The 144,179-nt window shown below is 42.0% G+C and overlaps 1 long non-coding RNA gene across 1 annotated transcript; it reads right to left on the reverse strand.

The window, feature by feature from the left end:
- Positions 1-48,164: 48,164 nt before the first annotated feature.
- LOC140134058 (uncharacterized) lies at positions 48,165-116,738 on the reverse strand. Its single transcript, XR_011856054.1, has 3 exons — positions 116,631-116,738; positions 72,737-72,829; positions 48,165-48,278 (listed from the first exon to the last, which is right to left on the reverse strand). It is a non-coding gene; the product is annotated as an uncharacterized lncRNA (long non-coding RNA).
- Positions 116,739-144,179: the final 27,441 nt, after the last annotated feature.

Below are 144,179 nucleotides of genomic sequence, written 5' to 3' on the forward strand. Positions count from 1 at the left end.
GTTACGCCCACAAAAACCTTTTCTGATTCCGCAAACACACAATCACATGATATACAAGAATTTTTAAACTGCAACTCTGATCATGTGGTATATGTAATTAAATGTACCCTCTGCACCCAGCTCTATGTAGGATGTACCACCAGAAAATTTAAACAAAGGTTCCTGGAACATCTCAGATATATACGCAACTGGAACAAACTTAATGCATTCCAACAAATAGACAGGAAGAGATCCCTCTCTGGAGCGGCACAACATTTCATTGAGTGTCACCAGGGAGGAGTCGCTTCTTTGGAAACATTTGCCATTGAACAAGTGTCTCTCGCAACGAGGTGGGGACAGACACAAAATGCTATTAGATCGAGAAGCATATTGGATTTTTGTCCTCAACACTAGATTCCCGGCGGGCATGAATTTCAGAAGGGAACTTATGTTTCATTATTGATTTTCCCCCTTTACACATAAAGGCATAAAATCATTACCAGATTGCACTCCTAGTCTGTGTAGCTACAACACTTAGAATATTATATTTAAGGTGTTACATAATCTTCCTTTTTTGCGACCGCTCTATATTATTGATCCCCACTCCCGGTTAAGATATTCAGTATCAACTCCGTTAGCATTTTGCTCGCCTTCCATCCTTTCATTCCGGAATAAATTAGGGTCACTAGAAGGTTTTCATTATCATACATTCTCTACCAATAGGGCCTGGTTTTCTTGTTGCTTTTCTCTTCTCTCCTTGATTCCTCTATGGACCTTGCAGCATGAAGCCAGATCTCTGTTGATCTTGGCTTCACGTTGTCATGGGAACGCTGGAGCTATACTTCCTGCTTGTGCCCTGGTGACACACTTCTGGAAGAGTCTCCGCGAATTGTTCCACCCGTGTGAGTGATTATTCCTCTAATAATGAAAATGTATATGTATGTACCATGCGTATGACTAATATATTTGTCAGTATTTCTGTTTCACTTTCTGTGTAAAGGTTTTATTATTTGTTTTTAGGGTCGGAATTTCGCCTTCTCCACCATCATTAGCACACCGGTGTGGCAGGTAAATGAGACTATATATTCACACTTCATTTGTCTAGAAACCAGCCATGAGTAAGGGCGGCTTTTACGCCCGAAACGCGTAAGCCATTTGTCAGCATTTTTCACTCTGCGCCAATCAGGATGTCTCGCTATGTTTCATCTATACTCTTTATGTGATTTTAAAAAGTTTTTGGAATAAAAGTTACATGGTTTTATCCACACTTGGTGCGGCATGCGATCTTTCTCTGCCAGACTAGAACATAAAGCCACATCCATGTTTCACAGTAAGGACAGTGTTTTATTCAAGATATGCTTCATTTTTCATTTGGGAACATAGAGATCATGTGCCTTGCCAAAAAGTTCCATTTTAGTTTCATCGGTCCATAGGACATTCTTCCAGAAGCTTTGTGGCTTGTAAACATGTATTTTTGCAAATTCCAGTCTTGCTTTTTATGATTTGTTTTCAGCAATAGTGTCCTCCTTGGTTGCCTCCCATTAAGTCCAATTTGGCTCAGCGATCTGACACTGATGTTCTTTGAGCTTGAAGTTCACCTTTGATCTCATTAGAACCTTTTATGAATTCTTTTGTTATCATTCGTATTATTTGTCTCTCTTTGTAATCAATTTTCCTCCAGTGGCCACGTCCAGGGAGGTTGGCTACAGTCCCATAGATCTTAAACAAGAAAGTCAAGCTGCTTGGAGGTGGTCTTAACATCCTTGTTTATCATTTTATTTCTAAGATCCTGAGACAGCTGTTTCCTTTGCTTCCTCTTGTCCATGTTGACTGTGGTACGCACCATGTCACCGAACAGCACAGCGAGTAGCTGTAGCCCTTTATACAGGCCACTGACTGAGTACTAGATTGTAGACAACTGTGATGTTAAATAGTGGACACACCTTGACTGAACATGTCGCTTTGCTTACATCTTTTTCATGGGTACCGTTATTTCTGTCCAGGCCTGTTTCATTTTTATTTTTTCAGTTTTTTCAGTTTTATTTTTAAAAAGCATGGATGAAAAGCAATGTACTTTCGTCAGATTCAAGTTATTTCTGTGACCATTGTTGGTTTTTCTTTCATTAAACGAGGGATACAAATTTTGTCTGTGTGTTTATATATATACGCACACAGTACAAGAAACAGGTTTTATACCAGTGCTAGTTATAGTTTTCATACTTTCACATTTGCTCATTTCATATTTCCCCTTGACTTGCTCCAGTCTTGTTCTTCTGTCTCATTCTTTTCCACTTACCTCCTGACATGCAGCCCCCCAGGGTTGCTTAGAACTGAGTCACTGGCAATGGTAAATGTGGTGATCTGCCCTTCAGTTGGCATCTTGTTAGAGAAGATGAAAATCTATGATTCTCAGAATGGTTTCTTGCTTAGAGGGTGATCCTAATTAAATAGTAAAATGTCAAACATTAGTTAGAAGGAGGGTATCCCTGTGGGGTGCAATGCTGATTTGAGTTTATTAATCATTGAGCAGCAGCCCTTTTCTAACTTTTCAGTAAATACAAAGCTGTCAGTGTCTTGCTCTTAATGTAATGCTGAAGCACAGTAAACAATTTTGGAATAAATGTTTTCTAAAATCCTACCAGAGATTACACAGATGCACATTAGAGACACCATAAATGTTTAATACTGAATGCCAAAAAACTCACAATAGTTTTGTTATAATAAACCTCTGAAAAGTAGAATTCTGTGTGTTATTTAACAAGAATGTTTGTGGTGTTTATTTTAATTCTTATTTGTATTGTTGATTACTTTGTAAATTAATGAATTATGGAATTTGCATTGTAAATTTCATAATTGTTATTATGCGGGGTAGGGACAACCCAGACAGACAAGAAGGACAGACAAGGAGAGTGAACCCCAAGTCTAAAACCCCTTTGTGATTGTCCCTGCCTAAATGCCCAGCCTACCCTAAGTTTCAGGTGACACCGGTCAACATTCCCTTCTTGCACTAAAGTGCACTGAGACAAAGACAACATAAACAGCCAAAAGAAGTCAACAAGATATGAGTCACAACTAGAGATGAGCGAACATACTCGTCCGAGCTTGATGCTCGTTCGAGCATTAGCGTACTCGAAACTGCTCGTTGCTCGGACGAATACTTCGCCCGCTCGAGAAAATGGCATCTCCCGCTGTTTTGCTTTTTGGCGGCCAGAAACAGAGCCAATCACAAGCCAGGAGACTCTGCACTCCACCCAGCATGACGTGGTACCCTTACACGTCGATAGCAGTGGTTGGCTGGCCAGATCAGGTGACCCTGGAATAGACTAGCCCCTGCCTGCGCTGCTCGGATCATTCTGTGTCTGGATGCCGCTAGGGAGAGAGCTGCTGTTGGTCAGGGAAAGCGTTAGGCTGTTCTATTAGAATAGTGTTAGGCAGGAGTGATTCTACAAGAACCCAACAGCCCTTCTTAGGGCTACAATAACGTTATACATTTTTTTTTTTATTTGCAGCTAGTACCATATTGTGAGGAATTTGCAGGGGGACTTGCTACCGTTGTGTTTAGCTCTTAGTGACACACATATCCACCTCAAACACCAAAGTGGGACAATTTATTAGGGGTTTGATTTCAATTAGGCACAGTCTGCCAGTTTCTTTTTATTTTACGTTTATTTTTTCATAACTCAGCGTCATCTCATCTGGCATAGCAGTGTGCTTTCATACTTGGCTAGAAAATAGCCATAGGAGAATCCAAACGGCTTACTTAGGCCTACAATAGCGTTATATATTTTATTCCTGGTTGAGCTGCTGGTAGCTGGCCTTGCTGTAGTGCATCTACTACCATATTGTGAGGAATTTGCAGTAAGACTTGCGACCGTTGTGTTTAGCGCTTAGTGACGCACATATCCATCGCAAAGACCAAAGTGGGAAAATTTATTAGGGGTTTGATTTCAATTAGGCACAGTCTGCCAGTTTCTTTTTATTTTACGTTTATTTTTTCATAACTCAGCGTCATCTCATCTGGCATAGCAGTGTGCTTTCATACTTGGCTAGAAAATAGCCATAGGAGAATCCAAACGGCTTACTTAGGCCTACAATAGCGTTATATATTTTATTTCTGGTTGATCTTCTGGTGGCTGGCCTTTCTGTAGTGCATCTACTACCATATTGTGAGGAATTTGCAGTGAGACTTGCGACCGTTGTGTTTAGCGCTTAGTGACGCACATATCCATCGCAAAGACCGAAGTGGGACAATTTATTAGGGGTTGGATTTCAATTAGGCACAGTCTGCCATTTACTTTTTATTTTACGTTTATTTTTTCATAACTCAGCGTCATCTCATCTGGCATAGCAGTGTGCTTTCATACTTGGCTAGAAAATAGCCATAGGAGAATCCAAACGGCTTACTTAGGCCTACAATAGCGTTATATATTTTATTCCTGGTTGAGCTGCTGGTAGCTGGCCTTGCTGTAGTGCATCTACTACCATATTGTGAGGAATTTGCAGTAAGACTTGCGACCGTTGTGTTTAGCGCTTAGTGACGCACATATCCATCGCAAAGACCAAAGTGGGAAAATTTATTTGGGGTTTGATTTCAATTAGGCACAGTCTGCCAGTTTCTTTTTATTTTACGTTTATTTTTTCATAACTCAGCGTCATCTCATCTGGCATAGCAGTGTGCTTTCATACTTGGCTAGAAAATAGCCATAGGAGAATCCAAACGGCTTACTTAGGCCTACAATAGCGTTATATATTTTATTTCTGGTTGATCTGCTGGTGGCAGGCCTTTCTGTAGTGCATCTACTACCATATTGTGAGGAATTTGCAGTGAGACTTGCGACCGTTGTGTTTAGCGCTTAGTGACGCACATATCCATCGCAAAGACCGAAGTGGGACAATTTATTAGGGGTTGGATTTCAATTAGGCACAGTATGCCATTTACTTTTTATTTTACGTTTATTTTTTCATAACTCAGCGTCATCTCATCTGGCATAGCAGTGTGCTTTCATACTTGGCTAGAAAATAGCCATAGGAGAATCCAAACGGCTTACTTAGGCCTACAATAGCGTTATATATTTTATTTCTGGTTGATCTTCTGGTGGCTGGCCTTTCTGTAGTGCATCTACTACCATATTGTGAGGAATTTGCAGTGAGACTTGCGACCGTTGTGTTTAGCGCTTAGTGACGCACATATCCATCGCAAAGACCGAAGTGGGACAATTTCTTAGGGGTTGGATTTCAATTAGGCACAGTCTGCCATTTACTTTTTATTTTACGTTTATTTTTTCATAACTCAGCGTCATCTCATCTGGCATAGCAGTGTGCTTTCATACTTGGCTAGAAAATAGCCATAGGAGAATCCAAACGGCTTACTTAGGCCTACAATAGCGTTATATATTTTATTCCTGGTTGAGCTGCTGGTAGCTGGCCTTGCTGTAGTGCATCTACTACCATATTGTGAGGAATTTGCAGTAAGACTTGCGACCGTTGTGTTTAGCGCTTAGTGACGCACATATCCATCGCAAAGACCAAAGTGGGAAAATTTATTTGGGGTTTGATTTCAATTAGGCACAGTCTGCCAGTTTCTTTTTATTTTACGTTTATTTTTTCATAACTCAGCGTCATCTCATCTGGCATAGCAGTGTGCTTTCATACTTGGCTAGAAAATAGCCATAGGAGAATCCAAACGGCTTACTTAGGCCTACAATAGCGTTATATATTTTATTTCTGGTTGATCTGCTGGTGGCAGGCCTTTCTGTAGTGCATCTACTACCATATTGTGAGGAATTTGCAGTGAGACTTGCGACCGTTGTGTTTAGCGCTTAGTGACGCACATATCCATCGCAAAGACCGAAGTGGGACAATTTATTAGGGGTTGGATTTCAATTAGGCACAGTATGCCATTTACTTTTTATTTTACGTTTATTTTTTCATAACTCAGCGTCATCTCATCTGGCATAGCAGTGTGCTTTCATACTTGGCTAGAAAATAGCCATAGCAATAGGATAGCATCGTTTGGTTTTAAAAACTAAAAAACACACACAAAAAAAAAAAACACAAAAAAAAAGTAAAAAAAAATTAAAGTTATAACTTTCATTTTCAAAATGTTTAACCCGAGGGCTAGGGGTAGAGGACGAGGGCGGGGACGTGGGCGTCCAACTACTGCAGGGGTCAGAGGCCGTGGTCCTGGGCGGGGTGAGACACCACCTGCTGATGAGGGAGCAGGGGAACGCCGCAGAGCTACACTCCCTAGGTTCATGTCTGAAGTTACTGGGACTCGTGGTAGAGCACTGTTGAGGCCAGAACAGTGCGAACAGGTGATGTCGTGGATTGCCGACAATGCTTCGAGCAATTTGTCCACCAGTCAGTCTTCCACGCAGTCCACCCATGTCACCGAAATCGGCACTCCTCCAGCTCCTGCACCTCAGCCTCCTCCCCCCCAGTCTGCCCCCTCCCAGGAAAATTTGGAATTTGAACCGGCATACTCTGAGGAACTGTTTTCTGGACCCTTCCCACAGTCACAAACCACTTGTCTGGTTGCTGCTGAGCAATTCTCCGATGCCCAGGTTTTCCACCAGTCGCAGTCTGTGGGTGATGATGACCTTCTTGACGTAGTGGAAGAAGTGTGTAAAGAGGTGTCGGACGATGAGGAGACACGGTTGTCAGACAGTGGTGAAGTTGTTGTCAGGGCAGGAAGTCCGAGGGGGGAGCAGACTGAGGGATCGGAGGATGATGAGGTGACAGACCCAAGCTGGGTTGAGAGGCCGGGTGAACACAGTGCTTCTGAGACGGAGGAGAGTCCTCGACCAGAACAGGTTGGAAGAGGCAGTGGTGGGGCCAGACAGAGAGGCAGGGCCAGAGCTGGTGCATCAGCGCCAAATGTGTCACGTAGTGAAGCTCCCGTGGCGAGGGCTCCCGCGGCGAGGGCTAGATTTTCAGAAGTCTGGAGGTTCTTTAAGGAAACACCGGATGACCGACGGATTGTGGTGTGCAACCTTTGCCAAACCAGGATCAGCAGGGGTTCCACCACTACTAGCTTAACTACCACCAGTATGCGCAGGCATATGAATGCTAAACACCCCACTCAGTGGCACCAAGCCCGTTCACCTCCGGCCGTGCACACCACTGCCCAGGACCCTGGCACAAAAACCCCATCGTCGCCTCCACGATCCTCCACAGCATCCACCAGCGTTCAGCTCTCCATACCCCAGACGCTGGAGCGGAAAAGGAAATATAGTGCAACCCACCCGCACGCCCAAGCCCTTAATGTCCACATCTCCAGATTGCTTAGCCTGGAGATGCTGCCCTATAAGCTAGTAGAGACCGAGGCCTTTCGCAACCTCATGGCGGCGGCCGCCCCTCGGTATTCGGTCCCCAGCCGCCACTATTTTTCCCGATGTGCCGTCCCAGCCCTGCACCAGCACGTGTCAGACAACATCATCCGTGCCCTGACCAACGCCGTTTCTGACAAGGTCCACCTGACCACGGACACGTGCTGCCGGGCAGGGCCACTATATATCGCTGACGGCACATTGGGTTAACTTGGTGGAGGCTGGGACCGAGTCTGACCCTGCGGCTGGTCATATACTGCCGACGCCGAGGATTGCGGGGCCTACCTCGGTCCAGGTCTTTCAGGCCTACTATGCCTCCTCCTCCTCCCACCCCTCCTCCACCTCCTCCTCCGAACTACCATCCGTGGGCATGGCGCCATCAGTCACTAGCTCTAGGCACAGCAGCAGTGCCGTCGCTAAGCGACAGCAGGCGGTGCTCAAACTGCTGAGCCTAGGCGATAAAAGGCACACCGCCCAAGAACTATTACAGGGCATCACGGCGCAGACTGATCTGTGGCTGGCACCGCTGAACCTGAAGCCAGGCATGGTTGTGTGTGACAACGGCCGTAACCTGGTGGCGGCTCTGCAACTCGGCAGACTGACACATGTGCCATGCCTGGCCCATGTGTTAAATCTGATAGTTCAGCGTTTCCTCAAGACATACCCCAATCTGTCTGATTTGCTCACGAAGGTGCGCCGCATCTGTGCGCATTTCAGGAAGTCCAGCACAGATGCTGCCACTCTCAGGGCAGCGCAGCGCCGCCTCCAACTGCCCGCTCACCGACTGTTGTGCGACGTGCCCACGAGGTGGAATTCAACATTAACCATGTTATCCAGAGTTTACCAGCAGCGCAGAGCGATTGAAGACTGCCAGATGTCAACTTCCACCAGAACTGGTTGTCAGGTCAGTCAGCTTCCTCAAGTCTACAATGAGGAGTGGACGTGGATGTCTGATATCTGTCAGGTTCTGAGTAACTTCGAGGAGTCAACACAGATGGTCAGTGGCGATGCCGCCATCATCAGCCTCACCATCCCGCTGCTTGGCCTGTTGAAAAACTCTCTGATCAGCATGAAGTCGGAAGCTTTGCGCTCGTCACAAGAGACGGGGGAAGAAGATTCCCTTGTTGATAGCCAAAGCACCCTCAGGTCTGTTTCTCAGCGCATATCGGAGGAGGTGGAGGAGGATGAGGAGGAAGAGGAGGAGAATGTTGGCGAGACACAAGAGGGGACCATTGTTCAGTCCTTCACTGTTCAGCATGTATGGGCAGAAGAAGAGGAGTTGGAGGAGGAGGAAATGGACAGTCAGGCCAGTGAGGGGAGTGAATTCTTGCGCGTTGGTACTCTGGCGCATATGGCAGATTTCATGCTAGGCTGCCTATCCCGTGACCCTCGCGTTCAAAGAATTTATTCCAGCACCGATTACTGGGTGTTCACTCTCCTGGACCCACGGTACAAGCAAAATCTTTCCACTCTCATCCCTGGAGAGGAAAGGAGTGTGAGAATGCATGAATACCAGCAGGCCCTGGTGCACAAACTGAAACACTATTTCCCTTCTGACAGCGCTAGCGGCAGAGTGCGTAGTTCTGCGGGACAAGTAGCGAGGGAGAGTAGGCGAGCAGGCAGCTTGTCCAGCACTGGCAAGGGTACGCTTTACAAGGCTTTTGCCAGCTTTATGTCACCCCAGCAAGACACTGTCACCTGTCCCCAGTCTCGGCAGAGTAGGGCTGATCTTTACAGAAAGATGGTGAGGGAGTACGTAGCTGACCATACCATCGTCCTAAATGATCACACAGCTCCCTACAACTACTGGGTTTCAAAGCTGGACATGTGGCACAAACTGGCGCTGTACGCCTTGGAGGTTCTTGCCTGCCCTGCCGCTAGCGTGTTGTCCGAGCGGGTTTTCAGTGCAGCTGGTGGCATCATCACCGATAAGCGTACACGCCTGTCGACCGACAGCGCAGACAGGCTGACGCTTATTAAGATGAATAAAGCCTGGATTTCTCATAATTTCCAATCTCCACCAGGTGAAGGAAGCTCAACCTGAATAATTTATGCACTCCTCCTCCTCATTTTCCTCCTTCTCCCCCTCTTTGTACACTAAAGCAGAGGAAACTGGCTATTTTTTGACAGGGCCCACTGGCTCTAGCTATAGTACGTTATGCATTTAATTTTTCTGGAGGGCCACCTACCCGGTCCTCTGTTTTAAACAATTTTTGGGAGTGCCACATACAGGCACTCAATCTATTCAATTTTTCTGGAGGGCCACCTACCTGCTCCTCTGGTTTGAAAACGTTTTTGGACTGCCACATACAGGCACTCAATCTATTTCATTTTTCTGGAGGGCCACCTACCTGCTCCTCTGGTTTGAAAACTTTTTTGGACTGCCACATACAGGCACTCAATCTATTCAATTTTTCTGGAGGGCCACCTACCTGCTCCTCTGGTTTGAAAACTTTTTTGGACTGCCACATACAGGCACTCAATCTATTTCATTTTTCTGGAGGGCCACCTACCTGCTCCTCTGGTTTGAAAACTTTTTTGGACTGCCACATACAGGCACTCAATCTATTTCATTTTTCTGGAGGGCCACCTACCTGCTCCTCTGGTTTGAAAACTTTTTTGGACTGCCACATACAGGCACTATCCAAATTAAATTGTCTCCATAGCAGCCTCCACACGTTGTCTCTATTGCTACCTCCAAAAGTCGTCCATATAGCTGCCTCCATACATCGTCCCCTTATCAAACGAGGTGTGTCAGGCAGAAATTTGGGTTGTTTTCATGGATTCCACATCAAAGTTGTTTACTTTGTCGCCACCCTGCTGTGTTATCCACAAAATATACTGGCAAACTTTAATGATTAACCGATATTATTTCAGCGCTTCTTGCGCATCTGTTGATTACACTGCTGTGTAATCCACAAAATATACTGCCAAACTTTTACCATTTACGGATATTATTTCAGCGCTTCTTGCGCATCTGTTTACATTCCCCTCACCCGCCATATCCCAAACTTATAAGAACGCTACTACACTTAACTTGGTGGAGGCTGGGACCGAGTCTGACCCTGGGGCTGGTCATATACTGCCGACGCAGAGGATTGCGGGGCCTACCTCGGTCCAGGTCTCAAAGGCCTACTATACCTCCTCCTCCTCCCACCCCTCCTCCACCTCCTCCGAATTACCATCCGTGGGCATGGCGCCATCAGTCGGTAGCTCTAGGCACAGCAGCAGTGCCGTCGCTAAGCGACAGCAGGCGGTGCTCAAACTGCTGAGCCTAGGCGATAAAAGGCACACCGCCCAAGAGCTATTACAGGGCATTCCACATCAAACTTGTTAACTTTGTCGCCACCCTGCTGTGTAATCCACAAAATATACTGGCAAACTTTTATCATTTACCGATATTATTTCAGCGCTTCTTGCGCATCTGTTTACATTCCCCTCACCCGCCATATCCCAAACTTATAAGAACGCTACTACACTTGATCTTATACAAAAGGTTCTTAGAAGTGCTGTTTGGGGAGTAGCCTAAAGACAGGGGCTTGGATTGGCGAAAGCTCGCCTGGAAGCGGAGCGCCAGCTCCATCCCAAGATCCAACTAACATAGTTTTAACTGCAGCACCTTTAATCTACTACTAGTTCACTGCCTCCATACATGGTCCCCTTATCAAACGAGCTGTGTCAGGCAGAATTTTGGGTTGTTTTCATGGCTTCCACATCAAACTCGTTAACTTTGTCGCCACCCTGCTGTGTAATCCACAAAATATACTGGCAAACTTTTATCATTTACCGATATTATTTGAGCGCTTCTTGCTCACCTCCTTTGGTTCCTCTCTGCCACCCATTGGTTTTAAGCCTGAGTCCATTTGGGGTATGTTGCCAAGACACTCTCTAGCCTGCCGCTGCTGCCGCTGCCTCTGCATGCCGTCCCCTATAGTGTCAGGGTCAATTATTGGATGTTTTAGATGCTATCTAGCTTCATTCTGTCACTCTGTCATGGCCATGTTGTTGCCCATAATTTTGGCATAATGGTGCGTTTAAGCAGCCTCAGAGGCATCCATGCATGCTGCCCCTGCTGTTTCCTGTCCATTTCCGTGGTGTTTCCATCCTTTTCTGAGGTTTCCAGGTGTTTGGCCAAGCTTCCCTGTGCAGAGCCTTGGTCCCCTTGAAAAATGCTCGAGTCTCCCATTGACTTCAATGGGGCTCGTTATTCGAGACGAGCACTCGAGCATCGGGAAAAGTTCGTCTCGAATAACGAGTACCCGAGCATTTTAGTGCTCGCTCATCTCTATTCATGACCACTGGTAAAATGAAAGCAGAGCTGTAATCGGTTGCCATGGGCAACTAAGAATATTCTGATTTTTAGACAGCTTGATAAATCCGCCCCAATGGGTTTTGAACCATTTTAAAAATCATACAAGAAAATTTGTGTTCCAAAAATTTTCGGAGAGACAATGTTGATCATTGATCAATGTTCTGATCAATGACAGAAAAAATAATGGTAATATACAAAAAGTTAATTATCTCCTTACCGGATTGTCTATGTTTGTACTATTCAATCAAAATACTTGGGAGGGAACTATAACAGATAAGAATGAGTTTCTTTTCGAGGGTTACAGGTATAGAAAAGCCAAATTCCCTTCATCACCTATAACATATCCGCAAGCCCTAACAAGGTTCCCCGTTTTACCATGGCCTGACACCGGAATATGTTCAACAAGACAATACACATGTACATAGACTGTAAAAGTAAATAGCACCATGTCCATCTACTTAGGGATGTAGTAGTAAGGCAAGTCTGTGGCTATTGTCCTTGGAAGGACACGAACTATGACTATAAGTAGTAAGGGAATTTAGCATTTCTGCGCTGGTAAAATAAACAGTCACTTACTATCTTTACACTGTTATGATACCATAATTTTGTCTTGAGGTTATGGGTTGGAGTTTAGATAAGTGTATGATGTCTTTTCTAAGTAACATTTTGGTACACAAAATTTTTTGGTGCTGTTGAATTAGATTTGTTGTTGACTTCTGGATTTAAATTGAATTATAAATTATTTTGGTCTCTTGAAATTGAGGGTGTAGGGGCATAGACTATGTAGTGCTTTTGGTAGGTATTTTTGTAAACCCCTTTAACATCTTCCTATCTATCATTCCATTTTATATATAACATATGTAACAAATATTCAAAAGGGAGACACTTCAAATCAGCAAAGCATAGTCCAAAATTTTGTCTATGCTAAAAGTCTAGGCAGTTGCTGTGATAACAAATATCAGAATCTAGAAGGATAAAGTCCTATACAGAATTTACAACTTTAAAAAAAAAATCTAGACTTGTCAGACCTTATCAGTTGTCTTATCCGGGTATATTTCTTGTGCCTTGCTGGTAATGGCTGCTGTTTAATACAGAACACCAGTGATTCTCGTATTTTCTGTGCCGAAATTAAAATGTCTGATCTATTTTTGTCTTTTTCATTTGATTCACGAACAGTGTGTTGGGGCTGACCTTGAGCACACATTGCAATTCATCACTGTCATTTATCCTGGGTTTAGAATTTGGGTGGATACGTGTAGTAATCTGCAGAACTGCAGGACAAAACTATTCAGAATTATGGCACAAAACACAGTTTACTGCAGCAAATGATATCCAGTTTGTTGGGAAATTATACAGCACTGAAATTGGTTTTGTTCCCTTTTTGTTTCACACAAATCACTTTTGTAAGTATAGATTAGGAAGTATAAAGTTCAGACACCAGTAGAGACTTACCACTGTGGTTTCTGGGAATTCAGTTTAGTTTTTTTCCAGAATGTAATGTCATGGTAACATTATCAACAAATTGTTAATTTCAGCCAAGCAGACATTTATCAGTCTAGATACCAGTCTTTGAAGTATATCCACAAGGTCTGCAGTGCTACCATTCAATTCATATTTACTGCATGTAATGGCACCTAATTATAATAGTAGCCACAATAGCAGGGACATAACTAGGAGAAGCAGAGCTCCATAGCAGTCTTCTAAATGGGACCCTCTTCCCACTTAAAAATATATATATTACACTCATATATATGCACACATTTATTTATATCTATATACATAAACATAGAGTTCTTCACTTATACACACACATTTATACACATTTACACGGACGGACACAGAGCATGCACACATCACATAAACACACACATACATTGCCATATACAGATGTACAGCATATAAACAGAAATACAGTATATACACACACCAAATACAAATACAGCATCAAAACATCACGGGTACATACACATATACAACATATATCACATATATGTTATATACATTTTATGCCATACAATGTGCAGCATAATATGTCTATAATGGAGCACATCCTCCATTCTTTAGCATCAGATCAAATGATGGGCCCCCTGACACTGTTGGCCCAATAGCGCCTGTTTGGGCTGCTACTCCTGTAGTAACGCCCCTGCACAATGCAGTGCTAGTTTTTTTTAATTATTACTCTGTGAAGCTTAAATAACTGGTGTTTGGCTTACACCTGTATGGCATTTTGGTGTAGATATGTCTTGCTAAGCATGTTGGCTTTCAGTATTGATGGAACATTAGCTTTGCCATTATAGACATTTATTCTCTATATTAAATAGGAATAGGATTGATGCCTTATTTGTCTTATTTGATGCCCTCATCTCTACTATTGAACTTGCTGGAATAATAAGGTATAAATGGGTGATCACTACTGGGATCCTCAGCATTCACAATAAAGGGGCCAAAGTCCCCGAAAGTGTTTTGTTTGAAAGGAGTGCGGGTATACATGCTTAACCTATACTCCATTCACTTTTATGGGACTTCCAGTATGCTTATATTCTGCAACCTTTTTGTATCTAAAATTATTTAATTAACATATTATTCCATATACAGACCTATACAGCCCCATTACCAAATCATAAATAAAAAAAATGTAAAAAAAAACTGCATAGTAGCTAGAACACATACAACACCAGAATCAAGTTAAAACAAACCTGTCACTAAGAATGTAAGTTTTAGCTGGTGACAGGTTCTAATAGCATATGCTATGAGGATTTTAAAGATGCCTTTGTCGGCATGCTAAATCATTTCAGAACTTTATATAAATTTGATTCACACTACCAGTAGTGTGTGGTAAGTCCTCTGTGGGAGGGGGGGCAGCTCTAGTCTATGTGTGCCTATGTCACCTCTACTCTACTAATTGAAATACTATTATAAACTACTGAACTTATTCAGAGCATTCCCCCAGTAACCAATAGCCACAGAGATGCCCAAGTAGCCAGTAGTTACAGCACCTGCCCCTTGTAGTCACATTGATCTGATCCGTAGCCCTGAATAACCAGTAGTTTCTTGCGCTTTGTTGGAATGAGATGACAAAACGATAATTGACAAAGGACAATGTATTAATTTAAAGGGTAGGATTATAAAACAGACGCCACAGACTCACGACAGACAGATGGCCACATCTTTACATAACTGGGCCTTATGTCCTCGTAGCCACAGCAGGCCCTGCCTCCTGGGTTCTTGTCCTCTCCTTGGCCTTCCGCGGTCTTGTCTCAATTCTGGCGCATGTGCAGTGTACCTTTATCCCTACACGCAGGATCGGAGGGGAGATGACTAGTGCATGCACGAGAACTGAGACGAGACGGTGATTACAGGGAGATAGGGAGGTGTGGTTATGTAAAGATGCGTCCATGAGGGCCTGGCCTACTTGACTGCTGTACCCGGAACCCCAAACCCCTGACTGGAAGCTGACCATGAATAATAAGTACATTTTTCTGGCTGCAGGCAGCAGTTGAAATTTATGAAGACATGTCCGGCACACAGGAAACCAGACCTACAAGGTACATATTGTGGTTTCATTGTGATTCACCTAGTGACAGGTTCTCTTTCAACTGATATTGGTACCATAAACAGCTAAACACACATCTTTTTACAGCAATCTCATTATTTTTATTATTATTATTACTACAAGACATTCCAGGTTTACTATTAAAGTTCTAAACATCTCATGCAATTTGATGCATTTGTCCAGAACTAGCTGTAAGTAATATAGAACATCTCAGTAAATTTATAATTCATTGTAATCATTCAGGTTTTTTTTTTTTATGAAGCTGCAATGTTGCTGCAAAGAGCTTGAGACAGGTGGTGTTTGCTGATGGAAAACATATTTCTAGCACGTTTGGCTCTGTACCACTCAGACGCACACCTTCTCCATGTGTTTGGGGTTCTTCATATAAGAGCTCTGGGTGCCTGATTAAATTAGCAATCAGAGATGCAGTCATACTTACTTAGAGGATCTTGATTGTGAATTACATGTGCAGATTGCAATTTCTCTTTGAATTAAGCCCTTTGTATCTAAGATTTTTAAATTATGAGCAACTTCACTGGCAAATTGAAGAGAACAAGCAACTTTGCATTTAAAACATTTGGCATGTAAGGTTAATATATTACAGCTTAAATGGAAAAGAAAGTATTTGTTGTCAGTACCTGGCTAATTCTAGAAATAAGATATACTTAGTAAAGTTTTATAAGGAATAATTACTATACCATGTAATGAAATATTCCAAATTTGTTATTTACACTGCCCTTCATGAATATGTAATTGGGGAAGTGACAGTGCCAATTTTTGAGGTTGCTAGACAAAGAATTTAGATACATGAAGCGGACTTATGGCACAATGATGCTTGTGAGCTTAATGTTAACCCCACCCCTCCTGACACTCGGATGTACCAAGAGTCTCCAGCCTCTCAGTTTATCCAGAATTTTTAAAACTGTCCTAAGACAGTTAGGTTGGTTTTTGGCTTTTACAGAATCATAGTTGTGGCTGTTAATGAGTAGGGTCGCTGCAGAGATCCACTATTCCAGACAATACGATTGAGTAGATACTCATCCTGTGATATTTAGATACGAAAAATAGAAGCCCAACATGTGAAATTTTAAAACAGTTGAGTGTGATTATTTAATAATTTAATAAAAGTTAAGTTTTAGGCCTAACCAATAAGCCGCTCCGCAGCTGGCACAGTCCCCCACACCCTCACTTGGCGCGCAGGTGGCGTCACTGGGAAAATAGTTGCAACACCCCAATACAAGCTTTGAAAAATCACCCCATTTAGTATTATGTCTGCATCACATGCTCACTTAGCTACATCTTTTTTGAGTGCTTACAAACAGGTGGATTGTGTTTGTTGGAATTTTAGACATACTGGGCCACATTTACGCAAAACAGTGCAAACTGCAGACAGTTGCAGAGGATAAAGGATTTATAGAGAAAAAAATAATGGTATGCGGCACTCCAGAAAACCACAACGTACTTGTGCAAATTCAGTTGTCCTTTATTTCAAAGCTGCAGGTGCATATTTACATGGAATGATTAAAACGTCTGAGATCGACGCGTTTCGACGCTATCGCGTCTTAATCAAGGTCTCCACAACTTGTATATAAAAATAAACACTTTAAATAGAAACACTCACCCAATGCCTGGTCAGAGGGGTGGAGAATGAACCGGAACACACGGCATCCCGAACACCAGCGTGGCAGCAATCCTGTTTGTGTTGTATATATGTCTGGAGTACACAACAATTTTTTGTATACATTTTTTGATATATGTATATTCTTTACTGTTTTATCATGATTACCCTCGTGCATCTTGTTCTCCATAATCTATTCCGATTAATTTCAGAGGTTCATAAATGTATAAATGAAAAATATGGTTCCATAGCACAAGTTGAGCTTACCGTAACAACTTTATTTGTAAATTTATATGATGTTTTTAAATCTTTACTATGCACATACTTCTCTGTTTCCACTAGCCCGGTTCGGTCTTCACAGATTATTTCGTATACTCTAAGTCACATGACTTTTTCACGTGACGTTCTTGTTACCATGTCATTCTTGGGCGACAGGATTCGGTAGTGTGCACGACCACATGGACTGTCCGTAGGAAGTCATTTGGTGATTGGGTGAGGGATTCTACGAATATTTTTATTATTAAGGATTTATGGCGCACGTTCTTCATGAATCTTGCGCACACTGCACTGCCCCGACAGAGTGCACAACTTTTTTTGGAACTCCTTTAACATAGGGCATGCAGCACAATTCTGTTGGACTTTTCATGATAAATGTGGCACATGGTCCAAATGAGCACAGGAACGCCGATTTCAGTGCATTATAGTGTGGCTGCGACACAAATGTGTCTTGGGCACTACTTAAATACATGTGCAAGCAGTTTGCACTAAAAGAATGTGCAAAGTCCAACGGAAAACTGGTGCAGGGGGGTTTAATATATCTGGGCGACAATCTGCTACCTTGTCCACTCCCTTGTCCAAGTTATCTGATTAAATACAGATTTCAGGTGCAATCACTGCCAGATATTGTATATATTCCTTTCAAACTGACAAAAGATAAACATAAGCTTTCTACTATTCTGCACATTACCATATTATTAAACTATGATTTTTATAGTTCCTTATAGTTCCTTTCCTCTTACCAGTTGCATTTTATTTGCATAATTTAATATGAATAGAAACAGAAAAACAGAAAAAGACACTTTTGTTTCCAGTGTTAATATGTGTTTCATCATTTATGTGTACACATAAGAATAATAATCTAAAATAAAAAGTAAAAGGTTTTTCCCAAGAGTTCATTGCTTTCAGTTTCTTTTGTTTTAACCTACTATTATTTATCATTTTATATATGTATATTGGCGTCTGTTAATATCCAGGGTGATAATAATACATAATTGTTATGGTTCTATTTCCAATGGTATTGTTGCTTTATGGAGTACGTATATTCCCAACCTGCATTTGAATAAAATATATACAAAGAGCAGGTATTGATTTTATCTCGCTTATAAGAGAATGTGAATGCAGAGCACGAAGATATACAGTTGGTTGAAGATTGTTGTGTTAACAAGAGCTCTTACCTCCATCCATTCACAATGGCACATGTACCAGATGGCTCCATGAGAGTCAGGAGGCTTGGAATGGGGCAATCATTCAGGCTACAGATGGAAGATACAGCACGCTCCCACTTTAAATAAAGTACTCATTTATTCAGATGTATTTTGCATATATGGAACAGGTCTCAGAGGACAATTTTCTATTTTGAAATTGCAAGAAATTCTTAAGGCTGATGTGCACCCAAAGACACATTTCGGTAGCCATTAGTGTAAACATCTCTCAGTGAGGAAGGTGAAGATTTTAATGATGTAGTAAGTAATTTACAAGTATATCACAACACTTATATTCCAAGGAAAACAACATAATGAATTTCAGCAGTCCTTGTATCTTTGTAATTCATTGTGAGCTATGCAAGGCCAATTGAATTACACAAATCATCTGTTATTTTCTTAAAGACAAAGGCTTTTATAGCACAAAAATAACAGGCTGGGAACTTATCCTGTCTCCCTTGTACAATGACTGTATATATGTTGTAGGAATCTAAAGTAGAAGAAATGGTCATAGCTATGATGCTGTAGAAGTAAATATTGATGATGGAATATTCACTTTGTAGGTGACAGGAGTTTATTGTAAAAATTTAGTTAATGGACCTAAGGACCTGGCGCTAGTTTTTTGTCTGACTTTGCATAAGAAAAATCGTGCAGACTGCTTGCACCTGACTGCACCACATATGTGTCGTGGCTGCACTATACCCAAGGCAACACCAATTTCTGCACATAAAGGGGCGTTCTGGTGTACAGTCGACTGTTTGACACATTTATCATGCAGGGTCTGACAGAAGTGTGCCACACTCCCCATGTTAAAAGTGCACCAAAATAGTTGCACTCTGTCGGACCAGTGAGGGAAGCGCCAGATTCTTCATGAACAGGCGCCAGAAATCCTGAATCCGGTGCACCCTGCATTTTGCACTGTTTTTTTTTAATGTGGGCCAAAAAATACCCTGTTTCCCCGAAAATAAGACAGTGACTTTTCGTTCTTAAAGAGGCACTAGGTCTTATTTTCAGGGGATGTCTTATTCTTCCATGAACAAGAATTTACATTTATCATTGATCAAAAAAATCAACTTCTCTAAGATCCTTATAACTCTCCAAACTCTGAATTTCATGCTGTATTTCTTTCTTGTGACTCCATTTCTATTAGAATCATTGGCCCCAGTCTCTCATGTTTAGTAAAAGCACTTTCCATAAATGGCCCTTCTTATCCTGGCAGCTGCTGGTATCACATTTGCAGCACAACAGCTGGTGATTTTATTCCATGAATTTCTCCCCATGTCACAACCTTCTGCAGCATCTAAAAGATTTACTAATACTAATATATGGCATCGGTGGAGATGTTGCAATGACTGCCGCTAGGTCTTATTTTCAGGGGAGGCCTTATATTTCTAAGCCTGATCAAAATTATACTAGGTCTTATTTTCAGGGGATGTTTAATTTTAGGGGAAACAGGGGTATATATTAAAATAGGAATTTTATGTAATAGATGTTGTCACTGCTTGATTATATGGTCTTTTAACCTAACAACCTCAGTCAGTGAAATCTGCATATATTTAATCATGAAGAGCCCATTAATTGCAATTTCCAATATAATCATACAAATCTATTTAAGTCAAACTGCTATTTGTTTATTACAGTGGTGGCGAACCTATGGCACGAGGTGGCACTCAGAGCCCTGTCTGTGGGCACGCGGGCTGTCACCACAGCACAGGACTCAAGGCATAAACATGCAGTCCCTAGCAGCCCAGGATCTGCAAAGCTCAGAGTTATATTAAGGAAACACATCCTATGCAATCTGGTGCTCATGGAGAGTGAGAAGGTGCGGACAGGGTGGGATTATCACTGGAACTATTGGAGCTCCTGCTCTCTGCCCTTCCTGTTTAGTGTGTGTGTTGGTGGGAACAGTGGGTTGTAGTTTGGACACTCAGTTCTCCATCACTGTTTTATTATTTTGCCGTCACAGATTTTGATGTATTCTTTTTCTTATGCAACTATTCTCACTATTTTCCAATGGCCACCAACAGGCAGAAAAGTTTGAAGTCAAAAATCCCAGTCTACGAATAAAACTTCATTATTATCTCATCAAAGCCTAAACACTTTTTAATCTGAGGTAACCATGAAAGTAATGTTTTGCTACATTGGTGCCGTGGACCTAAACTTTTATTTTGCTGTCATACAATTTAGAATGCAAGTGATGAAAGTCATATAAAAATCTGGTATGTAAACAGAACAAATAAAATAGAAAGGGGGAGATTTATCAAGCTGCCCAAGAGTAAGAATGTGCTTAGTTGCTTAACAGCTTTCATTTTACCAGTGCTCATTAATATTTTAAAGGGGAGCTGTGATTGGTTGCCACGGGTAACTAAGCACATTCTTGCTCTAAGGCAGCTTGATAAATCTCCCCCATAATGCGCCATAGAATCTATGTAATCAGCGCTCAATGTTATGTGCAAGTAATTTATTACACATCATATTTCTAAGATATGAGAAAGAATAAGAAAGAACACCCTATTCCTTTTTATTACCTATAATTTAAAAAATCTGGTTCTTAGAAGAATTAAAATTCTTTAAATAGGATCTAAAATGAACAACAAACACACAACAGATTCCATAATGTAATTAATTTAAATGAAAATCTACCATCAAAATCAAATATAACAAATATAACATTACCACAGTCACAGCACATGGATGCATGAGTAAGTTTCTCTAGTTTAACATGCTTGATTTTGATGGCAAATTTTCTTTAACAACACTGAAATGCCTTTAGTGAAAACAAAATATCTGCCATGAATGACTTGCTTGTAGAACCACCTCTATCAGTATATAAATTACATTATATTGACATTAACAACTGCACTGCCCTGGACCAGTTTATTTAATGAGATTCTGTAATTTTGGATTTGGAGTATCTCTTGACATACTCTTGAACAAAATTTTCCAACAAATAGTACAATAAAAAAAACATTGTATTTAACAATAATATAAACACAACCTTAGGGGCAAAAGTTTTCTAGTGACCTAACTTCCCCACCCATTAGCAAAGACTCAGCGGGAACACTGGCTATTTAGATGCTATGTAACAACATACAGGGTTGTGCGTTCAGTTTACCTTAGCACATACACCCAAGTGACGCTTCAATATAAACAAAAAACAGAAAAAAAAATGTGCTAAGATGGCAATTAAAAGAGACTACAACAAGGTCAAAATGAGTGAATACAACAAAAACGAAATTAAAAATCAAGAGTAAAAATGAATGAAATAAGTAAATATGAACTTGGTGTGGCCATATCCACATTCACCATGCTTCGTTGTGTTTTTACTAGACTTAGATTTTTCCATTGTCACCTCTCTTGAGTCCAAACCCACATATTTTATTTGACTAATTGAATGATCTTCTACAACAAAATGAAAAGTGTCTGCTGAGTCAACAGTTTTCTTCGCACACATATATGATTAATGTTATCTTATTCAGTCTGTAATCCTTTGAGTAGATTCACCTACATAAAATTTGCCACAAGGGCTTTTGACACAATAGCTCACAAATTGGGAGTCACAATCAGGTAACTTGCATTCTATATTAAAATAAATCCGTGAATATCTTATCTCATCCAAAGCACCTGGGTCACACAGCAATTTTTAATTCCTTATTTTTTTAATTTAAAATATACTTTGGTTCCCTTACAGGGCAAGAGGATTCTTCATCTACAACATTTCCATGACCCATTTGTTAATTCACGGGCTGGACCTCTGCAGAACGCTTGCTTTATAAAATGTAATAGCAGGTATATGGCTGACGGTCTGTGCAAATGAAATTAGGCTCCATTCCAACCAGCAATATCAGATATTTGTGCCAATACTTTGGAGCTGTAGGCTGTACCATGTTATGAAGCTATTATCCTCTGGAAATATATACCTGTAATACCAGATGGGGAATTTAACCATTTAAAAATTAAAGTGTATTCAAATTAACAAAACTATATAAATTTGGTATCTCTGATCATACTAACCAAAAAAAAATAATAGACCTGTATCATCTGGGCCGCACAGGGAAACCTGTAATAAAAAGCTTGCTAAAGAATGATGCAACAATTTGTCAATTGCACCACATTTGGAATTTTCCCAGTACACTGCACATAATATTAATTGGTGCTACTAGGAAGTACAGGTATAAACAACAATCAGTGGTTCTAAAAATGGCTGCTGGAAGTGAAAAATTGAAATGCATAAATTAAAAAGGTAACTCATTTTCTCTTGGTAAGTAATATACAGATTCGGAAAAATCTAACTCCTCTTGCTATGGCTCACAGTGAAAACTGGAAAGTTAGACTACCAGTCAGGTGACCAGTTAAATAAGGTTTGTCGGTTAATTAATGAAAATAGCACCATGTGCCAGGTTAACACCAATAACTTGTAGGTACCTCAAAGTGTTCCATAATTGTCAGTGATATTTTAAATTGATCTCATGTAAATTTTTATTCTGTGCTTTAGAATATACACAATTTATGTAAAGACTGCTACTCAATAAAATGTGCTGAAAACCCAAACTCGGCTTATACTTGAGTAAAAAAAAATATCAAAACTCACCTTTCTGGCTTCCCCCGCTGCTGGCTATATACTGGGGCAGGGGACTGGCTATATAGTGGGGGATATGGGCTGGCAGACTATATACTGGGGGGCAGGTGCTGGCTATATACTATGGGGCAGGGTCCGGCAGGCTATATACTGGGGAGGCTGTGACCGATGCATTTCCTACCCTTGGCTTATACTCGAGTCAATATGTTTTCCCAGATTTTTGTAGTAAAATTAGTGGCCTCGGCTTATACTTGGGTCAGCTTATACTCGAGTATATACGGTATATATATTTATATATACGCATATACATAAAGTGGGTACGGAAAGAATTCAGATCCCTTGAGATTTTTCGGTATTTGTTGCTTTGGTGGCAGCATCATGCTATAGGGGTGTTTTTCAGCTGCAAGGACTGGTTGCAATTCAAGACCATAGGAATGCAGGCAAGAACAAAAAATATAGTAGATAAAATGCTCTTGCAGAGTGCTCTGGACCTCAGACACAGATTCGCCGAAAGTTCACCTTCCAACAAGACAATGACCCTAAACTCACAGCTAAAATAATAAAGCAGTGGCTTCAGAACAACTCTGTGAACATTTTTGACTGGTCCAGCCAGACCCCTAACTTAAACCCAATTGAGCATCTCTGGAGAGTCTTAAAAATGGCCGTCCGCCAACGTTCACCATCCAACCTGGAGGGAATGGAGAGGGTTTGTTTCTGTCAAGATTGGGTGCTGAGTGTACATTATTGGGCAAAAAAAAAACTTTTTTGATCTTACCAATTGGCTGCAATGAAACATAGAGTGAAATATTTAAAGGGGACTGAATACTTTCCGTACCCGATATATGCATATCTTTACAACATCACCAACGGTACCTAAAATAGTCTGTGCGCTTTAGATTGTTTATACAGTGTCTCATTATTTAAGCATTTGCACTGAAAACCTACTCTGCAGTGACCAAACCTCCATTAGCAGAAAGAATCAAAACACATTTGCTGAGGAACATGTTGCATGAACAAAGGAGTAATTTTAGTGATGTAAGCAAGTTTAATTTATTTGGGTCTTATAGGAAAAATTATGTTCATCTAAAATTCGGGAAAAGACTGAACCCAAGGTGTGTAAAGGTGTGTCTCTGTCACAGCAAAATGGGTAAAGCAGTTCCTTGAAACAGAACACATTGAAACAATGTAATGGCCAGCCCAGAGTCCTGATCTAAAACCAATAGGAAACCTTTGGAAAATCCTTGGTGACAAAGTTATGGCCAAGAAACCCACAAAAGTCACAGAACTGTGGAAGAAGAGTGGTCAAAAGTTCCACCGGAGCAGTGTGCGAGACTAGTGATGTTCTGTGGCCGCAGATGTGCTAAAGTCTTTCAGAGCAAAGGCCTGTACACTTCCTCCTTATAGTTGTAACCTTCAGAAAATAGAGTTATAATCTTTCTCTTTGCTACAGTCATTGCTGTTTTCTAATTATGATTGTCAAAGTGTTTGAAAAATAAAGGTTTTATCTTAAAATACTTTGGTTATATTTTTAAACTGTTTTAGTAGCATGGTGTACCCCATACAAAAAAAACCTTCAAAAGTGAATCAATCTTTCAAAGTGAAATTCAACACCAGAACTAGCCTCCATACAGAAATATAGCACCGGATCTCATCAAAAGTTTAAAAATGTTCTCATACATATATTTTACTCATAATTATTTAACATTTGCTTTGTCATGCAAAATATTGTGATGTGACTACATTGCTACTTTTTTGCTCCTAAAATTTGGAATTTTATTTTTAATTAAGTATTTTTATAAATCTGTTTTTGGCTTTCAACACTATCTGAAGCTTTCTGGGTATGCACAAATCAGATGGTGAACTCTGATGGTGAACCTGAACGGGGAAGCGCCACATTCATGATGTCTAGGGCACGATCTTAGTGAATAGTCGCACGGTGCGTTATAGACGTAAAATGCACTTTCAGTGAAATTGAGTGACCTGGTAAGTAAATGTGCCCCAATATGTGAAATTGGTGATATTCAGAAATACAGTAGAATCTATTAAACATTTATGGCTGTCGTGTTATGGCATTGAACTTGTTTCCTAAACTGTAAACATCTTAAAGGGGTATTCTCATCTGGGCATTTGCATTTAGTTTCATTAATCTGTCATATATAAATATTTCTTCAATTAGATGTTATTAAAATTTTTTCACCTGTGTGAAAATAATTTCTCATAAATGTAGTGATATGTTCCCTTAGAAAAAAGACTATGTCCTTAGATCCGGCCACCCCTGTTGGAGTGATTGCACAAAGAAACAAAAGGTCACCTTCTGGATGTTTTTATTTGAAAATAAAATATCAGTTGATTTGATCCTACTGCATCATTCCTTGGTCTAACTAGTGGTTCACAAGCGCACCCGTTAAGCCTCATATTGCCTCTATTCTACTCTGTATATGAAATGTCCGGGAGTTACTGCATGTACCACAGCCGTCCTGTCGTAATGATTGCTGAATCCAGGTGATCAGGCAGGGCTCAATAGCGCATGTCTGGCCACCGCTGCAAAAATGTGAGGTGGTCGTAACCGAGGAAGCTATTTCTATGATGTCTCGAGGAATCTTTGAACATGTTAAATTCACTTATATTTTCTAAGCAGACAGCAGTGTTGTTATTGCAGGAATACAGAAAACATTGATTCCTCCTAGCCTAGAAATACACAGCAGGTTTTGTAAAGTATGTTTGTGATCATGAAGTTTATTAATTGATAAACTGTTTCTCTTCCACAATTAATAAACTCCCACTTACTGCACTAACAAGGCTCTCAAGAGAAGTGAGATTATAGGTTTCTTCTAGATAAAGGCTGTTATTAGTGTAAAAAATTTTCACAATCCATAAATAACACTCTTCTAGTCCAATAGCTTAAAATGTATACAATTCCCACAATGATTTGATCAAAGCGCTCATGTGTCTGATATTGCAAATGGCTTTGTACACATCTCAGTCAGTGTCCATAGTTTCTGTCATCTCATAACACAAATGTGAACAGATCCTTAAAGGGAACCTGTCACCAGCTTTAATGTATGAAATGTCATTTCTAGCAATCCTTTTTTCATGCTACATCCCCCTGACTTTAAAAATTGGCTCCAACGTCATATGAAAATGAGCTTAAAATGGTCACTTATGCCTGAAATGAGGGGTGGGGACTCTGGAGGGATACCTTTGGCTCTTTTACACTTGGAACCATGTCATTCCCAACTATGTTTCTAATGGCCCCTACCTCCGGTTCTGAAGTACACTTAACAAAATTTGGTCCAAACCCCATGTTTTGTAAAACTGCCCACAAATAGCCACATTCCACACTATGGAAGACTTTTGCAACATCTAAAGAGACAACCACCACCTGCTCCACTGCCTCTGACGTAGCCTGTAGATTCAGATATAACCTCCTCAGATTCAACGCTGTCGACTTCGAGGGGATGAAATCTTACTGATTTCCATGCACTACAGTCCCTATCACCCTACCCTGCCCAGCCTCGATGCAAGGACTTTTGCCCAGATTTTGATATCCGAATTAAGCAAAGACAATGGTCTGTATGAATCGGGAATCTGAACATCACTCCCCTATTTTGGTAGCACTACTATTAATGCCTTGTAGCATGACGCAGGCAGTCCCTGCTGATGTTTAAGTTTAATAATTAAATCAGTACATATATTAAAGGCATTAATCAACAACTTTATAGATGATAGCAGATTGCAATTTAAAAGCATATTCCAGTATTTTCCTAGACAGGTGCAGTACCAATGGCTGGTTACCATAATAAGTGTCATGTGAACTAATAATACATCCAGTGGCAACATCATGGACAGGAGCAATTGAATGAAACATGCATGCAACTACACATGGCAAAAACAATACTCCTTAACATTGAAATTGCAAACTCAAGAAACTGTGAGGTAATGCATATGAAGGAAGTAGAAGATCCTGCTAATATTCGCTAATTATTACATTTTCAAACAAAAAGCCATGTCTAAAGATTTTTTAGACTGCAACTTCAAAAATCTGATCAAGTTTTGTGACATGATTGTGCAATCCCTCAGGTATGTTTATATGGCAACTATCTCCACTTTAACTGAGAGAGAAAAAATCCTTGAAGTGAGAGACTTTGGTTTATCACTCCAGTAGGTTGTTACTTGAATAGCCCAAGATATGACCAATGCTCAATTTTGCATATTCCAGTAATAGTAGAACAACAATGAACTTGAATGACAGCATTAGAGCTGCTATCAGAGGGGAATAGTGAGCCTACACTCACAGGCCCCGCCAAAGAGGGGGACTGGTGCCTGGAGTCCCAGTATTCCCTCCCTGATTAACTGTTCTGGTGTTTCTTGACACCTGACGCTGAGCAACTGAGCACTATGGCATCTAGTACAGGTCCTCCACGGCACACGCTACGAGCGAGATGATGTGAGGACTTCACATGTTGTTACATTGCATGCACTGGGAGATAGAATCTGGATCTTCTTTCCGGATCCTTACCCCATACCATTCCCCCTCCATCTCATACCATCTCGCACCATCTCAAAGGCTGCGGTAAGCCTGCAGCCTGTGAGATGCAAAATTCTTGTTGGCTGTCTACCAGGAAAACACAAGCAGTAGAGACAGTTTTTCTTTTGTCTACTGTGGGGTTTTGTTATTAGTGGCTACTGGAGGCACTGTTACTAATGACTGCTGGGGCACCGTTACTGATAACTACTGTGGGTACTGTTACTATGAGCCACTTTGCTTGCTTCGGGTCTAGCTTGCAATCTTACAATGATAATCTAAATTTCCCTTCCTTCTTTCAATGATTTTGGTGTCCTCAGAAAAGTGGTGGTAGAGAGAAATAGGTTGATGCTTAAACTACAGTATTTGCACCACGTGGATTATGGGTTGCAATTTGGGTATCACTGGCATAACCATCACTGGCCTACAGGAAATCTGGACCTGTCTGTCCCCAAACATCTCTGGGTTGTCATATGGCAGCAATTTCAAAGGTAGCTGCAAGTAGTGTATTTGATGATTTTCATTACCAAATGTGTTCTGCTTGAAAGAGCATTCCTCCTTAATAACTATTGATAGCATACCTAGGTGTATAAATGCGTGTATTCCAGCATGAATAAATAAAAATGTTTGAAATATATTTTTGATATATTTATCACAACTGGGCACATCTTGAATGCTACACCATGTCCTGCTTGATTACAAATGGCATACAAGCCATGAAAAATGCCCCCTCCAGTTTTTAATAATATGCATTAGCATCCTATGTCTATGTACATATTTATCAATCTTACGATTTTTTACAAATTTTACAGATTTTCATTCTTGCTCTTTGAATTTCAAACTGGAGAAATATACATTTTAAATAATCTATTTAGTGTGCATTTACTTTTAATATTTAATAATTGTAAGAAAACCACATCATCAGCCCAATTAAATAAGACGTTTCATAGTAATAAGCAAAGACATGTCTAACATTTACATGGGTGAATCTAGTTTTATTAGATGACTTTCTGTTTTTTTCTGTGTAGCATGAGACATTATATAACATTGTTAATTGTATTGGTCTCTAAAACAACATAGCTTGTACGTTTGCTGATCACCTTTCATTAAGCATTACCCACTACCTTTCTTTTGCAGTATACCTTTGGATCAACCAATATTATTGAGTAATTTTAATTATCACCACATGAAGTAAAATGCATTGTTCCACTGTGATATCTATATTTGAATGAAATAGATTTGCTTTTGTTCAATGCAATACCCATGATGACTGCAGAATGGCAAGGAGCCAAAATGAAACAGCTCCTAATTTTCTGAGTAGGCCAATGGCTAATTACAACAGACTGCAGGTGTGAGGAGAGAGGCTCAAAGTAATCAATAGCAGTAATTAATCTGCTAGGCTCGAGCTAAAGAGCTAACAGCTGGACATCAAAATGGACACATGCAACAAGACCAGCCATAATTACCTCTTTAAATATTGAATCTCTATGGCAACACTTAGGTAACAATACACAGGCCTGAAACCATAGTTGCGCATGAGAATGCGCAGTGTAAAGGAAAAGTACTTCAATCATCTCTTCTCATTGGAAAGAGTTGATATATGGCACCTGAAGTCTACTGACAACGTACAGGTTAACAGTTATCAAAGGATAGAAGCTGTTTTTAATATAATATTTTCAACGTAAATAGTCATTTGATAATATAAGCATTTATTAGATTTTTTTAACTTGGAACTTTATCTAGTCTTATGGATGCTTTTCTGAATATACCTCTGAGATCTTTGATTTGCTCTGGAGTCTAAGTCCTCCTTTCAGCAGCCACAATGTGGATGCACAATGATTATTAATGGCTCAAGTGAATTGAAGCTCACATTTCCATAGGATTCTATGGTTTATGGTTATTTAAGTACAGCTTACCTAAAAAATGCAAATGACTGGGTGTTACTATGTTGTGGCTGTCTGAATAAGACCATATTGTGAATGGTTGAACAAGCAATTATACTGCTCTCGCAGGGGGGTAACTTTAGGGGGTGCAGAGGTTGCAATCGTACCTGGGCCCAAGAGGTTTAGGGGGCCCTTATGGTGTCACTTTCCCATCTGAGAAGACTATTACTATAAAAACCATACATTATAGTCCAGGGCCTGGCACAGACTTTGCACTGGGGCACATCAGCTTCTAGTTACGCCACTGGGCTCTCGTCTTTATGCACTTAAAGTTGGGGAAGATCAGATGTCACATGGATACTAGGCCAGGGCCTCCATCTGACATATCTGATCCTTATACAGCCTAATGAAAATCCACCTGGACTCTCTAGCTCACATTTATTATACTCCCTCCACCAGAAAACCTTATGTGACCCATTAATCACTTCATTTGGTATCTATGATATCTCTTTTATTGTGCTGATCTCTTGTGTTATCTCTTACTGAAAGCCATAAAAATAAAACCTATCAGGGTCTGCTGCAACTGTGGGGTGTTTTTTAACAATTCCACAACATTTAGAATTTTTTCCAGCTTCCCAGTACATAGCACACAATATTGAATGGTACCACTAGAAAATACAATTTGTCTCTAAAATAGAAAAAAGCCCTCACATGAATGAAAATATGAAAAAGTTATGGCGTGTGAAAGGAGCAGAGGGAAAAATGAAAAACTAGGCCTTTAAGAGATAGAATAATTTAAAGAGGTTTTCCCACAAAAGAAAATTCTCACATTTCTATCCCCTAGTGATGTTAACACAATAAAAATCATTTTAACCCTTTACTTTACAATGTTACTCAGTTTTATTGCTGTTTTAGCTCCTATCTATCCCTCAGCTGCTCAATGCAAAATCCCAGGGTGTGGGTGCGGCTTCTCTATACAGACACATTATGACCCATCTACTTTTGTGGGGTGATAATGTGGTTAGTTTATCAGGGTACAAGATGTATATGCTCTTTCATCTGGCTTCTGACATTGTACTTACACACTGACACATAGAAAGAGAGATGAGACAGATCAGAGATTATGAGATGATTACACAGAGGCTGATAGACCATTACATTATTACACTGTGAGGTCATCTCACAGATATGTGCCTGCATTCCCCTTCCCCTGGATCACTTATCTCCTTGTAGCTTGTAATTTGCAGCCTCTCTATCTGCTCACTATGTGCTGGAAGGATGTGATCAGTCTGAGCTCCGTGCAGGGGGCGGGGCTACAGCCACACATCAGAAACAGACAGAAATCTCATTTGCACAATTTCTTCCAAGATTGTGGCCTGACCCTAATTGAGAAGTTACTGGGTCGTGTCTAGGGGCAACTGAAATTTTGTACAGCAGGCTGATGGAGATAGGTTGGCCTTATATCTGTGGAATGCAGCATTCTTGTTAATAACAGTGAATTAGAGAATGTGTTATTTTGTTATCCTGAGTATATATAAGAAGCTTGTCTTCGTGGGAATACCCCTTTAAATATAATATTCATTACCTGCACCCTGCTGATAGTGGCTAAGGTCTCAATAGTCTTAAAAGGGCTATCTAACTCATGTTAAATTTTCATATTTACTGCAAGAAGAGTAAAGAGAAAGTTGGCTTACCATGTTCTCATGTTCTCATGTGACAGCCATGTTCTTCATGCTATGTTCCATTTCTATTCAGGTTTAAATTACTGAAAGTAGGGATGACCAGTGCACAAATGCCACGGTCATTATGGCTGGTCTTGTGTCATCTTTACACAGGTTATCCTTGGGGCCAGTAATTGGCTGCAGTGGAGACCGAGACAGAAGTGAAACATTTTCAAACATTTTCACTGTACAAACATTTTCAAGACACAACATATTGACGTTCTGTAAGAGCGTTCTGTATATGATAGTTGCAGTTTAAATTGAAAATAAATCATAAAAACCCATTCAAATATGAATAAAGACATATTAAACAAAAAACATGACTGACAAAGGTTTTTCTGCTTTAACTGCATTGGGTATCAAGGTTTTGCAAACATTATTCTATAGTTCAATTGATACAAGAATAATGAGCAATGGAGCTTCCTGTGTTACATTTATCAAACTGAAATATGACAATGTTGTTCCTTTGAGGTTCTTTATCAGAATTAATTAAAATAAGGTTCTATAAGGATTAAAGTTAATCCTACAGATCAACTAAGTTATGAGTAATATTAAAAAGTCTGCAATAATAGTTCTTTAGAGGCAGTGTCATTTCAATGCAAAACTTTACTAGTAGTGTTTCATTGTTTTGACCTTTAAACCATATCTACCTTTAAAATAAATTGTTTCTTCCTGAGCCGCTCCACTTGCATTTATTTAGATTCCATCGAAGTGGCCTATGAAAAAAATTACAGACCTCCCCATTCATTGTAAATGGGAAAACTTGCAAAATCAGCAGTGGATCAAATACTTATTTTCCCCTATACACACAATTACTGTGAATAACTATATACAACTTTAAGAGAACCCGTCAGGAAAATTAACCCCCGAAACGAAATATATTTTCATAAACTGCCATTAGAAAGCATTGTCACCATCTGGTCATTGTCCCTCTACATGCCTGTAAACTTAAGCAATCAGGTACTAAAGCTATATGCAAATGACCTGAGAGATGTCCAATGAGTCATTATCATATTCAAGCTGTCCAGCTTATTCATAAGTGGGAGGCACAGCCACACCCCCAGTGCTTGACTGACAGCCTGTATAATGATGTGAGGTATAATGGTGTAATGTCTCCTCCTGGTGCTGGCGGCCACGCCCCCCTGCAGCCTGTGTGTATGAGATACTCCTATACACATGACTGACAGCCTGTATAATGATGTGATACTCCTGGTGCTGGCTCCTCTATGTGCTTCCTGGTGCTGGCAGCCATGCCCCCTGCAGCATGTGTGTGTATGAGATACTCCCATACACATGGCTGCTTCCTGCATAATGATGTGAGGAATAATGGTGTAATGTCTCCTCTTGGTGCTGGTGGCCACGCCCCCTGCAGCCTGTGTGTGTATATGTGATACTCCTATACACATGGCTGCATCCTGTATAATGATGTGAGGTATAATGGTGTAATGTCTCCTCCATGTGCATCCTGGTGCTGGCGCCCCCGCTCCTTGCAGCCTGTGTGTGTATAGAAGAGATACAACAGCTCCAGCCAGCCATGTTATAGCAGAACATGTCAAATTCAGATATATTCAGTAGATAAAGCACAGACACTAGCAATACTTTACTATACATTACACACAGACATGAGCAGGGGGAGGAGAGGGGAGGGGTAACAAGTGTGAAATCACTTTCTCTCTCCAAGTGCCCAGCCGCATTTGTATAAGAAAGAAAAGAGGAGTTTAGAATGATTAATGTAGGAATCGACCAGATAAAGGCTGGAATGGAATCCTTGTGAGCTGCTCCAACAGGTAGTGGTGACAGAATTAGTTACAGAGACCTGATGAAAGGTGTTCTTTACATACCCTGAATATTACCACATTTCACACCAGGGTCAACTGATGTAATGTTCTCCATCAGTCACAATAAATGTTAAAATGTATTTTTATTCAACTTAATCCTTTAGCAAACAAACCATTTTAGAGCTTCAGGACCAAGCCCAATTTTTCAAATCTGCCAAGTGTCACAATATGCTGTTATCACTTTAGCTGTATCACCTTAAAGGAAATCTACCACATGGTTGTAGCGCTTCTAAACCAACACTTACATACATGCTGATGTGTGCCTCCTGAAACAGGATTCATTCTACTTCTTGTTTCGAATGGCTTAGTTTTTGGAAAAACATCTATCAAAATGATACAAATGAGCCTCAGGTGCTCCTGGCTACTGGACATAATGCCCTTCTGACTCAGTCATCTGCTAATTTTTCACGTCTCCATTCGGGGAGGGAGGAGATGAGCAGAAACAACAAACGGGGGCATGAATGATTATCAGACAGCGGAGCCAGAAGGGCATTCTGTCACATATTCAGGAGGCCCTGGGACTCATTTGTATAATTTGAAAATATGTTTTTCTCAAAAACTAAGCATTTAGTGCAGACATTCCAAGAGTACATGATAGAAGTGTGCTGGGAGTTGGACACATCCCAATTCTACTGCATCCATATGGTAGATTTCCTTTAACGTATCCAGATGAGAGAGGGTTTTTTTGTGACATTTTTTTTACTTTACTTTAGTGGTATATTTTTCTGGTTTGCATTTCTGTATTTAAAAAAAATGGACATTTTCTAAATCTTATACTAATCATACAGTTAATCTAACCACCAAAATTGAATTTTAACTTACATTTACCATATGTCTGCATTATGCTGGTATATTTTTTGCAGGTAGAGATGCATTTTGCAGTAATACTATTCTTAGGGTGGCAATACCCTGTTGATTGTATTGTATTAACTTTTTTGGGGGGTATGCAAAAATGAAACAATTGATTTGTAACATTTTTTGTTTTATAAACTGCATTACATTTATTACAGTTATTATTTTAACTGTATCCTATTAGACAGCATAATTATGGGAAATAAACCCCATATATTTAGCTTTTTTATGTTTGGTTTGTATTATAGAATAAAAACTCATTAAGGGAGAAAAGGTCACTTTGCTTCACCATATTCTAAGAAGCATGACATTTTTATTTTTAAGTTAATTGATCTGTTTTAGGGCTTGTTTTTGCAGGAAGAATTGTACCTTTTATGAATATAGTGTATTCTGGAGGTACAGTGGATCCATGCAGTTTATTATGGACGTACAATGCTTATATACAGTTTATTCTGGAGGTACATCGGTCAGATACAAGGGGATATGGAATCTATACCTGCAAAACCCTTTTTATCTGACCAATGTACATCCAGAATAAACCATATAACAACATTGTACCACGATAATAAACTGAATGGCACCACTGAACCCCCAGAAACACTGTATCTGACCAATGTGCCCAGGGAATGTCAGTGTCTGAGCACTATAACCCATGGTACTGTCAAGCACTGTGGATTTTGGGGGTACACTGATCAGATACAGTGAGAGTACAGTGGTGACTATTAATTTACTGTGGAGTTACAGTGTTCATAAACAATTTATTCTGGGAATTTAGTGGTCAGATACAAAGGGTTTTGCAGGTAAAGATCCCAGAACCCCTTGTATATGACCACTGTACCTTTAGAATACACTGTATCTGATCACTTCCCCCTTCCAGAATCCCCAGTGCCCAACCACTATAATCCATGGCACTGACAGGCAGTGGGGTTTCTGGGGGTACACTGATCAGGTACAGTTTATTCTAGTGGTATAGTGGTGACCACACTGGTAATCAGCATATGAATATACGGAGCGCAACTACAGTTAACACCTCCGGTCATTGTCTGTCTGCTGTACAGACAGGAAGGAGGCTGTGGCGTGCCAGAGATCACAGGAGATGATTGGAGCTAAGCCAAGCAGCTGCCCGTCAATGCTAAACTGCAGTGGCTGAGATCCTATCACCTCCGATTACCTCAGTCCTGCTGCTGCTTGGGAGACCTGATGACCTGCTGAGCTGAGAGCCGGCAAAATATTTTGGGCACTGCTCTTTAGATCCAGGACACGAGGCGGTCCGGATCTTACAGCATAGTGACGCCCCTGCTCACAAGAAGCCTAATAACATGATGTGGGATTAAGCAAAACCAGTATAGCTATTCCCGTAGGAACAGATAGATAAGACTATTTCAACCAGGTTGGGTCTCTTCAGTACAGTGTATGGAATGGAATTGGCTGAGTGAGAGGCTGTTGACTAGGATCAGAAGGCAAGGGCACCTTATAGGCGTGTGGAAACTTATAGCCATTGATGCTCATGGCTCTGTGTATGTACCCACAAAATAAATCGGAATGTGTGCTAGCTGTAAAACAATGTTTGTCTGCATGAGGCCTTTTGTTATGAAATGGGATGGACTATGTTTCCCTGCTGTTTCCCTTCTGGTTATACAGCACTAGTTCACCACAACACTGTTAGCAACACACCGGCACCCCTATGTAGTAACCCCTATTCATGTCTGTGTAGACCATGTCTATTTGTTATTAAGACTGGTATATTTTTGTACCGTATTTTTCGGACTATGAGGCGCACAAAAAAAATCCTTCGATTTTCTCAGAAACAGCTGCCTTGAACTGTGCACAGGTCTACCACCTGCTGGTCATTTATCCTTATAATAAGGTGTGCTTTATAATCCAGTGTGCCTTATATATGAAAAAAAGGTAATTGCTTCCCCATATGTAATTTGCCATGTAGCCTGTATGGCAATGTCCTGTAACTATGTTTGTATGCAACCAAGGAACTAGCAACATGTAAGAACGCGCCTTTGATATGTATTTGTATAATTAAAAATGTCTCTAATCGTTTAATAATTGCCAGAACACCATGTACAAAATAACTTCCCCCTGGCCTAGGGGATCAATAAAGTTGTATCGTATCGTATACATCTGGTTAAAAAAGTTCACCATGTTGCAGTAGTTAGATAGCAGTAAAAAGAAAGTGTAATGCTCATCAATGGCTGCACAACCACAGGGAAAAGCAGCATTGTACTTGACAAACCACGTTTTCCCTTAGGGGTTATGTTGGGTAGGAAAAATGGAGCCTTAATTAATTGAATATGATGACAGAAACTGGACCTGATATGCACATCGATTCTGGTCCCAAATACACCACTCACAGGGAGAGAAACACTTATAAGCTGAGACAGCTGGACAATGAAATTTATTCAACCAACTTTACTTTTTGTAATAATTTTTGCTAAAGAAAATAGCAAAAAAAAACAGTATGTTATAGGTGAATGCTGTATATATAGAGTATAAGCTGACCTAAGTATAAGCCGAGGTACCTAATTTTAACATAAAAAAAACTGGAAAAACCTATTGACTTAAAAAGGAAGCTGCAACAAGCTATAAAAATGTAATATATCCTTTATTATGGTGTCAATACACAAATATATACATAACATATGCAATATAATATACAAAGGGGACACAAGTAGTCCAGATGGAATGAGGGGCAACCACAAAGTACAAAAGCCACCCTCCCCAGAAAGCCCCGTGATCTATAAATATCTGGAGTCTCCAAAAAGTAAAATCTAATTAAAGAGCAAGTAAAGCAAGCGGGGATATAAATATCAAATAATATTGCAGCCAAAGTGAAGACTGCAGGTACCTTCCGGCTTCATTGAATCTGCATGTATCAAGTACACTCACCCGAAGACCGATCAGTGGGCGATCCAAGGAGGGAGGCCAATGAATTAGACCCCAACTCGCGTTTCGCTGATGCTTCGTCAGGAGGTGTAGAATATGTGTTGCATCCGCTGCTACATACTCGCCAAAGGCCATCCCACTGAAAGACGCTCCCACCCAAGAGCGCACTCCCTGATCACATGAGCGTCTTTCAGTGGGATGGCCTGAACATGTATTTATGACCTTGCTAAATATTTTCTAGTGATCGTATGCTCATGCCATAAGTGTATGCATAAAGACTTACCCTTGCCTTCAGATTCGGAAGACACAAGTTCATATTACTTCGAGTTCATATACCTGATGCTGTTTGTGTTTGCTTATGTACACATAGCATCCTTAGGATATACTAGTTGTACAAGGATGGTAAATTAATTTTTATATTCTAATTTGTGTGATGGTTTTCTTGTTTGTGTTTTAACAGAATTATTAAAGGCTGCTTTAGATACCCTCACCAATATATATTTATACTTGAATGGGATGGTGAATTTGCTGGCCTTCCATGCTGCATCCTGCACTATATGAGAATAGGCTTTGAATCTCTGTTCTATATTTAACTGCCATGCACTAGGCCGCACTAGCCAGCCACTCAGGTAATCAGAACCCCGGCTTCCTCCAGCCACTGAAAAAAGGCTAAGCCCCTCTCTAAGCCACAGTGCAGTCACAAAACAAGACAAACATATAACACACAAGAATCACAATCGGCTCGGGTCACAAAAAGATACCAAATACCATTCAGAATCATAGTCCAAGAGGGATAGTCGATGGTAAAATAGTCAAGATCAATACACCAGAATAAACAATATAATAGCAAGCATAAGCAAGACATATACAAAAGATGGATAGATAGATAGATAAAGAAGACAAATGGATAGTTGGATGGATAGATACAGAAGTTATACTACTGAACCTTCACTTGTCATTAAATACACCTTTAACCCCTTGAACACCGAAGCTACTTTTCACCTTCCTGACACGGCCCATTTTTTTTCAAATCTCACATGTCACTATAAATGGTTATAACTTCGGAACACTTTAACATATCCAAGTGATTTTGAAAACGTGACACTTTGTACTTCATGTTAGTTGAAAAATTTTGGTCGTTTGTTTGGCAATTATTTGTGACAAAATCAGATATTTGGTGAAAATTTGGAAAAATTCTCGATTTTCAAAATTCTAAATGTTCTACTTTTTCCACACAGTCATAACAGCATGACACTGAATGTCTTCTTTATGTCGACATGGTTTTTTATGCATCCTCTCCTTTTTGTAGGGTGTTATGGGGCTTGGAACTTTAGGTGGGATTTTTCACATTTTCATAAAAAACACTAAATCACGCTTTTGAGGTACCAGGTCAGGTTTCACTTATCTTTGAGAGGCCTAAATAAAAGTAAAACCCCATAAACTACCCCATTATAGAAACTACACCCCTCAACGTATGTAAAACAACTTTTATGAAGTTTGTTAGCCTTTCAATTGTTTTACAGTGTTTAAAACAAAATGGGATAAAATTTTGAAATTAAAATATTTTTGAATGTGTATTTCATAAAATGTACTCATTATCAGTGGATAAAATACCAAAACGCTCCACAAAGTTTGATGATCGTGCAGCCCCGGGACTGCCATCAGGTGGGGTCCGACTTGTGATGCCCCTTACATGCCACGGACAAGTGTGACCGCACCATGTAAGGGTTTTATCTCCCATTGCAGAGGCGGGTGTCGGCTATAATATTCTTCCGACATCCGCAGCTTCCGATGCTGGCACCGTATTCCCACTATGCATTACTATTACGTCAAATGTCGGGAAGGGTTTAAATTTTCACTTATTTTATATATATTATTTGGCTTTTCAGCTACAGGCTCCACGCTTGCCTGTGTGAGTGTGTCTAAGCTATGTTATCCATGCACAAGATATGGTTTCATTGGTCAGCAGCACATGTTTGTGATGATGTCACAGGAGGCAGGTTCCGCCTCTCCACGTTGTTGACTGTAGGTTTCTGTAGAGCTGGAAAACATGGTTGTTATTGACAAAAAAGGTACTAAATGGGGAATACTTGAGTAAAGACTCCCAGGGACACCTGGAGCAGAATAATGTTGTCTTTTTTTTTTTGCTCAGAATGATGGTTATTTTCTTTAACATTTAGGACTTTGTCCCATGTTGCGTCTTGGGTGCGTCACTATAATGCAAAACACCGGCGGCTCGTTCCCAATCGCAGGCGTTTCAATAGAAACTCCGATGCGATCGGGCTGTGACCCCCCCCCCGGTGGGAGCAGTTTGGTTTGTGTTGGCAAACGTAGCCAAAATGCAACGTGGGACAGCGCCTTAAGTGATAACTACAGGCAAGGACAAGCCAAGCAGAATAATAAGAAAAATCAGCGTTTAAAACAAGTTAACTGTTAATGAACCAGACATATGACTATTTGATGTGTTGCAAAATTAATCAATGCTGCCGGAAAGAAATAGAGCAGTGTTCAGACAGAACAATGTTAATCAGTGCCTCCTTTGAGAATGAGGATGGCACAAATAATACAATTTGGTTACTTTTTATGGCCAAGACATTAGATTAATGTTGTTATATGATGTACAGGCGGTCCCCTACTTAAGAACACCTGACTTACAGATGACCCCTAGTTACAAACGGCCCTCTGGATATTGGTAATTTACTGTACTTTAGTCCTAGGCCACAGTGATCCCCTGTAACAGTTATCAAAGATGTCTGCAATTAAGCTTTATTGTTAATACTGGTTCCTATGACAACCCAACATTTTTAAAATCCAATTGTAACAGAGAGAAAAATAATTTTGACTGGGGTTACAATTATAAAGTATACAGTTCCGACTTACATACAAATTCAACTTAAGAACTGCCTGTACTTGAATAGGGGTTTCTTTTTACATGGAGCTGACATATTTTATAATCATATCTGACTTATCTGTAAATCCAAGCCGTCTCAATATCATTGTTCTCTGTTGATGTCAGAGTAGAGGAAAATCCTGAACTGTGTGATGTCAGATACATGGCTTTAACCCCTTAAGGATGCAGGGGTTTTTTGCTCATTTCTTGCTCTCCACCTTCAAAAATCCATAACTTTTTCATTTTTCTGTGTACAGAGCTGTGTGAGGGCTTATTTTGTGCGTAACAAATTTTACTGTCCAGTGATGTTATTTATTATTCCATGCCGTTTACTGGGAGGCAGGAAAAAAATGTCCAAATGTGGAAAAATTGAAAAAAAAGCATGTGCGTCACGTTCTTTTGGGCACCGATGCAGCAAAGCCCATCTCTGTTTGAAGAGAGCTCAGCCCATGAGCCCTCTTCATACCCCCTTCATAGCTCTGCAGCAGATATATCCATCACAGAGCTTGAAGGGGTTAATAACTACATTTTAAAAATAATGTGTTGACTTGGAAAGCCAATAAGGGGTTAATAAAGAGTATTTAATGAAAATAATATTGAATAGCTAAGGGTGAAACTGCAGTTTTGAAAACAAAGAAGTCAAATTTGAGAAAAGAACCGTATTTTAATTCAGGTTTGATATAACTTCTGTGTGGCAATTTTACATTGACATTCCTGGGTCATAAGCAATGTGCCGTGCTTGTGAGCTTTTACCATACTAATGCTGATTATTAATGCCTGAATAAAAGAACTGTACCTGTTTCATTTCATCCTGTCCCTGTGCCTTGGGCTATACCTTGGGAAATTAGCTGTTCTGCATTATTAAGAAGTGTAAATTAAACTGTAAAATGCATTCATGTGATCTCCGAGGATGGGGAAATAAAGGCCAATAAAATAAAGAAGCAGGAACCTGGAGAGAAGAAAGCATATTAGGAAGGATGAATATTAGCATATGCTGCCTCTTTCTGGTCAATGACATTCTCAAAAATAAAAAGATTAGAAAATATTAGGAGTTAAATTCCAAACCTGTTGGGTTTCATTGGTATGTTTTGGCAAATAAAGAACAGTGATGCAGCATAGTTTTCATAGTTTTATGGTTTAGCATATAAAACAGCACATTATTATGAAAAACTCTCATGTTACCCTCCTTATATGTACATATGTTCCTGACAGTCAGACCCTTTCTGGGTTTGACTGTAAACTGTCTACGCATGTGTCTACATGCCCAGACAGTTTACACTGCTTTACAATGACCAGAGCATCGCTGGTTCAAGTTCAAGAATGGAAAAGTATAAAAAATTTAAAAGCAATTTTAAAGAAAATCATTACTGGACCCGCACATTAAAGGCCGAGAAAAAAAGCGCAAAAAACTTTCCGAAAAAAGATCATTTTTAATTACCGTATATACACGTGTATAAGCCAAGTTTTTCAGCACAAAAAATGTGCTGAAAAACCTCATCTCGGCTTATACACGAGACAATAATAATTAAAGAAAAAAAAATTAATACTCACCCTCCGGCTCCCGGTCCTCGGCGGCGGCTCCCGGTCCTAGGCGACGGCTCCTGGTCCACGGCGGCAGCTCCCGATCCTCTGCGGTGGCTTCTCTCTTCTATCTTCACGTGCTGGCAGTCGCGTCTATGCGACTTGCCGGCGGGCGCACAATATGATGTAGCGGTGTCGCATCGTACTGTGCGCCCGCCGGCAAGTCGCATGGACGCAACTGCCGGCACGTGAAGATAGAAGAGAGAAGCCACCGCAGAGGATCGGGAGCTGCCGCAAAGGATCAGGAGCCGCCGCCGAGGACCGGGAGCCGCCACTAAGCATCAAAGGTGAGTATCGTCGGAGGGTGAGTATTAAGTTTATTTTTTTATTATTCGCTAGCCATACTGAGGGCAGGCTGTATACTTTTTGGGGCAGGCTGTATACTTTTTGGGGCAGGCTGTATACTTCATGGGGGCAGGCTGTATACTTCATGGGGGCAGGCTGATTGTATACTACTTGGGACAGGCTGTATACTACAGGGGCTGGCTGGTTGTATACTACAGGGGGCTAGCTGGCTGTATACTACACCCTCGGCTTATACTCGAGTCAATAGATTTTCCCATTTTTTTGTGGTAAAATTAGGGGTCTCGGCTTATTCTCGGGTCGGCTTATACTCAAGTATATACGGTACCATATATACTAGAGTATAAGCCTAACTAACTTGGCTTATACTCGAGTCAAGGGAAAAAACAAAAAGTGAAAATTTTTAATCAATACCCTATAAAAAATGCTCTAAAAAGTGATTAAAAAATGTTATGCACTAAAAAGAACAATCCTTCTTGCAAAAAATAAACCCTTAAACAAATTTGTGTGGTGAAAAATAAAAAAGTTATGCATATGAACTAAAATTAACAACATTTTCGCCAAATTACTTTTATATATAAATGAGGTATTTTCGTAATCGTGGCAACCCATAGAATAAAAATAATATACCATTTATATGGTATGGTAAACAGCCAAAAAAAAAAAATCTTCCTAAAAATTGATGATTTTCATTTCCTCCAGCAACAAAGAGCTCATAAAATCTCACCAATTAGCTATAGATGCACCATAATTACGTACCAGAAAAGTACATCTCATGTGGCAAAATAAATAGCCCGTATAGGTCCATATTCCGGATGGCGCCTCCTTTCATTCTATGTTCGGCCATACAGCAGGATACCACCACATATAGGGTATTGGTGTACTCGGGAGAAATTGGGTATCAAACTTTGTGGAGCCTTTTTTCATTTACCGTATTTTTCAGACTATAAGGCGCCTTATAATCCAGTGCACCTTATATATGAACCATACTTACAGACAACCGTTGCCTTGAACTGTGCACAGGTCTGCCACCTGCTGGTCATTCATCTATATATGCACCTAGACGTTTTAGCAGGCATTTATTGATGGTACGCCTTATAATCCGGTGCGCTTTATATTGCGAAAAATACTGTAATCCATTGCAAATGTTTAATTTTCAACCCAAAATGAGTGTATTCTGAAAAAATATTACAATTTGTAGACTGCACCTCCATTTTGGTTTTTTGGGGTTTTTTTGTTTTTTTTATTTTTAAATTTTATTATTCATTTTCATTTACAAAAAAAGAAAAAAGCACATAGAATAAAAACATATTTCATGCAAGTTGATCAATACATTTGGACTGCAATACCAAAAAAAGATAAAGAATATATAAAGTGTTTCTCTGGTGTTTAAAACTTAAAACTGCCTCGTCACAGATGTCTAGACCAAAATTCCCAGCATTTTAGTGGCTTCTTTTTTCCTATTACGTCTCCATTACACATGTACAGTTCACAATCTTTCAATTTATTCATCATTAGGATGACATCTTCTATCGAAGGTATGGAGTTACTTTTCCATTTTTTTATGATTTCTGTACGAACTGTAGCACATAGCCTAAAGAAAATTTCTCTATGTTCCTTAGTCGTTAGAATGTTTCCCTCCAAGATGTTGAGGAGGAACAGCCAGGGGGGCACCTGCCATGAGGCGAGTTGAGAATCTCGCTCAGGCGGCGCGCCTCCTACTGGATCAGGGGCGGCATCGGGCTCACGCCCAGCACATGCTCCAACCCGCTCATCTCCCGGCCCGACGTGCGGTCCATTCCCCGCCCACCCCCCGGCACATGTAGCTCTTTGCCGGCACTTCCCTGTGGCATCCCACTGAGCGGCACATCCTCCGCCTGCCGGAACATACCCCGCCCACCCCCCGGCACATGTACCTGCTCGCCTTCCGGCACATCCTCCGCTCGACCCCCAGTACTTCCCCATAATGTCCCGCCCAGCACCCCGGCACATGTACCTGCTGGCCAGAGCTTCTCTGTGACATCCTGCCTCCCAGCACATCCTCCGCCCGCTGCCCGGCACTTTCCCGTGACATCACCCTCCCGCCGATCGGCACATGTATCTGCCCAACTGCCCTGCACAACCCCATAACCGCAGCCCCACCTATCCTCCCTCTCCGCCCCCGCGCACTCCCCTCCGCTCCCGGCTCCGGCTGCAAACCCCCCCCCCCCCCAACCCACCCAGCTCCGGTCCAGGCTCTGGTCCCCCTGCTCCGATCCAGGCTCTGGTCCCCCTGCTCCGATCCAGGCTCCGGTCCCCAGCTCCGGTCCAGGCTCTGGTCCCCACGGCTCCGGTCGCCCGCCCCACCAACCGCCCACCCGTGCCGAAGGACAATGCCAGGACAATAGAAACAGAAAAAAGTAAGGTAACTTTTATGTATATGTATATATAAGTATGTATAGATGTATATGTATATGTGTACATGTATGTATAAGTGAGTATGTATGTCATTATGTGTATATTTGTATGTATAGATGTGTCTGTAATATAGATACATATATGCATGTATATATGTATATTCTGAATATGATGTGTGTGTATATTTGCTGTATGTATGTGCAGTATGTGTATATGCTGTTTATGCAGTTTGTATATGTATTTGCTGTATGTGTGTATATATATATATATGCTGTATGTTTATGCAGTATTGGTGATATTTATCGGGGTTTCTACACCATGTAAGAGGCGTAGAAGCCCTGAAATAATTGCAAATTTTACGCTGTATGCTTATCATACTACATGGCGGTTCGCTGTATGCTTTTTATACTACATGGCGGTACGCTGTATGCATTGTATACTACATGGCGGTATGCTGTATGCTTTTTATACTACATGGCGGTTTGCTGTCTGCTTTTTATACTACATGGCAGCATGCTGTATCTATTTTATACTACATGGCGGCACGCTGTATCTATTTATACTACATGGTGGCATGCTATATGCATTTTATACTACATGGCGGCACGCTGTCTATTTTCTACGCTGTATCTGATATATTACATATATGGGGGGGGGTGTCTTTTTATGGCTCGCCTCAGGCAGCAGACAGGCTTGGTTCACCCCTGGGAACAGCTCAGGTTTAGAATAAGTTCTCCTTAGCACCTCTTCTTCTATAGATATCCATTTATTATGCTTTGTATTTTCCCAAAAGAGTTTTATTGGCTCTATACATATGGCATCGTAATATCGCTCCAAATTCGGGTAGGCTGTTCCCCCTAAAAATCTAGGAGCAAAAAGTGTATCTCTGGGTAGTCTCGGGGGCTTCCCTTTCCAGATGTACCTATCAATATATTTTTGCAACCTTCTGATTTCTACCTTAGGGAACATTAATGGGATACATCTCAAAGAGTAAAATATTATGGGAATTATGTCTATTTTAACTGCTGCTATTTTATTTAGCCACGTCAGGTGGCATTTTTGCAGGTAGTTTATTATATTGTTTATTTTATTGTTTAGTTCAGCTAAATTTTTTATAATAATATCTTTAGGTGTACCTGCCAGCTGTATGCCAAGATATTGAAACCCATCTGCCGACCATACATATGTAAATTTGTCTCTGATCTCTCCTTCGATGGCTAGATTTCCGTTTAGTAACATTACTTTGCTTTTGCTTTCATTAATTTTATAATAAGATATCTGTGAAAATTTTTCAACAAGGGTTTTGAAAGCCGCAAGCGAGCTGACCAGGTTTTCGCACGTAAGAATTATATCATCCGCGTAGAGAGCTATTACGTATTCCGACTTCCTTATGCTTATCCCTTTTATATCTTTATTAGATCTGATTGCTTCTGCAAAGGGCTCTATAAAAATATTAAATAAAAGAGGGGAGAGCGGGCAGCCCTGTCGGACGCTGTTGGTAATCGCAAATTTTTTGGAGCAAAACCCTAGCCCGCTTATAAAGGCCGAGGGTCGTCCATAAAGGCTGAGGACCATGTTAATAAAGCCCATGGGAAAATTGAAATTCTCCAGCGTCGCTTTCAGGAAACCCCAGCACTTGGGGTCCCTTCCATCTCAGCTACCTGAATCAAGTTGATTATTCTGTGACATGCGTCTCTAGTTTGACGGGCATAAACCCTGATTGATCGTTTGAAATTATACACGGGATGATTTTTGCTAACCTTGTGGCCATGATTGCTGAAAAAATTTTAATATCTCCATTAAGCAGAGATATAGGTCTGTGGTTTTCTACCCTTGAGGTGTCTTTCCCAACTTTCGGGATAGTTATTATCTTGGCTATTAACATTTCCTCCGGTATATATATTTTGTGTTTTATTTCATTGAACATCTCAACTAAATGTGGGGATAATATGTCAATGAATTGAGAATAGTATTCTTTTATTAGAACATATTATTCCCAGGAATTTAGAGCTGGCCTTAGAAACGAAAATCTCCCAGGATCAACCTTATCATAGTACCATAGCATCATAGTTTATACGGTTGTAAAAATACACATGTCCATCAAGTTCAACCAAGAAGGGAAGGGATTGGATGAGGTAGGGATTTAAGGGGAACAATTCTATTTAACATAGCCATCAATGTAATTTAGGTGTAAAAGGGCATCTAGACCCTTCTTGAAGCTCTCTGCTGTCCCTGCTGTGACCAGCGCCTGAGGCAGGGTATTCCACAGACTGACAGTTCTCATAGTAAAAAGCCCTCTGGTAATTAAACCTTGATTTCTCCAGACAGAGACAGTGCCCACTCGTCTTTTGATTTGATTTAATCTGAAAGAATTTACCACCATATTTTTTGTATGTACCATTCATATATTTATATAAATTAATAATTTCCCCTCGTAGTCACCTAGTTGTTTTAATCTTTAACTCTCCATACCCCTTATCATTTTGTGGTTCTACAGCGAACCCTCTCCAACTCCAAGGCATACTTTTTATAGAGCAGTGCTCAGAACTGGACAGCATATTCCAGGTGAGGCCGAACCAATGCCTTGTACAGGGGTAATATTACATCCCTATCCCGAGAATCCATACCACTTATGATACATGACAAGATCCTACTAGCTTTAGAGGCAGTTGATTTACATTGCATGCTGTAATTCAATTTATGATCTACTGGTACCCCCAGGTCCTTCTCAACAAGGGACTCTCCTAGATTCCCCCCCCCCCCTCCAAGGACATATTTTGCCTTTGGATTATTAGTCCCCAGGTGCATAACCTTACATTTATCCACATTGAACCTCATTTGCCCAGTGAGTGACCAAACATACAGTTTGTCCAAGTTACCCTGCACCCCGTCCCCACAAAGCATTGAACATTCACCCCCACAATTAATTTTACAGACAGTGGCAGACTAAACTCATCAATTATTAATATAGACAACAATACACCTGGTAGGTCACCGGAAATAGTTCCAGTGGGTTAAATGGCCAGTCTGCACTTGCATACAGAAGAGAAAACAGAGACATTATGTATAGAGAAGTAATATAAACAACATGGTTATTCATGGAGCTGAGCCATTAAAACAAAACACACAAGAATATGCTGCAAATGCATTTTCTCATCAATTCCACTGAATTTGGATTTTTTTATCCTGCTTCCCAATATACAGCATGGAATATAAGATACCATTACTAGAAATTAGAATTGTTAATACTGAATACAAATCCTCATACATCTATGAACAAGGAAAAAGTTATTGATTTTTGAAGGTAAGGAGTGAAAAAAAGAAATGTAAAATGAAAAAAGTCCATCGGTGGCTTTTGATAGATATGGCTTTTTCCTCTATCCTTTTAGTCCTCCTGTGCTCCATGCTGGATAGGATCATATTTAGCAGAGTATTTCACAACTACACCATTTGTAAGCTGGTCATAAATTTAAGCTTGCTGTCGGATAAATGTTTGGCAAACCGCTAATTCTTCCATTCAGCTTCTGTGTCAAGGTTGGGGAAAGAGCAGTTGAAAGCTGTTACTAGATATACCATCTTATCTACTGTACTTATGGATAAAAGGACTAGGCATTTGAAATTGAACATGCTTTTTTAACTTCATGGAAAGGGAGGAGGTGCCTATATTATTTATATGTTCTTTATGTCCTGTTGGGATTGGCAGTTTCAGTGAATACACATGTAAAATAAATGCCCAGCTCATTGTGTACTTGCTCTTTGTTGTATCTTTCATGTTACTATTTCTTACATAGTTGTGTTGATGACACTAGTTAATAAAAAACATTTGAATGAATGAAAAGGATAATCTTACTGATTCATGAGTTACTATGATTCTGATTAGATAACAATACATACTGTTACCATGCATGTGTTACCAGCAGTAAAAAAAAAATCATATTTCAAACTCTTCCTTTTCCTAATATGCAATTTAAAACAAATAAATCACTGTTCCACCTGCAAACTCTCCAATATCAACTGCTTTTATCTTCAGACCATATTCATTAGCTGAATAGATCCATCCACACCTGCCTTCTCCTTAATTAACTATCTAATCACAGCAGAAAAGCTGTCACTTGCTTCCTGTATTCACAGTATTTAAGGTTCATGCGAAAACAGGCGATACACCCATTGAATAAGGCAGATTAAGACTAGGACAGGAGGGAAAGTTAATACCCTTCAGTTTAATTAAACAGAGAAAAAGAATTAATATGTGACTTCCATTCTACAGAAAGTATATGGAACATACATTTCTTTTATTTAATGTATTTTATAGTTGGTGAAAGTGCATTAAGTAATTTATTTATGAACCACATCTTACACAAAAAAGAAAGCTGAAAATATAATTCAAAACTCATAAAACACAGACTTACAGAGGTGTAAAAAGGGTCCACAGATGACTTTGCGACTGCCATTATTTTTTCTGCTTTGAGTAACATTCACACTGGATCCTCCAGAAACCCTCCCTTGTCTACAGGAGGTTCCTCTTGTCTGTTTGTTGGACGTGCTGTTCCAGAGAATAATATGGTGTTCCAGAGAACAATTTGGTGTGTTTTTCCAAGTATTTTATTATACTCACAGAAGATAAAAGGGCATACACCCTCTTTTATATTTAAATTTTAATTATTTGATAATGACGCATAACATATTTCATCATTTTATAACCTAAATTCTCAAAAAACATATATCTAGAAACCTCCAGATACAATGTAAAATTAAGTAGAAATATGTAGAAAAACATGCACAGTATTTTACAAGAATTAAACCATCAGGCAGCTTTAAGAGTTTTTAAGTGTTTGAAGGTCTTTTTACCAAATCTTTTTGTCAGTATAACAAAATACATCTCTAGTTTACACTATAACTGAATTACACTATTTTCAAGTCTATTTCTTTTGAATGAGGCAACATCAAACCGGACAAACCGACTACAGTAATGTTATAGTAGCAAGGGAATGTTTCAAGTAAGATCAAATGCAAGTTTAACTGTGGACCATTTTTTTTTTCACTTTTGCAAGTTTCAACTCTGGATGACTGGATCACATGAAAGTATAATTCCCTTGTTATCAATGCTGCAGCAGAGACTTCCTCAATTGTATTGCCTGAACTTTAAGGGAAGGGGGACCAACACTGTATAGCTATTTTCTGGCTCTGTTTTCTCTAACTGCAATAGTATTTTTAGTGGGTTCACACTGAGATAAAACTGCATGTGTTTTTATGTGTTTTAAAGTTTTAGTGTTGGTGTGTTCTTTCACAGATTAAAGAAGAGCCCCAACTTTGAGTCCATAAGCAGGAGGTTGACTCCGGCCTAGGACCTCCAACTGGTGGGGCTAAGAAATATTGCCCCAGATGCAAAGAAATCACATGTGAGGAGTCATTACTGATGTGTATGTGTAGAAAAGTCTGTTTGGATATATATGCAAAATTATGTTGTATTTACCTGGTCATTTTATGAGTTGTATTTTTTTATGAGTTTATTACTTTTGGTAATTTAGTTTAAAGAAATGTTATGCTGATATATTGATACTGATCCCTTCAAATCCTGATAGATCACATCAATTTATAATGGGGTCTGCCAGGCTCCACTTTTCCCAACAACAAGTTTGGCTCTATAGACTAATATGAAGGAATATGCTGGAGAAAAAAAAGAGGCATAGTGTCACATTATACAAGGGGTGCACAACCTGTATCAGCCCGAGGGCCGCATTGTGAGATGTCTTAACTTCAAGGGGCCACACTAGTAATCAGAACCCTAGATGTGGCAAAAAACATAGTATTGAGTGCAGTGCCACTACAGAAACCAAATACTGCATTTTTACTAACTAAAATAGACCCCAGAGCAGACTACAAATACAGTGAAAAATAATACAGGAGACCCCCATAGTATAATATGGTAGACCACCCCCCCAGAGCAGACGTATATTATGGGAGACCCATAGAGCACACATATAATATGGCAGACACCCTGGAACAGACCAATAATACTGTAGACCCCCCCCCCCAGAACAGACCCATAATACCGGAAAGCCCTCAGATTAGACCTATAATTCAGGGGGACCAAAGTGAAGGCTATAGTACTGGAGACCCCTTTAGCAGGCTAAATTACTGGAGACACACAGAGCAGATCTATAATATGGGAAACCCCCAGATCAGACCTATAATACTGTAGACCACCAGAGCAGACCTATAATACAGGAGACCCTCAGAGCTGACCTGTAATACAGGAGACCCCCAAAGCAGGCTTTAAAACTGGAGACCCACAGAGCAGACACAAATACTGTTGACCGCCAGAGTAGACCTATAATACTGGTGACCCCCCAGAGCAGACCTGTAATAGCAAAGACCCCTGAGGCAGCTACTAATACTGTAGACCTTATTGTAGACAATAATATTGGGGACCCCTGGAGTAGGCTAAAATACTGGAGACCATCAGAGCAGATCTGTAATATGGGAGACCCCCAGAGCAGACCTATAATAACGGACACACTCAGAGCTGATCAATAATACAGGAGACCCCCAAAGCAGGATATCATACTGGAGACCCCCCGAGCAGACATATACTAGTGGAGACCCCCCGAGCAGACACTAATACTGTTGAGCCCTAGAACAGACCTATACTGGAGACTTCTAGAGCAAACTTGTAATACAGGAGAACCCCAGAGCAGGCTATAATACAGGAGAACCCTTGAGCAAGATATAGGGGCACATTTACTTACCCATCTGGAGGAGTTCACATAATGAATGCACACTGCCGCGAATCACTAAGATTGTGTGCCCGATATTGTGCATGTGTCCCTTCCCCGCTCAGGTCCACCGGAGTTCACCTTCTTCTTCCTGGTGCATATAAGTACTTGATCTTGCGACAAATTTGAAAGTTAAATTGCGTGCTCGGACCGAATTTGTCGGATCATCCGATGGCCCACCCCCCTATTTCTGTCGCATGTCGCCAAAATCCGATAACGTGCGACACAATCCCCAGTTAAATACCTGCAGAGCCGTGCAAAAACTGAAAAAGTTGGAAAGTCCGACGAAAGTGCGTCCAAGGACCATTAGTAAATAACCCCCATAATTTTGAAGAACCCAAAAGCCACCTATAATAGTGGAAATCCATGGAGCACACATATAATAGTGGAAACCCCTAAAGCAGACATATATAGTGACATAATTGCTATAGATGAAAATACCCCATTATGTGACACACTAATTCTCCCTTGTGGTGACAACCTAATAATACCCCCTGAATCTAACTCCCCATCTACATAATGGCCCCAGATTGTGTCCCCTACCTAACAATCACAGCAAAAAGTACCCCCATACCAGTAATGCTCACATGAAAGTAACACCACCACAATAATTATACCCTTAAGCAAGTAATAACCCCCCACCAGTAATGCCCCCATACTAACTTTGCCCCAATGCCAGTAATGCCTTAACACTAATTTTGCACCATGCCAGTAATGCCCCCTTTCTTTTTGTGCCCTTATACCAGTAATTCCTCTCCTATTTGTGCCTCCACAGCAGTAATGCCCCCTCACAATTTGTTCCCCAACATCAGTAATGACTCCTCACTATTTGTGCTCACACTCACTGTGCAATTAGATATAATTAGATTAGTAACATAGTAACATAGTAAAAAACAATGATACTCACCTTTAATCCCTCCCGGTCCTGTCATCATCTAGCTTCTCCTGCTCCCAGCCCTGTAGTGAACTGCTGGAACTGTGTCTTCTTGGCTCTGTAGTGGAGCATCAAGCTAATGTTCTGTGCTCCACTACAGTACTCACCTCTGTCGTATGCAACCGATGGGCAACGTGTTGTGCACCCCTGCGCTACACAGTCTGTTTCCTCAGGGCGCATTCACACGATGCATTGCATCACGTTGTGCTTTGTGTTTTTGATGCATTCCACTGGCTTCAGCCTCGATTACATGCTAAGGTTACATTGCGTTTCCACTGCATCTGCTAAAAGGCAATGTAACCTCAGCATGTTATCAAGGCTGAAGCCAGTGAAATGCGTCAAAAATGCAACGCACAGGAGCCAATTCCATCCAATTATGTAAATACATTGTTTAATTGTAAAGCTACTATGTGTTTCAAGACCAGAAATGGCATCTTCTCTAGGCCAATTCCGGAGAGATGTGAAGCTGTCAGCAAAGTCACTCAATCCTATATAGAGGCATTTCAGTTATGTCCAGAGTCTGCTCATGTAATTAATTACATGTAATGCAACAGGGTAGAGAAAAAGGCAGTGTCAGGATTGGAGGTGGTGGCGATGATGTAAGCCGACACCTGGGAGCGGAGTAATATGAAATGTGGTTAGTAATATTTATGGAGTAGGGTCAGTAGAACTTGATACATCTACAGCATTTATTTTGATTTCCTAACGTGACTACAGAAAGTATTCAGACCTCTCTAAATTTTTCATTTTGTTTCATTGCAGCCACCTGGTATGATCAAATTTTTTGCTCATTAATGTACACTCTACACCCCATCATGGCAGAAAAAAATAGAAATGTAGAAAATTTTGCTAATTTATTAAACAAGAAAAACTGAAATATCACATGGTCATAAGTATTCAGACCCTTTTCTCAGTATTGAGTAGAAGCACCTTTTGAGCTAGTACACCCATGAGTCTTCTTGAGAATGAAGTTTTTCACGCCTGGATTTGGGGATCCTCTGCCATTCCTCCTTGGATCCTCTGCCAGTTTCCTCAGTTTGGATGGTGAACGTTGGTGGACAGCCATTTTTAAGTCTCTCCAGAGATTCTCAATCGGGTTTAGGTCAGAGCTCTGGCTGGGCGTTGTGCTTAGGGTCATTGTCTTGTTGGAAGGTGAAGCTTCAGCCCAGTCTGAGGTCCAGAGCACTCTGGAAGATGTTTTCATCTAGGATATCTCTGTACTTTGCCGCAATCATCTTTCCTTCTATTGCAACCAGTCATCCTGTTGCTGAAAAACACCCCCATAGCATGATGCTGCGACCACTATGTGTCACTGGTCCTCCCCGTGCCTCTCTCCGGTCCCCAGTTCCCCTCCCTGCTTTAACTATCTGCGTTCCTGCTCCAGCAGCCCGCATGCGTCTCCTCCTCCTTGGGCACTTGCGCCGGTGCTTGAAAATTTAAAGGGCCAGCACACCGCTGATTGGTGCTGGCCAATCCCACTAAATTTGATAAGAGCTGTCCTCTTCCAGCATTTCCCGCAGGATCTTTGCGCCTAGTGCCTCTGAGAAAGCTATTTCATGCGATTTGCTGTATTTCTGAATTCCCGTTGTGACCCCGGTTCCGTTATTGACTCTGATACTGTGTTGCCTGTCCTGATCTTCCGCTACCTCCCCGACTTTAATCCTGTGCTGCCTGTCTCAACCTCCTGCTCATTCATGACCACGATTTTGCCTTACAATTCTTTACTTCGCCTTGGCTGCCACTGCAGACAAAGTCACGCCTGTGGAACGACTTGGTGGTACAACTATGCTTCACTGTTGGGATTGTATTTGGCAGGTGGTGATCAGTGCCTGGAATTAACACCAAAAAGTTCAATCTTCCTCTCAACCCCGAAGAGAGGCTTCTGTCGGCACACTCTGGTGGATGGCTGCAGTGATTGTTCTTTACATCTTTCACCAAGGCTCTTCTCCCACGATTGCTAAGTTTGGCTTAGTTTGGTTAGGTGGAGGAAAAGTTGTCATACCAAACTTCTTCCATTTAAGGATTATGGAGGCCACTGTGCTCTTATGAACCTTAAATGCTGTAGAAATTCAATTTGAAAATAAAATATCTACACACCTACGTTTTTATGCTACCACATGATTCTCCATTACTGGGAATTTTCCACAATAATGTATTGAATGCCTTCTACCAAAATGTCTTTCAATCAGCAAGTCTAGATTATATTTCTCTTCCTCACTACTGACAATCACCAGCTGCTATTTAGGGCAAGTTATTCTTAAGCAACAACGTGAGAGTTGCTTTTACATTGAACATACCCTGGAGAAGACTTTGTGTGATTGACAGGCCTCAGGCATTGCTTGTTGTGTGAACTTGATGCTGATTGACCAGACAATCTCTGATTTGTCCACTCAGCAGCTTTTATCTGACAGTATGTCAAAGGACATTTTGTCAATCATGTCTAATGTTAAAGATGATGTCTTTAAGACATATTGCTAAACCCACTACATCTATTTCTTTAGTCTAGGCATATTGTTCTGCAGTTATCTTGGTAATTATACTTACAATGTAGATTCCACTTCTTTGTCTCCTACATTGTAGATTATTACACAAATTAACACATTAAAGGTGATTTCTTCATTAAAGCACCTTTGTCTTAAATCTTGACAATGAATGAGGTGAAATTTCTTCTCTTCTTTGCCTTAGCAACAGCTGCCTGGCACAGTAGGCTTCATTTTATAAAAGGTGTGTTTGACTTCTCTCTAGGAAGGACTTCATGCACATACACATATGCTGGTCATAGACAGAAGGTCATTACAAGGCAGCAGCTGCTTTCGACCGGAAGAGGATATTAAGGGGAAATATATTTGCATTGTTTAGATCCTTTATGTGTTATATAGAAAGCAAACAAAATATAGGAACCCTGTTGACATTTAATTTTCCCTAGTTTTATATTATTATCTTCTGTGTCAAACACCCAACATTTTGCAAATTTAGAATCTTCTATAAAACACATATTTTTGTAAGCAATGTGAAAAGTCATTATACCCTTGTACCAGCCTCTTGTGTGTCTTGCTAGCCTTGTGAGGCCTATGTCAATCTTGTAGAATATGGACGAAATGACTTAAGGACTTTTTAGAAGCCTTAACATAGGATCAGTTCTCAGAATGCTTAACCCCTTAACGCTCTGCGCCGTAGCTCCAAGGTGCAGCGGTACAGGGAATGTATGAAGAGGGATCACGGCTGAGTCCTCTTCATATAAGGGTGGGGGTTGTTGCATATTGCAGGAAAAACCCCCACCGCTAATAACCGCTGTCGGTGCTTGCACCGATCACGGCTATTACCCCTTTCAATGCCGCCGGCAAAGTCGCCGGCGGCATTTAAAAGACGGCGGCGTGTGGGCACCGCCATATTTATTACGATCATCACTCCCCCGAACATCATCGGGCGGCGGCGATCTGTTGCCATGGTAGCCTCGGGTCTTCGCTTGACCCGAGGCTACATGGCTTCTGCAGATTCGTTAAAATGAGCCAGTGGCTCATTGTAATGAATGAGCTGCAAAAATGCCATATATTGCAATACAGTAGTATTGCAGTATATGGTAGGAGAGATCTGACCATCTAGGGTTAATGTACCCTAGATGGTCTAAGAAATAGTGAAAAAAAAAGAAAAAAAAAATTGTAAAAATTAATAAAATATTAAAAATTCAAATCACCACCCTTTCCTTAGAACTGATATAAAACATAATAAACAGCAAAATTCACAGACACATTAGGTATCGCCGCATCCCAAAATGCCCGATCTATCAAAATATAAAAAACGGTTACGGCCGGCGGTGTCCTCTGAGATGGGAAATGGCGCCCAAATGTCCGAAATGCGACTTTTACACCTTTTTACATCACATAAAAAATGTAATAAAAAATGATCAAAATGTCGCACAGACCTCAAAATGGCAGCAATGAAAACATCAGCTCATTTCGCAAAAAATGACCCATCCCCTAGCTCCGTACATCAAAGTATGAAAAAGTTATTAGCATCAGAAGATGGCAAAAAAATGTTTTTCTTTTTTGTACACATTCGTTTAATTTTTGAAAATGTAATAAAACACAATAAAACCTATATAAATTTTGTATCACTGCGATCGCACCAAACCAAAGAATAAAGCTGAGGTGTTATTTGGAGCTCACAGTCAAAGTCGTAAAAACTGAGCCCACAAGAACTTGCAGGGTTTTTTTTCAATTTTTCCTCATTTGGAATTTTTTTTCAGCTTCGGAGTAAACGGCATGTTAAAATAAATAACATTACGGGAAAGTAAAATTTGTTACGCACAAAATAAGCCCTCACAAAGCTTTGTACATGTAAAAATGAAAAAGTTATGGATTTTTGAAGGTGGAGAGCGAGAAATGAGTGAAAAAACCCTGCATCCTTAAAGGAAACCTACCACTCGTAGTGGCAGGTTTCCGACGGAAATACCGGGCACCAGCTCAGGGTGAGCTGGTGCCGGAGCTTATTTTAGTTAGTGTTTTAAACCGCGGTATCGTGGTTTAAAACACTTTTTAAACGTTATAGCCGGCGCAGGCAGGTACGCGCTCGGCGCTTACCGTGCACGCGGCTACATAGGAAGTGAATGAGAGCCGCGTGCACGGTAAGCGCCGAGCGCGTACCTGCCTGCGCCGGCTACAACGTTTAAAAAGTGTTTTAAACCGCGATACCGCGGTTTAAAACACTAACTAAAATAAGCTCCGGCACCAGCTCACCCTGAGCTGGTGCCCGATATTACCATCGGAAACCTGCCACTACAAGTGGTAGGTTTCCTTTAAGGGGTTAAAGAACATCTACCATCAGATATATTGCTGTAACTTACCTGCTTGTCTCGTAATCTAGGGATGTAATCATTTTTATTCAATCCCAGAACGCTGGCATTATTGAAATATAGATTTTTAAAAATAATGTAAATAAGCCAGTGGCACTCTCCGTAGCTCCTACAGGCTCTGGTCGCTGGTAATTTAAGCACACTCATTGTATGTTAATTTAGCCGAGTCCCACCTGTGTATCTCTAAGACTTCTGGTGACATCAATTTGTTAGAAAGAACCACACTAATATCGATCCTTTCCACTTTACTTGCAAGATAGAGAAGTCCTGCGATGCTCGATCTCCATGGAAACCTAGTTGCGTTTCAGAGATCATGTGATGGGTCAGGTGATGGATGCCTATGACGTAATTTACGCGACACCACTTGATAGGATATCGCTGATGTCATTACTATGAGACAGACCCACATCACCAATAGGACCCTGCCCAGTATGGGCGAACTCCTCTACCGCGTCATGCAGAGGGGGCGGATCTGCCATGTACGGGCGAGGCCATACCCCTGACGCGGCAGGAATATTGCCGGCTACAATGTTATTTGCCCAATCAACTACGAGCCAAGATATGGCCCGCCTCTGGCTAGAGGTGGAGTGTATCCTTTATAAACCCTGACATTGGATGGCCTGGTTACGGCCGAAAACAATACTGAGGGCGGGAAATGCTATCGGTGTAAACAAACATTATTCTACACTATGTAAATGCTATCTAGCACCTCTGAAGACGCATCTGAATACAAAATAGAGCTGCAGAAACGCGTCAGGTGTAATGTAGGGCGCTATACATAATATACTGAAAAGGCTATTGACACTATTAGCGCCTCCATTGGAGCCTACTGGAGCCCCGAACGGCTCTGTAAAACTAGACTAATTTTTTGGCTTGCTAGCCGGGACAGTGCAATATATCGGCAACATGACTGCCCCGTGTAAGGACCCTGATACTAGTCCAATTGCTGGCCAATGCCTGAGAAATAAACAGACGCAAAAGATTTTGTTATATTTCACGAGACTAATTCTTACAATTTTAACAAATTAATAAAGTTTATTTTCTCTTTTAAATGTTTTCTAATCATTTTGGATTCTCCCAGGTCTAGGGGGGAAGCAAATACTCAAATTTCTTGTCCTGCAAGTATGTGTGATAAGAAGATATGGAAGCAAGGAGGCCACCTATTGACTCTACATCATCATCGGATTGGCCAAGACAGTGGTGGAGGGGGTATGGGCAATATGTGTCAGCTATTAGTATATGTATATAAGATGGTATACAGATTTTTAGTTAGAGCACTTCCTTCACCACCGTCTCTCTGTCCCTTAGTTAGTTTACCCTCTATAAATATTTCCCTGTATTGTACCCTTAATAAATCCCCTATAAAGATCCATTGAAAATTGTTGTTAATTTAATATTAACTGGCACCCCAAAACCAAGCAGATTTTACACATCCTTTTTAAATTGTTGACTTTTTTATGCATATGAATTTTCTTATGAATTTATTTATGGACTTAAAATCCGATTACAATTTTATGCACATGTATGCACAATGTCTCCCTAATTGCATATTATATATATATGACTACATCCAACAATGTATTCAGTGTCATAATTCATTTTATGTATGGATTGTTTTTTTTTTAATTGTATCTTCTCATTGTTACAGAACTATTTATTGGGCCTAACGAAGGGGGTAATGCATCCCCGAAACGCGTTGTTCCTTGTCAATATATATGTGAAATAAATGTCTAATTGAATACATATGTATATGCTTGTGACTACCCCCTTTCTATATGACATTAAATAGTGCGAAGGTTATTCTGGTGTTTCTAGACCCTATGTTATTATTTGTACTTCTAAGGTACGTATTTTAGGCTTCCAGTTGGATTTTACAGTTGTCACATAGAATATAGGGGAGGGGCTGTGTAGCTACTCTGTCTACAGAGAAGATAGTTCTTCAGGGTAAAGCACTTCGCTTAGCCCTTCCAAAGCTGTGGCCTTTGATAGCAGACCAAACCTCAAAGTGTGAGTTAGTACCGAACTTTGCCAGTTCGTGTCCCACAGACCGACCCCGAACTTCATTAAAAGCCCCTACCTGTCCAGTATTGTTTACCAGCATTATCTAGCTGTGATGTCATCGGGAGCAAAGTTTCTCCCCAGAATGGTGAGACACAACATGCACTGATCTCTATTGTACTGTTTATCCGATCATAACATATACTTTGTTATCATATAAATTTTCACCATTTATCATGCTTCTTGGCCTAAGTGAAAAACACACACCATAATTTCCAGTGGGTAGGGCGGTTGGTGGGCTGCTGGAACCTCATAGGCTCGCCCAATTGTGTTATTTGCTTGTTTTAAGATTTTTAATTGTTTTCAAACCCTGTTAACAAGTATTTGTACTCTTGATCTTGTGTTTATTCACAGTGTGCACATTATTTGTTAATATCGTTTGAAATAAAATGGCCAATTGACATTTCAGTTATTTTGGGTGTTGTGATCCTAAATACCAAAATCTGACAAGCTATATTTGTACCTGCTCTGTGTGTTCGACCACTTCTGGATTTAGCTCACAATAACACAAAAATATAAACTGTGAACTAATAATATACAAGTCAAGTAAATTTATTATTAATTACATTTAACTTGTTTCCAGCCGCCCGCTGACTTTAGACGCTAAACACTGCAGTTTTCCGCTGCTCCCGCGCTAATTGTGGGAGCAGGACGCAGTCTCTGGGTGTCAGAGGCACCCGGAGACTCAAGGGAAGGGAGATGCGGTTCGTTACCACTTCTCCCTTCTCCGCTCCTCCGTGCAACACGTTGAATGAGTACGATGCATAGAGGAGCCAAGCCGGAGCGGCTGCTGGCTCCGAAGACTCAGCGGTCACATGACCACCGGGTCTAAAGGGGTGAAACAGAGCTGCTGGGTCTAAAATGTAAAAAAAAAAGAAAAAAAATGAAAATGTCCCCCAGAGATCTTTAATGTCCTCATTGGGGACATATAAAGTAAAAACACACACAAAAAATATTAACCTGTTAACATTCCACATCCAATATATCGGACGCTGAGTGCAGTGACATAACACTCAGCATCCGATATATCGGATGTGAGTGCTACTTGCATTATGGACGTCACACCGTAGCAAGACAGGTTGACACCTCAGTGGGAGGTGACAGCATCCCCAGCCGACACCCCTCCGATGATATCACAGTATCAATCTGATTGATCCTGTGAAGTCGATTGTCACCATTGGCCAGTCAATACAGACTGGCCAATGACAGCGATCTATGACAATTTGTGGGCAGATCTTATTAGCCCAAAGCTCTCCAACATTGCTATTTTGTGATTGATGATGATTACACATGATTATCCCCCCCCCCCCATTGTCGGTTTTTCCCTATCCCCCACAGGAGCAGGTGTTGAGTGGAGGAGCAGGCATTGCATGGAGGAGCAGGCGCTGTGTGTAGGAGCAGGCGCTGTGTGGAGGACCAGGCATTGCGTGGAAAAGCAGGCATTGTGTGGAAGAGCAGTCGTTGCATGGAGGAGCAGGCATTGCGTGGAGGAGCAGACGTTGTGTTGAGGAAAAGGCATTGCGTGGAGGAGTAGGCGATACGTGGAGGAGAAGGCGATGCGTGGAGGAGCAGGCGATGTGTGGAGGAGCAGGCGATATGTGGAGGAGCAGGCGTTGCCTGGAGGAGCAAGCGTTGCGTGGAGGAACAGGTGTTGCGTGGAGGAGCAGGCGTTGCGTGGAGGAGGAGGCGTTGTGTGGAGGAGCAGGCGTTTTGTGGAGGAGTAGGCATTGCTTGGAGGAATAGAAGTTGTGTGGAGGAGCAGGCGTTATGTGGAGGAGTAGGCGTTGTTCTGTGTTGTACCAGTACAGAAGCCCTCAAACCGGACTCTATTTTGGATTATAATAGGTACGTGGGAGGGGTGGATTTGTCGGACCAGGTACTTCAGCCATACAAGTCGAGGGTGTGGTACAATCAGCTGGCTGTGCACATCATGCAGATGGCACTGTATAATGCTTACGTGTTACATCAATGTGCAGGCCGGAGGGGAACTTTCCTGGAATTTCAAGAGGCGGTAGTCAAGCAGTTGATTTTTAGCGACCAGGAAGGGGGGAGTGCGAGTACGTCTGGAAGCGAGGCCACATCACGCATTGTACCAGGGCAGCACTTTCCAGGAGAAGTTCCCCAAACTGCCAGCAAGAGAAGGACACAGAGGAGGTGCAGGGTGTGCTCCAAAAGGAACATAAAAAAATAAATCATATACCAGTGTGACACATGCCCCGAGAAACCAGGGCATGAAATATTGTGTATATTATTGCCACATATGGGGTATTGCCATACCCAGAAGAACCCACATCATGTTTTTTGTACTATGCACTGTCCATTATGCATCATCCTTGGGGTCCACCTGTGTGCTTAAAATGCTCACTACACCCCAAGATTTATTCATGGAGGGATGTAGTTTTCAAATAGGGTCATGACAATTTTTGGGTTGTTTGTCTCCAGTGGTATGAATTGGGCAAAATACTTGACACTACAATGACAAATTTTGAGAAATTGCAAAGCAAATTTTACTTGACACAATTTAATTTGTGTTACATTTGGGCCAGGATTTTATGGGATAAAATGCTCATACAACCCTAAATAAATTCTTTGAGGATTGCCCTTTTTTAAAATGGGGTCACTACTTGGGGGGTTCTATTGTACTGGTACAGGCACCCCAACACCAGTCTAGTAAAAAGGGTGTTCCAAAAGCTAAATTTTGCTTGTCCCTTCTCAGGCCTGCCGTGTCCCCTGCCTGTAGACTATTGCTACACATGGGGTATTTCCATACCCGCAAAAACTCACAGAATCATTTTTGGGGTTTTATCCACAATGGCAGGAATAGGGCTGAATATATTCTTCCTACACATTTGAGAAAACAATGCAATTTTTACACTGCCCCCCTCACTTTGTATTACATTTGGGCCAGTATCTCAGGGGTTAAAATTTTCATACAACACTAGATAAATTCTTTGAGGGGTGCCCTTTCCTAAAATGGGGTCACTACTCAGGGGTTTCTGTTGCACTGGTACCTCAACGGAACCCTAACACCAGTCTAGTGACAGGGTGCTCTAAAAGCAAAATTTAGCTCCTTGCCTTCTTAGCCCTGTTGTGTGCCCAGCCTGTCAATTATTGACAAATGTGTGGTATTTACATACTTAGGACAACCCACAGAATGATTTTTAGGGTGTTTGTCTAAAGTGGCATGAGTTGGGCACAATATATTAGGCACTAAAATTACATTTTTGAGATAAAAATGCAATTTTTTCTCTGTACCATTTACTTATGTATTATATTTTGATGAGAATGGTGATGGTTAAAATGCTCACCACACCCCCAGATAAATTCTTTGAGGGGTCTAGTTTCCAAAATGGTATAATTTCTCAGGGGTATCTATTGCACTGGTAACTCACGAGTCCTGCAAACATGACATGGCACTCTAAAGCCAAAAGTTTGAAAACTGAGCTCCAAAAGCAAAATTTAGCTTCTTCCCTTGGCAGCCCTGCTGTGTGCCCAGCCTGTCAATTACTGGCACATGTGTGGTATTTCCGTACTAAAGACAACCCACAAAATGATTTTCTTTGAGGGGGTCAAGTTTCCTAAATGGTGACATCTTTGGGGGTTTTCTAATGTACTGTTACTTCAGGGGCTTTTAAAGTACACTGTGGCACCACAAAACATTTGCAGCCAAATTTGCTTGCCAAAAATCCAAAAGCACTAATTCTGTTTTGGACATCACTGCGACAAAACAGCAGTTGACATCCACATGTCTGGTATTGCCGAACTTGGAAGAGGCAGGACAAAAATTCTGGGATGTAGATCTACCTCAGATTCCTTCTGAATGTGTTCATTTTAGGGCTAAATGAGAATAATCTTATTCAAAAATTTAAATTTCAAAATTTTCAATCCATTTTTGTTTGCTTCCAGAAAATCTGAGAAGTTGCTACTAAAAATTAAAACTTTCTCACATCCGTAGAAAAAATGAAAACATAAAAGCAGTTATGGAAATAAAAAGAAGACCAATGGCAAAAGGTTTCTACCAAAAAAAATAAATTGTGGTATGACTTTTTATCTAAAAAGTTGAACATTTGAAATTTTGAAAATTGTCATTTTTTTCTAATTTTTCCTAAATTATAGAATTTTGACCCCCCCAAAAAAGAAATTGATCACCAAAATGAGACTAATAACATAAACTACAATGTCTCATGAAAAGTTATTACCACAAGAGCCTTAACTTACAAACAGGCTGCATCATTAAGGAGTTAAAGTCACCTTTATATATTTTACCCTTTGAAGTCCTTATCAGTTTTTGTGGGCTGAGACTGGTGACTGGAAACTTTCTTTTGATTTTAAGCATAAAACTGCTATTGAAATATAAACAGATCTGCTGAAAACATAACTTTGGCAAGCAGAGTATTCTCATCACTTAGCTGCGCTTATAACAACACACAAAGGAGTACTCCATAGCCAGGGGTAATAGCTGGGCCAATAAACTGGCATTTACACTTAAGAAGATTAATTACCCTATTAAAACCTGAGACATTACTAAGAATCTTTGTATAAACCATTTAACTAGCAACAATTGCAAAATATGTGTACCATTATTTTCATGATAGCAAAGATTCTCGTACTGTGACATTAGTGCTTGTTTTATCCCCAATGTCCTAGATGATTTAACCATGATCACAGAAAAATAAAATCCAGTGAACAAACAGCAAACAAAGCCTTCCATATTATGGAAATAAATACTACTTCTACTTCTTCACAGTATGACAATACTGAATTCCCAGAGGAGAGCACCGGAATTCAGAAATAGTTAGGAGTTCAGTGTATAGTGAAACCAAAGGTCCTTTCGTGTGTGTTTATAACAAAGTCTACAGCAATTAAGATCTTTGACTGGCATGATTTATCAAAACAACATATTTCTTAAATACGTTGTTGGGGGTTCATGAATTTATTTTCATAATTTACCCCAGACAGTGTAAGAATAATAAAAACATTATACTCACCTCAGTCCTCACTTCCAGTCGAGTGCAGCACCTCCCGTCATCTCCGGCCTATGTTGGTATACCAAGCCTCAGCAGTGATGTTGCCTCATGGTGGGAGGAAGGCGGAGCTTATACGCCACCCGATTAATGCGCTGAACGGTCCCAGGAAACGTGGACCCAGTTTGTAACTGGGGATCTTCAATCGAACATACCTGGAGAACAGCCACACTTTATCTCCTGGAGAGAAGATGGGAGGAGACCGGCGTTTCTTATCGGCCTGAGTTTTGGTGTGGGCGGCCGCCCGAAGCAAAGACTGACGAGTCTGTTTCCAGATGGATTTAAGGTCTTCTACCAACTCTTCCACAGCAGGAACATCAGCAGAGAGGTAGGGGTGGACATGGATTTCTCCCATACACAACAAAGAAAGGAGAGGCACCGAAAGACTCTAATTCCAGAGAGTTACATGAGAACTCTGCCCACGGCAACAAAGTGGACCAGTCGTCCTGTCGAGCAGAGACAAAATGACGTAAGTAACAGCCCAGAGTTTGATTAACTCTCTCTACTTGTCCATTAGACTGCGGATGTTATGCGGAAGAGAAGTCCAATTTCACATGTAGCTGATTACACAGGGATCACCAGAAGCAGGAGACAAAACAATGTGCACCGGAAGTCCATGTAGGCGAAAGATGTGGGTAAAGAACAGGCTGGAAAGGCGTGGAGCAGACGGCAGACCTGGCAGAGGAAGAAAATGAAACATTCTTGAAAAAAAGATGATGGTGTTGCCTGATGAAGATGGCAGGTCCGTGATAAAGTCCATAGCCACATGGGCAACGGCAGAAGAAGACCAGCAGGTTTGAGACGTGATGGCTTATGCCGGGCACAGGAAGCACAGGAACCCACAAAGTCCCGAACATCCTTGGCCAGATCTGGCCACCAGTAGAATCGGGAAATGAGGGCAAGAGAGCGCTGCACCCCAGGATGCACAGCCACTCGCGAGCAATGTCCCCAAGTCAGAATTTTCCTCCGGAAAGCAGGTCGTACCTACGTCTTGCAAGGAGGTAGTTGTCGAAGATCCACAGGCGCACCCATCATCAAGTCTATTATACAGTCATAGGGTCGGTGTGGTGGCAGAGTCTCTGCTTGCTTTTTAGAAAAAAACATCTGCAAAGTCCGCATATGAAGCAAACTTCACCTGTCTGCCAGTCGAGCACCGGTGTGTGGTGCTGCAACCACGGAAGGCCCAGAAGAACTGAAGACGTGCATCGGGTAGGCATAAGGGTTCAGTGCAATACCGGATCGGATCCTGGAGAATCTGCCCACTGACTGACAGGATGAACAGCGGCTTCTCAAGATGGACCACAGGAAGACAGTACTGAGAGACCAAGGCAGCATCCACAAAGTTCCTTGCTAAACCGGAAACCAGGAAGGCAAACTGGTCACCCGTCCCAACGCTGAGTAGGACAGGTATGTTCAGACGTGGAGAAGCTTTGTTCTCACCTAGGGAAGCTTCTCCCAAGAACCTTAGGTGCATGCATTTCCTGGGCGCTGAGATCGGAGTCAACAGGTCCGCAGGAAATGTTCCGGGTTGGCACAGGGGGATCTGTGGAAGCTTGAGGAGTGGGCAGAGAAATGGTTTGATGAGGTTTAATGTAGATAAATGTAAAGTTATGCACTTGGGCCATGGAAACAAAAAGTATAATTATGTTCTAAACAGTCAATTACTTGAGCTGAAAAGGACTTGGGGGTATTGGTGGATGGTAAACTTAATTTTAGTGACCAGAGCCAGACGGCTGCTGCTAAAGCAAATAACATTATGGGATGTATTAAAAGAGGAATAGATTCTCATGATAAAGACATAGTTTTGCCCTTATACAAATCCCTGGTCAGACCACACATGGAATATTGTGTACAGTTTTGGGCACCAGTGTATAAAAAGGATATAGTAGAGCTGGAACGGGTGCAGAGGAGAGCAATCAGGATTATTAGGGGAATGGAGGGATTAGAATACACTGACAGATTACAAAATTTGGGATTATTCAGTTTAGAAAAAAGAAGACTGAGGGGAGACCTCATTACAATGTACAAATACCTGAACGGACAGTACAAGGATCTCTCCAAAGATCTTTTTATACCTAGGCCTGTGACCAGGACAAGGGGGCATCCTCTACGCCTCAAGGAGAGGCGATTCTACCATAGCCATAGACAAAGGTTCTTTACTGTAAGATCAGTGAGACTATGGAACTCTCTGCCGCAGGAGGTTGTTATGGCGGACTCTATGTACATGTTCAAGAGAAGCCTGGATGCCTTTCTGGAGAGAAAAAATATCACGGGTTATGAGGATAAAACATTTATTTAATTCTTAAAGGTTGGACTTGATGGACTTTTTCCAGCCTTATATACTATGATACTATGATACAGTAGAGACAGAGGTTTTCCTGAAGTCGCCCGTGAGTCTATTGACCCCAATTCCTTTCTCCCAATGGCTTTACCCATGCTGCTTTAATCTCTGATTCTAGTGTCACTAAACCAGTGTTAGCTGAAAATTTGTCAGATTCGTCCAAAGTGATTCATAAAATATTCACATTCGGCCATGGAAAATTAGCAGATTCTTACCAATTCTGTAAATTGATAAATAGATTTGCTCACCTCTATTTGTCAGTTTAACAATATAGGCTGGAACAGAATGTCACTATTGAAGGATGGGTTATGATGTCTTTAGTGTACTGTTGTATACCTATGTATGGAAGGATATACAGGAATATAGAGAGATAAGGCTTTGTAATCATATTTCCTTTCCTGTTTCTGTGAAGGGGGAGTACTCTTTCATTTTCTGGAGACTGTATGATTCTTCGACATTATCTGTCAGCTTACTACAACTAATAACAGCTTTACTGCTGGAGCATAAATATACTCCAAACAGGGCATGTAACTTGAGGGGATACAGTTCCAGGAGCTTAAACGGAACCTACCACCACAAATCTACCTATAAAGGTAGATCGGGGGGATAGATGGATCAATGGGACGTTAGGATAGCCCTTTTAAGGGCTAATCCTCACGTCCCCACACTTTTTTGTTAACTTTTATTTAAACTTGTATGCAAATTTACTTATGCGGCTACTGGGGCGTGGAGTAGCCGCATTTGAGGTTACACGAGGCGGCTACTCCATGCCCCGGTAGCCTCTTTTCCCCTCCTACTCACCATCTTCTGCGCACAGCTCCGCGTAGCTGCGCGCCCTCATCATGCGCAGAAGAGCAGGCCCGCGCCTGCGCGGTCACTGCTCCGAAACAGGCGCGGGCCTGCTCTTCTGCGCATGCGCAGACGGCAGGATCGCCGGACGAGAGTGCGCAGCTACGTGGAGCTGCGCGCCGAAGATGGTGATTAGGAGGGGAAAAGAGGCTACTGGGGCGTGGAGTAGCCGCCTCGTGTAACCTCAGATGCGGCCCCAGTAGCCGCATAAGTAAATTTGCATACAAGTTTAATAAAAGTTAACAAAAAAGTGTGGGGACGTGAGGATTAGCCCTTAAAAGGGCTATCCTCACGTCCCATTGATCCACCTACCAACCGATCTACCTTTATAGGTAGATTTGTGGTGGTAGGTTCCCTTTAAGGGGCCCATTTAATGTCTCCTGTATGAGGTGACCAGAACAATTAAAATCCATTATAGTTGGTGGGTAGAGATGGGCCAATTTGTTGAAATTCGATTTGACCCGAATCAAATCATGCTGAATCACGTTAAAAAAAGGTATTTCCTGGCTGCAGAGAGCCTGTAGGATGTTGTAGAAAGTTGTGCCATGCACAAATATGCATAGGGAGCGTGGATGGGTCTTTAAACAATGCTGTGTTTTAGTATGACACGTACATGACAGCTGCCGCTCTTAGAATCACTTCACTCTTCAATTCTATGGACACTTACAGGGGCCAACTTCACCAAATAAGTGAAGCAAGAATGCAGCCTGACAAGGTAAAGTCTGTGCCAGCTCATTCTACTGATCATTTTGCACATTACGTTTGGCTGCCTAGTAGTTCAGGGGATCCTCTACCTGGGGTGGTAGAGTGCTGTCCAAGTAGGCCACCACCTGTTGGTGCAGAGTCTGCTCTATGTCCTGCTGCTGGTGGCAGCTACCCTCTTCACTAGATGGGTAAAGGAAGCTGCTCATTAAGGACTCTAGACTTAATCTGCTGCTGATGGAGCTGCTCCTAACCCCCTCCCCCCATCTCCCCACAGTAGTAGTGGCAGTAGTACGTGAGCGATGACTCCCAGGAATCCCCTGGTCAGACCTAACAGAGGATGGACAATGGCGCACATTGGCAGCGGCAACTGTCTCCACAGTATTTCTCTATAGTACGCCAGTTGTTCCTCCCTCACGGCAGCTGGAATAAAGTCACCCATTTTGGACTGCTAGATAGGGTCCAAGAAGGTGGAGAGCCAAAAGTCATCCCTATGCCGGGACTATGTTGACTATTCGGCTGTCACTGGCGAGACAAAGCAGCATGCCTAGGGCCATCTGCACAAGTGACTCTGAGGGACTCCTGGCCTCCATCTCCACTGTATACTGCCATGGTGCTTCTGGGTAATCTGCTGCGTTTTCTACCTCTTCCGGATGCTCCTGCTCCTCCTCTCCTGTCACCTGAGTAGAAAAACCACTAATTTCACCAGACTCTGCTCGTGCTCCAATGTCCTCCTCCCTCTTCTTCCAGTTCAGCCCACACCGGACTCATGTGGCCATGAGATGTAGTCGCCACTTCTCCAGTGCCCTGACCAGACAGATTTTGCAGCATCAGTTCCAGGACATAAAGCAGTGGAATGACGTTATTTATCCTGTAGTCCTGGCGACAGACTAATAACGTGGCCTCTTTAAAGGGCCTGAGCAAATGGCAAGTGTCACGCTTGAGCTGCCAGTGGTTGACATCAAAGTTACACAGGGAAGTACTCCTGTCCGCTTGCATCATCAAAAACTCATTAATGGGTTTTCTCTGTTCATACAGGTGGTCTAAAAAATGAAGGCTGGAATTCCAACAGGTGCTTAGCTTTGTAAGAATGGCTGAAGTGCATGCACAGTTTCCTGGCCATTTTTAGTATGTCTTGCAGATGGGAGGAAGACTTCAGGAACCTGTTGACAACCAGATTGAACACGTGCACCATGCAGGACGCATGGACCATCTCTCCTCGGTGAAGCATGGACACCATGTTCCACCCCTTGTCTGTCACCATGGTTCTGATTTGCAGTTGTTGTGGAGTTGTCCACAGATTGATTTCTTCTTGCATGACACAGATCAGTTCCTCCCCGGTGTGACATTGTTCACCCAGGCAAACCAGGTATAGAACTGCGTGACACAGCTGTGCCCTGCACATGTTGTATGATGGCGCAGCACTAAGACTTGTGGAGGCTGAGGAGGTGGTGGAGAAGGAGGAGGCGGACACTGGTGCAGGAGCAGCAGTTTGACAACATGGAGGAGAAAGCGGCGTCTCCTGTTCCAGTTGTCTGTGTGGCTGGGCGGGAAGCACATTCACCCAGTGGGCTGTAAAGGACATGTACTGGCCCTGACTGTAGTTAAAGCTCCACACGTCAGTGCTGCCGTGCACCTTGGATGAAACCAATAAGCTCAAGGACTGGCCCACTTTCTGTTCTACATATTTGTGAAGGGCTGGCACTGCCTTTTTGGAAAAGAAACCTAGAACTCTCCACCGTGGTTTGGTTTGTCACAAGCCATTAGTTATCTGAAGGATGAAGAGTCCACCACTTGGAAAGGGAGGGACTGCAGTACCAACAACTTGGACAGGAGCACGGTCAGCTTCTGCACCTTAGGATGGCTGGACGTGTACAGTTTTCTCTTTGTAATCGCCTCTTTCAACGACTGCTTGCGCCAAGCATAGCGAGGAGCAGGAGCATCTGGACTGGGAGATGACGTCAAAGACAAACAGCTCCCTTCGGCAGCGGCAAATGAAATTTGCAGTATACAGATACCCCAAAATGGACACCCTGGAATTGGAGCAAAAATCACTCCAGAAACTATGTGGATTTGACATGTATTTCTTGCTCTCAAATTTAAAAACAAATAAATATTGAAATTTGCAGTATACAGATACCCCAAAACAGAAACCCTGGGGTTGGAGCAAAAATCACTACAGAAACTATGTGGATTTTACACAGATTTCTTCCTATTCACTTCAGCAACAAAAAAGGAACTGCCATTTGGGGTATACAGATCCCCCAAAACGGACACCCTGGGATTGGACCAGAAATTGCTACAGCACAGTACAGTGCAAGCAGCCAGACGCTATGGCTGCCTGATTTTATAGGGCTGTCTGACATCATGTAAGCCTGCCGGTCGCTGATTGGCTTACAGGTCTGCACATGTCATAGAGCAGTGATGGTGAACCTTGTAGGGACTGAGTGCCGAAACTACAAGCAAAAGCCACATATTTTTCACAAAGTGCCAAATGACAATTTAAAGTAATTCACAGGTTTCAAACATATTGGTGCCCTGAGGACACCAATACAGGAGTAAGAAGGAGAAATTTGGATTATTATTGTAATTTCCTTCCAAAGTCTCCTTAACAGAATGGATCAAGGGTCCGGAGTAGGGGCTACAATGATAATCAAGTTCTTTCCACACCTCCTTGATTTAGGTCTTGAGTCCTGAATGGTGGGTGACCTTTGGCTGGGTGATAGCCTGGGTGCCCACCAACAGGGCTCTGAGTGCCACCTCTGGCACCTGTGCCATAGGTTCGCCGACACAGTCATAGAGGGTGTTGCTTTCTCATTCCCAGAATTCTCTTCCCCATGTAGCACGTTATGCTCGTGCCCATTTAGCTAAAAAAAAAAAGTTAATGTGACGAATTGAATTTTCCCTGAAATTCGGACCGAATTCCACTTCATTAGAATCGACTCGCCCATCTCTATTGGTGGGCCTCTGTACAGGTTTTAGTTTAAGGGCAGCAGGTTTACATGTGACTTCACATGAGATATTTATACTACCCAACTTTACACATAATGGAAAGAAAAAGAAAATCCACACCAGCATCTCATGCTAAAATTGTAATAATTATTAAAGCTTTATCCATACACATCATTTTTTATCATTATATCCCATTTGTTTTTTTTCTTTCTTTTGGTTATATTCAGAGGAAAAGGCACGTGCATGGGATGGACCCAGTGGCTATGGGTTGCATGAAAATTGTGGGCAACTATAGGTCTAATTTTTCATTTTATTTTTTTTAGATAAAATTATGCATTAAATACCTCCATTCACAGCATATATAGCAGGCAATACATATGGGGTGGGGAGTTATCATGGCTTCCAGGCGTACAAGCTGTGATTTAGCCAATTCCTAGCGCAGAGCATGGGAGTTACAGCTTCTCCTCCGGTTGGGCACGAGACGGTGGTGACGGTCGTTTCTGCCCAACATATGAGCACTGCCTGAACAGGCTAGGGCACTTAGCACAATCATATGATAAATGTACCCCATGGAATCTTCAGATTGTGAAAAAGACTTCTTTTAAGCCTGTACATTGTTTATGCAAACATTTATTTTATCATTTTTTTATGTAAATTTGCTTGCCATATATAATTATCAGGCTTTTAAAATTAGGTTAGGATAAATAATCACCCTTTTCTGCATGTTGTCTTCATGCTGTGCGCTCTGGGTAAAAAATGAATATTCACTTAATAAAACAAAAACTTCAGATTCATTATTAAAATATTAAGTCATTGGTAGAGATCCTTGAGAATGTTCATTATATTTCCATTGATATCCATAAGAGAATTAACAATACAGTTTATAGATCCTTAAAGCATTGGGCTAGATGCCAACAATGACTATAAAGCACAGAAGGGAACCAGGGCCATTTTCATTACAGTGAATGATCCAGCTCAAACCCTAAAAAAACTCATGTATGCAACATACCATATATAATTACCGGTATACTAACTTATAACTCAAGGGACACATGCATGGTAGATACAATGGAGCTTTGGGGTTATCTCTGTTTAGACATGTTCCTAAATAATAGAAATAGAATCACTTTAGGGACAATATTTGATTTCTCATATGGAATTATTCAGGGATCACAGATCTCTTGTAGCTGTGATAAGTAATGGCTTAATAGAAGCAAGATGTGTCAGGGAACATTCCCATACTGTTAAATACTGCAATGTGGGAAAGTGAATCTGCTCTTCTAAAGACAAGTACGTGATAACATGAAGATGCAGTTTCCTTTTATTACAACTCTGATGAGAACACAGTTTTTTTTTTTTAAATCTGATTTTCGTATAGTTTCAAGTCAAAGCATCTTGTATGCTAATATGTTCCAGGATCTGATTAGAAACAGAAAACAGACATTTATATTGCAGAGATCCCCAGGGAACTCCTCTGGCTCCCTTCTCTGTTAAGAAGAAATGAAAATGTCTCCTTCTCTCTTTCAAGGTCGTCTATGCACATTCTCTAATCTCATCTTCACCTTTTCCTCTGCTGTCTCATTTTTCAGATCATGTTTTCTTTCCCTCTCTTCTCTATCACAGATATGGTGGCACTGTACAAAGAACCCTTCTAAAATTTCTAGCAACTTCAGTTAATGCGTAGATATGTTGTTTTGTTGTTTTTTTAGCAATGTGTAATAAATAAACTAGGAAAATGCATTTAATACTTAAATAGTTTACTTGTTAACATCAGAAACTTGGCTTAGAGTACTAAAAAAAGTACATCTCACTGTCTCTGAATGTAGTATTTTCTGACATATAGGACCTCAAATATCTTTGATCAGCAAAGTCAGTAAAATTGACTATGAGGTAAGATGATTCTGAATAAATGGTCAACTCAATATAAATCCTCACTGGCAAGAATTAAGTTCAGTACCCAGAAAACACAGCTAAGACAGAAATTGTTTTTCATTTACGCTTTATGGCTTTTACACTTTTAATACACATTTTAGATTTAGATCTTTAGATTTAGAGTATGGTATTAGAAAAGCTAACATAGTGGGTGAAATCATTATCCCCCATTTTCTAAGTAAATATATTTCTAAAGATGCGATTGACATAAAATCACAGCACAAATCATTCAATCCACGCTGGCAAAATGACAATCCATATATGTCCATAAATTACATTTCTAATGAGTAAGCGTGGTGGGTAGAAAATTATGTAATATACAACTATTAATAGTTCTGCACCAATTTCTTGATAAAAATGTACTTTCTGTAAAATGAAGCCTCCTGACAGGAAACCTATCACCTGTCACCTGGAAATGCATGCCTTTTTATTGGTTGCAAAAAGATGTATAATCCACTGGATACAGCAGTCCATGCCCACAATTCACGAAATTATAGTTCAAATGAGATGCCTAATATGAATGGACAGGCTACAGACCTTAAGACACAAAGATAAGCAAACATAAGGAAAACGGGTCCTACCACATTTGATAGGGTCGTCTCCCCCTGGGGCATCATCTTTTAAGTTCTTGATGTTTACTGGTCCAAGAATATGAATACGGTGACTCATGGCAACTGGAATTTTGAAAAATGTCTCTTGAAAAAATGCATACTAGTATTCATTACATTTATGTTATAATATATTATGGTTGTGTGATAAAAATCCAAATAAAATGTGTTTTTAAGAAAAAATTAAGCCTCCTGTCAGCCAGACTTTCCTGACCATAAAATGGCTGCAGATGAAGAGTCATGTGATCTTATTTGTCCATAAACATTGCAAGGAGAGGTCAGTTGTTCATGGACAGATAAGATCACATGACCCTCAATCTAGGAATGTCTGACAGATGAGATAAAAGACAGGAGGCTTCACTCTACATATCAAGAAAGTGGGGCAGAACTTTCAATTGATGTATATTGGTAAATTACCGAATATCCGGCCCCCCACACTTACACACATTACAAAATACATTGGTTAAAGTGGCGAACCCCTTTAAATTATGTGTACTAATGATAAATTATCCAAGGCATACGTTTTGAAAACACTCATAGAAATGTATTTAAAGGGAACCTGTCAGCAGAAATATTCAAAATAAACCACTGTTCAGTTTGTTGTCATGCAGCTTGACACCTTACAGGCCAATTCCCTTTCTTTAGTGCAGGGGTATGATCTGAGAAATCAACTTTGGAGAGAAACTTATATTAGTTGAATTAAATCAAGAAGGTGGAGAGTTTAGCACTGAAGTCAAGTTCTCCTTTCTTAAGAATGCCTCATTTGTTGTAATTGAGAATCCTGTGTTCAGCGACATCACTAGCTCCTCTCCTCAAGTTTAGAGCAGAATGTCAATCACAGCAGAGGAAGTGTTCTGTAGCAGGAAGAGCTTGACTTTGGCACTGAGCTCTTCACCTACGTGATATTATACAGCCCATTTACATCAAATTCAAAATATGATTTTCTGGATTATAGTTGACCATGAAAGAAACATGATCTGGAATATGTTAAGTTGCTTGACAAGATACTATAATATAATGCTTTATTGGAATCATTTCTGTTGTCAAGTTCACTTTAATACTTGGTACAAAAGTCTTTGTTGGTGATGACAGCTTGAAGAGGTTTCCTGTATAGGAAAACTAGCCCCATGCATTGCTCAGGAGATGTGCAAAATGCCAAAGAAAGTCCTAACATCAGCTAAAGTATATCACAAAATAGACAGTAATCCTGCCACTTAGTGAAAGTAATATCCTGTATTTATTACTATGGCCACTCAACTTGATAATAGACTGATACTTGCTAATTCTGAAGGGGGGTTCTATACAGAAGTCATCTCATTTATATCACAGATAGAGTTAAAATAGAAGATAACTTCACTCCCATCTCTACAAATAATGGCTAGAAAACTATCCATAAACCCCAATGAGTTGTCTCTAGATAATTGCTATTGCCTTGAGACTACTGTAAAGTATATCACTAAATCCTGTTACTAGAGCTCAGACAAGATGGCAGACCATTTTATCATGGAGAGAAAATAGAACTGTGAAAAAATCTACAATCAGAAAATACCAAAAGAATAAAGAAAAGTTTTAATACATCATGACTGAATGACCTAAGAAACCTGTAACTGAGATGGAAAATGGTCAAATCATTAATTACTTTTCCAGAAGTTGTTAAAATACAAAATACACTACAAAACAGCAGAAGAATCAAAGTTAATCAAATAAAATATGCTGTAGTATATCAAGGCCAATCCATTATCCGCACCAGAGAAGTTAAATTATAGCACAGTTCAATGTGCAATCAAAACAATAGCATTTCATCAAATTAATTTAAAAATTACATGTTCTGAATTAGCTGTATAAACCTACATTAGCAGCATGCAATATCTACATAATTTGTTGTTTTGCAATGAATGTTTCCTGACTTGCATTAAAAATCTCAAAGAGAGAAGCGAGGTGATGTGGCTTTGAAAGGTGAATTGTGTATGCAAATTTATACATGATTTATGTAAATTTATGCAACAATATCAACTGCTTGATCATCACCTCTAGTTAAATAGGGTAAGCATTTGTGTGGTATGCATGGTACGTAGACAGGTGATGATTGTAACACCTTATTGTTTCTCCTAATACTTGAAATCAACAAATATCAGGGCCCATGGGAAGGAGAATTGTTAAATGTACAAAATCCTTCGTGAATATGTTAACACAAATACAATATTTTACAGATCACCCGTTCTTAAAAATTCATACTAAAATATTATATTTCTCATACTTTAATGAATTTTAACGGACGCTTTAAAGGAACCTGTCACCTTCGATACATACCAAAAACAGTACCTGTTTGTTAAATACTTTCCAAGCTTCCCATTGGTGTTTATGTATCTTTAAAATGTTCCAGTTTTGCTCTCAAAACACTTTGAATCATAACCTGACATCCATAACATAACGACAGAGGGGTGTCAAGTAACCGTTCAAGCTCCCCTTACCTCTGCATGGCCGTTAGGCTATAACACCAACCAGCTTCAACATCACTTTCATCTTCTTTGGTGATCTCGTGCAAGAGCCACTTCAATCAACCCACTAGGTCATGCTCGCTCCCGCGTTGTGGAGGAACTCAGCTATGCAGTAAGGTGGTACATTCACAGTGCATCTGTGAAGGTGATCGTGGACACAAGATTGCAGAGGAAGAAGATATTGAGGTTAGCGCTGGAAGGCAGGGTTGGCAGTCCAAGCAACCATAGCTTCATAGTTTAGTTCCAACGCCTTCTTAACTGTATGTGAAGTATGAGAAGGCACGATTAAAAGTGTTTTTTACAGGAAAGGTGCTGTTAGGGTTTTTTGGGGGGAAAGGAGGTAGACACGTTAACTGAAAGTTTTTGTCAAAATATTAAGGGTTTTCTGATATTGTCGTTTCTAACAGTCCCCATATAAACAGATCCATTCTCCTGCATCTTCACAATAAGATATCTAAATTATCAAATGGCATTTGACTGTGTAATTTAAGTATGTGCCATGTCGTGCCAAAGAGAGAAAAATAGATGAACTTTGCAACCACTTTATTCTTCAGCACTTTTATAAGAAACCATATTGAGGACTTCTCTCCTTTGACTCAAAATGTCTCTAATAGTGAGTATGAAAACAGTTTGTAAATCAGATAACCTATTTTACCCCTTTATGGATTTGATTGTACAATCAATTTGGAGGTCCCTTACTACGGATGTGCAAACAGTGATGTTCATGGAATGTTGAGATTTGCATGAAGGCTGTCTGTTATATACAACTGACACACTATTTCAATTAATTTGGTTTCAGATTATTCTGATTGTGGTGGTTTAAACCCTTAGATACTATGGTGAATAGTGACATCATAGAGCATAAAGGGATTTAAAAGAAGCACTGCCCTCACATTCAGAGCCTCACTATGCAGTCACAGAATGTCTTTGGTTATGGCAGTATGGCAGACTGGCAGGTGTCTGCTGTAATTTGCTGCCTGTGTGTATCATTCCAGCAATCAAGCTGCATGCTGCAGGTCCAATACTATACAATACAAAAAATATTAAAGAAAAATATAAATCGATAAACAAATTTTTGTCCCGCCAAAACATTAAATCACCATGTATGTGAAATATATTTTAAATGACTGGTCATATAGGTTCTTTCAGGCCTAGTCATTGGGGTTAAATAGAGGCACTTGTGAGTCAAGCTAGAAAGGGACTGACGGTCTCGGGCACTCTTATTCCAGCAACTGTCGGTCTCGGGCACTCTCATTCCATGACTGTGTCTTTGACTGTCACTTTGTGTATGGAAAGATTTATCAGAAGTGTCTGAGAGCAGAACTGCTCTAGTTTCACATGGCAACCAATCAGAGCTCAAGTTTCATTTTTGCACAGCTGTTTATAATATTACAGCTGATCTCTGATTGGTTTCCATTGGCAACTGGAACAGTTTTACCTCAGACAAAACCTAGTCTATGACGTTCCCTGAGTCACAGGCAACAACTGTGAAAAATTTAGTTATTGTAAATGCGACGTTGCAGATTCCTTTAGCGGATATACACACATAAACTCAGCTTTATATATTAGATATATGCATTAATACATAAATCCAGTCATTTTTTATGGAAAGGGCTGATTTAAATAGGGCATTAATAGAAAGTTTATTTTAAGTATTGAAATTGAGGATTAGAGTAAGTATAATTTTTATCCTGTGCCGCATGAAAGGACGGACTTCTTGCTCCCTATGTAGAGTCAGTTGTTAATCCCACCCTGAATACTACTTACACTAATGCATTGCATTCAAATAATCTTACTGTCTGACACCATCAAAAATTGGTCTAGGATTAGGTTGCACTACTGGATATGTCCCTTGCCAATCCTCATATATGCTGCAGACAGAGATATTTCCTATTTCAGCAGAAAAAAAGAAATAGAACAGACATAGCATGGACTGGCTGGTACTTTGAGATGTTTCACTAGCCATCATTTGCCACAAGTTCCAACCTCATCTGGTATTAACTTAAAACAATTAAGTATTTTGAGGAAGGCTTTTATGGTGTTTCCTTGGCAAAAACCCAGGATCAGCTGATATCAATGTCAGAGGTCTATGCACACATACATACATACATACACATGCATAAAAACATTTGCCCTTACCCAGCCACATCTGCATTGGTTCCTAGATTTGTTTTATAGACTGGGCCAATGAATCATGGACCTCTTTATTACCACAAAGCTTTAAAGGAAATCTACCATAAAATCAAGCATGATAAACCAAGGATACTTATTCATAGATCCAGGCAAAATGACTGATTGTTATCCATGGCCCCCTTATTTCTAAAATCATGCTTTACAATTATGCTAATGAATCTGAGGGGCTACCCTAGTTCCTGTGTAATCTGGCTATACAGACTGTTACTCTGCTCCCTCAGAACTTGTGTCACAATGCTGGGAGCCAGGGGATTGGAGGAAATGTTTTCTTTATATTACCACTTGGACTAGGCATTCATAAGAGATGTATGTGTGAATGGATGGATGTAGCAGAGCTGTGTGTGTGAGCGTATGTGCTCCACAGCCTGGTTCCCCTCAGACTAATTTGCATACAGTCTTTCATCCTGGTGATAGATGTTTTTTAACCCCTTAGCACTCAGTGGCGGATAGGAGCTGAACCGGCATCGCGAAACACGGGGTGCTGGCTGTAACATAGCCGGCACCCCAGTGTAACACCAGCGATCGGAGTGGGCTTCGATTGCGTTTTCGGGGGCCACCGATTTCTGCTATGGAAGTGCTGGGGTCCGATCTGGACCCCACCAGAAAAACCCACCATCTGAAAACCCACCAAAAATTATCATTTTTACCTATTCAATCTTGCAAAAAATGCAATAAAAAGTGATAAAAAAAAATATGTACTCCAGAATGATACTGTTGCAAAGCACAACACATCCCGCAAAAAACAAGCCATCAACCAGCTCCGTAGCCAAAAAAGTAAAAATGTTATGCCACTTGGAAGACGGCAAGGCAAAAATGTTAGATTTTTCCCCACATTACGGTTTTATTTGACAAATTTAGTAAAATGTAAGAAAATATATTCAAGTCTGGTATCCCCGTAATCGTATCGACCCATAGAATAAAGATAACATGATTGTTAGGCTAAACGGTGAACACGAAAAAAAAGGCAAAAATCCAGTACAGAATTGATGCTTTTCTACTCCTGCCCTCAAAAAACGAGTTACTAAATTTTCAACAATAGGTGATACCAACCCCAAAATGGCAACACTGGAAAAAGGATCTCATCTCGCAAAAGAAATGCCTTCACATGGCCCCAATAACGAAAAAGCGAAAATTTTATAGCCTACAAAAGGAGGCAACGAGAAAACTAAAATCCTGGCAGCTGCAAGGCGCTCCTTCCCTTCTGCGCCCCGCTGTGCCCCCATAAAACAAGTAACATCAACATGCTGGGGGTCTCTGTACTTGAGAGAAATTGCAGAACAAATTGCATGGTGGATTTTCTATTTTTATCTTTTGGAAATGTGTAAATTTTAGGGCTAAATGATTTGACCATTCTAAATTTCACCTCCAATTTGATTCAATTACTATGAAGACCTCAAGGGATTAACGATCTTCCTAAAAGCTGTTTCTGATAGTTTGAGGGGTGCAGATTTGTAAATGGGTTTATTATAAAGGGGGTTTTGATGCTAAATATGTAAAATTTCATTCAAAACAGTATTTATCTGCAATAGAGTAAATTCTGAAAATACGGAAAATCGCTATTCGATTTGTAAGCCGCGCGACATCAAAATATATTATCCAGACATTTCCAAAATTATGAAAATGTAAAGTAGACATATGGGAAATGTTATTCAGCAACTTATTTAGGTGGTAAATCTATCTACCTGAAAATGTAATGATTTCGAATTTCAAAAAAGTGAAATTTTTTAAAAAATTCATCATTTTTTCTTTTTTTTGGAACATAAAGGCAAAACTTATCAGCCAAAATTTACCACTAAAATGAAGTACAACATGTGGGTAATAAACAATCTCAGAATCGCTTTGATAAGTAACAGTGTTCAAAAGTTATAACCATATAAAGCGACGCAAGTCAGAATCCAAAAAATGGGGCTAAGCCTTAAGCTGTAAAATGGCTGCGTCCTTAACAGGTTAATGTTCTTATTATTTATATTTATATATTTGTTTATGTGAACCATTCTAGTCCCCACTTGTAATTCATGGCTGCTGGTGCTAACGTTACAGGCCTCCCCTTCACCATCTGCCCCTACATTACACATACACCAGGAGTGACCCAGGGGGAACCCACCACTACATTGTGGCCTTCCACTCTTCTTGCACCCCCTTGCGGGCCTCTGGCAGCCGCGGATGAGGCCTGTTCACCTGGATCAAGTCACCCATGACACAAAATTGGCACTAGGTTGCACTATAAGCCAGCCACTCTGGTACCAAGGAATCCAGTTTCCCCCATTCTGCGATCCAGTGGGTAGACATCGCAAAAGGATGACTGTTGCAGAGCTATGTGTGAATGGATGGATATAGCAGAGATGTATGTGAATAAATGAAAGGATGGGGCAGAGCTTTCTGTGGGAATGGATAAATAAAGTAGAGCTAGGAGTGAGTGGATGGATGTAGCAGAGATGTGTATGCGACTGTATACGGGGATGTAGCACTGCTGTGTGAGTGAATGGATGTAGCAGAGCTGTGTGTGCCTGTGCATGTTACCCTGCTGAATGTGAGACTGCTAGGACATTTTGTATCGGTGCCAAATATATTTTTCCTTAAGGACCATCTTAAAGTCCGAAAAATACAGTATTTTGTTTACTCCAGCACTTATTATTGTGTCAAATTCAGCTTTACCTCAGTAAATAGAGCAAGGGAGAAGTTTATAAAGTTTTTAGTGAATTAATTTAGTAGGTTGCTTAACCCCTTAAAGACCAGGCCGTTTTTTGTTTTTGCATTTTCATTTTTCACTCCCCACCTTCAAAAATCTATAACTTTTTTATTTTTCCACGCATAACAAATTGCACTTCATAGTGACTGTATTTAATATTCCATGCCTTGTACTTGGAAGCGGGAAAAAAATTCTGAATGCAGTGAAAATAATGAAAAAGCACATTTGCTCCATTTTCTTGTGGGTTTGGATTTTACGGCTTTCACTGAGCACCCCAATTGAAGATGTTTTCAATCATTTTTAGGACTGTACAACCTTTTGACCACGTTTTATAAAATTTTTTATATTTTTCAAAATTGCTAAAAAGTGCCATTTTTGACTTCAGGTGCTATTTTCCATTATGGGGTTAAACGCAGTTGTCACGGGTGCTCCCGCGATCGCTGTCTCGGATCGCGGGCGCACCCGTGTTCCTGCTGCTGCCCCCGGTCCCGGGTCCCGCTCACCTTCCCTGGCTCCCGCGATGTCCTCCCTGGCTCCCGCAGCTCGGCGCGCGCGTCCCCGTCTCCTAGGGCGCGCGCGCGCCGTCACTCTTAGATTTAAAGGGCCAGCGCGCCAATAATGGGCGCTGGCCTGCTATAAGTTTCTTCCCCTTCCTGTGACCCTTGCCGGATCTTTGTGCCTCATAGCCTTAGAGAAAGCTTCCAAGCGAGTATTCCTGCGTTCCTGTGTATTCCTGCGTTCCTGTGTATTCCTGCGTTCCTGTGTATTCCTGCGTTCCTGTGTATTCCTGCGTTCCTGTGTGTCTCCGCTCCCAAGTCCTGTGTTTCCCGTGTTCCTCCGTGTTGCTGTGTTCCTGTGCCTGTGTTCCCGTCCCCTTCTGCCTGGACCTCCTGTTGCTGACCCCGGACTTGGACCTGACGTTGCATCTCAGCCGCCTGCCCTGACCCTGTGCCTGGACCTGTCTACGAGATTGTCATCCGCTAAGGTACCTCGACCTCGGCTGCCACCGTGGGCTAGTCACACCTGGGAACGACCTAGTGGTATCCTGCCGCAGCAAGTCCAACCCGCTTTGCGGCGGGCTCTGGTGAATACCAGGTGCCGCTAGGCTCCGGTTCCGGGTGTTGGCTAGTTACATCTCCCGCGGTGGTCCAGAGGATCCACTGATCCTGACAGCAGTGAAAAAACATTATTATGTTTTGGTAGATTGGCATTTTCAGACGCGGCGATACCTATCATGTTTATGGTTTTTACCTAATGCATTTATGTGTTTATTTATATGAAAGGGGGTGATTTTAATTTTTAGGTTTTTTAATATAATTTTTTTTTAACTTTTTTTACATTTTTTTTTTACTATTTTTCAGACCCACTAGGGTACTTTAACCCTAAGTTGTATGAAATATCCTACAATATATCATTTTTTCTTTTTTTTGGAACATAAAGGCAAAACTTATCAGCCAAAATTTACCACTAAAATGAAGTACAACATGTGGGTAATAAACAATCTCAGAATCGCTTTGATAAGTAACAGTGTTCCAAAGTTATAACCATATAAAGCGACGCAAGTCAGAATCCAAAAAATGGGGCTAAGCCTTAAGCTGTAAAATGGCTGCGTCCTTAACAGGTTAATGTTCTTATTATTTATATTTATATATTTGTTTATGTGAACCATTCTAGTCCCCACTTGTAATTCATGGCTGCTGGTGCTAACGTTACAGGCCTCCCCTTCACCATCTGCCCCTACATTACACATACACCAGGAGTGACCCAGGGGGAACCCACCACTACATTGTGGCCTTCCACTCTTCTTGCACCCCCTTGCAGGCCCCTGGCAGCCGCGCATGAGGCCTGTTCACCTGGATCAAGTCACCCATGACACAAAATTGGCACTAGGTTGCACTATAAGCCAGCCACTCTGGTACCAAGGAATCCAGTTTCCCCCATTCTGCGATCCAGTGGGTAGACATCGCAAAAGGATGACTGTTGCAGAGCTATGTGTGAATGGATGGATATAGCAGAGATGTATGTGAATAAATGAAAGGATGGGGCAGAGCTTTCTGTGGGAATGGATAAATAAAGTAGAGCTTGGAGTGAGTGGATGGATGTAGCAGAGATGTGTATGCGACTGTATACGGGGATGTAGCAGTGCTGTGTGAGTGAATGGATGTAGCAGAGCTGTGTGTGCCTGTGCATGTTACCCTGCTGAATGTGAGACTGCTAGGACATTTTGTATCGGTGCCAAATATATTTTTCCTTAAGGACCATCTTAAAGTCCGAAAAATACAGTATTTTGTTTACTCCAGCACTTATTATTGTGTCAAATTCAGCTTTACCTCAGTAAATAGAGCAAGGGAGAAGTTTATAAAGTTTTTAGTGAATTAATTTAGTAGGTTGCTTAACCCCTTAAAGACCAGGCCGTTTTTTGTTTTTGCATTTTCACTTTTCACTCCCCACCTTCAAAAATCTATAACTTTTTTATTTTTCCACGCATAACAAATTGCACTTCATAGTGACTGTATTTAATATTCCATGCCTTGTACTTGGAAGCGGGAAAAAAATTCTGAATGCAGTGAAAATAATGAAAAAGCACATTTGCTCCATTTTCTTGTGGGTTTGGATTTTACGGCTTTCACTGAGCACCCCAATTGAAGATGTTTTCAATCATTTTTAGGACTGTACAACCTTTTGACCACTTTTTATAAAATTTTTTATATTTTTCAAAATTGCTAAAAAGTGCCATTTTTGACTTCAGGTGCTATTTTCCATTATGGGGTTAAACGCAGTGAAAAAACATTATTATGTTTTGATAGATTGGCATTTTCAGACGCGGCGATACCTATCATGTTTATGGTTTTTACCTAATGCGTTTATGTGTTTATTTATATGAAAGGGGGTGATTTTAATTTTTAGGTTTTTTAATATAATTTTTTTTTAACTTTTTTTACATTTTTTTTTTTACTATTTTTCAGACCCACTAGGGTACTTTAACCCTAAGTTGTATGAAATATCCTACAATATACTACCATACTAGTATAGTATATATGGGGATATATTGGGAAATTGTATCGCACATTGTAATAGATAGCCTAAAACATGACAGTTTTGGATCTTTGTGTGACTCAAGGCTGTCATGGTAACGTATCGCCGCTCCCCATGATGTCACGGCAAGCAACGATCCGAGCCAAGATGGCGGTGCCCACATGCCGCCCGCTCGTTAATGCAGAGTATGAAGAGGGCTTAATGTAGCTACTGAGCTGAATTATCAAGTAAAACATATTTATATAGGTATGAAAGTATTTAAATTGTATCCTCCTCTCTTTAGCTCTCTGCTGTATATGGACTTTAGAAAGACTTTCAAAAACAATCATCACAGCAAAGTTTGCCATTATTATCTGTACTTTTGGCTTCAAACGTTTAGACTTAATACATTAAACTTAAAACATAACTAAAGTATGTGGTTTGTTCTACATATTATTACATCAATCAATTTTTTTACCAAAGAAATCATACAACAGCTAACACACCGCCTAAATATATATGAATTAGAATAAGACCTATGAACTTGATTCCTGTAGTCATACCTTTACCATGGTAACAACAGTGATATTAGCACACTCTCAGCAGTACAGTTACCAAGGCCAAAGCATCTGTACAACAGCCAGAGAGTTTTATGTCTGGTTCCTCTTAATTGACACCCATGGCTCATCAGGCACATTGCTATTGCCTCTGTATATTTTCTGCAAGGATACATTGATTGTCTATCTGCTGCTCATTTTGTACAGTAAATATTATATATAAATCAAGCAACATACATTAATGAATCATGGGTTTTCTTCTTTCTTTTATCTTTCTGTCATTTTTGGTGCAAAGAAAGCTGCAGGCAAATGCTATATAGGCTTCTGTGATGATACAGATCAAAGCTAAACTGTAAGGCTGTATATTTAATATTAAAACATGCTTCACAATGAAATAAGAAAGAAAAAATCTCAAAAACCAAACTAACTCAATCTCATTATTGATTAACTGTTACAGGTTGGCAATTTTTATTATCATAAAGAGTTTTTATCACTAATTAACAAAAAACCCCAGTGAACTTAAACATTGGGGAACATCATGGTGAGCTTCTGTTTCAGCCACCATGACGTTCCTCAAATGGATCGCACAGGCTCTGCTTCTGAGGCTGGAGGCTCCTGCTGGACATTTCACTTAGCGCAGGCTAGTGCTGGACATTTTATTAAACCCTAAACCTGGCCCTTTTTTGTTTTTTCATTTCCATTTTTCACTCCCCACCATCAAAAATCGATAACTTTTTTATTTTTACACATAAAGAGCTCTGTGATGGCTTGTTTTCTGTGTAACAAATGACAATTCATAGTGGTGGTATTGAATATTCCATGCCATATACTGGAAAGCGGGGAAAAAATTTCATGAAATGGGGGGGAAAAGCATTTGTGCCGTTTTCTTGTGGACTTGTCTACTTTATTCTTTTGGTTGGTACAATCATGGGGATACCAAATTTGTATAGGTTTTACAATGTTTTCATACATTTACAAAAATTAAAACCTCCTGTACAATTTTGTGACCCTAATAAATTTTTAATACTTTGGTGTACAGAGCTGTGAGTAATGTCATTTTTTGAGACTTTTGATAAAGTTTTCAATGCTATAATTTTTTCGAACTGTACGATTGTTTGATCACTTTTTATTGAGTTTTTTCTATTTTTCAAAATAGCAAAAAAGTGCCATTTTTTACTTTGGGCACTATTTTCTGTTACGGGTTAAGCACAGTGAAAAACATTATTATATTTTGATAGTTTGGACATTTTCAGACGTGGTGATACTGTTGAGATGTGGGGTCTTCTGGCCGTTAAAAAAAAGAAATCTTTACTCAGGCTTCAGGTCCAAAGAAAAGGCTTGCATTTATTTGCACAAAAATAAAATGTACAGAACAAAAATGCAGATAATTCAGGGGTCAGGTTGCAGCTACCTTGGAACAAGCAGCTCCCCTGTGGTCAGATCAGACACTCTGACCTAGAGACAATCCATGTACACACAGGTGTCATTAAATACCCAACTATTTCCCTTGAGTCTTAAAGGGATACACCCCTGGGTTGCACCTTTAACAACAAACATCACACAAAAATATATTTCTTACCTAATATATACAACACCACAATACAATATAATACACAATATAAAAATAAAGGTGAGTTTACAATATACACAAAGTAACCAAAGTAAGAAATACAAACATATACCACATGGCTTCAGCTCAGCATCACCTGGCAGTAATCAGGTGCAGCTATATAACCCCAGCTCACCCTCTGCTCAGGTTTTGCACACACACAGGTAAGATCAGGTAATGCTGAGTGGTGACTGCTGAACTGGTTTGTCTGGTGAAACAATAGTGGACAGAGACAAAGGTTTGCTGGCCAGCAGGAGAAGAAAAAGAAGCAAAGGTACAAACACACAGACAGACAAACAGTTCACCATTCACCCCTCAACAGATACCTAATGTATTTATGATTTTGACTTCTAGGGAAAGGGGGTGATTTGAATTTTTATGTTTATTATTATTTTTTTTTTTTACTATTTTTCAGACTCCCTAGGGTACTTTAACCCTAGATTGTCTGATCGATCCTACCATATACTGCCATACTACAGGGGATTTTCTTCCTCATTCATTACCATGTGCAATTAGCACATTAGGAAGACCCAAGGCTGTCATAGCAATGGATCGCTGGTCCCTGATGACAGCACGGTGAGCGACGATCTTCGGAAAGATGGGGGTGCCATGCTAGCACCGATGGTCCTGATTATTGGTGGTATCAGGGGTAATATCATAAGCAACTTGACAGCTGTTCCCTATCTTATGGATAGGAAAGAGTGTATGTCATCAAATTGGAGTCAAGTTTTGATTAGGCCCATTCTACACTAGCGAGTGTGATGCGATGAACTCGCATCACACTCGCAACGCAAGCTGCCGGGAACGCACGGCCCGAACGCTGCACCGCGGGAGTGAACTCAGCATGTCAGTTCACTCCCGCGGTGCAGGGTTCGTGCCGTGCGTTCCCGGCAGCTTGCGTTGCGAGTGTGATGCGAGTTCATCGCATCACACTCGCTAGTGTAGAAGGGGCCTAAGGCATCCAAAAAAGGTCATAAGGCATCCAAAAACGAATTCAGAAAAGTTGACAAGAAAATTGGAGACTGCGCCATCAGAAAATCAGGTCAACAAATGTTACAGCATGCTCTACGTTGTTTCCATACTGTGTTATGAGTATAAAACCTGCACAAAAAAAATGTTCAATGAGATAACTCCAAAAAATATTTTTAGCCAAACAGCCATGCATATCATGAAACAAAATAACTCCAAAGTTGCTCATAGTTTATAAATAGATATGCATAACAACAATACATAGATGTAAAAAATCTAAATTATCTGATATCCCTGTGATTGACTTTTGTAGTAGTTATGAATATACAAAGTGAGCTAGCGTAGGTTTGAATAAAGCAATTACATGTAGTGTGCCTCCCTCTGGAGGCTGAATCAAGAACTGTGTGTATATCTGATTGAAGAATAAAAAACTAAACCTAATAAAATGACATAATGTAGTTAGTAGAATTCTACAGTCATTTATTTAAAATGCATTTCAGATTTGCTCTCATACTGTAATGGACCTGTCAAGCAACGGTGTAACCACAACCAGGCTTGCAGCAAGCTGTCAGACTGGGTAAGTGGTGGTGAACTAACCCTGTAACGTCCCTGTGGGCTATGACCCTGCCTGCAGCAGATAAAACTGACCTGACATGGGCGAACCTGCTATCAGGAATCTAACTGAGTTACCCTACAAGGTGACAGAGAAGACTTACCTCGTCTGCCAGCTGCTGGATGGTGGAGCAGACAGGTAACAGGAATTAATATATAGACCAGTGTTCACACTAGTACACAGAAAGTGACAAGCTGCAAAAACATGATTCATGAAACCTGACCCCTTTCAGAACAATTTGCGAGTTCTGACACATATCACATTTATAGACAATTGCAAATAAAGAACACAAAATTAATATTTTGATAATATAGGTTTTGATCCACTTCCCAATGTACAGAAAGAGGGCAACATGTCACATAAAATGTACATATATGTTAAGTAATGCATGAAACCCAGCCCAGTACCCTTTGACCCCAATTATCCCTCTGGTAGGATCTAATACATAACCACTATATTAAAAAAGAGGGTAAAACAGTGTATTATGTGAGCGATCAAGAGAGAACAGTCTTCATTAACCTGGCGCACCCTGCACAGCTCGGGAAGTGTGCCCCAACTTTTTTGGTGCATCTTTTACATAGAGCATGCAACACAATTCTTTCGTGTCCCTGTAATAAATGTGGAGCACAGTCCAAATCGGCACCAGAACACCCCTTTAGGTGCAGAATTTTGTGGCTAGTAGGTGCAGCACATCTGCAAGCAGTTTGCACTTTCTTTTCTGTACAAAGTCAGAGAGAAAACTGGTGCACTCTCTTTATTAAATGTGGGCAGGGCTGGCACCAGCACTTGGCATACCTGGCATACTGGGCAAGGAATCTGCACAGTGCAGGTGTGAACAATCTCTGAACCTTGTCCTTAGACGCGAGCGGTAAAGTATATACTGAGGCAGACATGCCACATCGGAGTGCGACAAGGCTTGCTTCAAAGACCGGGTATCGTATGACATATTTTTCTGATTAAGAGAAGATTACATCTATTTTTTGGAATTTTAAATAAGTCTCTAGTTCTTCCAGCTTTAACACTAATCTGGGACATTTTATCTTTTATTATTTCTTTTTTATTATAGAGAAGTTTACCATGATACATACAGTGAATGTATGAACTGAACTAAGGTTTAGAGATACAATCTAATTGGTGCCAATTTATTGTGTAATAATTTTTTCACTCTTGTTTACAACTTATTGTTCATATATATTATACTTTTTTGTCTTTTAGCTTTATATCGTGAGGGCCCCACGAACTTTTATTGTTATGTTTTATGTTTTATATAACATTTATGCTTTAATAAATAACCAAAAACATTTTATTGGCTGGAGAATTTTGGTGTAGCAGGACATTTGTTGTTTTTATTCAGTTTATATCTTCATGTTTGAAGCCTGAAATGTGTCAAAAGGTAGAAAAGTTTAAGGAGGCCGAATACTTTCGCAAGGCGCTTTACATAAAGCTTGAAAGCTAATTATTCAACATATGTTACACCCTTCTGTGCCCAAAGTCAAGGACTACATCTCTATAATGAATACTATTATCAGATTAGAGAAAGGGGTACATTGTAAGCATAAGACTTCAAAGAAATTTGAAAAGGTATTGGGTCTGTGGGTGGATGATATCTGCTATAACCCACAAAATGCTTTTTGTGTAAACCTTAGAGCTCTCTTCTGTCTCTGTGAGTTGGACATGTATAATGCACCTTGAGAAGGTCTACTGTGAAGATGTATTCATGTAATGCACTATCCCTATACAGCTGATGCTGCTGTCTTGGTGGCGGAGGTTGTTTGGTTTGTAGGGCGTAGGTGTGGGTGTTGTGTGTTTTCTGGTGGGTAGGATGTTTATATGTTTGTAAACTGAATATCTTTAATAAAAATGATTTTACATACTTGGCTGTTCTAAAGCTACGTTTACTCTGACCCACAGCAACATATAAGATTCATTCTACCTGTGGGTAGAGCATCATGACTGGAAATTAGCAAACTTTTAAAAAATTTGCAAAAAATACTTTCAATTCATTCAGAATTTATGCGCCACCAAGTGTGCATTGAATGCGCTCTTTTTAAAGGATATCTACCACGACATTTAGGGGTTACCCTAGGGGTGACAGGCAGGGCTGGATTAAGGTTGGTGGGGGCCCCTGGGCGCAAAATCCGGTGGAGGCCCCCACTAAGTGTAGTGTACACACACGTCCTCCTGCTTCCTTTCCACTATCCCAGCAGTAACACAGCTACATACAGCCGCCAACCCTCCAGTAACACAGCTACATACAGCCGCCTCACCCCAGTAACACAGCTACATACAGCCGCCTCGTCCCCAGTAACACTGCTACATACAGCCGCCTCGTCCCCAGTAACACAGCTACATACAGCCGTCTCATCCCTAGTAACACAGCTACATACAGCCGTCTGGCCCCCAGTAACACAGCTACATACAGCCGCCTGGCCCCCAGTAACACAGCTACATACAGCCGCTTTGCCCCCAGTAACACAGCTACATACAGCCGCCAACCCTCCAGTAACACAGCTACATGCAGCTGCCTCACCCCCAGTAACACAGCTACATACAGCCACCTCCTCCCCAGTAACACAGCTACATACAGCCGCCTCGCCCCCAGTAACACAGCTACATACAGCTGCCTCATCCCCAGTAACACAGCTACATACAGCCACCTCCTCCCCAGTAACACAGCTACATACAGCCACCTCACCCCCAGTAACACAGCTACATACAGCCGCCTGGCCCCCAGTAACACAGCTACATACATTCGCCTCACCCCAGTAACACAGCTACATACATTCGCCTCACCCCAGTAACACAGCTACATACAGCCGCCTCATCCCCAGTAACACAGCTACATACAGTGGCCACAGCACGAAACAGTGAGTACTTGTGGTGCTCACAGTACCGAGCCTAGGCGCTATGGACGCCTTTGAGGGAAGTATATCTGGTAGCAAATCTGCGGCCAGATATACGTCCCCATACGTTCTTGGTAATGTACCCTTATACAGACATGTTTATACAATTACCCACATTTATATACATATACACACACACATAAAGTTCTACACTCGTATACTTGCTCCCATATATACACACAAGTATACACTTATACACACACATTTATGCATTCATATACATTTATAAACTAATACCCAGAGTATATACACATATAGAAAATACACACACATTCAGTATGTACAGCAATTACATACACATATGGGAAATACACACACACATTCAGTATATACAGCATTTACACACACATACGGGAAATACACACACACACATTCTGTATATAGAGCATATACATACATTCCATATACACAGTATATACAAAAACCACATTATTCACATATATATAAATGTACACACATATATGCGTGTATAAACACAGTAGATGCATATATGCACAGTATATACATATATACAGTAGATGCATAAATATACAGTATATACATATATACACGGTAGATGCATATATACATAGTATATACACATATACACTGTAGATGCATATATGCACAGCGTATACATACATACACATATACACAGTAGATGCATAAATACGCAGTATATACAAATATACACATATACACAGTAGATGCATATATACACAGTATATACATATATACAGTAGATGCATAAATACACAGTATATACATATATACATTAGATGCATAAATACACAGTATATACACATATACACAGTAGATACATATATGCACAGCGTATACATATATACACATATACACAGTAGATGCATATATGCACAGCGTATACATATATACACATATACACTGTATATACATATATACACATATACACTGTATATACATATATACACATATACACTGTATATACATATATACACATATACACTGTATATACATATATACACATATACACTGTATATACATATATACACATATACACTGTATATACACATATACACATATACACTGTATATACATATATACACACAGAAAAACACATATGTATTTACTTACCTGTTAGGGTGACCGGGTGACCGGGTGCCTGTTCGGGCGGGTGGGGGTTCTTGCCGCTCCTTGTTCGCCGGTGGGGGGGGAGTCGGTCGGTTGCTTATTCGGCCAGGAAGGAGGGGGGTTGGCGGTTGCATGTTCGTACGGGGGGGGGGGGTCGGGTTGAGCGGTTGAGCAGGAAGCGGGGGGCGGGGGAGCCGGAGGCGGTGTTGAGCGGGGAGCGTGGAGCGAGCGGAGTGGGGGGGCGTCGAGCGAGCAGAGCGGGGGGCGGGGAGCGAGCGGAGCGGGGGAGCCGGAGGCGGTGATGAGCGGGGAGCGAGTGGAGCGGGGAGCGAGCGGATCGGGGGGTGGGGAGCGAGCAGAGCGGGGGGCGGGGGAGCCGGAGGCGGTGTTGAGCGGGAAGCGAGCGGAGCGGGGGGCGGGGAGCCGGAGGCGCTGTTAAGCCAGGAGTGAACGGAGGCTTGTGAGCGGAGCGAGGAGCCACTGAGCGGAGCGGGAAACAGTGTTGAGCTGGGAGTGAGGGGCGGGGCACGGGGCGGGGCCGGGGGGGGTGTTGCTTGTTTAGGTGGGCCTGGAAGCGGTCACCTGTGCCGAAGGGGGGGCGGAGTGGCGGCGGGCGGCTCCCCATGCAACAGGATGAGTGGGCGGGCAGTTTATGCAGGGGCTGGAACGCCGGGGAGGTGCTCGCCTATGCCCGGAGGCGGCGGGCGGCGTTCGGCTCATGAGGGGGGGCACGGGAAGTGCGATCTGGTGGGGGTCCCTAGGGGGGGGTCAAGATGGTGGGGGCCCCGGGGCTCGAGCCCCGGGAGCCCCGCCTATAATCCGGCCCTGGTGACAGGGGACTGCTGCTGTCATGCTGACAGCCGTCTTATATAACGAAATATGCACATATAAAGTTTATGCAACTAAACCGGAGGCGCTCACCGTTCAGCTACCCGAGCCAGAGTGAGATTGTGTGATTTATTCCCGCCCCCTCATCTAAATACATACTTGGCATCAGAAGAAAGTGCTGCAGACAGCCGGTGATGTCACACGGCTGTCTGCTAATCTCTAAATGTGGTGGTAGATGTCCTTTAAGCATTCAGAAAATGTATGTGCATTTCTATCACTGTAGCCAATAGTCACACGGCCATACATTAGGTACCAAATTGCAATAAGGCACCAGTGCACAGGGCACACATCCAGGCAGAAGGCAGTCATGTGTACAGACCCCAAAAAATCTATCCCAACGTCTATACCCAAGCTGAGTCAGTAAGGAAATGGTGGAGCTAGTGCTCTATCAGGCATTTTATAGAGGTTGTAACAGCCATTGACATCACACGGGGCAAGTAACTGTTGATTGCTTCTCAGTATGTCCTGATATGTGATGTAGTGTTTATTTCTGAATTTAGCCTCATGTAAGCCACTATTTTAAGAAAACTTTGTTTCACCAAATTGCCAATAAACATACAATTCTTATGAGATCAATAGTCTCATCATCTTTGTGATGAATCAAAGTTTTCCTTAAAGCGGTATTCCGGAAATATGAACGTCTGACACAAAAACCCATGATGATATAAATAAATGAATACAACAATACTCAATGTCATTAGTCACAAAATTGAGCTTAAATAATATGATTTTATCATTTACAAAATGTATGGCCTCTCTAAAGTAGGAGGAGTTATCACTAAGATGGCCACCACTGGAAACTACAAGTTCCATGATCCTTTAGTTCTCAGTAACTCCTCCTCCCTCTTATGCTCTGCTAACAGTGATGATCTAACAGGTTTTCTTGCTCTGTTACCATAGTAATGATGTGTAACTGCCATCACCACAACACTGACCATACTGGATGCACTGCAACCAACCGACAACAGCCAAACGTAGTGGTGATCACATGACCCTGCCCAGGCAGGTACAGGACATGTGATGTGGACATGTGACCAGCAGCCATCTTCTGTCCTGCAACGGACCGCGTGGAGGAAATTAACGGACTGATTAAAGGGCCAGTAGCATTTTAATTTTTCATTACAGTCTATGTCATCAGCATTTTCTGCTAAGGGGAGCAAAATTTTAAATAACAACTAATTACACATTAGCTTATATTTTGAGTGCCCACTTGTATATGAATTATGCTGATTCCTGGAATACCCCTTTAAGCTCTGTTGAAATATCACTGGCACAAATCAGTTTCCCCATAATAATTTTTAAAAAAGACAACAAAATACAATTTTCCATGATTTAAAGTTTACGTTAAATTTTTTTTTTTTTTAAACTGTGATTCAACATTTGAAACATTAGTACCTTTCTTTATAATTAAACTGGTGCTATGACTAAGCCATGTACACAACACAATAAGTAAGATCCATGTTTGACATAATAAGTCAAAAGTTATGCAATCATTAAATTCATTATTCTACAAAACATGCAAATGTGGTTTGTAGAAGCACATTTCTATATCAATTTGAATATTTTAGCCATTCAGATCACAAAAAATGACCTAATTAAAGCTTGAGAGGCTAAAATCAAGCATAAAAGGTTGTATTGATGTCTTTCACAATGCTTTGCTTTTGAATATACACGAATACAAAATGGAAATCTATGACCATATTCTATATGAAGCAAGCAGCATTCATGTAATAATAGTAATATATGATACCAATATTCTATATTATTGTAATAAGACTGGAACAGATAAGTAGTCTCTATATACCGTATATACTTGAGAACAAGCTGAGTATTTTTGTGTTGAAAATTCGCCACTCGGCTTATACTCGGGTATTTAAAAAAAACTTGGTTCTCTCCATTCTGACACCCCGTGGGGAGCGCCTATTCTTTCTTCATGTGCGTCGGCTGCAAATCCTCAACAGCTCTGTGTGCACGGCCCTGCCGCACAACTGTGATGTCAGCCGCTGCTGCCACCGTGTGAAAGAAGTGAAGCTGCCCGGGGCGTCAGAATGGTGAGTACCCAGTTTAATTTTTTATGGGTAGGCTATATACTAAAGGGGGTAGGCTATATACTTCAAGGATCTAGCAGGCTATATACTAACAGGGGTTGGCAGATGATATGTACTAAAGAGGTGGCTGGCTATATACTGCAAAGGGCTGGCAGGCTATATACCAAAGGGGACTGGCAGGCTATACACTATAGTGGGCTGGCAGTTCATATACTAAAAGGAGGGGCTGGCTATAAACTACAGGGGCAGGCTATATACTAAAGGGGGTTGGCTACATACTACAGGGGGCTGGCAGGCTATATACTACAGGGGGCTTGTAAGCTATATTCTTCAGGAGGCTGGCTGACTATATACTACAGGGAGGTGTCTATATACTACAGGGGGCTGGCTATATACTACAGGAGGCAGGCTGGCTATTTACTACAGGGGGCTGGCTATTTACTACAGGGGGCTGGCTATATACTACAGGAGGATGGCTGGCTATGTACTCTAGTAGCTAGCTATATACTACTGGGGCTGGCTGGCTACATACCATTGGGGGGCTAGTTGGCTACATACTACTGGGGGTTGACCGGCTATATACTGGGGACGCTGTGACCAATGTATTTCACACCCTAGGCTTATACTTGAGTCAATAGGCTTTCTAAGTGTTTGGTGGTAAAATTAGGTGTCTCATCTTCTCGAGTCGGCGTATACTTGGGTATATGTTGATTTCATCTTTTCAATTATATAATATAATAATGAAAATTTTGGTTTGTGTTATACATAAATATACATTTTCAGTTATTATCAATAAGCCAATTAATAGTTTACTCAAACCTATGCCTTAACTACAGTATAATAGCGGTGTATACATCATGCTAGAGGACTATAATGCCTGCAGTCTGAGCACTTTGTCCTAGCATGCGCATGCCTAGCCAAAGAGCCAGTGAGCCTAGTGGTAAAGTTTCCCAAGCCCATCCTTATCCATAAGAGGCACTATTCCCAAGGTGCCAAAGAGTTTGCATCAGGATAAAACTGTTCAGTTGGGGCTCCACATTGATATTGTCCTTTTTATTCTTTCTTACAGGTAACCATTTGTATTATTGTCATTTATTAATAGAGAACCATTAATTCCATGATGCTGTATAATCAGTGAGGTGTTCACATACATTTCAACAAGACAAGAACAGATGCAAGTACAAATACAAAACTACAGTGGTCAGGATAGTTTCCAGATAGTTGGGAAAAGGACTAAAGGATACTAAAGCCCCCCTAACAAAACAATTTCTGGAAGTATAAACTTGCCGAACGAGCAATCCCTGCATGTACACAAACCCACAACGGAAAATGAATGCAGGAAGAAGGGCAATAGAGAGGAATAGTAAATTACAACCAAAACAGGTCCAAAAAACACTCACTAGAATAGAAAAACCCAGACAAAGGAGAATAGACAGGAAAGAATACAAAATACAAAAGAAAAGACAAACTTCACAGACTGTCTCACCACTGTCAAAGAAACAAGCAACTTAGAAAGTATAGATATTCATACAGAACAGAGCCAGGAATAAGCTGCAGATACATCAATAGCTAGCAAATAGTGGATTACAAAACCAGCATTAAATGGAGCCTGACTACTCCTGATAGGATAATACAAATTAACACAGCTGGATATGTAGAAACACCAGCAACAAAAAGATAGGTAAAAACAATCAGGCTATATAACACAGTAGTAGAGAACCAAGAAGGCCACAGGACGCCGGTTCAAATCCTGACAAGTAGATGAAGACATGGGATGAGGGAGCAGAACAGATGAGTTTTTAGATTACGTTTGAAGGATTGGAAGTTGGTGGACAGTCTGACACATTTTGGTAGAGAGTTCCAGAGTATGAGAGATGCACAGGAGAAATCCTGGATACAGTTGTGAGAAGAGCAAATGGTAATAGAGTGGAGCTAAGAAATGATGATTAGGTGTTGGGGGTATTGGATGATTATTTCAGAGATGTATGGAGGGGACAGGTTATGGACAGCTTTGAATGCTAACAAAGCCATTTTTTAAATTTATTATAGCACAGCTAAAAACTACATACCTGGTAACAGGTTCGCTTTAAAGACATGTACCATCAAAATCAAGCATTGGTAGAACTTCTAAAATCAAAATTATGGTAATAAGCTAGAAGGCCCCTGGGGCATAACCAGAGCCCCTTCATGCTGCAGCTTCACAGACTGTGTACTGAAACTTCCAGCAGAGGAAGAAGGAGGAGTGCTCAGGGAACAGTGGGGAGGATAAGGCAGTGTAACAGCCTCTGCAGGAGATTACATTATCAAGTCAGGAGTTTCCTTCTGGCTGTAATGCTCAGGTCCTAGGGGAGCATGCAACCAAAATAGGCAACAGTTTATTAGTATGAATATTTTTAAAAACTTGACAGTAAACAATTGTCAGTTGGGTACACCGATACTTGTGGTTGGAACCTATGAGTAAAAAAAGAATTAAAAGGGAAATAGGATCCGCATGATCTGCTGATTAGGTGTTAATATAGTGTCTGCAAGGAGTCTGTTTGGGAACTCTGATCTTATGGCAGTCCATGTGATAAAAAGTTGTAATCTGGTAACTATCAGGCTATTGATTTAAAGATTAATTTTAAAAAGGATACAGTGTGTCTGAACACATTCATCACCAGAATACTCTGAAGGGACTTGCTACTATTTTCTGAATAGAGTTTCTTAACAGATACATTGACCCCTTCAGTATAGTCCATACCCCTGTTACAGTTTTTTAATTGTAGCATTCTTGCCTCAATGAAGCAGATATGTTTCACACACGGGGTGTGGGAGAGTCTCTTGAGGCTAAATTCTGTGGACTCCCTGGACCACCGCGGGAGATGATGGTACTAGCCGCAACCAGGGACCGGAATTTAAGTGGCCCCTGGTCACCGCCACAAAGCGGGATGGTCTTTCTGCGGTGGGAAGCTACCAGGTCGTTCCACGGGTGTGACTAGGATAGATGTTACACTGCCATTATGGTACAATTGAAAGGTACAAATAAAATATAAAATAAGCAAGTTGCAACCAGTATAGATACAGATTAAATTTAAAAAAATCAAGAAACAATGTATAAACTAAATAACCACTAGGTTATAAAATAGTTAACACTGCCAGGACTAAGCAGTGTTTGTATTTTATTTGTGTTTTTTGTAATGGCTGATTTCCTTTAAATGTTCAGTAAATCTAGAACAAGTTGCTGTTTTGATCAAATTGAATTGAGTATGTTTTTAAGAGAGAAAGTAATCATTTAGTTAATTTATTTATTTGGCAGAGATTGTACGATGTTGTTTATCTCATTCTTGTTATGTTGGATTTATTTAATGCATCCTACAAATGTTGTGTATGGTATGTTTGCTAGTATAGCATATTGAACAAGAGATTAGCCATAAATAGCACACATGCATCTGCTCTTCAATGTGGTAGCTCACTGTTTGGATGAGTAGACTTCAGCATGAAAATGAACATCTGGAGGAGGCTAGCAATGCTCCAAAATATTCTGTTTCAGTGATGTCAAGAGACAAAGAACATCCTATTTTTACATGGCTTTAATGGCCATATAATGTCACTTCATGAGATGAGCCATTGAATTAGTAGTTTGAGTTCACAATCTGGAAATGCTTTGAAGGCACAGATGTGGTGAATTGACAGAAACAAATACAGACTCCATAATTTTACCTTAAACTTTTGTTAAGAGCAAGGGATTGATGTACATATTTATTCCCCTCATGTATATAGCATAGACATATTCCACAGCACTGTATATATCTTATCATCACACACTATATATCTTATCATCACACCATCCAGCAGCTGTCAGACGAAGTAAGTCTTCCCTGTCATCTTGTAGAGTCACTCAGGAACCATCAGTTAGGTTCCTGATAATGGGTTCGCCCTTGTCAGGGTGTCAGGGCGGCTTATCTGTTTTAGGCAGGGCCTTAGCCTGCAGGGACATCGCAGGGTGAGTTCGCCACCATTTACCTAGTCTGACAGCTAGCGCCAAGCCTGGTTGTGGTTGCGCGGTTTGCTGGACAGGTGCTGACTCTATATTAAAATGATTCGTATGTGCCCCTTTAAAGACTAATTTTTGTATGTTTCCATAGCAAATCAGTACACCTTTGATTTTATATTTTACAATTTTGGGAATCAGATGGGACAAGCAAAGTTAATGACTTTGACCTAATCTTAAAAAATAGCTTCAGTGTAAATTCAGGGTTTTTTGAGTAGCTGCAATTTCTGTGAAGAAAATAAAAATATTCTGAAATGTTAATATTCATAGCACGCCTACAATTTAGAGTATTGAGGACTATTTGTCATCATGTGTCTATCATGTAAAACAAGTCTGCAAGATTTTACTATGGTAGTTTCTTTCCAGTTAAACTTGAATATGCACATATGTAGCCTTATATGTATGTGTAGTTTTTTGTATTTATGTGAATAAATGTATGTACGAGTGTGTTTTATATATATATATTTTTTTTTTGAGTGTTCCCCTTTATAAATAAGATTTTAATGTGTAATGTTTTCTTCTTAGTTTAAAATTAACAACCCAAAAAATTAAAATGGCTAGGTCCAGCATATAACACTATCTCTTTCACACGATCCAAATTCTTTTAATTATACATGAAAATGTTTAATACTAAATGTTTCTGTGTTTGAATAAAAATTTCAGTAACAGGTAAGTGCTAACATAAATTATGTTTATCTCTATGGATTTGCTGTATAGAACTTTCATAGCATTGCTGCATTTGAAAGTTAGGTAACCTGATTTACACACTTTTTACAAAAAGTAAGTAAGAATGATGGGACAAGAATTGATTAACTTAAACCAAAATGGGACATTTATCAGGGCTTTACACCAATTTCTGGCGTAGAAGCGCTGAAATAATCTCAATTTCTTGCACACTGCAGAAAATTGCAAGAATATTTGCAGCTAAGCCACCGGCAATGGACGGGCTTGCGGTAATCCTGCCCGTTTCTGCGTACTTTCGTTCGCAGATTATGCTGCAAAGCTATGCCTGGCCTAAGTCTTTATTAATTCCTTGCAATACTGTGATCATTCACAAGTGATGGAAATAATTGCCAGGATGCCATAAATTAATAATAAACAGTGAAATTACTTCTTTCTGTATGATGTACAGGATCTGCCTTCTTTTTTAGCCTTTTCATTTCTTGTTGAGGTTGTGGTTGGGTACATGGTAGTGAGTACATCTTTAAAGTGTCAGTACAGCAGGTTAACTACTTTCACGCACAAAAGATTTCATGTTTACTTTACTTTAAACCTCAGGCAATGAATAAATACTACAAAGACCCTGAATGTTAATTTAGCTTGCTTATTGCTCAATATTCATCAATGATCAACATATTGGATTACTGAATTTGTTCTTGGATGAAAAGAAGTCATGGAATTCAATCATGTGCCCCATATATGTTGGCCTTCAGCTTCATGTGAAAATATGGAACACAGGGATTGTTGTGGTGGAAATCCATATGTAACGGTATGACAAGGACCTGGTTATTAATAATAAGCATAAGACAGGAAAAACAGAGCTTGATTTAATAAAAATTCTAAATCTTATGAAGACAAGAAGACAAGCCGCACAGCTGGGATGTCAAGCTGCCTGAGTAAGGGACTGTCCAATGAGACAAGGAAAGTTATTGTTTGAATTCTCCCAGAAGAGCTGTGAAGTAAGCCTCATCCTCAGAAATCCTCACAACTGGTTTTTTCCAAGTTGGGTGCAGCACTATGTTTCCCATGTCTGCAGCTAATGACTTGCAGCTGTTGCTAATCTGTGCCTCTGATTTCCTTTGATTACTATGTGTATTGATGCCTGTGGTAAATAGGCATCTGCCAGGTGGCAGCATAATCAAGAGAAAATATAAAAGTCCCCTGTTTCAAATTCAATGTGACACTATGCGTGTGTATAGGCAGCAGCTTGATTGTTAAGGATGTACAAGGATCATTAATGGCTTCCTGAGAATAGAAATTCCTTGGGGGGTAAGCTATGCTGGGCCGGCTTATGTCATCTGAGGAAGTTCTACAACAGTGTTGCACTTGGTAAAACTCTTTCATATGGCATCAGATGGCCGGACGCTCATCCAAAAACAAATAATTGTAGAGCAATAAACTATAATTGCTCTTCTACGACATGGCTCACATGTGGAGATCCCAGCTCTAAGCATTAATATTCCTCACTGTTCCAAGACTAGATTGAACACAAGATAATGAAGGAGTTGGTTGCAAGAGGTGGTCCACAGGTGTTTTGCCATTGGTGACTGTAACAAATGAGACATTTAAATCAAGAAACTAGGATAGGGCTTCAAGGGCTATTTCCTATTTATTTTACTATAAATTGGGAATAAATAAGAAATAGTTACTACTCATTAAATTCAAAAGATTGAAGCAAGTCCTTAAAGGGAGTCCATCGCCATTTTTTGTTTTCTACTTATTACAACCATGTTGTAAAATAAATAGATTTTTTATATTCTTCTTTTCTGTACATGGTTAAGGGGGCTGACATCATCCCTGTTCTTCTCCTCTGCTCTGTCAACAGCAATATTTTAGACTTCCTCTTTGCAATATATATCATCCACTATCAAATAGATGTAATGAGTGTACTTTCTATAGAGGTGCTGCCGTCAATTCAGTTTGCCTTGTTTGTTTCTTATATGTAGTCACCAGTCCTCCAAAAAACATCACAAACAGAAAATCAAAACCCTTCAGACTAGGGAATAGGTTTCTTAGTTAAATCTAGGAAATCTCCTAGTGGAACATTAGTATCTACATGCCTGCAAGGAGGCCTTATTTGGTAAAGTCTCCAGACTTTTACTCATTAATGTACACTCTGAACCCCCATTTTGACATAAAAAAACAGAAATATAGATATTTTGTTAAACAAGAACAATTGAAATATCACATGGTCATAGGTATTCAGACCCTTTGCTCAGTATCGAGTAGAAACACCTATTGAGCAAGTATGACTATGAGTCTTCTTGGGAATGATGCAACAAGTTTCTCACACCTGGATTTTTGGATCCTCTGCCATTTTTCCTGGCAGATCCTTTCCAGTTCCCCCAGGTTGGAAGAGGAATGTTTTGGACAGCCATTTTCAAGTCACTTCAGAGATGCTTAATTGGGTTTAGGTCAAGGCTCCGGCTGGGCCAGTCAAGAATGGTCACAGAGTTGTTCTGAAGCCACTGCTTTGTTATTTTAGCTGTGTGCTTAGGGTCATTGTCTTGTTGGAAGGTGAACATTCAGCCCAGTCTGAGGTCCAGAGCATTCTCAAAGAGGTTTTTATCCAGCATATTTCTGTACTTGTCCGCATTTATCTTACCTTCAATTGCAACCAATCATCCTGCCCATGCAGCTTAAAACACCCCCATAGCATGATGCTGCCACCACCATGTTTCACTGTTGGGATTGTATTTGAGCAGCGCTAGGTTTTCTTCACACATTCTGCTTATAATTAACACCACAAAGTTCAATCTTTGGATCATCAGACCAGAAAATCTTATAATCTTATAATGTGGGAGTCCTTCATGTGTTTTTTTGCAAATTGTGTGCAGGCTTGCATATGTCTTGCACTGAGGAGAGGCTTCTCTCAGCACACTCTGAGAGTGCTGACTGGTGGAGGGCTGCAGTCATAACTTACTTTGTGGAACTTTCTCCTATCTGCATCTGTGGAGCTTAGCCGCAGAGATCTTGGCGTGCTTTGAAACCTCCATTTTACCAAGGCTTTTCTCCCACAACAGCTTAGTTTGGCTGGACGGGTCGTCCATTTTAGGATTACTGTTGTCACTCAGCTTTTAGGAACCTTCATTGCTGCATAAATTCTTTTGTAACCAGATCTGTTGCTTACCATAATTCTGTCTATGAGTTCCTTAGGCAGTTCCTTAGACCTCATTATTATCATGTGCTCTGACATGCACTGTGGACTTTGAGGTCTTGTATAGAAAGGTGTGTGCCTTTCCTAATCAAGTCCAACCAGTTTAATTAAACACATCTGGACTCCAATGAATGAGTAGAACCATCTCACGGAGGATCAGAAGGAAATTCGAGTCAAATATGTCACAGCAAAGTGTCTGAATACACATGACCATATGATATTTCAGGTTTTCTTGTTTAACCCCTTCATGACATATGGCTATATAGAAAAGAAGTTTGTAAATGCCATGATAGCGGATAACTTCAAATGGCTATATATCCTGAACCCTGGCACCTAAAAAACACAATTCTGATGTCATATTAAATAGGAGAATCTTTTAATATGATATATGGATTGTGTATGGATGCTTGACAGAGCCAGAAATATCCACCCTAAAAGTCGTACTAAAAAATTTAAATTTTTATGTATAGCTTTCTATTTCTGATTGTAACTTTAAGTGGATATCTCGGGTTCTGTTAAACATCTATACACAATCAACTACATTTCTGTGAAATAAACCTTTCAGGTTATAAATCAACACTGATTGTGAATCAATTTCTCCTGTTGTTGTGCAAATGGAACAGACAACAGGTAGAAATGATATAGCAATTAGCAAGACAACTACTATGAAGGAGTGGTTCTGTACGTGGTAACCACAGACCATTTCTCTGTTCTCAGCCTTTTTAGGATGTTGTTTTGGTCACTTTTGCATTTTGTTTACTTTCACCCCATGAGAAAGCAGGAAGCATTGTCTAAAACCCACAGACGTTGCTCAGATAGTGCAGCTCATGCAGGATGGCACATCAATGCAAGCTGTGTCAAAAAGGCTAGCTGTATGTACTAGCACAGTGTACAGGGCATGTAACAGATACACTAGGAGACACGGAGGGGTCCGTAGGAGGGAAACAACCCAGCAGCATGTGAAAAAAACCTTTGGTTCTCATACCCTTGGTTGATTTACAAAACTTCCCCCCTTGATAATCTCTGTGCAATATTGGCATGACAAGCAACCATATATGCCTCTTTAATATGTTCCCAATACTTGTTGTACAGATTTCTTTTTACCTGCATATCTGACCTAATTGATGTTTTTTCAATTGATTTTTTTTTATACAAACATAGGTTTCTCCTTAAATAGATGATCCTACATAGGGTCATGCTGCAAAATACTCCAATAAAATACTTTCTTGAAAATAAATAGTCAACATGCTTCTGAAGTGTTTAGAGGGATACTCAAGGGACAGTTTGCTAGAGCAAAGCGTATCTGCTGCAGTGATCAGAAATATATAGAACAGATCCCCCAACTAGTCAAGAAATCCATAGAGCGATGCAATGGGAAAAATCAAATTGAAGAAGTAGTGAAACAGGGACAAGAAATTCCAATAGAAGAGATCAGGAATGTAAAAAAGAAAAATGGGAAAGACCTGATTATTTTTTGTTCTACTTATGATTACGATTATAATCTACTTATGATTAAAGATTGTATTTTGGAGAATTGGAGTATTTTTCAGCATGACCCTAAGTATGGTCATCTATTTAAGGAGAAACCTATGTTTGTATATAAACAGGGGAAATCAATTTCAAATACATTAATTAGGTCAGATGTATGGAAAAAAAAAAAATCTGTACAATAAGTATTGGGAACACAGCAAAGAGGCAGATATAGTTGTTTGTCATGCCAGAATTGCATAGGGATTATCAAGGGAAGTTTTGTAAATCACCCAAGAAAAGGTTATGAGATCCAAATTTAAGTTTTGTTCACATGCAATAGCCAGAAAGTAATCTACATGTTGAAATGTCCTTGGGGGATGGTATGTATTGGACAAACTACTCGGAGTATAAAAATACAATTAAATGAACATAAATTTACTATTAAACAGTATCTGCAACCACAAAAAAGGATACCGGAGAACAAAGTATGAATAAAGAGGAGTTACGTAAACTGGAAAAACAAGAAAAGAAAAGTGTGGTTGGTACTAGATGGTTGGTACTAGAACAAATCTCCTGTACAGATACAAATTGGTTTAAACACAGGCTGCTACAACCAGGGGCGCACCTGCCATGGGGCGAGTGAAGAATCTAGCCTCAGGCGGCGCACCTCCTCCTCGATGAGGGGATGGCACCATGCGTCCGGCACAATGCTCCCCGCCACCGGTACTACCATGCTTCCACCCCCTCTTTTTCCCCCCGCCAACCGGCATAGAACTCCTGCGCTCCGTCCGGCAGCCGACACTGTGTTCCCACTCCCGCATATCTACGCTACCGGCTCAACCCACCCTCCGGCATCATGCTCCCACTCCCCACATACCTCCGCTCCCGTCTCCTGGCAAAGGCTCCCGTGATCCCAGCCCAACCACAACCCACCCCCGCTCCCGGCCCGACCACAACCCATCCCCGCACCCAGCCAGACCATAACCCAAACCCTGCTCCCGCCCCAACACCCGCCCCCCTACCCCCGCCCCGCTCCCAGCCTGACCTGGCTCAAATACCCGACGCCGCACTGCCGGAACGCCACCCTCCCTGCCGCTGCAGAAGACCAAGACCCTAAAAGGAAGGTAAAGTTATTTTATGTTTGCATATATGTGTGTGTGAATGTATATGTGTGTGTGTATATATATGTTTGTGTGTGTATAAATATGTGTGTGCACATATATATGTGTGTATATTGTGAGACACTGAAGGGGTTAACTGTGGATGGGCGGTATGTTTCCCCTAGGTTTTGCTATTATGCAAGGCCTTAGTGCTGAGGTTGGGTGTCCAGCACCTTGGACACAGGTGATGGGAGCAGCCCAATCAGTTTTTTTTTTAAACCGCTCAGCAGAGCTGGAAGTGTTGTCTCTCTCTGGAAGGAGGCTGGAGAGCACACAGCCCTGACCTCTGTGCCTGGAGCAGCCAAGTGATTTTGTATAGTGGTGAGTTAGTGGAATACTTGTATAGTTAGCACCCTGACGGGTAGGATTTTTGTTTATTTAATGCCTGAATGTAAAGGCTGTTTTATTTTGCTGCTACAATAAACGCAGGCGAGACCTGTTTTGGACTGTACCTTGGTGTCACTGTCTTGAACTGCATCACAGCACCCCGCTACCACGGTCTCTACTGGGCCAAATCTCCCACATATGGTGCTTCGGATTGCGGGCAGTTCAAAAAGACACACACCTGAAAGGCTCGCTACATCCTGCAACATTGCATGGCCTGGGTGAAAGCAGCAGGCAAATTGCAGGATAAAGCCAAGATGGAGGACTTTATTAAATACCTGCAAGAGGAGGCCAGAGCTAATCGGCAGCAGCAGCAGGAGGAGGCCAGAGCTACTCGGCTGCAGCAGCAGGAAGAGTCCCAGGCTAATCGACAGCTGCAGCAAGCCATGCTCCAGCAGCAGGAGGAGAGGTCCCGTCAGCAGCAAGCCATGTTCCAGCAGCAGGAGGAGAGGTCCCGCCAGCAGCAGGAGGAGAGGTCCCGACAGCAGCAAGCCATGCTCCAGCAACAGCAGGCAGAGTCCCGAGCCATGCTACAGCAACAGCAGGAAGAGTCCCGAGCCATGTTCCAGCTGATGATGGAAAGGTTTTCTGGCGTTATGGCAGCACCGCAAGCGACGACTACTGAGGGGTCCCATACTGGTTTGCAAGGGTACCCGGTAGTCCAGCATTCCGCACGGGCTGCAGTGCAGAAGGCTTTACAAAAGATGACGGCGACCGACGACGTGGAGGCGTATCTCACTGTGTTCGAGCGAGTAGCTGAGCGAGAGGAGTTACCAGCTGAACAGTGGGCAGATGTCCTGGCGCCGTTCCTGTCAGGCGAATCGCAGAAGGCCTACTACGACCTGAGTGAAACGGAGGCCCGTGAGTACCCCCAGCTAAAGGCGGAGATTCTGGCTCGTCTTGGAGTCACCGTTCAAGTTCGTTCCAGCCGGGTCCACCAGTGGGCATACTCTGAAAAACTACCCCCGCGCTCCCAAATGCATGACCTGATCCATCTTGTCCGGAAGTGGCTACAACCCGATGACTGCACCCCAGCACAGATGGTCGAGAGAGTGGTTCTTGACAAGTTCACCCGTTCTCTGCCCTCTCGGCTCCAGCGGTGGGTTGGACAGGCCGGTCCCACAAATGCGGAGGAACTCGTGTCCCTAGTAGAGAGATATCGGGCTATGGAGGATCTTCTACTTATCCCTCCCACACGAAGCAGTGCCAGTGACAAGGCCATTAAACCATCTGGTAGGACTGCTACTGCAGAAAAAGGGAAACAGGTCAGGTTGGGAGGGGGTACACTGGGGGGCTTGGATACACAGAAACCCAGTGAGGCTCGTGACAGAGGTCATAGCCGTATCCAGTGCTGGCGATGCCATGAAATGGGCCATATTGCTGCCAACTGTCCCCTGTCAGTGGAGCCAATGGACTGCAACCAGACCCGGCGAATGTCACTGTTTGCCCGGCCGGTTCTGGCTGCCGAGTCAGTCACGGATGCAGAACCCCAAGTGTGTATGGTCACAATCGGTGGTCACACGGTGGAAGCCTTGCTAGACTCAGGGAGTCTGGTTACCCTGGTGCGGGGAACTTTGGTTGATCCTGGACTGTACAGTGGGCGTAAAGTGGGAGTGTTGTGTATACATGGGGACACTCGCGAATATCCCACTGCTGTCATCAACCTACATACACCTTGTGGTACTATTACCCATGAAGTGGGGGTGGTGGGGACCCTGTTTCATGAGGCTATTATCGGCAGAGACTTACCGGTGTTTTGGGACCTCTGGAGACGAAGACCCACCTCAGGTGCTGTTGCAGATAATGGACGTCAGGTATGTCCGGCCTTGGCCCCTGAACCCTTTGAGGCCGATGTACCCACGCCAGCAGTAGGGGTGACCCCATGTGATGAATTCTCTCCCCTAGAGGTCCTAGCTGGTGAGGTCGAGGGCCACGAGGAGGTGGCCGACATGCCGGACCTTGAGTTTTCCCGTGAGAATTTTGGGGCTGCACAGCTACAGGACCCTACCTTGTTTAAAGCACGGGAGAATGTTAAGGTGATAAATGGGGTACTCCAAATACCAGGGGCTGACAAAATATACCCCCGAATGGTGATTGTTGGGGAGCTGTTATACAGGGTCGACCAGATACGGGGTGAGGAGGTTGAGCAACTTGTAGTACCCCAATCTCACCGTAGGCTGGTGCTAGAGTTGGCACACAAACATGTGCTGGGAGGGCACTTAGGTGCTGAGAAGACCCGGGAGAGGATCCTGCAGAGATTTTTCTGGCCCGGGGTGTGGGAGGAGGTAAACCGGTATTGTAGCTCCTGCCCTGAGTGTCAACTTACTGCCCCGGTGTCCCACTTCAGGAGTCCTTTGGTCCCGCTACCAATCATCGAGGTGCCATTTGAACGGATTGCAATGGATCTGGTTGGCCCCATAGTCAAATCCTCCAGGGGGCACCAATACATCCTGGTTATCCTGGACTACGCTACGCGGTATCCCGAGGCGATTCCATTAAGGAACACCTCCTCCAAAAATATTGCTAGGGAGCTGTTCCAGGTATTCTCACGCACAGGCCTCCCCAAGGAAATCTTGACTGACCAGGGTACCCCATTCATGTCTAGGGTAATGAAGGAGATGTGTAAGTTACTGCAGGTTAAACAGCTCCGCACCTCTGTGTATCATCCTCAGACAGATGGCCTAGTCGAGAGGTTTAACAAGACCTTGAAGGGGATGCTAAAGAGGGTGGTCAGCAAGGATGGGAAGGACTGGGATTGTTTGTTGCCCTATTTGATGTTTGCCATACGTGAAGTTCCCCAGTCCTCCACGGGTTTCTCACCCTTTGAGCTGTTATATGGCCGTTCCCCACGTGGGCTTTTGGATATAGCCAAGGAGACCTGGGAACAGGAGAGGACCCCCCAACGTAGTGTGATAGAACACGTCTCCCTTATGCAGGACCGCATAGCGGCGGTAATGCCCCTTGTAAAGGAGCACATGACAAGGGCACAAGAGGCCCAGTCTAGGGTCTACAATAGGTCAGCCAGACTCAGGACCTTTAACCCAGGCGACAGAGTGCTAGTTCTGGTGCCCACCGTTGAGAGCAAGTTCTTGGCAAAATGGCAAGGACCATATGAGGTCACGGAGAAAGTGGGGGAGGTTAACTACAAGGTATCTCAGCCGGGGAGGAGGAAACCCGAACAGATATACCACGTGAACCTCCTAAAGCCATGGAGGGAAAGAGAGTCCCTGATAGCTGTGGGAGTAGGAAAAGCGTCTGTCCCCGAGAAGGTGACACCGGAGGTGGGTGTACCCGATGCCAAGGTGCCTGAAGTACTGATCTCGGAGTCCCTCTCCAGGGCCCAGATTCAGGAAGCGAAGGAGTTTGTGCTCCGAAATGTGGATGTGTTCTCTAAGTTACCGGGACGTACTTCAGTCATCAAGCATGATATCATAACCGAACCCCACATCCGGGTACACCAAAAACCCTACCGGGTCCCTGAAGCGCGCTGGCTTGCCATATCCGAAGAAGTCAGGCAGATGTTAGACCTGGGGGTTATCGAGGAGTCTAAAAGTGACTGGTCGAGTCCTATTGTGTTGATTCCCAAACCTGATGGTTCTCTACGGTTCTGCAATGATTTTAGGAAGTTGAACGAGGTGTCCAAATTTGATTCTTATCCCATGCCCAGGGTTGACGAGTTGATAGAACGACTTGGACAGGCTAGGTTCTTCTCCACCCTTGACCTGACGAAAGGGTATTGGCAGGTACCCCTTACTGACAGGGCCAAAGAGAAGACCGCTTTTGTTACCCCTGACGGGCTTTTTCAGTACGTGGTACTCCCCTTTGGGCTACATGGGGCTCCCGCCACATTCCAGAGGTTAATGGATCTCGTGCTAAAACCTCACCGGAGTTATGCCTCGGCCTATCTGGATGACATCATAGTTTATAGTAACGATTGGGAGAGTCACCTGGCCAAGGTGCAAGCAGTGGTAGACTCCCTGAGGGCAGCAGGGTTGACAGCGAACCCCCAAAAATGTGCTCTGGGTCTGGAAGAGGCCCGTTACCTGGGGTACCGTATTGGGCGAGGTGTCATCAAACCCCAAGTAAATAAAGTGGAGGCGATCCAGCAGTGGCCACGACCTATGAGCAAGAAGCAAGTGAGGGCTTTCCTAGGCATAGTGGGCTATTATCGACGATTTATCCCCGATTTTGCTACCATAGCGGCACCCCTGACTGACCTGACCAAGGGTAGCAGGGCGGTGATGGTAAAGTGGAGTGAAGAGGCTGAGGGGGCGTTTCAGCGACTTAAGACGGTTTTGTGCGAGGGACCGGTACTGATCACCCCTGACTTCACCAAGACCTTTATTGTGCAGACTGACGCTTCTGACGTGGGCTTAGGGGCTGTCCTGTCCCAAGTAGTGGAGGGCGAGGAACATCCCGTTACATTCCTGAGCCGCAAGCTCACACCCCCTGAGAAGAACTATAGCATAGTTGAAAGGGAGTGCTTGGCGATAAAATGGGCTCTGGAATCCCTGAGATACTACTTGATAGGGCGACAGTTTACACTGGTGACCGATCACTCTCCCCTCACCTGGATGAGTCAGGCCAAAGAGAGGAACGCCAGGGTCACAAGGTGGTTCCTAATGTTGCAGAATTTCAAATTCACGGTAGAACATCGAGCAGGAAAGCTGCATGGGAATGCCGATGCCCTGTCTCGTACCCACTGTCTGATGGCCAAAAGTGTTCGCCCCCACAGGGTCAAACAGAGGGGGAGGGTATGTGAGACACTGAAGGGGTTAACTGTGGATGGGCGGTATGTTTCCCCTAGGTTTTGCTATTATGCAAGGCCTTAGTGCTGAGGTTGGGTGTCCAGCACCTTGGACACAGGTGATGGGAGCAGCCCAATCAGTTTTTTTTTTAAACCGCTCAGCAGAGCTGGAAGTGTTGTCTCTCTCTGGAAGGAGGCTGGAGAGCACACAGCCCTGACCTCTGTGCCTGGAGCAGCCAAGTGATTTTGTATAGTGGTGAGTTAGTGGAATACTTGTATAGTTAGCACCCTGACGGGTAGGATTTTTGTTTATTTAATGCCTGAATGTAAAGGCTGTTTTATTTTGCTGCTACAATAAACGCAGGCGAGACCTGTTTTGGACTGTACCTTGGTGTCACTGTCTTGAACTGCATCACAGCACCCCGCTACCACGGTCTCTACTGGGCCAAATCTCCCACAATATATATATAGTATGTGTGTGTATTTGCTGTATGTATGTACAATGTGTGTATATGGTGTATCTACTGTTTGTATATGTTTATATATATGCTGTATATATGCTGTATTTGTGATATTTATAAGCGCTTCTATTTTGTACTTCATGGTGGTACACTGTATGCATTTTATACTACATTGCGGCACACTGTATGCATTTTATACTACATTGCGGCACACAGTATGCGTTTTATACTACATTGCCGCACACTGTATGCATTTTATACTACATGGTGATACACTGTATGTATTTTATACTACATGGCGACACACTGTATGCATTTTATACTACATGGCGAAACACTGTATGCATTTTATACTACATGGCGGTACGCTGTATGCATTTTGTACTACATGGCGGTACGCTGTATGCATTTTGTACTACATGGCGGTACGCTGTATGCATTTTGTATTACATGGCGGTACGCTGTATGCATTTTATACTACATGGCGGTACGCTGTATGCATTTTATACTACATGGCGGTAAGCTTTATCTATCTTATACTATATGGTGGCACACTATGTGCATTTTATACTACATGGTGGTGCGCTGTATGCATTTTGCATTGCTTTATTTACACTCTAAACCAATATGATGGATCTGATCCTGACACTCCCTGATATATTACATATATGTGCGGGGGGGGGGGGGCATCTCTCTATGGCTCGCCTCAGGCAGCAGACAGGCTTGCCCCTGGCAGACAGCACCCCTGGCTACAATGCGAGGTATTTTGGATTGATTAAACGGAAGCGAAACATCCGTATGGTGTTAATGAGCAATGGAATTTTAATGTATTTTCGTAATAGTTATATTTGGTTGTTAGTAAAAGCATAGAGGAGAGGTTATTTTGTTAAGGAATCGGGAGGTATTATGAATGTGTGGTTGGGTGAAATTATGTCATGGAATTCCTTGATATAAGCTTACCTGTGAAAAACCTGCAAGTGTTTAGTATGGCAAACAAACATTTAATGTAAAGAAAAGGACTAATGGACTAAGATGAGTTTCAAAAAAAATATTTTATCTTAAGCTGATTGCATGGTGATGTTTTTTAATGTTATTTTTTGTTGAATACATTTTTTTCTGCAAAAAGTATTGCAAGCTAAAAGCTTGTCGGTGGCATTAACTTGTTGCATGGACTGTGGATTTGCGAGGTTAGGAGGGACCTTGCCTTTATACCCTGATTAAAATTTTGCCATAAATATTGAAACACGTATTTTATGTACCAGACTTTGACCCAGACATGAATCACAAAAATGGCTGTAAAATGGGGGTAGTAATACTAGGCTTTGTTGTCATAATGGGTGCAACTCAACACCTTATAAGGCATGTATCTGCTGGATTTATTTTCATACATTCTTTTTTGTTGTCGTTTGTTTTGTTTATGACCTGCTAAAACTCTTTAACCCCTACAGGACACAGCCTATTTTGGCCTTTAGGACTCGGCCCCATTTTTCAAATCTGCCCTGTGTCACTATAAGTGCTTATAGCTTTGGAACGATATAAGATATCCAGGGGATTTTGAGATTGTTGTCTCGTGACACATTGTACTTCAAATTAGTTCAAAAATTCTTTATTTTCAAAGTTCTAAATTCTCGACTTTTGATGCAGATAGTCATTGCACCCAAATAAATTCATAACTTGCATTTCCTAAATGTCTGCTTTATGTTGGCATGGTGTTTTAAGATTCCACATATTTTACTAGAATGTTATGAGGCTCAGAATTTGGTTGGCATTTTTAAAATTTTTGGGAAAATCACCAAAACTAATATTTAGATGGACCTGCTGAACTTTTAATTGACTTTGAGAGGCCTAAATAATAGCTAGAATTGTTAATGACCCCATTATGGAAACAACACTCCTCAACGTATGAAAAACCACTTTTAAGAAGTTTGTTAACCCTTTAGGTGTTTTATAGGGGTTAAAACAAAATGCAGGTGCAGTCTACAAATTGTAATATTTTTTGACAATACATTCATTTTGGGTGGAAAATTAAACCTTTGTAATGGATTAAATGAAAAAAGGCTCCCCAAAGTTTGATACCTAATCTCTCCCGAGTACAGTGATACCCCATATGTGGTGGTAACCTGCTGTATGGGCGCACGGACGGGTATAGAAGGGAAGGAGGCGCCATGCAGATCAGATTTGCTATGTCACATTATACAGGCTATAATTTTTTTTTTTTTTTTTTATTGTGGACCTATAGGGGCTAATTTTTTTTTCACATGAGATGCACTTTTATGGTACATAATTTTGGGGCATAAATAGCTAATTGGTGAGATTTTATTAACTCTTTGTTGGTGGAGGAAATGAAAATCATCAATTTTTAAGAACATTTTTATTTTTTTTTTGGCCGTTTACCATACCGTAAAAAAAGTATATTATTTTTATTCTACGCGTCACCACGATTACAAAAATACCTCATTTACATAGTTTTTTATTTTTTCCCATTTTTACTGAATAGAAAGTAATTTGGCGAAAATAATTTTTTTATTTTTTCGCTTACAAATCTGGTTAAGGGCTTATTTTTTGCGAGAAGGATTGTTCTTTTTAGTGGTATTATTTTGGAGTGCTTAACTTTTTAAAATCACTTTTTAGAGCATTTTTTTAAAGGGTATTAATTAAAAATTAAGCATTTTTTGAGGTTGTTTTTTACGAGGTTCACTTTGCAGGTCCAATAATGATTCTGTTTTATTATGCAAATTTTATTTATGTATTTTATTCAATTTTCTGAATGAAAACTAATTTGGAGAAAATTTGATTCATTTAAGCTTCCCCAACTTTTCATATGCAGAACTTAATTTTCGGCAAATCTGGTTAGGGGCTTATTTTTTGCGAGAAGAGTTGTTCTTTTTAGTGGCCTAATTTTAGAGTGCGTAACTTTTTTAAATCACTTTTTAGAGAATTTTTTTAAAAGTATTAATTAAAAATTATCTTTTAGTGACTTGGGACACAGAGCATAATGTGCATATACATGGGATTCCTTCCCATCCAGACTATGTGCCCAAATTGGCCGTTCCCTCTCCCCCTTTTCTCGTGAATTCTCCCTCTTTCTGTAATTTTCTTCTTAACTTTTAGTGACTTGGGACGTCGAACGTTTGCCTCCTTGCCTTCCTTTTCTCTGATGTGTCTGATACAAACCTTTGAGCCCTCAACTCCTCGTCAATTGTTGAACCACCTTACCAGAACCATTGGATACCTTCACGGTTCCCGGATGCCTTGGGCCCCTTCTGGATCCACCATCATGGGGACGGCCCCCTGGACCACTTCTATATACTTAACCTCCTCTTCTTGGATGAATTATGTATATTTGACATTTTCGTCTATGTGATTTTGCATATCAATTGGATGCTACACCTCACTTTTCATTTTAAAATATATTTGTGATTATAGCATTTTTTATATGGAGCCTTCCTCCCCCTTTTTTAGCCCTGGGGTTTTATGGTCGCCCTCACCGAGACCCAGTCCTGAGGTACTAAAACAGCATCGACATTTTGCATCAGGACGCATTGACATCTTGCATTAGGACGCAGGCGCCTAGTCCTACTTAATAAGACTAGTAAGCACCTTAGTATTGTACCTCACATTTTTTTGCAGTCGACATTAGTATGATCGCAATCATATATATATTTTTGTTGTTTGGCACTAACACCTACTTCACCTAGCTGAAATTGCGCTAAGCGTATTATTCTTTGATATTTTCTTATCTTTCTGTTTTTTTTTAATGTATTTGCCGGCCGGCATTACCTTATTGCGCAAGCGCACTTTCTTTGTCGCTCGCTCCTCGTCCGACTGCTTACTGCGCATGCGCCAACTTGGCAATCGGATTGCGCATGCGCGAGTTCTGTTTATTCTCGCGAGAACCCGCAGCATCACGCACTGCAACGCTGTTTAACCCTTTTTCACAGGTGTGTTTTTACCAGGGGTGCTGGCGATTGGTTGTGGGTGATCACCCAGGGCTTTAAAAGGCAGGCTCCATGGACACAGAGGCACTGACCCCTGAGGAAGTCGCATGACTGCGACGTAACGCGTGGGGTGCCTCTGGCCTCAGGTCCCGGACCACTCTGTCCCATCAGATACCTCCCTCACCTGATGCCATTGTAGCTGCTTGACCTTGCCCTGCTCCTACCTTCACCTTTTAGGACGCCCTCCCCCTTTGGGGACTTCCATAGGACTACATGGGTATTGGTATAGGGTGTTTGGCATGCACATTGTATCATGTACTGACTTTATGCATAGGGGACTAGTGTCTGTTTATTGATTGACCTGTGGCCTGATGTGGATCTCTTTTACTCATATTGATCCACATGTTTTTGTGTACTTGTACACCTTTTTAAATGTTTTTAAAGATTTGAGGTGTGATATCCTCCTTTTTTGGTGTGCTTAGAATTTGTTGCATAATAAAATTTATATTTGTTTCAGCCTATACACACCGGCTTTTTCTTTGTTTGAATTATACTAATTTTAGAGTGCGTAACTTTTTTAAATCACTTTTTAGAGAATTTTTTTAAAAGTATTAATTAAAAATTATCTTTTTTTGCAACGTTTTTTGTGTTTTTTTCCCTGGCGTTTACCGTGCAGGTCCAGTAATGATTCTGTTTTATTATACAGATTGTTACGGACGCAGCAATACCAAATATGTGGCCTTTTTTTGTGTGTTTGTGTTTTTTATAGTTTATTATTTATATTTATTTATTCTAATGTGTTAACTTTACAGTTTTTCACTTTTTTTTTACTTATACAAACTTAAACTTGAACCAGGGATGCTCTGTTCTCTGGTTCACGTCCAATACACTGCTCTACAATACTTTTTCATTGTAGAGCAGTGTAAATTGTCTGAGCATGCGCAGACAGTTTACAGTCAGACCCGGAAGGGGTCTGACTGCTGAGGACATCGGGCAGCACCGGAGCACTAGGCAGACTTCGGGGCTGCCCAGAAGTGGATCGGATCCCCCGTTAAGCGGCACGGGGGATCCAATCCATAGCAGAAACACCCTTACACGCTGTGGTCATGCTTCACCTCAGCGTGTAAGGGGTTAACACCCTCAATCGGAGCCGGTTCCAATCGGGGGTGTTAGCGCACAGTTTCAGCTCTGATTGACAGCTGACAGCCGCTGCTTCTGGTACCGGTGCCAGAAGCATGACGTTATAGTGCGTCCTGGTGCGCTAAGTATCTAGCCACAGGGATGTACTATAACGTCCAGGTGCGCCTAGGGGTTAATAAACTGAAAATAAGAAAAATGGGGGTAGTAGGGGCTATAGGGCTGAAAAAAGGTGGAAATAACAGAACCACAATGGGATGGGGATAGCACTTGAAATAATAACATAACATAAAAAATAATAAAAAGAAATTAAAAAAATTAAAATAATGAAATTGTGTCACAGCAGTTAAAGGCTGGCTATTTAAGAGACAATACTAAATCCAGACACCCTTCTTCTCACTGCAGTTTAAGGCACTCATGGTGTTCAGACCCATTTATTTTCGCTAAGGTAGAAAAAAAAAAAGCAATTGGAAAACCAGACACCAGACATACGCAGACACTGCGTTTAAAGGTGCTATGGGTGTTCCGATCCAGTTATTCTCTCTGTGGTAAATGAAGCAATGGGAAAACCACAAACCCCTTCTCTCAGTGTGGTTAAAGGCGTCTCTGGGTGTTCAGACCCAGATCCAGGAATTCAGATTTGACAACATGTAGGTACTATAAACCCATGTCATTGATAAATGTTGACATTAAGCTATTTGCCAAAATGTTGGCGCTTTGCCTCCAGCCCCTCATTCCTGGTCTTATACACTGGGATCAGTTGGAACTTGTAGCAAGAAACCAAACCCCCCTTATGCATTCTCACAGTTGATGCCCAGAAGGTCTTCGATAGGTTTCAGTGAGTGTTCAGGGAGGCAGTCCTTCGTAAAATATGCCTGGGTCCAAAGATACTACAAGGAATAATGGCACTTTATCATAATTCAATTGCACAGGTCGAGTTCCGATTTGCCAATGGGAGCAGACAGGGGTGCTCTTTATCTACTCTTCTGTACATGTTGGCGATGGAACGTCTGGCAAACATCATAAGGGTAAACCCTGACATTCCTTGGTTAATGGCGGGAAGGCGAGTTTCCCTCTTTGCAGACAATGGGGTATATTTATCAAGTGTCTGAAAGTCAGAATATTCCTAGTTGCCCATGGCAACCAATCACAGCTCAGATTTCATTTTACCAGTGCTCATGAATATTTTAAAGGGGAGCTGTGATTGGTTGCCATGGGCAACTAGGAATATTCAGACACGTGATAAATCCGCCCAAATATCATCTAAGTGATATCCCCTTGAACTTCACTACCATCCCTGTTGAAAGAATTCAACACTTATGGTGCCCTAAGCAACTTCAAAGTCAGCATACACAAATCGAAACTTCTCAATGTCACCCTATCCACAGATGAACAGGGACACTTGAAATCCACTTTGGCTTTTAAACTGCCATACCCTATCTGGGAACGTACATACCGGCAGATCCAAAACTTTTGTTTAACTTAAATTATACACCCCTGTTGCAGGCTATCGATAAGGATCTCAAGAATTGGTACAAATTGTCTGTTTCCTGGTTTACATCTTGAAGAGACATATTGCCCACCTCCTTTACCTTTTTTAGACTGTCCCCATTCCTCTTTCGAGATCCTTCTTTAAGCATTTCAAAGGCCAAACTGCTGGTTTGGTGGTGTCACATCCTCTCCTTGGGCTGAGACAAGTGGCCTTGTGACTTGGGAGGTAGTAGAACAGGCTGGGCCAACTGAAGCAGCATGAGAAGCCTGTTTGGTGTCTCAGCAACTGCAGCTCATGTTTACTCTGCAGTTGCCTTGTCATAATTAGAGATGAGTGAACATACTCGTCCAAGCTTGATGCTCGTTCGAGCATTAGCGTACTCGAAACTGCTCGTTGCTCGGACTAATATTTCATCAGCTCGAGAAAATTGCATCTCCCGCCGTTTTGATTTTTGGCGGCCAGAAACAGAGCCAATCACAAGCCAGGAGACTCTGTACTCCACCCAGTATCACGTGGTACACTTACACGTCGATAGCAGGGGTTGGCTGGCCTGATCAGGTGACCCTGGAATATACTAGTCCCTGCCCTCGCTGCTCGGATCATTCTCTGTCTGGATGCCGTTAGGGAGAGAGCTGCTGCTGGTCAGGGATAGCGCTAGGGTGTTATATTAGCTACCTGTTAGGCAGAATTGAGTGTACAAGAACCCAACAGCCCTTCTTAGGGCTAGAATATTTTTTTTCTTTGCTTGTGGCTGGGCTTGCTGGCACTAATAGTGCAGCTAGTACCATATTGTGACGAATTTGCAGGGAGACTTGCGAACGTTCTATTTAGCTCTTAGTGACACACATATCCATCTCAAACACCTAAGTGGGACTATTTATTAGGGGTTTGATTGAATTGGGCACAGTCTGACGATTTTTTTTTTTTTCAAAACTAAAAGTCATCACAGGCACAGCACAAAATCCTGTTGTGTGCTGTCAGTGTAGGTTAGAAACTAGCCATACAAGAACCCAACAAGCCTTCTTAGGGCTACAATAGCGTTATATATATATATATTTTTTTTTAATTTGCTTGTAGCTGCCCTTGCTGGCACTAGTAGAGCAGCTAGTACCATATTATGACGAATTTGCAGGGAGACTTGCGAACGTTCTATTTAGATCTTAGTGACACACATATCCATCTCAAACACCTAAGTGGGACAATTTATTAGGGGTTTGATTAAATTACGCACAGTCTGCCGATTTTTTTTTTTTTTTTTTCAAAACTGAAAGTCACAGGCACAGCACAAAATCCTGTTGTGTACTGTCAGTGTAGGTTAGAAACTAGCCATACAAGAACCCAACAGGCCTTCTTAGGGCTACAATAGCGTTATATATTTTATTTTTTTTTATTTGCTTGTGGCTGGCCTTGCTGGCACTAGTAGTGCAGCTAGTACCATATTGTGACGAATTTGCAGGGAGACTTGCGAACGTTCTATTTAGCTCTTAGTGACACATATATCCATCTCAAACACCTAAGTGGGACAATTTATTAGGGGTTTGATTGAATTAGGCACAGTCTTCCGATTTTTATTTTTTTTCAAAACTAAAAGTTATCACAGGCACAGCACAAAATCCAGTTGTGTGCTGTCAGTGTAGGTTAGAAACTAGCCATAGCAATTATCATCATCTTCTGTGGTTGCTGTGTGATTTCTACTGATCGTTTTGTTAAAAAAAACACAAAAAATAAAAAACACAAAAAAAATTTACAGTTTACACTTTAATTTTGAAAATGTTGAACCCGAGGGCTAGGGGTAGAGGACGAGGGCTTGGGCGTCCAACTACTGCAGGGGTCAGAGGCCGTGGTCCTGGGCGGGGTGAGACACCACCTGCTGATGAGGGAGCAGGGGAACGCCGCAGAGCTACACTCCCTAGCTTCATGTCTCAAGGTTCTGGACTCGTGGTAGAGCACTGTTGAGGCCAGAACAGTGCGAACAGGTGATGTCGTAGTTTGCGGACAATGCTTCTAGCCATTTATCCACCAGTCAGTCTTCCACGCAGTCCACCCATGTCACAGACTGTCTCCTTCCCCCCAGTCTGCCCCCTCCCAGGAAAATTTGGCATTTGAACCGGCATACTCTAAGGAACTGTTTTCTGGACCCTTCCCAGAGTCACAAACCACTTGTCCGGTTGCTGCTGAACTCTTTCCCGATGCCCAGGTTTTCCACCGGTCGCAGTCTGTGGGTGATGATGACATTGTTGATGTAGTGGTAGAAGTGTGTAAAGAGGTGTCGGTCAATGAGGAGACACGGTTGTCAGACAGTGGTGAAGTTGTTGTCAGGGCAGGAAGTCCGAGGGGGGAGCAGACTGAGGGATCAGAGGATGATGAGGTGACAGACCCAAGCTGGGTTGATAGGCCGGGTGAACACAGTGCTTCTGAGATGGAGGCGAGTCCTCGACGAGAACAGGTTGGAAGAGGCAGTGGTGGGGCCAGACAGAGAGGCAGGGCCAGAGCTGGTGCATCGGCGCCAAATGTTTCACGTAGTGAACCTCCCGTGGCGAGGGCTAGATTTTCGGAAGTCTGGAGGTTTTTAAGACTTGCGAACGTTCTATTTAGCTCTTAGTGACACACATATCCATCTCAAACACCTAAGTGGGACTATTTATTAGGGGTTTGATTGAATTGGGCACAGTCTGACAATTTTTTTTTTTTCAAAACAAAGTCATCACAGGCACAGCACAAAATCCTGTTGTGTGCTGTCAGTGTAGGTTAGAAACTAGCCATACAAGAACCCAACAAGCCTTCTTAGGGCTACAATAGCGTTATATATATATTTTTTTTTTTATTTGCTTGTAGCTGCCCTTGCTGGCACTAGTAGAGCAGCTAGTACCATATTATGACGAATTTGCAGGGAGACTTGCGAATGTTCTATTTAGCTCTTATTGACACACATAATCCATCTCAAACACCTAAGTGGGACAATTTATTAGGGGTTTGATTAAATTAGGCACAGTCTGATGATTTTTTTTTTTTTTTTTCAAAACTGAAAGTCACAGGCACAGCACAAAATCCTGTTGTGTACTGTCAGTGTAGGTTAGAAACTAGCCATACAAGAACCCAACAGGCCTTCTTAGGGCTACAATAGCGTTATATATTTTATTTTTTTTATTTGCTTGTGGCTGGCCTTGCTGGCACTAGTAGTGCAGCTAGTACCATATTGTGACGAATTTGCAGGGAGACTTGCGAACGTTCTATTTAGCTCTTAGTGACACATATATCCATCTCAAACACCTAAGTGGGACAATTTATTAGGGGTTTGATTGAATTAGGCACAGTCTTCCGATTTTTATTTTTTTTCAAAACTAAAAGTTATCACAGGCACAGCACAAAATCCAGTTGTGTGCTGTCAGTGTAGGTTAGAAACTAGCCATAGCAATTATCATCATCTTCTGTGGTTGCTGTGTGATTTCTACTGATCGTTTTGTTAAAAAAAAACACAAAAAAACAAAAAAAACACAAAAAAACACAAAAAATAAAAAACACAAAAAAAATTTACAGTTTACACTTTAATTTTGAAAATGTTGAACCCGAGGGCTAGGGGTAGAGGACGAGGGCTTGGGTGTCCAACTACTGCAGGGGTCAGAGGCCGTGGTCCTGGGCGGGGTGAGACACCACCTGCTGATGAGGGAGCAGGGGAACGCCGCAGAGCTACACTCCCTAGCTTCATGTCTCAAGGTTCTGGGACTCGTGGTAGAGCACTGTTGAGGCCAGAACAGTGCGAACAGGTGATGTCGTAGTTTACGGACAATGCTTCTAGCCATTTATCCACCAGTCAGTCTTCCACGCAGTCCACCCATGTCACCGACTGTCTCCTTCCCCCCAGTCTGCCCCCTCCCAGGAAAATTTGGCATTTGAACCGGCATACTCTAAGGAACTGTTTTCTGGACCCTTCCCAGAGTCACAAACCACTTGTCCGGTTGCTGCTGAACTCTTTCCCGATGCCCAAGTTTTCCACCGGTCGCAGTCTGTGGGTGATGATGACATTGTTGACGTAGTGGTAGAAGTGTATAAAGAGGTGTCGGTCGATGAGGAGACACGGTTGTCAGACAGTGGTGAAGTTGTTGTCAGGGCAGGAAGTCCAAGGGGGGAGCAGACTGAGGGATCGGAGGTTGATGAGGTGACAGACCCAAGCTGGGTTGATAGGCCGGGTGAACACAGTGCTTCTGAGATGGAGGCGAGTCCTCGACGAGAACAGGTTGGAAGAGGCAGTGGTGGGGCCAGACAGAGAGGCAGGGCCAGAGCTGGTGCATCAGCGCCAAATGTTTCACGTAGTGAACCTCCTGTGGCGAGGGCTAGATTTTCGGAAGTCTGGAGGTTTTTAAAGAAACACCGGATGACCGACAGACTGTGGTGTGCCACCTGTGCCACACCAGGATCAGCAGGGGTTCCACCACTACCAGCTTAAGCACCGCCAGTATGTGCAGGCATAAGAATGCTAAACACCCCACTCAATGGAACCAAGGCCGTTCACCTCCGGCTGGGCACACCACTGCTCCTTCCCCTGTGTCATCTGCTGCCTCTGCTAGTCAGCCCCCTGCCCAGGACCCCGGCCTAAACACCTCCCGTGTGAAAACCACACCTTCGCCTCCACGATCCTCCACAGCATCCACCAATGTCTCCATGCGCAGCGTTCAGCTGTCTATACCCCAGACGCTGGAGCGCAAGAGGAAATACAGTGCAACCCACCCACATGCCCAAGCCCTCAACGTCCACATCTCCAAATTACTCAGCCTGGAGATGCTGCCCTATAGGCTGGTAGAGACCGAGGCCTTTCGCAACCTCTTGGCGGCGGCCGCCCCCGGTATTCGGTCCCCAGCCGCCACTACTTTTCCCAATGTGCCGTCCCAGCCCTGCACCAGCACGTGCCAGACAACATCATCCGTGCCCTGACCAACGCTGTTTCTGACAAGGTCCACCTGACTACGGACACGTGGACGAGTGCCACTATATGCCACTGACAGCACATTGGGTTAACATGGGGGAGGCTGGGACCGAGTCTGACCCTGGGGCTGGTCTTATACTTCCGACACCGATGATTGCGGGGCCTACCTCAGTCCAGGTCTCTCAGGCCTACTATGCCTCCTCCTCCTCCCACCCCTCCTCCACCTCCTCCTCCGAATTACCATCCGTTGGCATGGCGCCATCAGTCGGTAGCTCTAGGCACAGCAGCAGCGCCGTCGCTAAGCGACAGCAGGCGGTGCTCAAACTGCTGAGACTAGGCGATAAAAGGCACACCGCCCAAGAGCTATTACAGGGCATCACGGTGCAGACTGATCTGTGGCTGGCACCGCTGAACCTGAACCCAGGCATGGTTGTGTGTGACAACGGTCGTAACCTGGTGGATGTCTGATATCTGTCAGGTGCTGAGTAACTTTAAGGAGTCAACACAGATGGTCAGTGGCGATGCCGCCATCATCAGCCTCACCATCCCGCTGCTTGGCCTGTTGAAAAACTCTCTGGTCAGCATGAAGTCGGAAGCTTTGCACTCGTCACAAGAGATGGGGGAAGAAGATTCCCTTGTTGATAGCCAAAGCACCCTCAGGTCTGTTTCTCAGCGCATATCGGAGGAGGTGGAGGAGGATGAGGAGGAAGAGGAGGAGAATGTTGGCGAGACAGAAGAGGGGAGCATTGCTCAGTCCTTCACTGTTCAGTGTGTATGGGCAGAAGAAGAGGAGTTGGAGGAGGAGGAAATGGACAGGCATGCCAGTGAGGGGAGTCTTGGAACTCTGGCGCACATGGCAGATTTCATGCTAGGCTGCCTATCACGTGACCCTCGCATTCAAAGAATTTATTCAAGCATCGATTACTGGGTATTCACGCTCCTAGACCCACAGTACAAGCAAAATCTTTCCACTCTCATCCCTGGAGAGGAAAGCAGTGTGAGAATGCACACAGTATTTCCCTTCTGACAGCGCTAGCGGCAGAGGGCGTACTTCTGCGGGACAAGTAGCGAGGGAGAGTAGGCGAGCAGGCAGCTTGTCCAGCACTGGCAGGGGTACGCTTTACAAGGCCTTTGCCAGTTTTATGTCACCCCAGCAAGACACTGTCACCTGTCCCCAGTCTCGGCAATGTAGAGCTGATCTTTATAGAAAGATGATGAGGGAGTACGTAGCTGACCATACCATAGTTCTAAATGATCACACAGCTCCCTACAACTACTGGGTTTCAAAGCTGGACATGTGGCACGAACTGGCGCTGTATGCCTTTGAGGTTCTTGCCTGCGTGTTGTCTGAGCGGGTTTTCAGTGCAGCTGGTGGCATCATCACCGATAAGCGTACACGCCTGTCAAGTGACAGCGCTAACAGGCTGACGCTTATCAAGATAAATAAAGCCTGGATTTCTCAAGATTTCCATTCTCCACCAGGTGAAAGAAGCTCAACCTGAATAATGTATGCACTCCTCCTCCTCATTTTCCTCCTTCTCCTCCTCTTTGTACACTAAAGCAGAGGAAACTGGCTATTTTTTGCCAGGGCCAACTGGCTCTAGCTATAGTACTCTATGTATTTAATTTTTCTGGAGGACCACCTACCTGGTCCTCTATTTTAAACAATTTTTGGGAGTGTCACATACAGGTACTCTATGTATTTAATTTTTCTGAAGGGCCACCTACCCGGTCCTCTGGTTTGAAAACTTTTTTGGACTGCCATATACAGGCACTATCCAAATTTAATTGTCTCCATAGCAGCCTCCACACGTCGTCTTTATAGCTGCCTCCACACCTTGTCTCCATTGCTACCTCCACACGTCATCTCCATAGCTGCCTCCAAAGGTCTTCCATATAGCTGCCTCCAAACATCGTCCCCTTAGCAAATGAGCTGTGTCAGGCAGAATTTTGGGTTGTTTTCATGGCTTCCACATCAAACTTGTTAACCTTGTCGCCACCCTGCTGTGTTATCTACAAAATATACTACCAAACTTTTATCATATACCGATATTATTTCAGCGTTTCTTGCGCATCTGTTTACATTCCCCTCACCCGCCATAACCAAGCCAATTACTTATAAGAACAGTACTACACTTGATCTTATACAAAAGGTTCTTAGAAGTGCTGTTTGTAGCCCCCGCCTACTTTGAAAATTATAATTTTTTCAAAGTAAACGCTTCTGGCCCCCAGGCCCATTTTGGGTGGGGAGGAGCCGAGAGGCAGGGGCTTGGACAGGAGAAAGCTCGCCTGCCAGCGGACCGCCAGCTCCATCCCAAGATCCAACTAACATAGTTTTAACTGCAGCACCTTTAATCTACTACTACTTTACTGCCTCCATACATCGTCCCCTTATCAAACGAGCTGTGTCAGGCAGAATTTTCGGGTGTTTCACCAGATAGATAATGGAACTCGGCCCATCTGTCGCTGCCATGCTGGAGACCTGAAGTTGCAATCGTAGCAGCGCAATATAGATGCCCCATACTGTCGCTCTTAATCATGGAACCATTTCCGAAAAAACAATTAAAAATAGAACCACTATGCTATTCCATTATTCCTAGATGAAATATTCAAACGACCCAGCCTGCTTTGAAAATTATAATTTTTTCCAAGTAAACGCTTCTGGCCCCCAGGCCCATTTTGGGTGGGGAGGAGCCGAGAGACAGGGGCTTGGACAGGCGAATGCTCGCCTGGCAGCGGACCGCCAGCTCCATCCCAAGATTAGGCAGCCTCAGAGGCATCCATGCATACTGCCCCTGCTGTTTCCTGTCCATTTCGCCTCCACGATCCTCCACAGCGTCCACCAATGTCTCCATGCGCAACTTTCAACTGTCTATACCCCAGACGCTGGAGCGCAGGAGGAAATACAGCACATCATCCCCTTATCAAAAGAGCTGTGTCAGGCAGAATTTTCAGGTGTTTCACCAGATACATAATGGAACTCGGCGCATCTGTCACCACCATGCTGGAGACCTGAAGTTTCAATCATAGCAGCGCAATATGGATGCCCCATACTGTCACTCTTAATCATGGAATTCGTCTCCATGGCTGCCTCCACATGTCGTCCCCTTATCAAACAAGCTGTGTCAGGCTCATTTTTCAGGTGTTGCACCAGATACGTTATGGAACTTGGTCACTATGTCACCACCATGCTGTGTTATCGACTAAATATACCGTCAACCTTTTGTTCACATAGGAAATCATTTCAGCGCTTCTTGCTCACCTCCTTTAGTTCCTCTCTGCCGCCTTAACCAGGCAAAATACTGATACATACAGTGCTACACGTTATCCTCGCCAAAAGGAATTTTTTAAATTGGTTTGAAGCCTGAGTCCATTTGGGGTATGTCGCCATGCCACTCTCTAGCCTGCCACTGCTGCCGCTGACTCTGCATGCCGTCTTCTATAGTGTCAGGGTCAATTATTGGATGTTTTAGATGCTATCTAGCCTCATTCGGTCACTCTGTCATTGCCATGCTGTTGCCCATAATTTTGGCATAATGGTGCGATTAAGCAGCCTCAGAGGCATCCATGCATGCTGCCCCTGCTGTTTCCTGTCCATTTCCGTGGTGTTTCCATCATTTTCTGAGGTTTCCAGGTGTTTGGCCAAGCTTCCCTGTGCAGAGCCTTGGTCCCCTTGAAAAATGCTTGAGTCTCCCATTGACTTCAGTGGGGCTCGTTATTTGAGACTAGCACTCGAGCATCGGGAAAAGTTAGTCTCGAATAACGAGCACCCGAGCATTTTAGTGCTCGCTCATCTCTAGTGATAATAATAATAATTCCTTTATTTATAGCGTACACAGATTACACAGCAATGCACAGAGCTTGCCAAATTGGTCCCTGTCCCCAATGGGGCTCACAATCTAATCAACCTACCAGTATGTTTTTGGAGTATGGGAGGAAACCAGAGGACCCCAAGGAAACCCACGCAAACAAGGAGATAACATGCAAACCCTTTGCAAATGTTGACCCTTGGACTTGAACCTCATGCTAACCACTAAGCCACCATTTAATCATACATGAGGTGCTAAAATTTTTAAGATCTTGGTGGAACAGCCTGCAAATGACTTGTGTTCTGTCTTCTGCAAATTGTGAGAAAAAATGCCACACTACAAATCCTCTGTGGGGTGGCCTTCTTGTCATGGGTCCCTGTTCGCAGGCAGTAGCAGTTAACAACTGCCTTCCTCCTGTGTATGAGTGATGTTCTTTGGCCTCTTTAGCTTGTTCTGCCAGCTGCCACTGGCCTCCTGGCCACAACCTTTTAATCCGAAGTATCACTGCCTTCCACCCGTGTAGCCAACTACTGGTTTTTCAGAAGTCTCTGCCTATCTGACTGACCCTATGATGAGCAGAAACTCTCTCTAGCTGTCTCTTGTGTGTAATGGAATCTGGATATGTAACCCTGCTCTTACACAGCAGAATCACAGGCAAGCCTGAATGCAGCCCAGCTAATCACAGGGAAGCCTACAGACATGCGGTTGCTGAGGGTTGTAAGCTGTAAGCTGCTTGATTGGCTGCTTCAGGAGTCAATCGAGCATCTTGGTGCTTTTTTTTAATGAACAAGGAATTGGATCCCGAACAGCAGCGCTTGCTCAACCACTGAATTTGAGGCAGACCCAGATTGTGCACTTTAGGGTCGCTCATCACTACTAATAGGTCAACCCAGTGCAGGGTGATTGCTTTTGCCAAAGAACACCTTATTTGGCAGATATGACATAGGCGCCCAATGTTGGTTACACTGAATTGGGCGGCGCCATGGTAAATATTCTGCTGCCTACAACATTCTTCAGCATGACTGGTTTGGCATTTGGTAAGTAATGGTGTGGGGAGGCATTTCCATGGAGGACCGCACAGATTCCATAGCATAACATCCACCGACTCATCAGGAGCATTCTTAGGCATTGTAGGCAGATCATGAAAGCACATGAAGGCCATACACACTACAGATCTTCATTTCCTTGTCTTTAGGCATTTCCACTTAAGTTGAATCACTCTCAAGTTTGAAATTTCAACTTTAATTTTGATTATCATTCCAGACCTCCATGGGATATTCATTTTGATTTTTATTGATCATTTTTTGTTTTATTGTTCACAACTAGAGATGAGCGAACACTAAAATGCTCGGGTACTCGTTATTCGAGACGAACTTTTCCCGATGCTCGAGTGCTCGTCTCGAATAACGAACCCCATTGAAGTCAATGGGAGACTCGAGCATTTTTCAAGGGGACCAAGGCTCTGCACAGGGAAGCTTGGCCAAACACCTGGGAACCTCAGAAAAGGATGGAAACACCACGGAAATGGACAGGAAACAGCAGGGGCAGCATGCATGGATGCCTCTGAGGCTGCATAATCGCACCATTATGCCAAAATTATGGGCAACAGCATGGCCATGACAGAGTGACAGAATGAAGCTAGATAGCATCTAAAACATCCAATAATTGACCCTGACACTATAGGGGACGGCATGCAGAGGCAGCGGCAGCAGGCTAGAGAGTGTCATGGCGACATACCCTAAATGGACTCAGGCTTCAAACCAATGGGTGGCAGAGAGGAACCAAAGGAGGTGAGCAAGAAGCGCTCAAATAATATCGGTACATGATAAAAGTTTGCCAGTATATTTTGTGGATTACACAGCAGGGTGGCGAAAAAGTTAACATGGAAGCCATGAAAACAACCCAAAATTCTGCCTGACACAGCTCGTTTGATAAGGGGACCATGTATGGAGGCAGTGAACTAGTAGTAGATTAAAGGTGCTGCAGTTAAAACTATGTTAGTTGGATCTTGGCATGGAGCTGGCGCTCCGCTGCCAGGCGAGCTTTCGCCAATCCAAGCCCCTGTCTATAGGCTACTCCCCAAACAGCACTTCTAAGAACCTTTTGTATAAGATCAAGTGTAGTAGCGTTCTTATAAGTTTAGGATATGGCGGGTGAGGGGAATGTAAACAGATGCGCAAGAAGCGCTGAAATAATATCCCTAAATGGTAAAAGTTTGCAAGTATATTTTGGGGATTATACAGCAGGGTGGCGACAAAGTTAACAACTTTGATGTGGAATGCCCTGTAATAGCTCTTGGGCGGTGTGCCTTTTATCGCCTAGGCTCAGCAGTTTCAGCACCGCCTGCTGTCGCTTAGCGACGGCACTGCTGCTGTGCCTAGAGCTACCGACTGATGGCGCCATGCCCACGGATGGTAATTCGGAGGAGGAGGAGGTGGAGGAGGGGTGGGAGGAGGTATAGTAGGCCTTTGAGACCTGGACCGAGGTAGGCCCCGCAATTCTCTGCGTCGGCAGTATATGACCAGCCCCAGGGTCAGACTCGGTCCCAGCCTGCACCAAGTTAAGTGTAGTAGCGTTCTTATAAGTTTGGGATATGGCGGGTGAGGGGAATGTAAACAGATGCGCAAGAAGCGCATGATGCGCATGGAGCTGGCGTTCCGCTGCCAGGCGAACTTTCGCCAATCCAAGCCCCTGTCTCTAGGCTACTCCCCAAACAGCACTTCTAAGAACCTTTTGTATAAGATCAAGTGTAGTAGCGTTCTTATAAGTTTAGGATATGCCGGGTGAGGGGAATGTAAACAGATGCGCAAGAAGCGCTGAAATAATATCCCTAAATGGTAAAAGTTTGCCAGTATATTTTGTGGATAACACAGCAGGGTGGCGACAAAGTTAACAACTTTGATGTGGAATCCATGAAAACAACCCAAATTTCTGCCTGACACACCTCGTTTGATAAAGGGACGATGTATGGAGGCAGCTATATGGACGACTTTTGGAGGTAGCAATGGAGACAACGTGTGGAGGCTGCTATGGAGACAATTTAATTTGGATAGTGCCTGTATGTGGCAGTCCCAAACATTTTTCAAACCAGAGGAGCAGGTAGGTGGCCCTCCAGTAAAATGGGATAGATTGAGTGCCTGTATGTGGCAGTCCCAAAAATGTTTCAAACCAGAGGAGCAGGTAGGTGGCCCTCCAGTAAAATGGAATAGATTGAGTGCCTGTATGTGGCAGTCCCAAAAATTGTTCAAACCAGAGGAGCAGGTAGGTGGCCCTGCAGTAAAATGGAATAGATTGAGTGCCTGTATGTGGCAGTCCCAAAAATTGTTCAAACCAGAGGAGCAGGTAGGTGGCCCTGCAGTAAAATGGAATAGATTGAGTGCCTGTATGTGGCAGTCCCAAAAATGTTTCAAACCAGAGGAGCAGGTAGGTGGCCCTCCAGTAAAATGGAATAGATTGAGTGCCTGTATGTGGCAGTCCCAAAAATTGTTCAAACCAGAGGAGCAGGTAGGTGGCCCTGCAGTAAAATGGAATAGATTGAGTGCCTGTATGTGGCAGTCCCAAAAATTTTTTAAAACAGAGGACCGGGTAGGTGGCCCTCCAGAAAAATGGAATAGATTGAGTGCCTGTATGTGGCACTCACAAAAATTGTTTCAAACAGAGGACCGGGTAGGTGGCCCTCCAGAAAAATTAAATGCATGAAGTACTATAGCAAGAGCCAGTGGGCCCTGTCAAAAAATAGCCATTTTCCTCTGCTTTACTGTACAAAGAGGAGGAGAAGGAGGAAAATGAGGAGGAGGAGGAGGAGTGGATCAATTATTCAGGTTGAGCTTCCTTCACCTGGTGGAGATTGGAAATTCTGAGAAATCCAGCCTTTATTCATTTTAATAAGCGTCAGCCTGTCAGCGCTGTCAGTCGACAGGCGTGTACGCTTATCGGTGATGATGCCACCAGCTGCACTGAAAACCCGCTCGGACAAGACGCTAGCGGCAGGGCAGGCAAGAACCTCCAAGGCGTACAGCGCCAGTTCGTGCCACATGTCCAGCTTTGAAACCCAGTAGTTGTAGGGAGCTGTGTGATCATTTAGGACGATGGTATGGTCAGCTACGTACTCCCTCACCATCTTTCTGTAAAGATCAGCCCTACTCTGCCGAGACTGGGGACAGGTGACAGTGTCTTGCTGGGGTGACATAAAGCTGGCAAAAGCCTTGTAAAGCGTACCCTTGCCAGTGCTGGACAAGCTGCCTGCTCGCCTACTCTCCCTCGCTACTTGTCCCGCAGAACTACGCACTCTGCCGCTAGCGCTGTCAGAAGGGAAATACTGTTTCAGCTTGTGCACCAGGGCCTGCTGGTATTCATGCATTCTCACACTCCTTTCCTCTCCAGGGATGAGAGTGGGAAGATTTTGCTTGTACCGTGGGTCCAGGAGAGTGAACACCCAGTAATCGGTGCTGGAATAAATTCTTTGAACGCGAGGGTCACGGGATAGGCAGCCTAGCATGAAATCTGCCATATGCGCCAGAGTACCAACGCGTAAGAATTCACTCCCCTCACTGGCCTGACTGTCCATTTCCTCCTCCTCCAACTCCTCCAACTCCTCTTCTTCTGCCCATACACGCTGAACAGTGAAGGACTCAACAATGGTCCCCTCTTGTGTCTCGCCAACATTCTCCTCCTCTTCCTCCTCATCCTCCTCCACCTCCACCTCCTCCGATATGCGCTGAGAAACAGACCTCAGGGTGCTTTGGCTATCAACAAGGGAATATTCTTCCCCCGTCTCTTGTGACGAGCGCAAAGCTTCCGACTTCATGCTGACCAGAGAGTTTTTCAACAGGCCAAGCAGCGGGATGGTGAGGCTGATGATGACGGCATCGCCACTGACCATCTGTGTTGACTCCTCAAAGTTACTCAGCACCTGACAGATATCAGACATCCACGTCCACTCCTCATTGTAGACTTGAGGAAGCTGACTGACCTGACTACCAGTTCTGGTGGAAGTTAACATCTGGCAGTCTACAATCGCTCTGCGCTGCTGGTAAACTCTGGATAACATGGTCAGTGTTGAATTCCACCTCGTGGGCACGTCGCACAACAGTCGGTGAGCGGGCAGTTGGAGGCGGCGCTGCGCTGCCCTGAGAGTGGCAGCATCTGGGCTGGACTTCCTGAAATGCGCACAGATGCGGCGCACCTTCGTGAGCAAATCAGACAGATTGGGGTATGTCTTGAGGAAACGCTGCACTATCAGATTTAACACATGGGCCAGGCATGGCACATGTGTCAGTCTGCCGAGTTGCAGAGCCGCCACCAGGTTACGGCCGTTGTCACACACAACCATTCCCGGCTTGAGGTTCAGCGGTGCCAGCCACAGATCAGTCTGCGCCGTGATGCCCTGTAATAGCTCTTGGGCGGTGTGCCTTTTGTCGCCTAGGCTCAGCAGTTTGAGCACCGCCTGCTGTCGCTTAGCGACGGCACTGCTGCTGTGCCTAGAGCTACCGACTGATGGCGCCGTGCCCACGGATGGTAGTTCGGAGGAGGAGGTGGAGGAGGGGTGGGAGGAGGAGGAGGCATAGTAGGCCTGAAACACCTGGACCGAGGTAGGCCCCGCAATCCTCGGCGTCGGCAGTATATGAGCAGCCCCAGGGTCAGACTCGGTCCCAGCCTCCACCAAGTTAACCCAATGTGCCGTCAGCGATATATAGTGGCCCTGCCCGGCAGCACTCGTCCACGTGTCCGTGGTCAGGTGGACCTTGTCAGAAACGGCGTTGGTCAGGGCACGGATGATGTTGTCTGACACGTGCTGGTGCAGGGCTGGGACGGCACATCGGGAAAAGTAGTGGCGGCTGGGGACCGAATACCGAGGGGCGGCCGCCGCCATGAGGTTGCGAAAGGCCTCGGTCTCTACTAGCCTATAGGGCAGCATCTCCAGGCTAAGCAATCTGGAGATGTGCACATTAAGGGCTTGGGCGTGCGGGTGGGTTGCACTATATTTGCGTTTCCGCTCCAGCGTCTGGGGTATGGAGAGCTGAACGCTGGTGGATGCTGTGGAGGATCGTGGAGGCGACGATGGGGTTTTTGTGCCAGGGTCCTGGGCAGGGGGCTGACTAGCAGCTGACACAGGGGAAGGAGCAGTGGTGTGCACGGCCGGAGGTGAACGGGCTTGTTGCCACTGAGTGGGGTGCTTAGCATTCATATGCCTGCGCATACTGGTGGTAGTTAAGCTAGTAGTGGTGGAACCCCTGCTGAGCCTGGTTTGGCAAATGTTGCACACCACAGTCCGTCGGTCATCCGGTGTTTCCTTAAAGAACCTCCACACTTCTGAAGATCTAGCCCTCGCCGCAAGAGCCCTCACCACGGGAGCTTCACTAGTTGACAGTGGCGCTGATGCACCAGCTCTGGCCCTGCCTCTCCGTCTGGCCCCACCACTGCCTCTTCCAACCTGTTCAGGTCGAGGACTCTCCTCCGTCTCAGAAGCACTGTGTTCACCCGGCCTCTCAACCCAGCTTGGGTCTGTCACCTCATCATCCTCCGATCCCTCAGTCTGCTCCCCCCTCGGACTTCCTGCCCTGACAACAACTTCCCCACTGTCTGACAACCGTGTCTCCTCATCGTCGGACACCTCTTTACACACTTCCACTACGTCAAGAAGGTCATCATCACCCACAGACTGTGACTGGTGGAAAACCTGGGCATCGGAAAATTGCTCAGCAGCAACCGGACAAGTGGTTTGTGACTGTGGGAAGGGTCCAGAAAACAGTTCCTCAGAGTATGCCGGTTCAAATGCCAAATTTTCCTGGGAGGGGGCAGACTGGGGGGGAGGAGGCTGAGGTGCAGGAGCTGGAGGAGTGGGGATTTCGGTGACATGGGTGGACTGCGTGGAAGACTGACTGGTGGTGGACAAATTGCTCGAAGCATTGTCAGCAATCCACGACATCACCTGTTCGCACTGTTCTGGCCTCAACAGTGCTCTACCACGAGTCCCAGTAACTTCAGACATGAACCTAGGGAACCTGAGTGAAGTTGGCCCCCCCACCTTGTTCAAATCAAACAAAATTGGTATCAAACGTTTGTGCTACGTTTGTGCTGGTTTGTGCAGCAGAAATTTTTGTTTGTGCCGCCATCGTTTTCGAGATTTTAATGAAAGTTTCCAGAGGTCATCAGAGGTCAACCAGCCCCCCCACATTGCCCAAATCAAACAAAACTGGTGCCGAACAATTCTGCTACGTTTGTGCTGGTTTGTGCTGCGCAAATTTTTGTTTGTGCTGCTTTTGTTTTGAATATATGAACAAAAAATTAAAGTTCAAAAGTTCAAGCAGCCCCCCCACATTAACCGAATCAAACAAAACTGGTGTCAAACGTTAGTGCTACGTTTGTGCTGGTTTGTGCAGCAAAAATTTTTGTTTGTGCCGCTATAATTTTTAAGGTATGTTCAGGTGTTTGAGGTGTTTAGGATGAACTGGTTAAAAACAAACCTAGTGACACTTCCCTGGTTTGACCACCAGGGGGAGCTAGCAAACACATTGTACTTTGGAAGAAATGAACTCTGATGACCTCTGCAAAAAAGTATGAATATATTGAAAATGATAGCGGCACAAACGAAAATTTTTGCTGCACAAACCAGCACAAACGTAGCACTAACGTTTGACACCCGTTTTGTTTGATTCGGTTAATGTGGGGGGGCTGCTTGAACTTTTGAACTTTAATTTTTTGTTCATATATTCAAAACAAAAGCAGCACAAACAAAAATTTGCGCAGCACAAACCAGCACAAACGTAGCAGAATTGTTCGGCACCAGTTTTGTTTGATTCGGGCAATGTGGGGGGGCTGGTTGACCTCTGATGACCTCTGGAAACTTTCATTAAAATCTTAAAAACGATAGCGGCACAAACGAAAATTTCTGCTGCACAAACCAGCACAAACGTAGCACAAACGTTTGACACCAATTTTGTTTGATTTGAACAAGGTGGGGGGGCCAACTTCACTCAGGTACCTAGGGAGTGTAGCTCTGCGGCGTTCCCCTGCTCCCTCATCAGCAGGTGGTGTCTCACCCCGCCCAGGACCACGGCCTCTGACCCCTGCAGTAGTTGGACGCCCACGTCCCCGCCCTCGTCCTCTACCCCTAGCCCTCGGGTTAAACATTTTTAAAATGAGAGTTATAACTTTTTTTTTTTTTTTACTTCTTTTTGTTTTTTTTGGTGTTTTTTTGTGTTTTTTTTTTTTTTTGTGTTTTTTGTTTTTTTTTGAGTTTTTAAAACCAAACAATCCTATCCTATTGCTATGGCTATTTTCTAGCCAAGTATCAAAGGAAGCACACTACTATGCCAGATGAGATGACACTGAGTTATTGCCTAATAGAAATCCAACCCCTACTGAATTTTGCCACTTCGGCCTTTGCTATGGATATGTGCGCCACTAAGCGCAGAACACAGCGGTCGCAAGTCTCACTACAAATTGCTCAGAATTGGCAAGTACATGCACTGCAGAAACTACAGCCACCAGCAGATCAACCAGAAATCAAATATATAGAACGCTACTGTAGGCTTCAAGAAGCTGTTTGTATTCTCCTCTGGCTATTTTCTAGCCAAGTATCAAAGGAAGCACACTACTATGCCAGATGAGATGACACTGAGTTATTGCCTAATAGAAATCCAACCCCTACTGAATTTTGCCACTTCGGCCTTTGCTATGGATATGTGCGCCACTAAGCGCAGAACACAGCGGTCGCAAGTCTCACTACAAATTGCTCAGAATTGGCAAGTACATGCACTGCAGAAACTACAGCCACCAGCAGATCAACCAGAAATCAAATATATAGAACGCTACTGTAGGCTTCAAGAAGCTGTTTGTATTCTCCTCTGGCTATTTTCTAGCCAAGTATCAAAGGAAGCACACTACTATGCCAGATGAGATGACACTGAGTTATTGCCTAATAGAAATCCAACCCCTACTGAATTTTGCCACTTCGGCCTTTGCTATGGATATGTGCGCCACTAAGCGCAGAACACAGCGGTCGCAAGTCTCACTACAAATTGCTCAGAATTGGCAAGTACATGCACTGCAGAAACTACAGCCACCAGCAGATCAACCAGAAATCAAATATATAGAACGCTACTGTAGGCTTCAAGAAGCTGTTTGTATTCTCCTCTGGCTATTTTCTAGCCAAGTATCAAAGGAAGCACACTACTATGCCAGATGAGATGACACTGAGTTATTGCCTAATAGAAATCCAACCCCTACTGAATTTTGCCACTTCGGCCTTTGCTATGGATATGTGCGCCACTAAGCGCAGAACACAGCGGTCGCAAGTCTCACTACAAATTGCTCAGAATTGGCAAGTACATGCACTGCAGAAACTACAGCCACCAGCAGATCAACCAGAAATCAAATATATAGAACGCTACTGTAGGCTTCAAGAAGCTGTTTGTATTCTCCTATGGCTATTTTCTAGCCAAGTATCAAAGGAAGCACACTACTATGCCAGATGAGATGACACTGAGTTATTGCCTAATAGAAATCCAACCCCTACTGAATTTTGCCACTTCGGCCTTTGCTATGGATATGTGCGCCACTAAGCGCAGAACACAGCGGTCGCAAGTCTCACTACAAATTGCTCAGAATTGGCAAGTACATGCACTGCAGAAACTACAGCCACCAGCAGATCAACCAGAAATCAAATATATAGAACGCTACTGTAGGCTTCAAGAAGCTGTTTGTATTCTCCTATGGCTATTTTCTAGCCAAGTATCAAAGGAAGCACACTACTATGCCAGATGAGATGACACTGAGTTATTGCCTAATAGAAATCCAACCCCTACTGAATTTTGCCACTTCGGCCTTTGCTATGGATATGTGCGCCACTAAGCGCAGAACACAGCGGTCGCAAGTCTCACTACAAATTGCTCAGAATTGGCAAGTACATGCACTGCAGAAACTACAGCCACCAGCAGATCAACCAGAAATCAAATATATAGAACGCTACTGTAGGCTTCAAGAAGCTGTTTGTATTCTCCTATGGCTATTTTCTAGCCAAGTATCAAAGGAAGCACACTACTATGCCAGATGAGATGACACTGAGTTATTGCCTAATAGAAATCCAACCCCTACTGAATTTTGCCACTTCGGCCTTTGCTATGGATATGTGCGCCACTAAGCGCAGAACACAGCGGTCGCAAGTCTCACTACAAATTGCTCAGAATTGGCAAGTACATGCACTGCAGAAACTACAGCCACCAGCAGATCAACCAGAAATCAAATATATAGAACGCTACTGTAGGCTTCAAGAAGCTGTTTGTATTCTCCTATGGCTATTTTCTAGCCAAGTATCAAAGGAAGCACACTACTATGCCAGATGAGATGACACTGAGTTATTGCCTAATAGAAATCCAACCCCTACTGAATTTTGCCACTTCGGCCTTTGCTATGGATATGTGCGCCACTAAGCGCAGAACACAGCGGTCGCAAGTCTCACTACAAATTGCTCAGAATTGGCAAGTACATGCACTGCAGAAACTACAGCCACCAGCAGATCAACCAGAAATCAAATATATAGAACGCTACTGTAGGCTTCAAGAAGCTGTTTGTATTCTCCTATGGCTATTTTCTAGCCAAGTATCAAAGGAAGCACACTACTATGCCAGATGAGATGACACTGAGTTATTGCCTAATAGAAATCCAACCCCTACTGAATTTTCCCACTTCGGTCTTTGCTATGGATATGTGTGCCACTAAGAGCTAAACACAACGGTAGCAAGTCCCCCTGCTAATTCCTCACAAAATGGTAAAAGATGCAAATTAAAATAAAAAAAGTAGAACGTTATTGTAGCCCTAAGAAGGGCTGTTGGGTTCTTTGAGAATCACTCCTGCCTAACAGTAAGCTAATAGAACACCCTAACGCTTTCCCTGACCAGCAGCAGCTCTCTCCCTAGCGGCATCCAGAGACAGAATGATCCGAGCAGCGCGGCCAGCGGCTAGTCTATCCCAGGGTCACCTGATCTGGCCAGCCAACCACTGCTATCGACGTGTAAGGGTACCACGTCATGCTGGGTGGAGTGCAGAGTCTCCTGGCTTGTGATTGGCTCTGTTTCTGGCCGCCAAAAAGCAAAACGGCGGGAGCTGCCATTTTCTCGAGCGGGCGAAGTATTCGTCCGAGTAACGAGCAGTTTTGAGTACCCTAATGCTCGACCGAGCATCAAGCTCGGACGAGCATGTTCGCTCATCTCTATTCACAACGTATTCCACTGTGTACTGAATATAGGATTATAACTGGAGCATTAATTCATTGAGATCTATAATGTGCTATTTTTGCGTTCCCTTTATTTTTTTAGAGCAGTGTATTTATACCCTGCTGGAATAATAGCTTTTCACAGGTTAGCATAGGGACCACTGGATACTTTGCACCTTAATTCTTACATTTGTTTCAAGCTACACTATTGTATTAAGATGATATATTTATAAGGAGTGAGGAATAAAGGTCCCTGAGAAACCCACACAAACAAGGAGATAACATACAAACTCTTTGCAGATGTTGACCCTGGGGTTTGAACCCAGGTCCCCAGCACTACCAGGCTGTAGTGCTAAACACTGAGCCACCGTCTTAGCATACATGAGGTGCAAATGAGGTTTTGGTGCAAAACAGCCTGCAAATGACTTGTGTTCTGTCTTCTGCAAATTGTGAGAAAAAATGCCACACTGCAAATCCTCTGTGGGGTGGGTTTCATGGGTTGCCTGGGCGCAGGCAGTAGCAGTTGACAACGGGGCTATGGGCTGAGTGATGTTCTTTGGCCTCTTTAGCTTGTTCTGCCAGCTGCCCCTGGCTGCCCCTTTGCCTATCTGACTGACCCTATAATGAGCAGAAACCTCTCTCTGTATGGTAAATTCAAATGAAATAAATACCTGCTGATAAAATGTAAGTATTTTTGCTCAGAATCCCAAGGCTGAGTCTGGAGCTTCTGATGCAATTTTTTAGTTTCTAACCTCTGTAGTGTGGTAGATTGACACATTGATTAGCCCTATTGTATATAGCAGTGTGTGGCCATCCGCTGCAATCTTACAGCAGTTTCAAGGAATAAAGTACAATGAGATCGCATTTTCAATGAGATCGCAAGAAGAAATAAGTCATGGAAAGGTGGTTAAATGTTTAAGAACATATTTTCCATGTCAGCATCTATTGAGGTCAAACCTTGCAGGCACGTTCAGTAAAATAAAAGAAAAATTCATCAACACGGTAATCCACTAAAAGAAACAGCATAAGAAGTCTTTCAAACACCACTGATTTCTTGAAGGATATTAAGAAGCCATCTAATTGGCTTTTCATATCTAACTTACCTTGAATGTGAAAAGATTTTTTCCTGATTGCCAAAGTGTGTGACTTCATGAATTGCAGATTCATTTTAGAGAGTCTTGACAACAAATGGCTAAGGAGGACATGGAAAGAAAACTAAAGAATACATTAACATTAAAAAGTGGAGCTGAGACAAAGGGGGTCATTTGCGAGCTAAAAATATACCACAGCATTTTTTTTTTTCCTTCAAAGAGCAGAGGGATGGGGGGATTGGATAGTGTTCAAATATTCCATCTTGCAAAATGGGCAATTTTTTTACTAAGCAATACAATCTATATAGATAGGCAGTGTGAATGAATAAAACACAACAGTGAATCGTGATACTGTGTTTTTACCTTCAATACAAATTACTTCATTACATAAATCAAATCATATTTTACATAAAGAAAATTTTTGCAGGGCAATTGCACTGTTTAGTGATGAGCAGACCAAAAATGTGTCTGGATACCCATTGCGCCTTTTATGGCAGTGATAGGAAGGGCCAGGTTTTTACCACTATGCTTTTTAGGGCAGTGAGAGGAAGGGCCAGGTTTTTACAATTATGTTTTTTAGTGCAGTGAAAGGAAGGGCCAGGTTTTTGCCATTATGTTTTTTAAGGGCAGTGAGAGGATGGGTCAGGTTTTTACCACTATGCTTTTTAGGGCAGTGAGAGGAAGGGCCAGGTTTTTACCACTATGCTTTTTAGGGCAGTGAGAGGAAGGGTCAGGTTTTTACCACTATGCTTTTTAGGGCAGTGAGAGGAAGGGTCATGTTTTTACCACTATGCTTTTTAGGGCAGTGAGAGGAAGGGTCAGGTTTTTACCACTATGCTTTTTAGGGCAGTCAGAGGAAGGGCCAGGTTTTTACCACTATGCTTTTTAGGGCAGTGAGAGGAAGGGCCAGGTTTTTACCATTATGTTTTTTAGGGAAGTGAGAGGAAGGGCCAGGTTTTTACCATTATGTTTTTTAGGGCAGTGAGAGGAAGGGTCAGGTTTTTCCCATTGTGTTGTTTATGGCAGTGAAGGGAAGGGCCAGGTTTTTCCCATTGTGTTTTTTATGGCAGTGAAAGGAAGGGCCAGGTTTTTCCAATAGCCAATAGTGTTAATTAATGGCTGGCCCCCCTGATGGATCTGCGCTATAAAGATCAAATAGTATCCTTGATTCCACCATCGGAACTCATGATAGAAAAATGAGAGATTGTACTGGTGGTGGCATTCCTATCTAACTTTGAGGGTTTGGTGTTGGTTACAGATGACTATGCTTACCTCCTGGAGATTACAGATGCCACATGGATTACAGTTTCCCAAAAAATGTTGGTATGTTAAAGGGGTATTCTCGTCTGGGCATTAACATCCATATTCATTAATCTGCCATGTATAAACATTTCTTCAATTAGATGTCATTAAAAAAAATGTTCCTGTGTGAAGATAATTTATCATAAATGTAGTCATATGGTCCCTTAGAAACAAGACTGTGTCCCTGGATACAGCCACCTCTGCTGCAGTGATTGCACAAGGAAACAAAAAGGTTTTTTTTATATAAAATGTCCAGGAGTTACTGTATATAATACAGCCGTCCTGTGGTAATGATTGCTGAATCCAGGAGGTCCGGCAGGACTCAATAGCGCAAGTATGGCCACCGCTGCCAGAGTGTGATGTGGTCGTATCCGAGGAAGCCATCTCGTTTCTAAGGGACAGCATGGCTACATTTATAAGAATTTATCTTCACACAGGAACTTTTTTTTTAATAGCATCCAATTGAAGAAATGTTTACATAAGGCAAATTAATTTAATTAAATTTAAATGCCCAGATGGGAATACCCCTTTAAGTCTTTCCCTGTTTTTTTTGATGGGTTATATTAAGTGTAGATTTGATAAGATCTTAATGGGGGATGACCTATATTCAAGGTCCAAACCTGTTTTATTAATGAGAAAAATGAAAGCTGCACCATTTATTTAATGAAAATCTCTAGCCCTGAATTTATTGCTGTAGCGCAGGGGTTGTTGCAGACCTGGGAAAACAGGAAGCAGCACAAGCAGCTTTGCTTGTATTTTAAAACCTTTGGATACTGCAACCAAGACAACTATTCCTGTCCTCACTGGCATAAAAGTCAGTTTTCACAAGACCTTCATAGTGGAGTACCTGCCACAACTGAAAGTATAAAATCAGTATATAACCCTCCTCCCTGTATCTATTGTGAATGGAACTAGATTGTTTGGCCATGTAGTACAAAAAAACAATCCATATGATCACTCTCCAATTAATAAAATTCTGTGACAGGAAATGGCTGTTGGAATAGGCAGGATGGAAGTTGCTAATAGTGCCCTCCTTAGGTCAGGAGCTGTTGAATGACCACCTCTCTAGGAAGGTTCTAGAATCTGAGTATAATGTAATAGCAGCTGTAGATACTGCCTGAAAAGGCAACAGTTAAATTGATGTAAGTAATTATCCAATGATGTGGCTGTATTGTTAGCTGGAGTGTGATTGGAGAGTATGTGGAGAGACCTGTGTAGGGAGAGTATAAAACCGCTGATTAGAGGGAGTACATGGTCTTGAGTTGGTTTTCAGAGTGAAGAGAGGGACAGTGTGTGCAACACACCTTCAGTGCTGCCACAGATTCTAATCCCAGGAACTTTTTTCTTGTACATCTTATACTGCCAATGGGTGCCACCATCTTGGATGACTGATTGACGCCCATCCCCTGATGCCGTGATCTGGGGGGGTGCTGATCCGTTGAGATGGCAGCCTAAATCTTCAAAATCTTACAAAAACTACCCTATATACTCGAATTTAAGCCATGCTTTTAGCACAAAAATATGTGCTGAAAAACCCAAACTTAACTTATATTCAGGTAAAAAAATCAATACTCACCTTTCTGATGCCCCCCAAAGGTCCACTTATTTCTTGCAGCAGCCCCAGGTCCATGTGCCCTGGCGGCCCACAGACTATGACCTCAGCCACTGTGTGTGCGTGGCCAGCACTGGACCTGTCACAGTATGATGTCATCAAGAGGCTGACATTATAGCCTGTGTGCTGCCAGAGCACTGGTAGAAAGAATAGGACCTGCAGGGGGCATCGGAAAGGCGAGTTCACTTTTTATATACTCGGACAGGAGCTATCTGTATACATCACAGTGGCTCAGGGGTTAACACTACAGCCTTGCAGTGCTGGGGTCCTATCCAAGTAAACATCTGTAAACATCTTCCCACACTTCAAAAACATACTGGTAGGTTGTGAGCCCCTTTGTGGACAGGGACTGAATTTCCAATCTCTGTGCAGTGCTGCGGAATCTGTGTGCGCTACATAAATAAAGGAATTATTATTATACTTGGGGCAAGCTGACCGAATGGCTATATACTGGGGGTAGACTGGGACCAATGCATTTCCCTCCCTTGGGTTATACTCAAGTCAATAGGTTTTCCCAGATTTTTTTAGAAAATTAGGTACCTTAGGTTATATTCTGGTCACCTTATAATTGATTATATACGGTATATAAATTTGGCATCCCTGTGATCGTACAGACCCAAAGAATAAAAGGAAAGTAACAAATAGAGATCGAGTGCTGTAAAAACAGAACCCACAAGAATATGCCACAAATGTGTTTTTTTTGTCAATTTCACCTCACTTTTTTTCCAGCTTTCCAGTATATTGCATGGGATATTAACCCCTTAACGACTTGGCCTTTTTTAGTTTTTTCATTTCCATTTTTCACTCACCAACTTCAAAAATCTATAACTTTTTTATTTTTCCACATAAAGAGATGTGTTATGGCTTATTTTATGCGTAACAAATTGCACTTCATAGTGACAGTATTTAATATTCCATGGCGTGTACTGGGAAGCGGGAAAAAAATTCCAAATGCAGTGAAAATGGTGGAAAACCACATTTGCAACGTTTTCTTGTGGGCTTGGATTTTACAGCTTTCACTCTGCGTCCCAAATGACATGTCTACTTTATTCATTTGGTCGGTACGATCAGGTGGATACCAAATTTGTACAGGTCTCATAATGTTTTCATACATTTAAAAAAATTAAAACCTCCTGTACAAAATATTTTTTTTCTATTTTGCCATCTTCTGGCGCCAATAACTTTTTCATACTTTGGTGTACGGAGCTGTGGGTAGTGTCATTTTTTGCGAATTTTGATGGCGTTTTCATTGCTATAATTTTTGCCGGCTATGGAAAGGGCTCGGCCCGGAAGGGGTTAAATGATGCCACTAAAAAGTACAATTTGTCCCACAGGTAACAAGCCCATATACATCTCTGTTAATAGAAAAATTTTAAAGAATTTATATTAATAGTTCGATAACTACTAATACATAAGTTTTCTTTTTACATTTTTCTTTTGAGAGTTTTGCCTTTTTGATGTCCACCGTCCAAGCAGTTGATGCACTCAGTGCTGTTTCTGCATCTCATACAGTTTGCTAAATGACCACTAGATGGCAATAGAACTGCACTCTGAAAAGAAATGCATTTGGGAGCACTGATCTATCTGAAAGCTATTAGACCTAGTAAATATTTTATTTATCCTGTTTTCCAACATCATGTATTTTGGATTTTCCCTGTATTTTGACCAATGCCAAGCCTCTAAAGGATTTTTTTATGGCAGTGTCTAATCTCACTTTGGTGGTATTTATAGTCTAAGGATATGATTACAGAAGAAATGACAAAAGTCAATGGTATTTTTATACACACACAAACTTAATATAACCACGGTAAGATAATATTAATTAGGGTAATACTAATTACTGCTAAATGTAACACTAGCATGGTTGTTCGGAATATGGAACACTCAGAATAAGCGTAATTGTTCTGCTGATCACACCACCTTTTATGTCAGTGTTAAGGCAAAATTCACACAAAGCGGGTACACACACCAAAGAGATAGTCCCCTTTTTCCCGCAAGAATAGATGAACAACACCTCAAGAGAGCAAAATGGACATTCAGCTTTATTCGTCACATAGCAAGCTTCATATGTACTGCTGTTAATGCTGTCTATGTACTGCATTTAACTGATTTGCCAACTGGAGGTGCCTATTAGTCCAAGCCAGAGCCTAAAATATAATAGGCTAAATAATCAAACTGACTATTATTATGCGCTACAATGCAGAAGTATTGAAGTGTAGTGTGCAGAAAATCAAGGTATTTGCATCCTCCAAGTAAAAAAATATTGTAGAACGTTTATACTTACATATTTATTATTAATATTAAGGAAAAACAAAAGAACAAATACATACTGAGAATAAATAGCAGCACTCCAAACATGGGGTCAAGTTGTTTATTCCATGCAACGTTTTTTTTTTCTTGTAGGAGGGCTTATTTTCTGTGTAACAAATTGTTTTTCCTGTTGACATCATTTCATATTCCATGCCAGTTACTGGAAAGGTGGAAAAAATTCCAAACGCACTAAATTTGGAGAAAAAAAAGCATTAGTGGCATTTTCTTTTGGACATCATTTTTACAGCTTTCATTGTGCACTCCACATGACAACTCTACTTTATTCCTTTGGTCGGTATGATCAGGGGAATACCAATTTTATATGGGTTTTATTATTTTATTTATCATATTATATAGGTTTTTTTTATTATTAATAGATCTAAAAAAAAATTTAAAACCTTTTGTACACAAAAAAAATCTTAATTTTGCTCTATTCTGATGCTATTAACTATTTCCTACTTCAGTGTACAGCCCTGTTTTAGATGTCATTTCTGTGGGATTTTAGGATGTTGTCATTGCTGCCATTTTGAAGACTGTATGACCTTTTGATCACTTTTTATTACATTTTTTATGTGTTTCAAAATGGTGAAAAAGGAGACATTTGTTGCTGTTTTTTTCCGTTGCCGGTTCACCGCCTGGCATAACCATTTTTATTTGTTTATAGATTGGACTTTTGTGATGCACAGATACCTAACACATTTATGTTTTTATTTGTTTACACTTTTTAGTTATTTGTTAAACTGTTATAGATTTTGTCCAATGATGAAACATTGTATGGAATAAAGACCACAGTTTGTTTCACTTGACCTTATGTTTAGAGTGATGCTATTTCTCCAAGGGTGCCAATACACGATGCGGCTGGGATGCGGCTAGCTACAGTTATAAAGCATCTGGGCTGCATAAAATTAGGTAAATCATTACAAATTATTATTGTGGCTGTATCATGTACTGTTTACTAAATTATTTAGTGACTGTATCATGTTATTAGTCACAAGATAGATGAAGGCCAATGAAAGTACCACACGTCAAAAGTCATACCATTTGAACCAAAAGAAGGGACGTGTTATAGGTACTGATGCAAAAACACAGTGGTGATAGCAATGAAAAATCTTTATTTACATAGATACAGATGTACACCCAATGTGTAAGCCAAAACAGTAAAAACAATTAAAAAGAACAATGAAGTGCTAAGTCTCAATATAGCAGCAAACAGGTATAGTGTGCAAAGACAATAGGCACTTGTTGCTATAAGCAACCCTGTAAATCTAATGCTGAAGGAATGAGCTAGAAAGGTTTCTAACCCAACTACCCTATATGGCCCGGCGAAACCAGTGCATGACTCGTGAAAATGAAAACAACATGTAATACATAGATATGAGTCGAGCACAG

The sequence above is a fragment of the Engystomops pustulosus genome, chromosome 5, assembly GCF_040894005.1.
Source record: "Engystomops pustulosus chromosome 5, aEngPut4.maternal, whole genome shotgun sequence".
Classification (NCBI taxonomy): Eukaryota; Metazoa; Chordata; class Amphibia; order Anura; family Leptodactylidae; genus Engystomops; species Engystomops pustulosus.